The sequence below is a fragment of the Trematomus bernacchii genome, unplaced genomic scaffold (assembly GCF_902827165.1).
Source record: "Trematomus bernacchii unplaced genomic scaffold, fTreBer1.1, whole genome shotgun sequence".
NCBI classification, from domain to species: Eukaryota; Metazoa; Chordata; class Actinopteri; order Perciformes; family Nototheniidae; genus Trematomus; species Trematomus bernacchii.
Window position 1 is genome coordinate 13,505,969 of NW_022987564.1, and position 144,179 is coordinate 13,650,147.

Consider the following 144,179-nt stretch of genomic DNA (forward strand, 5'->3'; position numbering starts at 1 on the left):
AATACTATAACTACCTTGAACACATAAGACACCCCACCTTTATTGGATATTAGTCACCCTTCTGTCTTACTGTATTTGAATGTTTGTTTGAAAAATCTAGTTTTCTATTTAAATGTCTTGATTTTTGTAATGGCTTCCATGTCATGTGACCTATTGACCCCCAATCCTACTCGTATATTATTTCTACACTGGACACATAAGACATGACTCTTTTCATTCGATTTAATATGATAACTATTAAGTATTTGTATGAAGATTTTGCAGTTTTCAATGAAAAACGTTGCATTACCAATGCAGCATTGTATTACTACACTGGACAAATAGGACTAACATATTTTTATTACATTTTAGGGCTTCTTCAAAAATGTATGTCACAATAATCATGTGAACAATACTCAAATCAAATTGAAATATTAATCAAATCTAATAAAAAGAGGTGTAGTAAAGAGATGCTGCATTCATTTTGAGTCATGAGGTCACATGACAAGGCAGGTATTGAACAAAATCCTCATTTATAGATTGGAAATGTCAGACTGAGTAAGGGTAAGACGGAGAATTCCCAAAGGACATCATTCAATCCAAACATGCAACATGAGCTCAAATCTGAGTACACGTGCACACACGCACACACACACAGTCACACACACAGTCATATGTCACTGCCGTCACAGATATGCATGAGAATATGGATGTCTGATATGGAGGCGTTTAATAATTCAGAGCAAACCCGGGGTCCCATCTGAGATGTGTTCTGAGGGTACGGTCCTCAGGGAAAGCAGGACAGATGCAGCACTGGAGCTGAGAGGGGGCTTTCAGAGGAGTAAAGAAAAATCAATGGTCAAAGTAGTGACTAATAAACCCCCCCTCAGGGGTCTAATACAGGGCTGGTTATAATATCTGTGAGGGCCGTGCAGCATTATGACTGTAATAGTGGAGTGTGTTCTCACTGAGCAGGGTCAGAGGTCAGGGTCAGAGGTCAGAGGCTGAGGAATGTCATTTATTCAGAAATGTACGACATACCATGATGTCATTTTTAGTGATATTTTTTAAACATACTATACTTTAACCCTTTTTGTGATATTTTCGACATACTAATGCAATTTTTTGTCATATTTTGGACATAATATACAATGTCTATTTTTTTGCTACTTTTGACATTCCATACTATGCCGTCTTTTGGGATATTTTGACATACTACATTATGTCTATTTTTGGGATATTTTCAACATACGTTATGTTGTTTTTCTTATATTTCGACACTGTACTTTTTCTTTACTGTACTCGTTTTTATCAGATATTTTCCACATAATATACTATATCGTTTTTTTCTGATATGTTGACATACTATACCATGTGCTTCTTTCAGAAATGATTTACATACCATCATTTGTTGTTTTTTGCGTTTGTCATTTGTATCGGATAATTATCAACCTTTTCAAAACATACCTCTTTTGTAAAGTTTCAATGACATATAAGCTTTTTTCTATGAAATACTATGCTGTGACTTTATGTTTGACATATTCTTTTTTGTTTGTTAAACTGTAAAATTGTATCTCTTTGGAACACTATACAAGTCCTTTTTAATATTTTTTACTTATACTACATTATAACGTTTTTTGGCATGCTATGCTAGGATATTTTTCATGACTTTATGACACTGTACGCTGATATTTTCCTTATAATCTTTTACTATACGGTCTTTTTTTATTGCATAGTATACTATATAATTTGTATGGATATTGTTACTATAACTTTTGCATAGTGTACTACTCACTATTATAAAGAATATGTTTTATGAGATACTCTGACTCATGTTATGCCATTCTTTGCTGACTTTTAATGGCACAATATAGTATGAGTTTCAAAATACTAAAGTATGACTTTTCACCGGCCTTTATTGTGAAATTCAATAGTATAAAATATCAATTATTTTCACAGCAAACATTCAAAAACACTGTAAAAAAACGGAACAATGCAATGCAGTTATCATCAAATATGAGTTTATTTTTTTATAAATCATTCTTACAAAATTGGCATTTACCTATTTCATTTGTGACCTCTATAAAAGTCTTCTGTTAATTACATGGTAGGAGGGAGGAGAAGGCATCGGGACAGCTGGGCTCGACTGAGTCCTTACGGATCAACAGATCTTACTGCTGATTGGTAAAGTGATAACAGCCAAATCTCTGATAAATAATCCCAAACAGGAAGTGGTCATACGTTGTCGCCTTAGCAACAGTGTCCAAACACAAAGATGAAAACAGGGTTTTGGAATAAGGGAATGGAAGCTGTGACTCATCCAGTGTATGAATGCGGGGCTGTGGGCCCTGCTGCTGCTGCCCGCCTGCTGGAGGCGTCTCGGACAGACAGAGCTCGGCATCTCAAGAACTCACATGTTGATAAAAAGGCACAAATCAAGAACAGACTAGTTTCCAGCACACACGCTGTCGACACTATAAACACTAACTGCCTGGCACATTTTGGGTAAACCTTCCCTCTGTTTCCACGCACACAATGTTAACTTGCATAATGTTCCCCCTGATCAGATGACAGAGGCTTTGTAAGCGGATGCAGAGGTTTTCCAGGTGGCCTAAATCACATCCGTCACACTCTGATGGAGCAGCGGACTCGATATACTGTACAGCACGCCAACTGAGGGATGGAGCAGGTCTCTGTTGCCATGTTATCTGACCCGAAAGCAGGCTTTGAAAGAGGCAATTTAAACACAGTGTGTACAGCCTCAGACCCATTAATGTAATGCATGGGGGGGGAAGATGTTACAGCACAATCTGAAAATGTTTCCATCTGCTTCAGAGGACCCAGCTGGTTATTATTTTCCATGTGTCAGTTGGCGTAGTCTTTATTGGGGACTTTGCAATTTGATGCCCGCGCTGAGCCAACATTGTTTGCCCCAATCCAATTCTAGATCACTGGTGTGTGCAATCTTTTAGAGTTAAAACTCAACTCTGGGGAGGAGTTCGGTTTGAGAAAGAGTGTGAGTACGTTTCCCTGGAAAACCAATGCACAGTGAAACATAACACGAGCTGTGTATCGGCATCTTTGTGGATTAATGTGCAGCGCATAGAAAATAATCAGAATAAATACCACTACCCCCCCTCAGCGATGCAGGATCAGTCTTATGTTTGCGCCACGTCATCTCAAATCGTACACTGTTTTTTTTTTTTTCTTCAAAAAATAAATATATGCCTATATACAGTGCTGAGAGGCGCATGGATTTGAAATGGGCTTTGCGTTTGAAATGTCTGCAAAGCTGGGGGACGCTTGAGATGATCCACATACAGTGATTCAAACGATCGGACATGAAAGGCTTGATTTGGATTCAAACAATATGGTTTTCTAAAGAAGGAGAAATAGGAACCAGATGCACACAGAGTAAGGAGTGTGTTGTTCCCAGAATCACGTTCTGTACCATAGATGAGAGAACGTTGTGACTCCACATTAAACAGATCGTAAATCTCTCCTGGCAAAACAACTAACACTCCAAACTTGAAGTCACAGAATGTAACTACACGCATGATATTTAATGCAATGATGAGGAGAAAAAACACATGATAGTCCTGCTGTTTGATGAATGCTGAAAACCGAGCAATGGCAGCATTTGGATATGACACTTCATAGCATGAACGACACCTTTGTTGACACTGAAAAGGCTTGACAATACATTTCATATAATCTATTCGTAAACAGATAAAAACCAAAGTAAAACATGTGTGACACTGATAATGACAATGTTGATGAAAGCTAATGATTAACACACTGAACAGACATTACGCTGAATGCCTGCCTGACAGAAAGGCCACTAAAAGCATGCTGCTTTCATTTATGTGTCTGCAAACTAAATGTGAGAGTCGCCTGCGCTCACAGCCGCTGAAGCTAGTAATTTAAGCATTTAGATCTGGTTGTCCAATACCAATAAAGGTAATTTAAGGTGCAAAATGTTAGGCGGTTTGCCGGGGATACTATGAGCAGATGTTATAAGGGGAAAAAAAGCCCCCCTCCCAAGGCTAGCATCAGCCAGCAGGTCATGTTTGTGGGTCACTGCCTCCACATCACAGCGGTCTCTAATGTTAGAGTGTTTCATCAACAGCTTGTCTCCCGGGAATAAAACTGCACTCCAAATGAAATAGCTTTACCTAATTGAAGCCCAAACATATCTCTGCCTGACAAATGGAGGAGAAAACCTTTTGTCAATTTAATGGCTCCGAGGTCCTCTGATATGTCACGGGGGGGGAAATAAATGGTGATGGCAGGAGAGCCACATTGGACTGATGACTCGAATATTTCAACACAAGAGCGTCTAGGCATCTCAAAATGATGTAGGCAACGTGATGTGCAATAAACAATTCTTAAAGGCAGACCCTGATGACAGAATGGCACTGATGCGCTCAGCGTTTACAAAACTGAATCTCTCTACAAGCACTCCTGTGAAATGACGCCGGTCACTAAAGACCTGCGATGGTCTGAAATGTTTCTGTTCCCCCCCCCCCCTGTAAGGGTAGTGCTGCGAGGCCATGCAGGAAGAATACATGGGCGAAAGGAGTTTGGGTTAGAAAGCAACGTTATGCTCCATTTCATCTAGAAATGTCGCTCATTCCAACAGAAGGAAAATGTACTCCGCTTGAGCTTATGGTTGGATGAGCCAACTTTTCAAGGCTCTGTGCACACAACATGCACGCACACATAAACACACTCACACACGCGCGCGCGCATAAGAGCGAAGAGTTTGGAGGGGGAAATAAAAGATGATGAAAGTAAGTGAAAAGAAAAAAAAGATGAGAAAAGTACAAATGCCGTGGTGAGTGTGAGAGGAGAATGGGATATGAAAGTAGATGTTTTTCTAACTTAACTCAGTGATAACGGGGCAGCGGCGGAGAGACCATTATAAAAGCCATATCAGCACATCAAGGAATGAGCCGAGGAAGGGGGGGGGGTGGGGGATGTTTTCAGGCTCAAGGATGTGTTTTGAATTTCAAGAAATAATGGCTGCTTTGCTATAAAAGAAACCTCGTCGGGCCACTTGAATAACAGGTTGGACACTGCTGTTTACGTTTCTGCTTTGAGAATGGAAATAGGACACTGAAGACGCTCAGATTTGAAACCTCTTAGAGAGAAGAGAGTCAACAGTGACACCAGAGAGCTGATTTGTACAGAAATCAAATCAACTAAAGAACAGGGTTTCCTGGGATATGAAGCAGGGGTTTGGGTAGTCCAGTATTACATCCTGATGCAGGCAAGGGGGAGGGTTGCTAGGGGCGATCAGTAGGTGGGCGGGGTTGCCAGGTTTGTGACCGTGTACACCTTCCCTCTTCTACCGTCCTGCACATGTGCCGAGAGAGCAGGAGAGTCAATGTCGTGCTTGTTCGTGTTGTACAAAAAAATATTCTATCCAAGAGTTCTCGTCGTCAGTAGTGTGTGCTGCGTGTTTGCACGTTTGCAGAACATACAGAACTGTTTGGCATGTCCATCAGTTTGTGTACTCTTCTCTGTCTGTCTGTTTGCGATTTCTGTTTGTGTTTTTTGTATCCAAACGCCATCTGCTTGTTTCCTATTCATCCCTCCACACGTCAAGTCCTGGCGCTGTGGTCGTTGGCGATGTGCTGAGTGGAAGGCAGAGCGGCCCCCCCCGTCCACCCCGCTGGAGTCTTACTACTCCTTCTGCTCTCCACTGAGTCTCTCTCCCGCGCCTCCCCCTGCGTGGGGTCTCCCGCGAGGGGGCGCCAGTCCTGTCAGAGCCTCTCGATGTCCCTGTATTTCTTGCGCAGGATGGAGACCTGGTCCTTGAACAGGACGGGGTCCAGCCTCATCTGGGAGTGGACCAGCGGCATGGCGCCAAACCAGCTGGCGAACTTGTTCATGCAGGTCTGCCGCTGGGCGAAGTGGTCCGGGTCGGCCCAGCGGGAAGCCCTCGAAGACTGGGGGAAGAGGAAGAAGAAAGTTAGCTTCATATTATTACAGCAAATAATGACATTACATTGCATTGAGCTGAGGCTTTTATCAAAGTGACTTACAAGAAGTGCAATACACCGTAAAGATTAAACTAAGAACAACAAGAACATATTTGATGACATAATTATTACTTTACAGGGGTTTATCTAGAAAAATATAGTATGAGGGCGCTGATCTTGTTTCTAAGATGTATAAATTCTTACAAGAACATGGCGCCCCTATACAAGATGGCCCCGCAGACGTAAACAACAATGTGACGTCGCAGCTCCGTAAAAACAAAGCTGTATATGCGTCTGACGGTCTATTTGACCTGATTTCATATTTCTTGAGTAATTGTACAGTCTTTGACAAACAGATTTTTTTTTAAAAATGTTACGGGTAATATCGGCTTTTTGGTATGAGGGCGCAGTGCCCCTGTTACCCAGATAGGACAAAACCCTGCTTTAGATAAGTGATTCATAACCACGGGGTACTTGTACTCAAGGATGTACTTCTGCTTTTGCTAAGGGCTGTCTCTCAATTACATGGACAAATATACAAGGTATGAATTTATATAGCCTGATTTGTGCTGCTGACCTCTAGAAAAACAGTGTTGTCATAATAACCAGTTAGCTAGATAGTTGAGGTAAACCAGTTGACATAACAAGCTTAAAATAATGGTGAACCAGTTCAAATAATAAGAGCTAGTTTGAATGGATAAACAGCTGTAAAGAAGACCTTAAGTAACATTTTACATAATTAACTAAATGGTATGGTTATCAGTTTTAAATGGTTAGATATAAGGAAATGGCTAAATGGTAAACAACAAAAAAAGCTAAACTGTGCTAAAATAAAATGATGTAACTGTAGGAATAGTGAGCTTAAACACAAACAATTAAACTGCATGAAAAAGCATTGGAACAATATCCTAGTGTATGCTGTATAGCTTGAGATCCACTTCAAAAGCAATTGTTATGAACTTTTTTTTGAACGTGGTGAAGTGGTGTCGATGGGATGGATGTGGGGCTCTGCCAGACAGAAACCACAGCCTCAGATCATTGGCAGGAAAGAGACGTTCTCATTAAATGAGAAACTTCGACAATAACAGTCATCTGCATCCTTTCATTCAATCATAGTCACATTTCAGACACTGTGACAAGAGAACACCATTAATAAATGATGAAGGACATTAATGTTTCTCAATAAATCATCAGCTGGATCATATTCTATATTTGGGAGACTGGAGTCAGACTAGAAAACTCTAAAAAGCCATAAAACTGACACGGCTCCTCTGTGCTTTTGTCTCTGGGCTGTACAGTGAGTGACTTGTCCTGTTTACCCACGGGCAAAGCTTTTTAACAGAATAATTCATGCTGTTCACGGAGCAGCAAGTCACACTGAGAGGCCATGACACACACTGATGCTGGGAAGACAACAACGCTGGCTCCAGCATGAATCACCATTTATAAAAATCATAGAATCAAAGAGGATTATATTATAACTCTAAATGTAAAATTCTGAAGAGTTCAATCATATCCTCTTTAATGCAGATCAATTTCTTTGTACTCACAAGTGTCCTGTTTCTCTTGGCAGTGTTGAATAGCATTGATTCATTTAAAGGCCCCCTATTACACTGTTTTTCATCAATATATTATAGGTCTCAGATATAAACAAAACATGTCTCTAAAGTGTTTGGCTCCAAATACCAAACAGATCATTGTAGCATCCCATAATCCCCTCTGTTTCAGCCCTGTTTCAAAAGTGCTGATTCTCTGTCTTTTACTTTAGATGAAAATAAGGAGCCCCTTCCCACACCCCTCTGAGAGATATTTGGTTAAAAAAAACTCAATGGTGCTCTAGGAGGAGATTCAGGTGATAAGGTGGGGGGGGGGGGTTACCTTGGTCGGTTATTGGCTAATGGTTACACACAGGGCCGCCCCTCCCTACACGCAGATCACGCAGACTGCGTGGGCCTCACCTCGCGGAGGGGGCCTCGCCTCGTGGAGGGAGCCTCACCTCGCGGAGGGTGCCTCATCTGAAGCGCAAATGCGGCGCACCTTTGTGCGCTTATGCGGCACAATTAGTGCAAGCTCCACTAGCAGTGGATTTTGCACAATAGGTGACCTTTAAGTAATCCATAATACATTTTAAAATGACATGGGTGCAGTCTTGAGAGGGGCTTCATCCACTCTTACCTGTCCCATCATGGTCTCCTTGTACTGTTTCTTCTGTGTGACCTTGATGGGCGGCAGCTTGGTGACGGCAGAGACCAGGAAGTTCATCAGGATGTCCTCACAGTTGGCCAGCTGGTCCACCATGCCCTTCAGACTCGTGGGTAAAAAGTTGGTGTAGAGGTGATGGTAGTACCTGCAAGAGAGGACAGTGAGGAGTTAGAAATATATAGAAAAGAATGATTTGGGTAGCTTGGAAAAAGCCTGAGACCCTAAAATAATGATACATTTGATTTCATTTAGCGTCCACCTCAGTGTAAATTGGTCTTGGCCTTTTCTAGAACAGCAAAAGTACATTTTACAATATACATAACACGACCAAACATTAAAACACCAGTATATACAATATACTGTACAATAGTGCAAATGGGCATGTAGCAGCAATAGTTAGACATATTAATTAGAGCACATTATTAAAATAGCAAGCGTCCCCTGATTCAATCATTCTCAGTTAAATGCTTGTTTGGCACAGGCAATAAAAACAACTCGTATGTTGTAACTGGCCCTTAGGACCCTAAATCAATGGGAGCAGCCAAAACTCTGACCATAGAGGAACATCCCAAAATTCTAAACACATTGTGTGTGTGTGTGTGTGTACTGTATCCTGGTGTAACTCCAGTAAGAATCAAAGATGAAAGCATTTCATAGGAAAATAAAGCAGATTAAGGATTTGATTTGCCAACTTTGTTGATGTTCATTGTTTTTTTAATTGCCTCTGTTCGAGAAAACTGTATATCTGTGAGATGTGGTCTGATTACATTTTGTGTTTTTTTTTATAACTCATTTCCCTTTCCATATTGCACACGTAGAATTGTATATTGATTTGCTGTTACATTCTTCTCTAACAATGCTGAGTAAGTTCCCAAACTTTGGTTTTGGATTAATGCCTAAAAGCGTCCCTGTGTAGCGGGGGGGGGGGGGGGGGGTCACAAAGAACTGCTTCGACAACTCAATTAAGAAGAACCACAAATTTAGGTTCCAGGTTGAAGCCTTTGGGCAGAACTCTGAGTCCATCAGCAGACTGATTGCTGGTGTTCGAGAAAAATCGAGTGCCTGAGTTATTGAAAGCGATTAAGCGTTGGGCTCCTCTGATTGGCTGGCTTCAGCCTAATGGACTGCGGCCATCACAGCTGAGTGAAACCATATAAAAGCTGACAGCCCTGTAGTAAAACTAAACACAAGAACTATGAAACGCCTTGAAGCAGACAAATTGAAATGTTTTGGGATAAAACATACCAAGTGTCAAAATTCCCGAGGCTGTGCAACACTGAACATCACACCTACTTTTATAATCTACAGATCACCACATCAAAGTGTTGCATCAAAAGAAAGACGACTGAACACTGGAGAGCAGAGCGGAGCAGAGCTGTGATCCCCCGTACAACAGAAGGAGAACAGAGCAGAAGTGAAAGAGCATGAGAGGAAACAGCAGAGCGCAGTGAGACAGAGAGGAGGTAAACAGCTGTAGTGGAAGTGTTTAATGTGAGGTGTGTTCTGTACCGGTGGTAGATGGCGGCCCCCGTCAGCACCATGGAGTAGTCGTTGGTCCATTTGGACGTGTAGCCCCAGCGCTCCTTGTTGCTGTCCCAGAAGTGGCTGCGAGCCGGGTAACCAACGATCCGCTCTGGGAAACTCTGCCACACGGTGAAGGCAAAATCCACCTTGACAGAAAGAAAATACAGATTTGAACATATATGATGCAGAACATGATATTTACAACTAGTACCACATCCTGATAATTCATCTATTTCAAGTTGAGATTAATTATTTCATGATAAAAAATGTATTTTCTTATGATTCATCATTTTACAAGCAGTTGGTTAGAGTTTTTGGGTTGCCAGGTTGGGCAAATACATTTTAAATGGCGTTTATCCTCCTTGAGCAGGACACTTTTATAAATTATTATTGTTCATTCTCTAGTTGATCACGGCAGCGGTTACCAATATATTTGATATGACATACAGTCTTCACAATCGCGTCAAATAAACTACCCCAAGGTACCCCTGTTGTTTATTTCAACCATTACTTTTAAACAATTAAAACTATTTATTAACTAACTCTTTCATTGATTTGATTCCTTCTTGAAAGCATGAAACTGTTTAATAATAAATGTCAACAATTATAACCGCATTACTACTAGTCAGACAGGATAAACACCAGCCTCCACATCTTGGCAACCCACAAGTTGCTTTAGTTAATGGGTTAACTTATTTATAAAGCAAGAAAAATGTAAAAAATCTCAAGTATTCCCAGATGTATTCTGTCAGTTTAACATTTAAAGATGGACTGCAGGACTTTTTGTATTTTGGAGCATATTGGCGATGTGAGTAACTTTCCCATGCTAGTTTTGTAATTACTCAGACAAATGGTCTGCACTGAAGGTTTAAAGCATGACATTTAAAATGTGGGAAATAACATTTGGTTGCAATTAATGTTCTATTTACAGTATTAATTGATCAAAACAAGAAACAAAGGCTGTGCACACTGTAACACACCATAGGGAAAATACAACAGCGGCAAAACCTCATTGAGCACAACGCAGTCTCCTCTCAGCAGCTGCCTGAACTTCTGAGGACACGATCAAAGCATTCAATCAAATAATCAGATGAGAAGATCTAAAAGTGCTCAGCTGCTCCTCAAACAGCCTGTTCTGCATTACACCACACATTACCACACTGTACTTCACTGAGACTGCTTACATTATGTCAAACCCCACTCTAAAACACAACACACATTTATCTCTTCCTGCCACAATTTGTGCTCACCAACAAATCCCAGAGGAGGAGAAGAAGAGAGATCTGCTTCTCTTTCGCTCTTACTTTCAATGCAAAGCAAAAGCGTATATGGAATAACAGTAACAAGGAAAACTCGTTGAACCAGAATCAAACGGAAGTATAGCTGGCATATTTTACAATACATTATTATAAATTAAAAAAACAGAAAGGAGAACTGGATGCTAGTTTTTATTTGATTATGAATATCTGCTCTGCTTCTCACCATCTTCAGCTAAGAGGAAAACAAGGAGACTGTCCAGAAAGTGATGCTATTTCTCACTAAATTGTATAAACATTACTGGCATTTATGTTTCCCAAACCCTAATGTTTGTGAACATGATCCAACTGTCTCCATGTGAGCAACACGAGTCAATTCATTTTTTCGGTGCTGGATTTTCCCTAAACTGCCAGCTCTGAGTTGCCATTTTGATCCTCGGCACAAACAGCCTTTATGAGATCTAATTCTACCCTGTTCAAAGCAGCATCTGGCTTCCCATGGTGCCGCGCCAAAACCTGTCCCCGGGAAACACGTGAACAGTCCCGACAGCATGTGGAACAAAAATGCCCATAATGCCGTTCTCCAATAGGGGATTCTGGAGGTACGGTGTGATTACAGGCGGAAAGAAAAGGGAAGAGAAGGGCGGATGTGGATAGGGAAAAAAATCACTGGGAGTCAAAGTTAGAGTAGTTTAAGCGATTTAAGAATTGAGTTTCAGAGCGATAACTTGAAAACACCGGGGACAAACCAAAAGAGTGATAACAATATAGAGAGAAAATGCAATCAGAGTTGCTTTGGGGACATGGAGAGGGTTTGGATCTGTGTTTTGTCTCAAGAGGACCAGACTATTGATACACACAAGAGGCAGCAAGAAAGAGAGCAAAGGTTTTCTACTTTATTATATTACAACAAACCTCTGTGGTGGACAACACGGTGTCTTCATCCAGGCTGAGGACAGCGTCGGTCACTATGGTCTCGTAGGGCAGGAAGCGACTGCTCATGACCTGCAGGAGAAACACAGAGCACAGAGGATTAAAACCAGAGGAGTTGGGAGTTCATTCCCCTCATACAGCTTTCATTTGTGATCATTTAGTAGCCTGGAACACAAAAAAGGCAGGAGCAAATATATTTCTGAAAGTTGTGGAAACTGTTTGCCCCTTTCTTCATTCAGGTGCCTTTTGAACTAACAGTTGAGAGATGATCATGAATAGAAACGAGAGCCAAATGGAAACAGCTTCATGTCATTCTTACTTCTTGGAGGTTGAATTGAGAGATTTGCTCAAAATATGGGCTTTTGTATCCAACATCTTTCTTTTGAGCTCTGATTTTGGTCTCTACCAACTCCAGAGGGAAAACACTTTAGCTGCCAAATGCTCCACTATGTTTTCCAGCTAACTTTATCTGTCGTTTGGTGCTTGTATAAAGTGTACAGTTTTGGGGGGCTGCCAATTGTGGGCGTAATTAAAGCCAAAGTCCAGCTTTAGAGTTGTGCGAGTGAAACAAAACAGTCAATCTGTGTGCCAAAAAAAACAAACAATGAGCTGAAAGACAATAAAATGTAATGAACTGGTGATCCTTGTGAGTTCACATGACACTTTTCACGTTAAAGTAGTCAAACGATCCAGAGGTAGTGTAAAAACATGGCTTATATAATTGTTAAGGATGATCTTAGCTACCCTGACGTTTTGTTCTTTCAGTTTCTACCTAAGAGAGTGTCGAAAAGCTGAACGTAGGTGGCGAAAAACAAATCTCCAGGTTCATTTTGAAATCTATAAAGAGAGACTTGGCCTTTATAATTTGGAATTGAAAATTGCACGACAGTCTTTCTTCTCTGACATCATTGCCAAAAACAAAAACAACGCACGTGCCTTATTTGCTACTGTCGACAGACTAACAAACCCCCCAGTGTCAGTAGCCTCTGAATTTCTATCCACCAGGGCCTGCAATGACTTTGCCTCCTTCTTCACTGACACAATTCAGAAAATCAGACAAGCAGTCAGTGCCTCTGCATCAGGTACAGCAAATGTGTTGTCCCTGTGTCCACTTAAAATCAATTCAAACACCATGACACAATTCCATCAGATTAATGATAAAAACCTAGAGGACATTATTCAACTTCTGAAATCCTCCTCCTGCTGCCTTGATATTATTCCAACAGGATTTTTCAAAAATGTTTTTCATTGCATGGCCTCAGATCTACTTCATATAGTAGACAAGTCTCTTTACTCAGGTGTTTTTCCACAGGCCCTAAAAACTGCAGTCATTAAACCGTTCTTAAAAAACAATAATCTAGATGCTTCAGTAATGAACAACTACAGGCCAATATCAAACCTGCCATTTCTAGGTAAAATCATTGAAAAAGTAATTTCTTGCATTTAAATAACTGTTTCGATGTGTTCCAGTCAGGCTTTCGTCCAAACCACAGCACTGAGACTGCTCTTGTAAAGGTCTTCAATGACATCCACTTAAACACAGACAGTGGCAGAACTTCAGTGTTAGTATTATTAGATCTCAGTGCTGCGTTTGACACTGTTGACCACAACATATTACTAGACCGACTAGAAAACTGGGTGGGACTTTCGGCAACAGTTCTAAATTGGTTTGAATCCTACTTAAAGGACAGAAAAAACTTTGTTTCTATAGGAAAATACACATCTAAGTTGACAAATATGACATGTGGGGTTCCTCAAGGCTCCATCTTGGGGCCTCTTCTCTTTAACATCTGCATGCTACCACTGGCTCAGATAATGAAAAACTACAAAATAAGTTACCATAGCTATGCAGATGACACCCACATTTACATAACCATTTCACCAGGAGACTATGCTCCAATTCAAACACTGAGTAAGTGCATTGAATAAATCAATGACTGGATGTGTCAGAACTTTCTCCAATTAAACAAAGATAAAACTGAGGTAATGGTTTTTGGAGCCAAGGCAGAACGTATAAAAGTTAGCACTGAGCTTCAGTCTGCAATGTTCAAAACAACAGATGAAGCCAGACATCTAGGTGTAGTCATGAACTCTGACCTGAGCTTCAACAGTCACATTAAAACAGTTACTAAATCAGCCAACTATCACCTAAAGAATATATCTAGGATTAAAAGATTAATGTCACAGCAGGATTTGGAAAAACTTGTCCATGCTTTTATCTTCAGTAGACTCGACTACTGTAATGGTGTCTTCACAGGTTTCACTAAAAAATCCATTAGAAAGCTGCAGCTGATTCAGAATGCTGCTGCTCGAGTCCTCACTAACACTAAAAAAGTGGATCACATCACTCCAGTTCTGAAGTCTTTACACTGGCTTCCTGTGTGTCAAAGAATTTATTTCAAAAATACTGCTGCTGGTTTATAAAGCTTTGAATGGTTTAGGACCAAAATACATTTCTGACCTCCTGCTAAATTATGAACCATCCAGAACTCTCAGGTCCTCTGGGACTGGTCAGCTTTCTGTCCCCAGAGTCAGAACTAAACATGGAGAAGCAGCGTTTAGTTATTATGCTCCAAATATCTGGAACAAACTACCAGAAACCTGCAGGTCCGCTGCAACTCTTACTTTTAAATCCAGGCTGAAGACTTTTCTTTTTGCCGCTGCTTTTAATTGAACTATTCACATCTTAAACTGCACTGTCACTTTTATCCATGTATTTTTTTTTTAATGTTTATTTTATTATCTTTGCTTTTTAATGACTGTTTTTAAATGCCATTTTCTTAATGTCTTTCATTTTTGTAAAGCACTTTGAATTGCCTTGTGTTGAAAGGTGCTATATAAATAAACTTGCCTTGCCTTGCCTTACCCAAAGCTCAGGAGTTTTTAAATCATATCCACGGGCAGATCTTCACCGGGAGATACATTTTATAAAAACTTTTCTGCTTCAACTATCAACTCTATGTATTTTTGATGACGCCTTAAAGATTCACGGGAGACAACAAGCCATCACATCAACAAACAACAGCGCACAGAGAACAAGAGAAAAGCCAATATCCTACGCTTTACTGCACACTGCCCTCCCATTGCCAACAGTGATAAAGTGCTGATACAAGTTTCCATTACTGCCGCGGGCTCGTCTTTCTCTTTTAAATCAATAAAAACACATAAATGCAGCCAGACACATACAGCATGATTCATGTATCCTGCATATGGGATACGTTCACCGCTCCGATCCACCACTGTTTATAAACCGAGTGCATTTATCTAACGGCAAATTAAACCAAACATTACATGACAGTCCTTGAATATTTACTGGAAGCACAGAGAGTGATGGTGTCCGGGGCCTGGTGGGCGGATGTAGAGAGCAACATCTTGAGGACATTTAGACGGGGAAGTCTCTCGGTGTGTTTCTGTGATGAAAAGCGCTCGGATGAGAAAACAGCAGCTTCTTGTTGACAAAGTGTGTGTGGTGGTTGCTGGATGTGTGCTCGGGCTTAAACAACCTCCCACACAAACAAGATACAGCTCACGAAACATAACTTTAATGGACGTAGACACAGAATCACTTCCAGATACACAGTTTAAACATATACACACTAACAGCCTGTTATTCAGTTATGGAGCACAGCACTGAAGGTCAGGAAAATAAGAAAAATGTTCTTTTGAATCGCCGCCTGCACTGAAAAGCCCTTTTATTTACATTGGAGGATAGTCAGTGTTGAACTTCTTTCTATATCAACTCCTGGCATTGTCTGCGCGATGCGTTCAAGCGCGGTGACCTCACCCTCAACAGGTCTTCATCACTCCTACAGCCGACGGCAGCAACAAACACCCAGAAAAAATACTTTACTGTGGAGCTGTGAGGAGCCTGTTATCCATTCTGGTGCTGCAAATAATGATTTATTTTTATTATCGACCAACCTGTTAGTGTTTAAAATGTTGTAAAGTATTGAAAAAGGCCCGAGGTGATGTCTTCAAGATGCTCATTTAAGCCAAAACTTTAAAGATTTTAGTTTTAGAATTACATCAAGTCGGTCAAGAGAAGTTAAATCACCTACACCAGAGACAAGTACATCAATACCTAATTAAAAAAAACATCCTCAAATGTATAACGGTCATGATTTGCTACAGTGTTTGGGTTTTGACTCATTTGATTAGCTGTTGCAGGATGTGGCTAAATAATAAATAAGCTTTTTTTATTTTATGAATCATCAGGGCCATCAGCTTGCAGTATTCAAAGCTGTCTGTGTCATGATTTCATTTTCCAGACGTCTAGCCGGTGTTCTTAAGGCAGCACTTAGTTTGAGGTAAACAATGCTGATGAAAGATAGAGAGAGCAGCAAATCTTTACAATTTGAAAAGCTACAGCTCGGTATGACATAAAATAATAATTTGTTATTGCTGCAAAACCAGTCTATTCTGATTCATGGAGGAAGAAACTGGTTCTGATACCGATTTTGTATTATAGTCCAGGCGATATTACCTAAAAATGTTGGTAAAAAAAAGAGAAATAGATTGCATTCACATATCAGTTGACTCTGGGCAACATAATACAGAAGAACTGTATTTAATACTGTTAAATACTAAAAATAAAGTGTTTAAAGGTCCCCTATTATTAGTTTTCCATCAATTATTATAGGTCTCAGATATATACAAAGCATGTCTCTGAAGTGTTTGGCTGAAACACCAAACAGATCGTGAATTGTAGCATCCCATAATCCCCTCTGTTTCTGCCCTGTTTCAAAAGTGCTGATTCTCTGTCTGTGACTTTAGATGAAAATAAGGAGCCACTCCCCACGCCCCTCTGAGAGATATTTGGTTAAAAAGAACACAATGGTGCTCTAGGAGGAGATTCAGGTGATAAGGTGGGGGGGGGGGTTACCTTGGTTGGTGATTGGCTAATGGTTACACAAGCCAAAACATCGTTATGACATCATAAAGTGGCCAAAATCTGATCAGCTCATTTTCAGACAGGTTTTTATATAAATGGATCAGGACAAAAAGAAGTGTCCGCTGCCATGAAAGCTGGTTCGAAACCCTAGCCCACCGAACATGTCTCCCCTCTATCTCCTCTCATAACCCTGCATCTCCAATAAAGGCACTCTCTGGCCCAAAAACATCTTTAATAAAGAAAAAGGTGAGATCCATTTGGTGATGAAAAAGGCAGATTGAACATAATGTTGCTTAAAGGTGGGGTAGGTAAGTTTGAGAAACCGGCTCGAGATCGCTAGAATTTGAAAATACACAACCGGAGAAAATCTGCCACTTCCTTATAGAGCCCCTCCTCCAACACACACGAACGCGCACATGACCAATGAGGGCACGAGATAAGTTTGTGCCCCGATGGAAGGCTGACAGGCAGGTAGGCCATCCAGTTATTTTAGCTGGCCGGCTAAAATGATTGGTCGTGCTTTTTACAGTATTACGGCTTCCATAGATGATTTTTTTTAATGGATTTTTTGTCAAAGCACTTAAGATATTCATTGCTATCGGGATGTTAAGAGCATTCCATGGAATATAACAAAAAGTGTATCTCGAGCCGGTTTCTCAAACTTACCTACCCTACCTTTAAATGTCATAAATAGGCAACACAATAAGGTTTTACTGTTTTTTTTCATCTAAAGCCATACAATTAAGTATGAATCATGGATTTCCATCCACCATCTCCTACAGCGGAGCCTTGATTTCTTTGTTTGGGCTCGTACAAGTGTCATTTGTATTCCTCTTCTCCCCAAAAACCCACCAGAAGCAGCACCAGCTTCTCAAAGTGTATACTGTCTCTCTCAGTTAACAAGGGCGGAGGAGCCAAGTCTAGAGAGGGACATTAGTATTAACAAAGAGACAAGGAGGGAGAAAATGAGAGTGGAAAGGAGAGATTCCACTGTCACTGCTCTAATATCCTGCAGGCATGTAGAGAGAAACTATCCCATGTTTTTCACTGGAACGAGTCAGCGGGAATACCAGCGAAGAAGAGTTAGAGACAAGAGGGGAGAAAGTGACGGCGAGACAAAAGCAAAAAGGGACGAACAAAAAGAAAAGAGAGGAGAGGATGAGAGGCTGGTGTTTCCAACTCCCCGATGGTTTGTAACGTTAGAAGTGTGACACATTAGCCCGGGGCTTCTTGGTGCTCTCCAGGAATGTGAGCTCTTACTGCAGGAATCAGCCTCTAGCGCTTCACCTCCTCTCTAAAGGACAGCAGCAGAGCAGGGAGAGACGAGGACCACCCTTTTGTGGAAACCATATTAAGCGCTGCAGGGATTCTCACACGGCTTAAATCAACAGTCCTAAAGCAGCCTTTTGGCCAACTTGCCAGAGAGACAGAAGGAGGGACAGAGGGAGGAAGAGAGGGAACACTGTTGATGATAAGGTGGTGTTATTCCATGTTGTTCTAACTTTCAACAAATTCCATGACAAGAGACACACTAACAATGTTTGTCACTCTTAAAAAGGCTTAGTGATTTCCAACACAGATGGCCAATTTTTGCAATATTCACTCAAACTGGAGTGAATGCTCAGGACTATTTTAAGCTGCGGATTTGGTGCGTTGGTGAGAATTCATGGCTGTGTGTGACTGAAACTACTCTACAACAAAAATGTTAGAATTTCTCTGCCTCAGTTTTCCAAATATGTGAATTTATTTAATTATAATATTTAAATGACTGGCAACGTGGAGACATTGGATCAGAAAAGAGAGGACATGTAAATGAGAGAGGGGATGAAAGAGACAGGGGATCAGTAAGAAAGAGTCAAGCAGAAGAGATGATAAACTCTCTCTCTTTCTCCCTCTTTTCCTGTGGAGGAACACAGCTTGCCTCGCCACAAAAACAACAAACCACAGGCTTCCTGACACACACACACACACACACACACACACACACACACACACACACACACACACACACACACACACACACACACACACACACACACACACACACACACACACACACACACACACACACACACACACACACACACACACACACACACACACACACACACACACACACACACACACACACACACACACACACACACACACACACACACACACACACACACACACACACACACACACACACACACACACACACAACACACACACACACACACACACACACACACACACACACACACACACACACACACACACACACACACACACACACACACACAGTGATTGACAGCTTGGGAGAAAGCACTCAGAGCCACGAGGAGAGGTAAACCATAAACCCAGCCTACCGCCGGGTGACTGACACTGATGTGGAAACCACTTCCTCTGATTGGCAGGTGACGTTAAGTCCTCACTAAAGAAGGTGGAGAGAACTGTATCTGATGAGTCTGACATCCCCGAATACAGATGAGCGACCAGATCCTGTTTCCTTTTCCAAAAAAACAAACTCAGATCAGCGTTTAGAGGCCAATATTCACCCTGTGTCAACGTCTGACCTTTGACTCTGACAAGCAGGGGTCACAGGGAGGTCAAGAGAAACACAGAGAGCCCTTCACCAGGGAAGAGTCTTCAGCCTAATATGGTTGTCATAGTAAATGCACTGAGGCTGGGAGCTTCACTTCACTCTCCTGGGACAGTGTCAGTCATAGGAACACAGGAAAACAACTCATCTCCAGACTGACATGAGAACATCTACTGAGAAAATTCCCTCACTCATGGTAAACAATCTTTTTTAAGTCATATTTTTTCTTTTTTTCCCCTGTGTACTTGAGATATTGAGAAAACAGATCAAGTTAAGGTAGTGATGTTGGTGAAAGACAACAGAGAAAGCATAATAACTATTGTATAACTACTCTCTAGTTGCAGCTTATTAACTGAATATATTGAGACTCTTCATAGTATGTTTGAATAAAACAAGTTGTTTTAAGATATCACATTACTGATGGGGCATTTGTCAGCTTGATTCCTGACCTTAACAAAAGTAATCGTTGAATCTCTAAAAAGCATATATATTTAAATAAAGATTTTGCACTTATGCTTTTAGACGGCTACATAGATTTGAGGGTCAAGAGTTATTGAACAAATGTAATAAAATACAAGCTGAAAAATAATTAAATCAATGCTGTGTCTCGTCTTCTAGACTTGTATTTATTGTGTTTATCCAAAGTGCATTTTGATAAATCAACTGTGACTTATTCCTCCGGAGAGATTGTGTGACTCTTCATTTAATTATGATTAAAGAGCAAAATGCAATAAAAACATTAAGGATAAATAAAAGCTACTTAGCGGTTATTGCCTCCTTATCTTTCCTAACAATATGCATTAGCTTCTCAGCCACGCTTTGCCCCATCCGATGTATATTATTCCTATTACTAAGCTTTAATTGAAACCACAAAAAATGTCCTTTAATGGAATCAGTGCAGCACAAATCGAAACTCATTAACTCCCAGAAACTCTCCGACTGAATGAAATGGGCCGAGATACAGTAGCTTTACACTTAGAGAAAATGCATAAGAGGAGCTGTGTAATTAGAAATTATAGTGATCACATCTTAAGGGTCAAAAAAAGGGTTTAGTCTCACCTTATTCTCCCCCTCGATGACGATGACGGGCACAGATGTGGCCGGCCAGCGGTGCTTGGCAGGGAGAGGCTTGTCACAATTCCACAGGACGATGATCTAAAAGATGGAAAAAAAGGTTTTATTATTACCTGCAAATAACTGAATTATACCTAATTTGATTCTCTAACCTAAACAACTCGCAGCACTTCCAAGCTAGTTGAACATGTGACATTTATGCGACCTAAGGCCAGCAAATGTCACCGTATTACAGGCTGATTAAACGTTAAAGAGCCAGAAGGGCAACTCCAGTGATAAAATATTTCCAATTATGGCTCCAGGGTGGTTCGTAAAAATTCAGCCCTTAACCAATCATGTCCCATTGTCACATTTCATTTCTAACTACCACGTTTCGCTGAACACTTTTCCGGCCCATCTGATCTCACTCCACATGACGTTTAACATGAAAGACTAATGTTTTATCATGCTCGGACTGCTGTTCAGCGACATTCACATTTCACATGGAGTTAACCTGCTCCCATCCACTGCAGTTCAATGCCAGACATGTTAATGTTTGATGAGAAACACACACATACACACACAAAACATGACCCCATCTGACCTTACACACAGTCTTCCATTCTTATATCTCAGCAAGTTTTCATGCGGCTTATATTTTTGTGAAAAAGTTTGATAAACCCCTCCCCCAAATGGCTATTCTCCAATCACAGCCTAGCAAACTTAGCTTTGCATCACAGGACATGGCAGGCCCATCAAGCTTGAGTTTTGTCTAGTATGAAAATATCTAGATATCAGACTCAAAGATGCTGCCTATTCAGTGAGATTTTTCTCACCTGGCTAATACGACAACAACAAAAATCCTTGCTTCTGGTCACTTCAAGGTTATGCGTACCATGAAATTAGTGTCAACTGCTCATTAGCAACATCCTGCTCTTTATTGGACAACAATATGGTTACCTTTCCTAAACCAACTGGTAAGTTATAGCTTCTCTTGTGTATAAAGTAAAAACGAATTATTTTCAGAACGTAAGCTAAGCAATGACACAGGTTTGTGCGAGTAAGAAATAGCAGTGTGATCATGTGTTTCCTCATAATAGGATTCCTATTATACTAAGTCTAACATGCTTTTCCCTTCAGCTTTAGACTATGACATCATATATGTGAACAATAGGTGAAAATGAAGGCCCTTTTTTACAATATGTTATGATAACAGCATTTTTTAACCAACTCATGGCGCTAACGCTAACAAGCTACATTAGCTAGTAAGCTAGGTAAGTGTGTTGGGGGGTTGCCAATGGGACATCAGTATGTACAAACTACATGCTATTGGCTATAATATATATAATAATATAGTGTACATTAATGAAGGAAGTCTAATATTAGTGCAGTTACCACGCAGCTCAAATCATCTGAAAACTATGAGGAGAATGTGAAGATGGATTGCATATCAAGTTGAATCTTCACACCCCCCCCCCACCCTTCTTTTTGACATTTCAAAACTTTACAAATAGCAGGTGAAAAATGTATTCTCTAAGATTTATTAGTTTCTGCCGTGTGAGCTTTGCCTGGAGCTCCAGCACCACCATCTGCCATGCCTTCACTTCCAGTTCCTCCATTTCAGTCATGCTGTTGAAAACCACATTCAAAATGTGATACATTTTAGTATGCATGCCGGCATTTCGTCAGGAAAAAACATCTCCAAAAAGAGTGGAGTATGTTTTTGGAGTTTGATCTAATCATTATTTGTACAGTAAATGAACCCATGAAATCGAGGTTGATAAATGATTACATACATTGAGATATGAAGCCAAACTGTTAAAACTAATAATACAACATATTTTAACTCTAGGAATTATTTTTGCCTGAGCATTTGGGAAATGAATACCCAGTTATTAATGATAAGGAAAGCGATAGGAACACATCTTCATCATAATCTCTTCCTGTGTGTCAGCTCACATCTGCCCTGCTGAAATGTCCTTGAAAATGTCGGTAAATTAATCCATCGCAGATCCTGGCGTTCCTGATACAGGCAAACCACAAGAATCTCCCTGCGGGGATCAATAACGATTCACATGATTCTGACATTAACTACGTCAGCCGCAGCCCTCGGGGACGCTGCGCTCTGACTGGGCCTGCCAAATGATGAGCTTGAAGCCATTTGTATCTGGTATTTGCCCTGTGCCTGCAGTATACAGCAGCTGTGTGGAAATATGTCACTTGTCTATAAAAAAAGGATGACACACAGCTGTTTGATGAATGGGATGAATTGATGGATGCAAAATCACATTATTATAAGACGGTTTGAATAAAAAGCCAAACAAGCATCGCTCAAAAGGAGAGAAAGTGTTTGTCATTGTGAGACAACAGGTATACAGTGTGGATCTCTGCACACACACAGCTGAGAAACGTGTTGTTCTCTTCTTACACGGGCTCTAGTCCTTTATTAGAAAGACAGATGGTGTCTCTGTCAGCCCACCAGCGCTCTCAGGGTGCTGATGATGGCATTGTGTATGCATGCCTGCATGTTTGTGTGTATATGACTGGAGGAAAGGGGTGAAAAAGCGATTGGTGTATCTATAGCACAAGTGGAAGAATGCATGTGCACGCAGCAGGAGATCCACTATGTCAGAAGACGCCTCAAAAGCTTTCTTGCTTCCAATTTAGCCTCCTCCGTCCTCTGAGTTCTTTCATTCTCTCCTCTCCATTCATTTATTTATATCCCTTTCCTCAGCAGCCCCCCCCCCCCCACACCCACTCTTTCTCCTCTTTTCTGTGTGCTCAGAGTGGAAGAAAACACCCCGACTGTGTACCTGGCTCTCCACTCAGCATGCACAGCCTGTAGAAGGCAAACACAGAAGCACCTCCAGAAAAATTAAGCCAGAGTTAATTAAATCTACTATTATTTTACAGTAATGTTGGCTTAAAGTGGATCTACCACTTGGGTATAACCACACTGATGTAGCACCATCAAACCTCTATAGTAATGGAAATGTGGCTGAAACACAACATCTCTGGAATCAATTGCTTGCTTCGATCGGTACTTTTCCTATTAGTTGATCATACATTAAAATCAATAATCTGAATTAGGCTGGTTGACAAAACAATCTCTACTCACAGGCCACTTAATCACTTGTTCCACAGTTTTGAAAAGTATCACAACAGGGCATCATCAGCATTATAGCATTCCTCAATTTTCTTCTATGTTGGCTAAAAATGTTGGCAGATCGTTCTTGAACTTGAAACAGCAGTTAAAAAGGCCCACTTATACGCCTACTGGAGCTTTTGAACACATCACCATATAGAGTAAGGGAATCTTTAGGGGAAAGTGTCAAGATCAATAGCTTTGTTCATTTACACTTGACTTAATTAAGTCAACATTATTGTACTGGTTCTGTTTGGTCAAACACATTTAAAGGGCCAATTTTACATTTCACAGATAATTAGTTCAATGGTGACTCGATGAGTAATACTCATTACAAGAGATATATAAATGTTGGGGAGAGTTATCTTTCAGAAAATCATAGCAATGTCATCAAGGTTATCTAAACGAAAATGTTGATACTGTAAATCTAGGACCAAAAGTAACAAAAATAGTAGCATAAAAGCAGAGAGCACGGACATTTAGCACCCAAGAAAATATTCTACTAAATTTGATCATTGGAAGTTTGGAGTAAATGTCTTTGTTTTGGTAGATTTGGTTAATATTCCTAAAAATAAGGTATTGGACCAGGTTTTGTTTTTTGAATGAGTATAAAAACATATAAAATAAAAAATTACCAGTACACAAAGAGATAAGCAGAATCCAACCACTTACATGGACAGTACGTACACGATACAACCTCAGACACAAAATACACACAAGCTTGAAATATACACATGTGCAAAGATCCCACCTACGCAAACACACATTCATTTTTTATATAGAACTGCCCAAACCATCACACACACACACACACACATCCCTCCTACACAAAATACAAGGTCGCTTACTCATAAACTCTGCTGGCCAAACAAAAAAAGACACACACTTGCAAACACACACCACACACACCAGAAACCGGCCTTTGGAGAGCAAATTCCATTTCATTTCCCGTGCTGGTAAGGAGCAAGCAGGGGAATCAATACATGCCGCCTCCAGCTGTGCTGAAGGGGGTTTCGCTGCCATGGAGACAGATGTAGCACTGCTACAAATTGCTCTAATTCAATCCACCGGTGTTAACACACAGGGATGAGTTCTGTTGTTGCTTTGGTTGGAAAATGCGGCGCAATTTGGGGAGTCACCAAGGACACACACACACACACACACACACACACACACACACACACACACACACACACACACACACACACACACACACACACACACACACACACACACACACACACACACACACACACACACACACACACACACACACACACCACACACACACACACACCACACACACACACACACACACACACCACACACACACACACACACACACACACACACACACACACACACCACACACACACACACACACACACACACACACACACACACACACACACACACACACACACACACACACATTACCTGTGCACAGTACTGGGACTTGGCCACCGCGACCAGCAGCTTGAGTATGGGCTGGGACTGCGACACCAGAGGAGAGACGGCATGGATGACCGCTGTGAACTTGGGGTACGGTTTAATGCCTGGAAAACAACAGAAAGATGGTCACTTGTTAATGCAGTGTTAAGAAATCCAGGACAACAACGCTGGCTGGAACACAGAGAACCGTCTGTCAGCCATCAATGCAATATCAGGCTCTTTGAAGAGAAGAAAGCGCAACGAGAACTGAAGGCTCTCACTTACAAACACTTCATATCTATTTTCAGAGAGATTTTTAAAGATGTTACTTGAAACGAGTCTGTCAGCGGTGCAAAAAAATATAGATGATATAATTATAAGGGAAGTACGTTCTCAAGATCAGCTTAAAATATTCAACAGCGTTAATGTGTTTTGAAAATGCCAAATCTCTTGATCGCTGAATATTTCATTTTGGAAACTTGTCGGCTGAGTCTGGAACCCAGTGAACGGACGACTAAGTGCTGATGTGACTTTAAATTTAGTCCGACTTGATGCTGCAATAGATTAATCGAAGCTGAAAATAAGCAGGAAATAAGATATGCGAGAGAGAACATAGAGGACGTTCAACTTCTCCTAATTTAAATGTAATCTAACCCAAACCAACAAAGCATAACGCAGAGGAGATAGCATTAGCCGAGTCTCCATTCTGCCACTGAGCAACTTTTATGATGAGGTACTTAAAGCAGTCTTAAAACTTGTTAAACTATCCTTGTGATTTGTAATGAAAAAGTTTACAGAGTTTGTAAAGACCCAGGATGTATGGTAAACTGGTCACAAGCTCATAAACAGACCTCCATGAAACATTTGACAAATCCTGGAGATGAATAACAGCTTATTTTTTTCTTTTTAATGTGGATGCTGTTTTCTGTCCTGAGCTCATGATTCTCAGAGGCTTTTATCACGTCCTCTATCAGTTCATCACATCATCCAACAAGCTAAATGTTTATAGAAACACAAAAGGCTGCTTTGGATCGATCCAGCTGTTGGAGGCGATTTCATACCAACAATGACACTGGCCAAAATGATGTGTCATGCATGTTTACATACTTGTGTGTACTTTTAGTTGCTTCTCATGGTTTAGTTGCAAATAATGAAGGTCTTAAGGCCACAAAATGACTCTCTGTTTAGAGGAGTGATTTCCAACTTATTTGGCTTGTGAACCCTTAGAATTCTCCATCCCCATCTTCACAAGCTACTATCTTTATAAACTAAAAGCAGTAAGCACCAGATACCCCCTTTCACTCTCACATTATTTAAATTGTATGATTTTTAAAAGGACAAACTATCAGACATTTCACAAGAAATCTGATTAAGATACAACTCCTCTTTCATCAGTCATCAGCCAAACTAGATAACAGCGACTTCTGCTTTGTTGGCAACAGATTGGGAAAGTCCCTCATGTTTCAACATGACCTGTTCTCAAAGCCCAGTCTATCAACAAATTGTCTTTCAAGTTTTGGAAGAAATGTCCCAGGCTGAGCAGACCCCTTACCCACACACAGTCCAACACTTCAGGGATGATAGCGACGCCTCATCACCCAACATCAGTGGTCTACATCGCTTATGCTCTTATTAATGAATTGGAGCAAATCTTGTGAAAATGAATGGAAGAAACATCTCAATAGGGTTTTCTGTTTGAGCTCCTGCCATGTTCTTTTCAAAGTTAAAAGCTATGTCGTTCAACTGTCTAATATCTTTACTTTCCTTTATCAGGAAATGTAATTATTGTTACTAAGTGTCACATATTGTTATTGGATTTTCTCAAGTATACATTTTCATATCACCCTAAAACATCCGGTATCCTTTGGCTTCTAAATAAAGAGTCCATTTAACTAAAGCAACAAAAACAAACCGTGCTCCCGCTGAGTCGGAGTGGTAATATGCATAATGAGTGTGAGTGTGTCTTGTTATTTGCTCTTGGAGAACAAGAGGAAGTGTCAGTTGGAAACAAACTCTACTGCCTTGATTTTTCTCAATTACCCATCAGCGACAAGCCACCTTGTCTCCTAAAAACCCATCCGTGTTTAATTGCTTCCTCTTTGACAAACAAATAGCCGGCGTTGTAATCCCTGCCTGTCAATGTGCACATCCATTTTAATATGAGCCCTCCACTCCGGGTGCTCAATCAACTGCATTTCTGCATTTGTACTATCGTGGTCTGTTTATTTAAAAGTGTGTGTGTGTGTAGCTGGAGGATGAGGGAGTGAGGGAGTGAGGGATGGAGGGGCTCACGGGTCACAGACATGAGGCAGGGGAAAACTCGCCGCCGCTGAACCGTAGCACGAGGAATGGGGGTGTGTCAGCGCGACAAACATCTGTCAGTCCATTCCTTCACTCCACATGCAGCCACACACACACACACACCATTGGAGGAGGGCAGCAGATCAGGGCTGCAGGCCATATTTCAGACAAGCTCCAATTCAACAGTCTAAAGTCGTTTTACAAAAGGGACAAAATACTTGCTGATGATGAAGAAACTTTTCTGACCGACTTTTATGGATCAGTTCATTGCCTCCTAGGTGTGTTGAAGCGTTATGTAACAGCACTTTGTACAGTTTATGACATGTCTATGCTTCTGTGTGTGAGTGTGTGTGTGTGTGTGTGTTACTGACCCAGTGTAGCGTAGTAGAAGGGGAAGTCTCCCAGGTATCCAGAGTACTGCGGCAGGGCGAAAAGCCCCCCAGGGTGACTGTTCCACATCAGGCTGCTCCGGGAGCCGTGCGCCAACGCGCGGTCCTGGATGATCTGCACGGGGAAACAACACACATTAGACTTTGTATTGACCAACAACTTTTCAATTAAAGATGTTAGGATTTTTACCCTCTAGTTGAATTTGTTGACTGTCAATTTTTGTGTTTTCTACATTACAAATAGAATGATAGAGATAGATTGACCACTTTTTGGGGGAAATACACGAGTGAATTGAGTAAGACTCTTGTCTGTCCTCATAGAACAATCTCTATTGTTGCTCAAGTTATATAATTAGGAGAGTTTTCTCCATCTTTGATGCAAGGATTTTCCTTGCTGTTTGTTGTTTAATTTGCATAGGTGTGACAAATGTGTAAATTGTAGACTACATAAATTAACTTGACTAACTCAAGATTATCCTTCAATATCCTTTCTAAAAATTGTAGGAGACAGATAAAAACTAAGCGGGTAAACCAAAGCAGAGTAGGCCAGCATTTTCTGACTTTTATTCCAACAAAAACGTAACTTACACTTTGGATAATGGAACAAAGATTTGTGTGAGACCCTCCCTGAGTGGTAAACCACATTATACACTTGTCTTGTGAGGAAATCAGTTATGGAAACAGCATTAATTTAGTGGTCTTATTAAAAAATATATATATTTAAAGTATATCAAGTAACTGTAAATGCACATAACATGATATAGATTGAAAATGAATTTACAGATTACACTTCAACTACAATTAGAACATCCTAACAAATGTTGGGGAAATATTTTCCAAGGCCCATAACTTTGACCCAGTTTAAACTGTCCTGACTGAGCACACGCACCTGTAACCTTGGCTGCTTTGCGCTCAGTGTTTTGTCTCCCTGTCCTTGACTGTCTGTATCAAACTTTTGTCTTTTTTATTACAGCAGTGTCTCTGTTTTTCTCCACCCTGCTGTATGCGAGGCTTCCCTTTCTAAACTGCCTTTAAATGACATTTCACTCAGAGGCCTCATACAACTTTGTGTGTTGAACAAATCTGCCTTTCAGATTATAGTCGGTGAAATATTAAGGATTCCATCAATGAGCCTTGTAATCAAAACAGATAAAACATTTCACACGACTGCAAAATGAGTTTTTCACACAAAAGCACAAAGAAGCAGAAAGTCGTAAATGTGAATGAATATCAACACGGATAATGTTCCAACTTCTAAAAAATCCCATTTAAATTCAGAACGATATTCAGGGTGTTATTAATACCCGGGTTGGTGAATTAAAGCAGGTGGAAAGCGGTTATAAAAGTAAGTCTGCGGTCGTTGTATGAAAGTAAGAAAAGTGGCTGAGCTGCCCAAATGCTTGCTTTGTATCACCTGAAAAGCAACTATTGATCGTGTCAAGAGTGAATCGCCAGGGCACAATGCTGAGCTAAAATAAATCCATGTTATTGTGTAATATTTCATCCTCGGACAAACATACTGAGCTCTTTTTTTGGAGAAGCAGATCAGCAAGTCAAAGGAATATGTGCCGGTCAGTCACACAGACAGAGGCCATCGGAGAATAAAAGAGGCAAAACCCAGTCATCAGCTGTGTTTAAGCGCCAGTCAGTCAGCCTGCCCGATCCTTTCTGTGCACAAATAGAGCAGTCAGTCACACGGTCGGACGTGACAACGGCCACTATTTTCTCTCCGCCGCCAGCCTCTGCTGAGCAGGCAGGGGAAAGAGATATTGCTGCCGTGCCCTTGAGCCATGCTGAATTGCAGCAGTAAAACAGACACAGGTTTGCGGCCCTGTTTTATGGCCGTGATTGAATCGAGAGGTGACGGCTGCTGGCTTGGCAAACTCAAAAAGGGCGGACGTATAGAAAGAGGTGAAGAGAACATGATGGGCGGAGGCTAATAGCTTTTCCAATTGTAAAAAAAAAAGTTAATAATGTAGCTGGAGGGGGCTGACTGTAATAATATTGACAAAGCAACATAAAAATTCATCACAGTGAGGCAGGGATGTGAAAAAAACCTCAGCACTGGGTGAGTTTTTTTTACTTTCACTAGATTTGTCCCCGAGGGCAGTCGATAACCATTTGCCTCAGTCGAACAGATTAACTCACAATCCTTTAACTTCTCTATAAAAACACCGCCTGCCACCTTAAAAACCTTGAGCCCCTGCACCTTATGAGGGGCAATTCTGCTCGCTCGGCTGCAGCTCCCCCCTCGCCGGCAGCCCTCAGTCGGGACATGATGGACGACTCAATCTCACCTCAGAACAGCCACAATCAACCAATTAGAGCATGATAGATAAATCCTGCCTCTCTGGGAGCACTGTGTGAGCCCCGCTTTAATAGGTGAGTTTAATAGGTGCACCCGCAGAACAGACCCGGCTATATTGACCTTGTGATTGGTCGAAACGCGACTGCTCCCCGGCAGGAAACACTGCATGATAGGGTGAACTCATGTTTCCTGCTTGCCTTGCAATCTCAGCACACACACACACACAGTTTGGAGTGGAAGTGAAGTCAATACAAAAGGCAAGTGAGTTTGTGAATGTGTGCCAGCAGATTCAATCTGTCAGGATATCGGAGTGTGTGTGTATGTGTTTGTATCGTCAAGGATCTGCAGTGAGGAGGACGATGAGGAGGAGGAGGAGGTTGAGGGTGGGTTGCAGGCTCGACAGGATGAATAAACCATGTCGCTCGTTATCTCGGGGGCTGCCACGGCAACGCCATTTACATATGTCACCCTTTCTCCTTTTCACCCTTTCCACAACCACGCTCCCCTTTTTTACAGGACAGTCAGTCAGGATTAAGCGTTCAGCCCCTCGCTGTATTCCACACACACACACACACACACACACACACACACACACACACACACACACACACACACACACACACACACACACACACACACACACACACACACACACACACACACACACACACACACCACACACACACACACACACACACACACACACACACACACACACACACACACACACACACACACACACACACACACACACACACACTCAGAGGCTTCGGCCGTGTCACCTTGCTCTTTAGTGCCGAGTGACAACATGTCAGCAGGGTTATGCCTGGGTGGTGCCACGTGAATCTGGGCTGACACACTTTGACATATGGAGATGTGTTTCTGCCTCTAAGTGCTCGTGTGTGTGTGTCTTTGTGTATGATAGCGCACACTGAGACGAGGCTAAATAACAAACAAACAGAGATGTAGAGCTAGCAAAAAATCTGAAAAACACTGAAAAACTCTGAAAAATACTGAAGCCACACTTTACTTGCCGGTGCTTGTGTGTATGTGTGGTAAAGTCAATTTCAGATGTAAGATTTGGGAAGTTTTAATGAAAGTAAGATTGCAGTATTGGGGGGGGTTCCTTAGTTTTGGATACATGTTTAAAGAGGAGATTAAATGCGTGATAGAATACTTGGGTTGTAACCACAGATCAAAGCTAGCACTTAGCTCAGGTGTTATCTGTATCTATAAACAATTAATTCAAACTGAGTAATGAGTAAATTCCAGTCAATAATGTGTATAAATTAATAAGGAAGTGGATTTGTATGGAATAAAGGGATCAGAAGAACGTAAAAGCACATTCCAGAACTTATAATGATACCAAACCCAAAGTCTGTATTTTGTGTATGAAACCCTTTTTGTAGTTGTGTTGACATGGATTGGATGGAAACAAGTGATGACTAGTTTTTATAGTGGGAAAAACATCAATCCGTCTTTTAACACTCCGCAACATCATCGAGCTTTCGCTAAAAAACAGAAAGCAGCTTTGACCAATGCTGTTAAAGGGCCCATGTCATGCTTTTCCGGTTATTACCCGTCCCCTTGTGTGTTATGTAGCTTTTTCTGCATGTAAACGGTCTGCAGAGTCACAAACCCTCAAAGTACACCCTGTAGCGAGTAAAACTCTAACACAGAAAAGACCTGTCTATGCTGCCCCAGAACGCCTCATTTTTTTCTTCCTGGTCATAGTGACGTAACGCACACACACTCACTCAGCCTTATCTTTAATCAGCCGCGGCTCCGCGGATCTCCGCACACACACACACACACACACACACTCACAGCCCAGCACAGTGTGCTCAGGCTGAATTCCGCGGTGTCTCGCTGTCTCGCAGACCCCACGCAGCAACCAGGAAACGGCACCAGTAATCCAGCTCACACTGTCCGCTCCTCGAGCCTCAAAGGGCGGGGCAGCGAGCCCCGCAATGTCCCGCCAACACGGCACCCAGACCCCACGCAGCATTCTCATCTGTTTGTCATTACTGGTGTCATTTTCTGGTTGCTAACAAACGCCATTGTAACACATAAATACTGATGTTCCGCTGTAACGGTAGTGGACTCATCAGAACAGAGTGGGCGAGCTGACCAATCAGAGCACAGTGGGGGGCAGGAGCTCCAACAAGCCGTTTAGGACAGAGAGTGAATACACATGCTATACAGAGATGCTGTATGAGAAACCAATGTGAGTTTGGAACATTGAACAATGTAAATCTCTTCTAGTAGACCCCAACAATGGAATTATGATCAGTAGAAATGGCCATGACATGGGACCTTTAACATGTGCTGAAATGTCCTTTTTGCCCTCCGTAAATGGCACTGTCCAGCCTTCCATTTTGCTTTAAGCCCCTTGGTAAAAGACCAAAGAGATGCCTGAGAACAAAGTGATGCTGCAGAGAGTCTGCTGAGGGACCGCATCCCTCTGAGAGAAAGATTGATGATGTGAGAGCAGTAGAGAAGAAGCAGAGAGGCCAGAGTGCGGGTGGTTAGCACGTGTGTCTTCAATCCTCACCTCCAGTGTGGTCTGCACTATCTTCTCCACGGAGGAGAAGTAGGCCTCCCAGAGGAACTGAGTCTGCTGGCGGAGGGAGAGGATCTTATCCTGGTGGATGGAGCGCACCGTGGTTGGGATCTGCAACAAAAAGACAGCAGTCAGTCAGCATTGTTGTGGGACCTCAACTGTGGGGACAGGAAGATTAAAACGGGTCCCAAAGATGCACTCAGGAAGTCCCCGTCAACAGATAAAGCACATTAAGATTACAACTATTTTCAAGCAATTAAGTTCAGTTCCAAATCTCAGGTGTTCTCAAAGCACTTCTAAACACAAGTCTGAAGCCGTTAAGGGAACATCGAATATCAGTCAATAAACTGCAAGTCAGTTCTAAAGTGCTGACACAGCAACTCTGTGTATTGAGGATACCACAACGGGTGATGGAAAACGTTAGGCGTGTCTATTTTTTGTATTTCTACAAACTTCAGTTTACAAGGTTAAGAAATGAACTTTGAAGCAAAACCTGTTTCAAATCTCAAGTCATGTAAATCCAGATTTACAAAGTCCTAATATTTGTGACTTTTTGTGAAGAGAAGGTTTCTTATTTGGAGAAGTATAATTATTTGTTTTCTTGCAGTTAGAGGATCAATACACTGATACAGTACAAGTATCAGTGTATTGATCCTACTTGTAACTCTATGGTGAATTAGAATGTACTTCCATTAGTGCTTAGCATAGAAAATATACTGAAAACAAAAAGGAAAACATAAATTCTTAGAGGCAATATCGACTACCCATATATCTATTTTTGTTTTCACACAGTTTTTTCTAAATATTAAACATGTTACATTTCTGTTACCTTTCAACAGAGCCATGCCAGCTGGCTTAAGCCTTATATTCAGAGAGGATATTTGGATCTCTCTGCCAAATTCAATTTCTTTTAACCTTTTCGTGAATGTTTACAGCTCTGGCACTGTAGCAGTCTTGTCTGCCAGGCCTTTTTAAATTCTTTAGTATAGGATCCAACACATTCTACTTTTAAATGTAGAATCCCAGAATAAAAGCATTCACAGACACAAACTAAAGGGAATAAAGCACACAACACAGGGGCTTTACAAAAAACCAACAGCTACAGCAACTATCAGTCATCAAACAGTATTTGTGAAGAAAAGCTCAAATGCTGCAGCAGCCTTTGGTGAATGCTTTTGTATGTGTATTCAAAGAGCTGTGAAGTTAAGTCCTTCTGTGACTTCATTTGTCATACTGAAGGGAGGATAATGGCATATAAACACTTTGTATATGCACTTTAGTAAATACTGCTATATCCTGCTTACTGGGAACATTTTAATTGAATAAGTGAATACACTTTATGTGCAGTATTTAACCCTTAAATGGTTTCTGTATCCAGGAGGGTACATTGCCCAGATAGTTTATAAAACATGGATAATCACTTACATATATACTTGTGTTTGGAAGCCTATACTCTGTAGATAATCAGATAGAAAGGTGTACTAACAGTGAAATATGGGTTCAATAACAGTGCAATATGGGTGGAAGACGGTTGGAATATGTGTGTAATAGGGAGGTAGCATGGGTGTAATTTGGGTTATTTAACATTTTATTACCCCTAAATGGGCAATGTATCTTGCAAGATACAGAGTGTACGTTGGTAAAAAAAAAGGTCACATTTAAAAAATATAAATAAATCATGAAATTGTTACGATGTGCTTTTTAAAAAAGATCAGTTTTGAACAGACAATAAATACTACAGCAGATGTATCCAACATGAAAAGTGAAAAACATACATTTATATATGTACTGTATGTTGTTTGCATCTCAGCCCATCGTATTTTTGTAAAACCCATCCGTAAAATAGATAACTAGTACCAGGATGAGTCAGGCACATCACTGCACAACGTTATAAAGCTCAATGTCAAGCTATATTATTACACACTTCATTCAAATTAATATTTAATGAGCATATAATTACTTTTCTCCCCATGAAGTTCAAGCGGTTCTAGCTAAATCCATTCTCTCTTATTTATTTGCCCTCTCATAATAACAATGTGGGGTTTTGAGTGACATTTCTAATCAGTCAAAGACTTGGCATGCAGCTTGCATTTTGTTTTGTCGTCAATCACTCCACAAGAAAACAAAAATAAACTGGATCCTGGGGAATTTAAGTGAATAGCGTGTGCTCAGGATATCGACAGTAAGAAAAGTATTTTGTTTTCCGGTGTGGGGCTTGCTGCTGTTTCTCTGTCTGCTAAAGGTTTCAGGTTTGAGTTTTCCGGAGCATGTGGGAGTGTGTGCTCCGGGCCGTTACCTGCAGCAGCAGCCTCTCGTCCCCGATCACTGCGGCTGTGTTCCAGTCGATGATCTCGGAGAAAGGCAGCTCCCAACCGTTACTCAGCATCACCGGCACACACGCAGCCTGACACACACAGAGAAAGAGAGAGAAGCTTGGACATGATCCTTTACAAACACAATCAGAGCTACGGCTTAAATGATGACTGCTTTGCTACATATTGATCGGGATTATTAAAGCTGCAATATGTGGCTCTTTTCATATAAAGGCTGCACTGTGTTATAATTGATCCGCTTGTGTTTGTCTGTGACCCTTTGTGTTCATGCATTAATTCCCCATTTGGCAAAAATTGGATTTGATTTTCGAGTTTCTTTGGTGTCATGTGTATATATCACACATGAAATCACTATTGAGGCTCGGAGCAGGCGAGATGGGAAGTAGGAACAATGATACACGCAGCAGAAGGCCCATTACTGTCTTTATTGATGTCAATGTTATGAGCTGCAGACTAGAGGCTGTTTCAGAGTAGAAATCACATCAATGTGCTTAACTAAACAACTGAGAGGAAAGCAGCTGCCTCAAAATTGTCATACTAGAGATTCAATTATAAGTGTTAGCCCTAATTATATAAAACAAATATATATTACACATCATCACCCCTTAAAGTTGATATTGTGAATGAGTTGGTGACAAATGCAAGTCCCATATCTATTCTCCGTCCAGCCATTTTTTTTAATAATGGGCAATAATTATTTGGGACATACTGTATCTGGCTCTTTAACTCTTAAATGCCCAGCTCTGTTCACAAGCTAATCGCTAACTTTGCTGCTTCCCGCTGTAAACTAATGATAAGGTAGGTGGGAGTAGACACAAACAATAAAGCTGCAGGTTTAAGAACATCATATAACTAGCCTAAAGGGGCTAAAACACTCAGTAGAGCTGAAGGGAAATGCAGTGACTTTTGATAATGCTATGTGGGTTCATCACTTTTCAGGGAACCCTGTTTGCATTAGACAAAGTATTTTGACCCATTGATCATAAAAGAAGAATAAGTGCAGCTTTGATTAAAAAAGAAGCCTTAGGGCACAGATATGAGTTCACATGTAACTTAAACATGAATACATGGTTTCTGGGTTCTTATACATTTGAGATCAAATACAAGCTTATCACAATGCAGATAAGCAATCAGATAAACAGAAATAAGCTTGAACATACAATCTAGATAAGCAAGCAGGCAGCCGCCATATGGTCACAGATAGTGAGGAATTCAATATAGCAATGACTGATATGGATATGAAAAAAAACAGCAGCCATTTGTTGGAGAGCAGCTCACAAAGCCATTTGGATTCATACAAACCAGCCTACTGTAACAACAAGAACTCAAACAGGCACAACAAGCTTTTTTAAAACTGTGTTTTAGATTCTCTTTGATTTTGAATCACTTATGTGTCTGAAATTAAAAGAAACAAACCATATTCAGTCTTAGTCAGTGTATGGCCATTTTCTTTTTTTTTTAGATAGTTTCACCTGTTGATACATCTTACAGACACACATTAAAATGGTAACTTCCCTTTCTGGAAATGTGATAACTCAAAGGAGGAGAGCATGAGTAATGACTTGGAGAGGAGAAAGAGGAAATGAAGAAGATCAAAAGGCAGAAGAAAGTGGATAAATAGATGTTTTAAAGAACAGATGAAAAGAGAGGAGGCAGTGAAGCTGAATGTGACCTTTGGCAAAGGAGTGGCAGAAGGATGGAGGGATGAGAGGAGAGGTGGAGGGAACAGCTGGTGTGTGCGTTTGTGTGTGAGTGTGTGTATGTGTGTGTTGGTGGTGGGAGTTTGACGTAATGACGGCCCTGTCACTCCCAGGTCATAAAGGTGTCAGCTAAACCAAAGCTGGCCCGCCGGCTCCGCTGCTGTCACGTCCACACACTCACAAAACTCACACACAATCCCATGCATACAGATATATATATACAGACACACAAACAACATCCAGGCACACACACACACACACACACACACACACACACACACACACACACACACACACACACACACACACACACACACACACACACACACACACACACACCACACACACCACACACACACACACACACACACACACACACACACACACACACACACACACACACACACACACACACACACACACACACACACACACACACACACACACACACACACACACACACACACACACACACACACACACACACACACACACACACACACACACACACACAGTTGACCTCTATTAGCAGTTGCTTTCTCATGCAAAGACTAAAGCCTGTAAATACTCTCCTTCCATCTTCCTGGGAGTCGATGGATGGAGAGAGTCATACAAATGTAGAAAGGAGGGCATATTTCTCTCCTGAGTGAAGTGTGCTAGTGTGTGTGTGTGTGTGTGTGTGAGTATGTGTGTGTGGCAGCTGATAGTGAGATAAGCACACTTATGTGGCTGCACTCTGTGGACGGTAAGGAGAGGTAAAGGACAGTGCAGTGGTAATGCGGAAGAGTGCAGTGCAGTTATAAAAATGGAGAGAGAAAAAGAGAGGTTTGTGAAGTGTGTAGATTTCAAGGGGTTTGAGTGAAGTGGAGGTAAATGCATTAATGACAAAGGACTCTTGATGGGAAGAATTTACCTCCCTGGTTAGTATGACAGGTAAAGTCATACAGTCTGACAAGGTATAGCGATACATTATGTGTAGCAATTTCCACTTAATGTACAATTAACTTCAACAGGCACAACAACCTGATGGGTTTTTCTTTGTAAAGCATTTTAATATTATGAAATCACTGCACCATTTATTTTTGGTTCACTTGAACTATACCTAAAAAACAGAGCCAAAATAGTTGGCATGTACAGTATGTGGGAACATTTTAATCATTTTGGCTAGCTCTCACTGCTAACACGCTAGCCAGCTGCGAACATGGCTAATCAGTCAAAATAGCTCCCTGAGTTTCTTTCTATTCTTCCTCCACATGGCCATTTTCTTACCAGAGATGACATTATTTGTATTAAATAAAGTATTAGTTAAGAGTTCAGAAAAGCTTTACAAACTAGTGTACAAGCTTGTTAGCTTGGTGGCTAATGGGACAATGATGTACGGGATAATACAGGATAATTCACAAAGTTTTATTTAACAGATATTTGATATAGCCTGGTGTGACCCTTCATTCTAACTGTTAATACTCTGAAGAGCAGTTTTTCAGAGGACAACAGGTTCTTGATTGTATTCAAACTAATCAAGAGCACTAACCATTTTATATAAGGTCTAATTATTTGAGCATTTTATGTGGATGAATACATACAACATGTTTTTTCGGTAGACTCATGGTAACTAAATATGTTTTCAAAGTTTATATTTTTCCTACCCTATCATTTTCAGGCAACAGGTTGAAAGATTATCTGCAAATTCAATCCCGTTTAAAATGTACCTTTTAGTTAGAGGAAGGAAATTGCAGCAAATCTCCTCAGTGAAGCGTGTTTGTTTATATTTATTACACTATTAGTTTCACATAAAAGTTGGTAATGATTTAGAGATCCTTTATTACTGGAAGAAGCAGCAACATTAAAACAACAAATGCTAGTTGGTAAAGGATCCTATTTAGACCTGGTGATATTACTGGTAGGCATGCATTTACAGAGTACAGCAGTGCCTTCCCGTAATGGGATGTTGTGTGTAATGTTCATGTATGTGTGTGTGTGTGTGTGTTACTGCAAACTACCTGCAGCGCCTCGAGGAAGCGGAATGAGCCTAGGCGTCTGCCACGGGGCACCAAGCAGAAGGTGGAGTTGTGGAGCATCTCCTTGTAGTCGTACCTGCAGAGACACACACACACACACACACACACACGATGAGGTTACTGACATGAGCAAGAACATGTTATTTATGGCAACATGCTCAAAAAATGTGTGTAATTACAGGAATACATGCATCACTGCTACCTCTTGTAATGAGCTATACAATTAGATAGTTTCTCATAGTTCAAAAAACATTTTCAAGTTAAACACCGCTTGTGGGTTATGTCAGACATCAATCATGGAAACACACTTTTACAGCAACATTATCAGCTTTTTTATGACTTAAGTAGACAAATCAGGAAAACATTCAAATCCTGTTGAACATTTTCATTTGAAAACCAGCCATTCCTGTGGTATAAGCTTTGGTTGCTGTGAAACTCTACTGTTTCTGTTGTAATTGACTCAAAGGACAAGTCTGGTCTATTACAAGGAAACATGGGTTGTACGATAAGCAGTTACACGTCCTGTCAGACAATCTGTCAGGTTATCTAAACCCCTTTATTTAGAAGGTCAAAGCTGATAACAGTTTTACTAAACATGTGTCATAACCCCCTGACTGCAGCGTACTACAACTGGTGTTAGGTTATAAATGGGTTCTATAAACCTCATTGTCAAGCAATGTCTAACTTCTTCTTAATGATGTGGCCGTATGCCCAAGTCACACCAATTACATTTGTGAGCAATGTTATTGTTACAAATAGAAATGACGGCAAAAAAATATGATCCAGATGTTCGTGGATTTCACAAATCTCCCCCTTTTTGCTTGTTACATTTTCACTTAACAGCCTTTCCATACATAAACATCATACCCGCCCCCTTCAATCTCACCAACCATACGCTACTTTATACACCTCCTCTTCCTCACTCGCTGCCTTTCTCAATCCCTCTATCTCTTAAAGCAGGAGGTGGATGTTCCCTCCCTCCCTCTCCTCTTTCTCCCCCTCCATCCCTCTATCTCTCCAGTGAGGTGTGTCTTATTGCTCTCCAAACAGGGTGATCAACCCTGCCAGGGGTAATGAGCTGAGAGTGACACCTGCTACCACCACACAGCTGGCTCTGTGTGTGTGTGTGTGTGTGTGTGTGTGTGTGTGTGTGTGTGTGTGTGTGTGTGTGTGTGTGTGTGTGTGTGTGTGTGTGTGTTCAAAGAAATAGAAAGACTGTGAAATATGTGCCTCAGTCTGTATGTTTGCCTGTTTTCTATGGGTTTTGCCATTTCAAGCAATGGTGCCATGTACGTATGTCTTAATAAAGTACTTGAATGCCTCAATCTCATGGTTTTTCTCAATTTCTTTAGTTCTCCTTTCCCATCTTTATTTCTTCTCGCTTTCTCCCTCTCCGTCTTGCTTTCACCAAGTTTAGACACAGCAATGGCTCCCTGTGTGGATTATTTGTCTCTATCTCACTTATACAGACACACAGAGCAAATAAATGCCACCTAACAACTGAAGTGCCAGCTAAAGTGCCGAACCAGGAATTGGAAGGTTGTTGTGGTAAGTCTAATTGTTAAGGTTAACGATCTTTTTTCAACAAAAGGTTCAGAAAATGCATTTTACTATAAAGAGATGGTAGAAAAAAGTGGAGAAGAAGATGAATGACATGCTTTTGTTGCCTTAGGGTAAGAATGTCATGATTATTTTATATCCATTTTTAGTTTTTGACACCATGGATTTTTGTTTGAAAATGACACAAAGAATTTAAGTGATGAGCCCTATGGGTTGTTCAGGTTCGGGGTTTCTCATTTAGCCATAGTCTATACAAGATAAAGGTTACAAAACACACACACACCCCCATGCACACACACTCTGCTGTATTGATGATGCCATGGATGTGGTGTAGCTTGTTCAGAGTGATTGCTGATGCTGCCTTCTGCGTGTGCCTTCTGTGCGCCTGTGAATATGGGCCGAGCTGACAGGGCAAAGCTGGAAGCCAAGCACCAAGCTAAACACCTCACACAGACACACAACACACCACACACACTTGGTGGTGATGGTGATTGCTGATGTTGCTGGCGGGATTCTTTAGCAGAGCTCTAATGAAGTGCAGGGGACAAGACAGCCTGTTCTAAAATCCCACCCTCTTTACACCTACATGCATAACGTGCTGTGCAGCACATAACACAGTTATTGTGGCGAAAAACACACATTTAGACAAACATACACACACAGGCAGGCAGGCTGGCAGACACACGCGGCGCGTACAAGCGACAGCTGCACGCCCTCACATTGACGTTCCGTCACCTGTCGATGGAGACGGAGAAGCTATCTTAGCCCATATTTCCACACCAGCTGGGTGCTTGGACGGTGTGTGTGTGTGTGTGTGTGTGTGTGTTTCCACAAAACAGACAGGCATCTGATGGCAGTGAATATCAATGTGTGGATTTAACATGCAACAGCCCTTGGACAACGTTTGTGTGTGTCAGATCTTCTGTAGGTTTAAACAACGCTAAGTTATCTGCAAATACTAATTACCTAATGTAATCTGTCATTAGCAGAACTTTTAAACTTTAGTTTTTCTTTCAGGTTTTATTCCCAGAATTCTCCCAGAAGTCGCTCCAGTTAATCTCTGTTTTATAAGATGCAATGCACTTGCGGCTGTTCTCTTTAAAAGGTGCCAGTACAACCCTCCTACATGATTCACCTGCTGTGCATCTTCACCTTATCATGACACGGATTGTTACTTAAAGACATGATTTACTCTGAGCAGGGTAGAGATTTGAATTATGGCGAGGAGGTTACAGGGAGAGGCCAACATGATGTAGTTCCCTGCTGTGTAAACCCACATTGACCTCCCTTCTCCTCTCTCCTGCACCTTCCTGCTGGTTAACGCTGGGTCCAGAGGCCACAGCTTGCTTTTGCCATCTTTTCACCCTTTTTCTCTACCTTATCTGTTCTGTCTAACAACAGCCATGGTTCGTTTTGTCCCTGTGACCTTGAGCAGGCAGAGGCAAACCACAGCTAGCTCGCAGGGTTTGATTGTGTGTATTTCAATATTTACACTAAAACATGTGTACGATTCTCCATTGCATATGTGTGTTTATGAGAGACAGACGACACAATGAAAGTAGGGTGAGAAGGAAACAAAGCAAGTGTGACAAAGGTAATGCAACAGCCTACTGGGAATGTGTCTTGCCACGTTTGGAGGGAACAAGTGTGCACTCAGAAGATATGAAGCAGACAGAAAACAAGGCTTTGTGTAATAAAGCGCAGGAAGTGACCTCTGTGTATGCACCCTGTCGTTTGGTATGCATACGAGTGTGTTGAGTGCACGTGTCAGCATGTCCAACAACTGTGAAGCAGTTTAGAAACACTTCACCGCAAGCCCCAACGGCAACGTACTACATGGTTACCGTGGCAACCTGCCATTAAGGCCTTCACTTGCGGCAACTTAATTACATGGGATGGCGCTACATTCACACAGACAAGAAGGTCAGGGGGTGGAAGAGCAGGAGGATGGATACTGTATTATTGTATAAACACACTATCTAGTTAATGCTCTCTTTGTCAACCTGATCCTTCAGTCAGTAAGTATCAATAATAATAATGAATGTTGCTAAATATGTCAAGTTTTCCACTCTAGAGTAAAACAAATGAAGTTCACAAAGATAACAGAGGCAGACGAGCCATATTGAGGATTAAACAAGACATTGGTCTTTTGATGCAAGAAGAAATCAAAGCAAGCTTCTCCTTTGTGGACAAACGGTCTCTGAGTGTTGCCATCTTAACGCGTTTGTCAGCTGTGGCTAGCTAGCAAAATAAATGTTATTCCATGAGTTAGCTCCAAATTGATCTTGAATTCACTTTTTAATGTATCCTTCAGAGGCCCCATCATGCTTAATTTCAGGTTCATATTTGTATTTAGTACCTCTCCTGTGACATTACAAACCTATACACTACAGAAAACAAAAAAAAGCACAATAGGGCCCCTTTAATACTGAACGATGTACGAGGTGTCATACATATGCAATTGATGACTACACAAAAAATGACTCAAGCAGGCTAAAATGTTAATGATGCATGTGGAAGACATGAAAATAAGGAGCCCCATTGTTCTTGTATTGCAGGATAGTAGAGTCTTGGGCTGTATTGTGTTATCCCAACTTTCACTTACCGTGTCGGAGCTGTTTACTTTTAAATGAATTAGTCAAATCAAATCAAAACACACTGAAAAGATTCAAAAGTGCTATGATTTCCTGTGAAATGTAGTGTAGTACACATATAAAGCACATTCAATGAAGTAAGGTATCTGAAAACTGCCCTAACTTGAGTTAATGTAATTACTTTAGTTAACTTAAGTCAAGCCCAGATTCCCAAAGGTGTGCACTTGGTGGTCTGCCATCTGGACTTTCTGGTGCCGTGTGGGCATCCAGCAGTCGCCTGAACATGAAGCCTGAGGGTGATGGAAACACAAAACCACAACCAGCCTGAGAGTCTTCCAGGGAGCAGAGAATAAGAGATCCAATTTACTGCTTATTGCGGCTGTTGTTACATTAGCCTCCTGGACCTCTCTCCTGTCTCGCTTTCTTTAATTTCTTTGTCTTCCAAAGTGGGTTTTGGTACGTGTGTGTCTGCAAGAGTGTGTGAAAGAATGGGTGTCTGGAGGTCTGCTGATGGCTGGAACAAAATACAGGGAAGTATTTTTGTACTGCATTGTAGCCAGGTTTGTAGTGTGTGTGCTCATGAGATCTTGTTACTGAAAAACAGCCCTCTAGTAAATTATTAATTTATGATAAAGAATGCTCTAATTTCCTCTCACGGTGTCCTTCTGCACATGAAAGTGAACTGCACAATGTAGAGGATGAACATCAAAGATTATATACAAGTTATTTATCATTATGAATGTCATGGCGCAGATGTGCTAATTTGTTAATAACTCCTGAAAAAAGACTAAGGACAGATTCCAGCAGTAATTAAACAGGAGCCTCATCCTCCTCAAAAACACACAAGTGTCTAAGTCGAAGCATATTGTTGCGTGTGTTCCCATGAGAGGAGGACAGATGTGCAGGCTAACCGAGCTTTGGGTAAAAAAAAAAAGGCGGCATCTCTGGCTCCTGACTAACAGAGATAGAGTGTGTTTGGTGAGGGGGGGGGGGGGGGGGGAATGTGTGTGTTGTATCCACATATGCTCCAATGTGTGTGTTTGAGGATGATAAGATGTGTGCGCACATGCATATAGCGACAGATATGAGCTTGAAAGAGAAGTCAGTAGTGTGTGACAGGAATGTGTGTGTCCCCTAACTTTCCGCCCTCTCTTCTTATCCCCCCTGCAGCTATGTGGGGAAACTTGTCCGTATGTGTGCATCCAGATGCGTGCCTGTCCATTTTTGTCCCATCTTCCTCCTCCTACGCAGCCATAACGCCCGCTGTACACTCTGCATCTAATTCATTAGCCTAATTAGCGCTCATTAGCCAGCTTATGCTAGTTCCAATTAGCTTTCTAGCATGGAATGACCCAGAGGTCCGCCGCCAGTGGCGGTTCTAGACCAATTTGACTGGGGGGGGCGGCCAGGCTGGGGCCAGTTATTTTCTGAGGGGGGCACAATAAATGCAGGACGGAAAAGACAAAGACAGTATGAAGTAATTGCGCATAAGAAGCAGTGGCGGTGCCAGAGATTTTCTTTTGGGGGTGCTGTGGGGTAGCTTGACGTTTCATAGAGGGGGCTCAAACATGTAGGGTTTCCCATTAAGGTACCGGGCGCTACAGTGGAATTTTCTACTGCAACACTCCCCACACACACATACACAGTGTACCCGCGACTGTTACAATGAAGGTATTATTGGGTGTAGTAGAGGGTAGGGCTGCTCGATTATGGCAAAAATCATAATCACGATTATTTTTGGTCAATAATTGATATCACGATTATTAAATAAGATTATTCATTGACTTTGAAAACATCCATTTATTGAACTTTAAAACAAATAATAATTTGAACAGTATCTTTTTAACTGTTGATTACCCTGAACGTATAATTCAACTGAAAAACCAATACAAAAATAAATTAAATGATACATTTAAATAAATAATATCAAAATAATAAATACCAATAAACAAGATCAACAAATATTTTGGAGCGCACTTCAACAAGCTACTAAACATATATAAATATGATAAATAAATGAGACTAAAATAAATGAGATCAAATATGTTGCAGTGCACGGTCACAACCTAGCAAAGCAAAATAATCATTTTTTCCGATAATGTTGTTTTCGTAATTGTGGCAGGCCAAAATCGCAATTGCGATTAAAATACGATTAATTGCACAGCCCTAACACAGTGTACCCGCGACTGTTACAATGAAGGCTCGATAATCAGCTCACGGCATATAGGTGTAAGCAGAGGTAAAGTGGGTGGACCTAACCTCCCCTAGGGGGGTCCGGGGGCATGGAAGATTTTTTTTTAAATATTGAAGTTAAAAGCATCAATCTGGTGCACTTTGAGAGCAACATTAAGAGATCTATGGATACATCTCTCAACACCCATATGAAACAGAACTGTAAACAGATTTACTTTTTCTTTATGAATATTTTACAAATCACTCCCCTTTTAAACTGTATTCTTGTTTTACTTGTTGTACACATATTTATTTCAGATTACAGTTTTTACGCTCTAATGGGTCCGACTAGAATGACATTCAGGGGGGCCACAGGGGGGTCCAAAGTCAGTGTTAGGGGGGCACTGGCCCCCCCCTAGAACCGCCCCTGTCCGCCGCGGCAAACAAACAGGCTCTCTGTGGTCGAACCCATGACAACCCTGAGCTCTGTCCGCACGCGGGGCCAACCTGATTAAACTTACAGAACTATAAAGAGTTTACCCTGAGACTGTCACACCCCTGTGTAGCTCTGTGGTAGTTTGACATGTGAAACACAGCTGAGTGCATGTGAAGAAAACTATGTCATGGCGGCTGGTTTGACGGGTAGAGCTTGCCACATCTAAAGAGTTACACGTTAAAATGTGGCAGCTGAAAAGGCAGCACAGCAGTTACAAGCACATGAAGGACAAATATACTCCTGGAGCTTTAATGTGCATTGGATGAAAGCGTCCACATATGGCGGGGTATATTTTAACATGACTGTATAGCTTAACTACTATCGCAGACGACACTGCTTCAAGTGAATTTGTAGACTCGTCAGCCTTAAAATACATCCTCTGTAATTGAACCTTTATTTGACTGGTAAAAAAAAATAAAAATGTTTTTAAGAGTGTCCTAGGCTGTTTCAAAGAGTTCCCAACTTACAGAATGACGGAAATAATGAAAAATAAGACTCATAAGTTAGGTTAACAAATATAATAATATTAACATTTTTGAAAATCACTCCCTGAAATCAAGCCTAAAGACAAGCTGAGAGCAGTGCGAGCCATCAAACAATAAATTAATAAAGCACACACATCCAGATTGTAATACCCTATAACAATATTAGCCAGATGAAAGTGCATTACAGAGAGACAGCTGTTGTCACAGGTGTGGCAGCTCACTAAGCAAACGGAGGACGCATCGGGGACCGGACTGCGCAGGCCACACACCAACATCGGTCATCTGCATAAGTGGAAGAATGTGTTCCTGCACATGCTGGTTTCATCATTGAGAGTGCGAAATAATCAGCAAAAACAGATGACAACCTCTTTGAGTATCCAAAATAACAATATTGATCCCCGCGGATGGAGCATAATGAAGTGTTAATGACAGTGTGTGATGTTGTGACTTTGATCGTGAGCTTTCACAGACAGTTGTATGCATAATAAGTTGGAAAAGTAAAACAAGTGTTGGCTAGAGACTCTCCTGAGAGGTATTCTGATATCAGGTATGAACCCAAGACCATCTTGACTGGATTTCAGCGGAACACAGATTTATCTGTGTATAACATTTGAACAAGAGTTTAATATGACAGGTCTTTCCGCCCCGTCAAGAACAATTTCTTGAGGGGAATTACTGACTGATAGGTCCGTGGTAATATCTCTGTTATTCTTTTTTCTCCCCTTTCTAGCTCCCTTCACTCTTACCCCTACGTGAATACATTTCAATCACAAATAACAACCCTGGAAATGTTTTCAGGGACAAATACACCCCTTTGAGTTTCAAAACTAAGAATCAAAAGCTCTATTACATTATGAAAATCTGCACAGCTTGACACAGGCCCTGGTGACCTGCAGCCTTCACAGCTAACGTATATTAAATCTCCTCAAGCTGCCAATAAATGAACCATACTTGTCGGATATTGCCTGGAAAGTCCCAGCACCTCAGTGTTGCAGCTTGAATTCAAAAGTAACTGACTTTAAGGAATTTCTGAGATGTCACGCTAGTTTGCATAGCTGCGATAGATCCATATTACTATTCAAATGAGTGCTGGGAAGTTTAGCTGCAGGTGGTGGGAATGAACCACATAAGCCTAAACAACAAAAAAAAACATGTCCACACAGAAGGCTCATATACATGCAGACTCACACTCGGTACGCTCGCGCAAACTTGTCCTGTCCTCTCCCTGCAGCTACCCATTCCCCCCTCACACGTGTAAAGCCTGAATATTTTACAAATACCCCGATAACAAGAAGTCTCCCTGCCGCGATACTAATTCACTATGACGGCTTTATCCTTGCAATCTTTTCAATTTGTCCTCTCAGATTTTTTCCACTGCCAACAGATGGAGGCAATTTTTCAGTTACATTTAGTGTCTGCACAGTAGTCAGAGTTCCGTACTGCTCACACACACACATTTCTCCAGAGGATGGAAGTGAGGTCGATTTCAAACTAGGCGACACCTATTCCAAACACGTTTCCAAGAATATTTGGGGGATTTGTTTTCATGGGCATCTAGAATCACGATTCACACTTGCATGCACACACACACACACTAAGTCAGTGATTGGCGCCTTGCAGATGAGGGGTCCGGACTCCGTGGATGTTCACTGGATACCAGCTGTGCCTCTCTCTGCACTTCCAGATGGCCCTCGGGACGACTCACTGTGCTTGTTACTTGGCGTGTGTGTGTGTGTGTGTGTGTGTGTGTGTGTAGATCCATATGTGTGAGATGGTCTCAGATTTAGACATGTCCGCACATGCTCTGCGGCGGCCTCTTTTTTTAAACACGGACACATTTTGTCATCAGAGCCACTGAAACGAGCAGCGCAGAGTTACCGAGATCCACACACACACACACACACACACACACACACACACACCTTATTTTCAAAGCCCCACCGACCATTATCGGGGTCCCATCTGCCGGCAAAGACCATTTCCACTCTCATCCAATAGGTGAGTAGAGACTTAATCGCCTCTAATTTCTTGTCCGCAAACACACTCTAATGTATTCCCTCTGAACACTCCTCTAAATCTAAATCAAAACCCGGTCGTGTAGCCACCTGGGTCCCTCAGCACTGTGAAGAATGCTATGAACCTGCATCCAGCGCCATGACTACCGCAGTAAATGTAAGGAATGCGTGGAAGGGTAGGACCCAAATGCAGACTATCAGAAAAGGTAAACGGTCTCGAAACAAAAACGAGCTTTATTCTCAAAGCTTAACAATAGCATGGCATGAAACACATAGGTTCTACAGAAACTGACCGTGACCAACATGGTGGGAGACAGGAGAAACAAACATGACTGACATGGAGGAAGACAGGAAAAACCAACAATGAACCGACAGGGGAACACAGGAAGAGACAAGACTAAATACAGAGAGGGGTAATCACAAGACGAGACACAGCTGGGGTAAGGGAGGCAGAAACACAAGGGCAACAGGTGAACACAATCAAACAATCAGACACACCAGGGAAACTAAGACAGGAAGGCAAACACAGGAAGAAGGAACAGAGAAGACACGAGGAAAACATTTCAAAACAAAACAGGAAACCAGAAAAAGACAAGACAAAACACAACACAGACAGATCGTGACATAACCCCCTCCTCAAGGGACGGATCCCAGACGTCCCAAAAAACATAGTCCAACACTTCAAAAAGGGTGGGTGGAGGGGGTCCGGAGGACGGGCCCGAAAGGGGTCCCGGGCGGACGGCCCGGGGGCAAGGCAGAGTCCAAAAAGGGGCGACGGCCACAGCGGGCGGACTCAGGGGGCCGGGCATGAGAGCAAAGGCAGCGGCTCTCAGGGGACCGGGCTCGAGGGCGAAGGCAGCGGCTGGAAGAATCAGGAGGCCGAGCCCGAGGGCGAAGACCGCGGCTGGAGAAACTCAGGAGGCCGGGGCTCGAGGGCGAACAAGAAAGGCGGCGACGAGACAGCTCCGGAGGACGGGCAGGAAGGCGCCGACGGGACAGCTCCGGAGGACGGGCAGGAAGGCGCCGACGGGACAGCTCCGGAGGACGGGCAGGAAGGCGCCGACGGGACAGCTCCGGAGGCCGGGCAGGAAGGTCATGACGGGACAGCTCCGGAGGACGAGCAGAAAGGCGCCGACAGGACAGCTCCGGAGGACGGGCAGGACCCAGTATCGACCGGACAGGAACCGGAGCCGACCGGACAGGCGCAGACGGGACCCCAAACAAGACATGGGCTGGTGTCAATGGGACCCCGGATGTAGCAAGGGCTGGTGTCGACTGGACCCCCAACGGAACAGGACACAGAGTTGGCAGGACCCCCGGCGGGACAGGTGTCGGCGGGACCCCCAACAGAACAGGATCTGGTGTTGGCAGGAAACCTGGCGGAGCAGTTGTCGGCGGGACCCCCAACGGGACAGGACATGGGGTTGGCAGGACCCACAGCGGAACAGGTGTCGGCAGGACCTCCAACGATACTGGACGTGGAGTTGGCAGGACCCTCGGCAGGAGAGTAGTCGGCGGGACCTCCAACAGCACTGGACATAGGGTTGGCAGGACCCCCGGCAGAAGAGTAGTCGGCGGGACCTCCAACGGCACAGGACATAGGGTTGGCAAGAACCCCGGCAGGAGAGTAGTCGGCGGGACCCTCCAACAGCACTGGACATAGGGTTGGCAGGACCCCCGGCAGAAGAGTAGTCGGCGGGACCTCCAACAGCACTGGACATAGGGTTGGCAGGACCCCCGGCAGAAGAGTAGTCGGCGGGACCTCCAACGGCACAGGACATAGGGTTGGCAAGACCCCCGGCAGGAGAGTAGTCGGCGGTACCTCCAACAGCACTGGACATAGGGTTGGCAGGACCCCCGGCCGAAGAGTAGTCGGCGGGACCTCCAACGGCACAGGACATAGGGTTGGCAGGACCCCCGGCAGAAGAGTAGTCGGCGGGACCCCCAATGGGACAGGACATGGAGTTGGCAAGACCCCCGGCAGGAGAGTAGTCGGCGGGACCTCCAACGGCACAGGACATAGGGTAGGCGTCGGCCGTAGAGCCAACAGGAGACGAGCCAAGGACTGCTGGCTTTCAACTAAGGCTCGCATCGTCTGCTCATGTTGGCCCAGAAGATTTCCCTGATGGGAAATGGCGTGCTGGACCGGAACAGAGGCCGGAACCATGGCTGCTGGGGCCAGAACTGGGGCTGGAACCATGGCTGTATGGGCCGGTTCTGGAGCAGGCACCCTGGCTGCTGGGCACGGAACCGGAACACGGAACCATGGCTGTGTGGGATGGTACTGGAGCACGGTACCATGACTGTGTGGGGGCGGTACTGGTGCACGGAACCATGACTGTGTGGGCCGGTACTGGAGCAGGCACCCTGGCTGCTGGGCATGGAACCATGGCTGCAGGGGCCAGAACTAGGGCCGGAACCATGGCTGCTGGGGCCTGCACTGGAGCCCAAAGCATGGCTTCTGGGGCTCGGGCTGCTAGCCTGGACTTGCGACTCCTCTTATGAGCTTCTTGGAGGCTCCGTGGACCTCCAAAAGCCAGACGAGTGCCCCGAGAACGGCTCCTGGACAGGAGCAGGAAATGGGGACGGAACCATGGCTGCTGGGGCTGGAACCATGGCTGCTGGGGCCACGGCTTGAATCCTGGCCTTGCGTCTCTTTGAGGTCTTTTGGAGGCTCCGTGGACCTCCAAACGCCAGGCGGGATCCCAAAAAAGGATCAGAGAATGGAGACTGGCACTCAGGGCTACGCGAAAAAACTCTGAGAAATTCAGGCAACGAGCTCCTCAGCCATGGCACATTATCCACCTCCATTTGTGCTCTTTTCAGGACAGCCTCTTTCTCCCTGCTAGTCGAGGTTCCACTCCACACAGTATAAAGACATCGAAGGGAGTAATCCAGAGAAAGCAATTCAGCATCAAAATCAAAAACATAACCCGCTGGGTCCATAATTGGTCGGTTCATTCTGTAAGGAATGCGTGGAAGGGTAGGAACCAAATGCAGACTATCAGAAAAGGTAAACGGTCTCGAAACAAAAACGAGCTTTATTCTCAAAGCTTAACAATAGCATGGCATGAAACACATAGGTTCTACAGAAACTGACCGTGACCAACATGGTGGGAGACAGGAGAAACAAACATGACTGACATGGAGGAAGACAGGAAAAACCAACAATGAACCGACAGGGGAACACAGGAAGAGACAAGACTAAATACAGAGAGGGGTAATCACAAGACGAGACACAGCTGGGGTAAGGGAGGCAGAAACACAAGGGCAACAGGTGAACACAATCAAACAATCAGACACACCAGGGAAACTAAGACAGGAAGGCAAACACAGGAAGAAGGAACAGAGAAGACACGAGGAAAACATTTCAAAACAAAACAGGAAACCAGAAAAAGACAAGACAAAACACAACACAGACAGATCGTGACAGTAAATGGGTGGTGTGATGTGATGGTGAGGTGCACTGTCGTCAGTTAAGATGGCACCCTTTGAAATGTCAGCTTTGCAGAGAATTTGGAAAAACAGGCTTCTCTCCAAATAGTTATTTTTGAAAAAGGCTTTAGAGTTGCCAGGGTCAAGAGACTTGAGCTGCCGCAACAGGGTATGATACTTCAACTCACTCTTAAAAAAAATTGAAAAAAAGACATCACAGTGACTGGGAATGGGGAAGTTTCATGCGTTTCTGATTTATATGCGAATCTGTCTATCTATCAAGTTGGAAAGTCATATTTAAGTGGCTCTACGGTTCCAGAGAACAACTTTTTCACAGGACTCATGTGCCAGTGTGATTTTTATAAATGCACGGTGGAATAAAACTGTGTTATGACTCTATTTCCGTTATAATTCTTGTTCATTCTTCAAATTTCTATCCATCTCACACACAGACAGACAAGCTCATACGCTCTCATTTGAGAGTGCGTTTGACATTGGCGTCAGACTATGTCAGCACCGCAGCACGCTGGAGAGCAGCATGATGTCTGAGACAGTCACTGCTCCCAGGGTGTGTGTGAGAGAAAGAGAGGAAGTACAGCTGTCAATCACGAGCAGAGAGGCAAGCAAAGCGATACGCTACCCAGTGGGTTCATCAGTGCCATGTGTCAGTCACACCCTGAGATCACATTGATTGTCTGTCGGCACCCATTGGAGTGCGTGAGTCTGTAATACATGTGTGAGAAAATGATAGTGAAGGGGGCAAATTTGGCCTTGAGAGAAGTATCACGGGGAGTGGGATACAAAGGACAAGGAAAATAATGAGAGAGAGAAAAGGACGAAACGTCCGCCATGATGCAATTATGATTCAATTTAAAATCCTGCATCAATTATGCAAACACATTCAAGAGTCATGTCAAATATTGATAGGCTCTTCAACTTCTCCAACTGTATTCATTAAGGAGCCAAAATTTAACCTGGACTCTCTCATTAATCATAGATAGATGTCAGCTGGAGGTCTGCATTCAAATTCAGCCAGCACTCCCAAACCTCTGCAGCAAGGCAGGTATATGTAGGTGTGTCTGTTTTTCTGCATGAGAGTTGCCATGTAGCTGTTGTCAGCGTTAACCCTTCACGTTGGAGTGTGTGCACGGCTGTAGTTAGTATAGGTAGAGCTGCGGTGTTAAGTTAAATATGGTGCGCATGGATGCTATATTGGTAGGAAAATGATCATGTGTACAATGACTGATCAAGCAAGTCCCAATGTAAGGACTGTGAATGATTCGCAATTGTATCAGCCATGCTAGAGCCGGAGCTTTCTAAATTGAAGTCGGCCTATTACTTTTGCATGCTAACGCGCAACAAACCAGTAAGCAGGTAAACAAAGACACCTGCAAGGCAACAGGATGATAGCATTGTCATTGTGAAAAAGTGATCGTAGCAACGTTAGCATTTAGCTTGTGGCACTGCTCTGAAGTAAAGCCACACAAAGTTGCTAGCATGATGGTTTTGATTTAGAAAAGTTTTCCATACTACACTCTAAGTTTTACAGAGTTTAGATGTCTGATGGTGATCTATAAGTGTATTTTCTAGATGTATATATATCTTTTGTTGATTTGATGTTATAAAAAGGTAAAGGGAATAAAATATGAATGTGGAAATTGTCAAATAAAACATGTTCCAAAATAACTTTAGGTTTTTAGAAAAAATTGCAGCACAGAAACACTGATAAAATGATCACATCGACACTGCGTTATCCCTCTTTTGTGTGTGTGTGTGTGTGTGTGTGTGTGTGTGTGTGTGTGAGAGAGAGAGAGTGTGTGTGTGAGAGTGTGTATTCTGTTGTGTCTGTGCTGTCTGTCTGCATTCCTTTGTATCTCTGGGATGTCACCCTGGGGAACGGTTCCTTCAGCTACAAGCGCTCCATCTCAGTCATATGACACACACCTCTCAAGGGCTAACCTGCTCTCATATTTAGGCTCCAAAGCTGGGTGGGGTCACGGTGAACGGGTCAAAGGTTACTCCGGTCCCCACCCTGAGTAACAAAAGGAGGAATAAGCCTTTCAGCGAGGCTCGCGGTGGCTGAGATTCAGTCTGACTGGGGGAGCATGCAGAGTGTGGATGATCGTGTTGGGAGTTATATCAGTGCATTTGTGTGTGCATATACCTTTACTTTATTATATACAGCTTATGTCTCTGTCTGAGTGCAAAGTGGTGAGAGTTCATGCTCATGTCAGACCACATATGTCTGTGTATGTGTTTGTGTGTGTGTGTGTTGTAACTGTGATGATGAACCCAAAGTGCAAACCTACTGCAGGCTTCCCCCGGAGCACCGCACTTGGCTGGTTGGTGTGTGTGTGTGCGTGCGTGTGTGTGTGTACAGGGAACAGCTGTTCTCCAGTGCTACATCGAGAGGTCAGGAGGAGACACGGACGAGCTACAGCTGTGGCCCCGGGGCTTGTGGGAACTGTGGCTTGAACAGCATGGGAGAGGAGGAGGCGGCGAGAGGGAGGATGAGAGAGATGCAGAAGGGATGAGATTTAACAGGGAAAGACAGATTTACAAGATGAGACCAAATGAAGCTGCAACTAATTTAAAAAAAACGAGCACATGAGCCACGACAAGAGGAAGTAGTTAGGAGATGACACAAGAAAACCAGACGTCCCTTCAGTCCTCTGGGTCTCCAAAAGCCACAGAGGCCAGCGGGCGACGTGGATGGCGGCGTGTTTTTGGCCACAAGGTCTTCGCAGAGAGACACGGGATGAGGAGCACGTACAACTAAGGGCTCTGTTCCACAAAAGCTGATCCAGACTCATCAACCACAGCCACTTAGCATTCTGCGTAAAGCCCTGATGTTTAAGAAAATTAATCACGGTTTTTGCGCTCGTAAACAAGTTCACTTTCCTGGTAGAGAATTGTCACGCTGGCCTCAGATGGCAGAGCAACGCCAATAAATACCCACTGTTGGAGATGATGCTTATTTTGGGACAGTACATAATGTGATAAGTCTGAGAAACCACTTTATATTTTCGCGCAGACAATCATGAGCTGCGGTTGAGAGCAGAGGCCCTGCTCCAACAGAGAGAAGGGGGGAGGGGGGTGACAGTGAAAACTAATAAGCCCTGTGCATCGGGAGAGAAATTGGCTCATCTCTCTGAGGCACCAAGAAAAACTATCGGGGCTTTTGTACACCATTTCCAAGAACAAAACAAAAGGCCGCCTCATCTATGCTGAAACCCAACACTAAATCCCTGCTGCCTGACAGATTCGGCGAAAGAATAATATCTGCTGCAAGTATAGTATTTGCAGCCTACATTATAGAAGCATATGAAGGAATAGAATAAGAGATGGAACTAGGCCAAAAGCCAATTTATGGCTTTTGTGGAACAAAAAACGAGAGACAAAGATGTTCAAGGTGCTCCTCTCTGACATCCTCTCACTAGCAAGCCTCAATCAAACAATGCCGCTCTGTGAGGCAACGGAACCTAAAATCATTCAAAGTCTGCGAAGATTCAAAGCAGACGAATGCGAGGAAACCGAGGAAAGAAAGAGAAGAGGGGAAAGGAGGTGAGTTCTCAGATATGAATGTTTGAGGTGACCTTCATGGAAATACCTTTGAGCTTTTGATCTTAAGTGTAGTAGTCTCTAGTCTCTCTAGATGTGAAAGGTAACGCAATGAATGCAAAGAAGCTGCACCCTTCTATAAAGGTGTGTGTATGACCTGCTGTATGTATACGTGTGAGGTTCAGAGGCGGTGGTGATGAGCAAGTGTTGGTCGGGGTGTTAGATTCAATAAACGGTATCCTAGCAACATGCTGTGACATATCACAGGGTAGATTTCCTGACAAACTGATAGCCACATGTTCAGTATGTAATATCCTGTATGTGATGGGAGCTGTGGGTCAAACAGAAACAGGAACATTTTAGATCCAAGTGTCACATCCAACCCAGAGGGGCTTTACTCAGATCTTTATACAGCGGAGGATGATGCATATGAGGAGGATGTTGATCTCCCTGCTAGCTCATATCTGTATGCAATGTCAAATCCGTGGCCTGTCTGTTGTCAGCATGGCTCTGCACCAGCGCCAGATAGATTTTATCTTATTGGGCCAGGGAGTCAACAAGTTCTAGGAAGCCAACTTGTTTTTTTAGAATAAGAAAAAGCTACTTAAACAGGATTAACAAGGATTCCTTGTTGGGAGACATGCATTGGGATAGTGTTTTGATTGGCAAATGACAGTGCGTATTGTACAACTAAATGCTTTTTCTGTGAGGTAGTGTGAGTGCCGGATCAAATCAGAAAATGGCACAGCTAAATTAAATCACACAAGCTCATGAAAAAGGGAAGTTGAAATTTAAGAGACCTATTAAGTACTTGTGAAACGTTTATATTCTATCCCGGTGTCATTACTGACTACAGATCATGCTGCATCTCAGTTTAGGGTTGCAAATGATGTTTATTTTACTTGCCATTCAATTACCCAATTATTCGAATGATTATTGGTTAACATATTTCAGAAAATAGTGAAAAACTGCCATTGAAATGACTGAAAACCCCAAGGCGACAACTTCAAATTGCGTTTGACCAAAAATCTAGACCCAAAGAGTTTCAATGTAGTACCTCCAAAAGAAAATTCTCACAAGCTAGAAGCTTGAACTGGAGAATATGTTTCAGATTTGTTTGAAAATGTACAATAAACTACTATTTATCTGTTGGTTTTTCTCGAATATCTTGTCTTGCCAAGCCACAACCCAAAGATATTCATTTTTCTTTAAGAAAAATTGTTTTGATTGGATTTTGGTCAGAAACTATGCCGTCATAAATTATTGTGTGAACGAGCCCAACCACAGGTCATGCAGTGCAAACCTGTCATTAAATGGTGATAAAAACACATCCAATAACTTCAAGATATCTGATTACTATCGCAGTCCTCCTGCTGCTGTCCTTATCTTTCGCAAAACTCAACAGCTTTTCAACTGTAGAGAAAAGTTCATGTATTTTTGAACAAAAGCAGCATTCTAATCAAAAAGCCCTCTTTTCTAATATAATATGAATGAAGCAAGAACGAACATGAAGAGGCAGTTCTTGGAGAGAATCACTGGCTCAACACTTGGAGATTTAACGATACATGCTGCAGTACGTTGGAGCTTTGGGACATTCCTCCACATTCCTCCCTGATCTCTCGTTTTCCGACTCCTCTGAATGCTGTCTTATTATAGCTGCCTGTCTCTGGGTATCTTTCTCGATATCGGTCTTTCTCAGGATGACTATTTCTCCTCTGTGACTGCCTTTATAAAAATCTGTCTCGTCTGTCTCCTGGGCGATGAGATGAGGACAACAGAAACAAAAAAAGAGACTGGGAACTTTTTGTACAGCGATGTATAGGTGTATAGTCATGACCGAAAGAACGAGATGGCGGATACAAGCGGCCGAGATGGGTTTTCTCCGCAGGGTGGCTGGCGTCTCCCTTAGGGATACGGTGAGAAGTTCAGTCATCCGGGAGGGACTCAGAGTTGAAACCGCTCCTCCTTCGTGTCGAAAGCAGCCAGTTGAGGTGGTTTGGGCACCTAGTAAGGATGCCACCTGGGCGCCTCCCTAGGGAGGTGTTCCAGGCACGTCCAGCTGGGAAGAGACCGAGGGGTAGACCTAGGACCAGGTGGAGGGATTATATCTCTTGGCTGGCCTGGGAGCGCCTTGGGATCCCCCAGTCAGAGCTGGTTGATGTGGCCAGGGAAAGGAACGTTTGGGGCTCTCTGCTGGAACTGCTACCCCCGCGACCCGACCACGGATAAGCGGGAGAAGATGGATGGATGGATGGATGTATAGGTGCGCCAAGTGCAAAGAAAAAACTTCAAAATTCAGAAGAAGCTAACCTGTTATTTCTAATCTTACACATGGCATTCACAAGAGAAGAGCACCCTTATCAGTGTAGACACACTTTTAATTCCAGGCTTAAATGGAATTAAGGATTAATGGTTTCTTGCTACAATCTGGATACCGGACAAATGTTAATGTGAGGTGTAAAAGAGGGCCTCAGTCTCTTTTCTTTCCCACTGAAAAAAGGCGCTCTCACGCATTTCTGCAGTGCATTGGAGCAGAGAGCCAGCCCTCTCCTCTTGTACCTGTAACAGAGGGATATTGTTGCAGCAGAACCCTGACTTGGGTTACCCAGCATTCCTGCTTCTTCATTTCAAAGACAGAAAACTTAAAAAGGTAAGGTGAGGCGGGATAGGGAGAAGACAAATAGGTGCAAAATAAAAAGGTGCAGAAAGGAGAGGAGAGGAGGATATATTAGCACCAATTACTGGTGACCTTCTCAACTCGCATGTTTAGCAGATAGTAGCGCAGCATCAACACCTTACTTCTCAGGCACACACTTCTCTTAAATTCAACAATAGGTGTCTTTTCCTAGGTGAACTCTGATTTGACTCGATGAGAGATTGTCATCTTCAATCCCAGCATGTAATTCTCTTTATGTGCACACTTTCTATTCTTGAAAGTCATAACGCTCACAACACTGCGCTGCATTAACCATCCGCGACATGAAACCTCTGCCTGGGGAACAAGTCAGAAACACTCACACACACTTACACTAAAACACACCCAGCCAGGGTTACAGTTTAATACATTTTAGACTCACTTAGCTCAGGCTATAATTTCCATAATGTGCACATACGTGGGATTGCTTGTCTAAGTTTGAAACGGCAATCATTTCATGAACACAAATTGCTCTATTTTGTACATTCACACATTTGCCTCTGATATACAGAGAAACGTTTTTTCCACCATTTAGTCCCACAGTAATGGATTTACCTCCAACTGATAGTCCAATTACAAGAGCAATAAGTGGTAATGGTAAAGCTAATCATTACAACGGCATCATGGTTTAAAACCACTAGCTAGGACACGGTGCTTGATTTTCTCCGTCAACAGCGCTGTGCCATTACAACAAACACATAAACCGGGTATTACAACAACTCCTGCATCTATACTCATGACTCTTTGTGCCGAAAATGTTTGACAAAATATCTACCTCTCTCTTTTTGTGTCTTTAAAAAAAAATCTGTACTCATTTTCAAATCAACTCAAACCTTCATAATTGATTTTCTTGGCTACTTGTGGGCAACAAAACAAGCCCATAAACACAATACTGACATTTGAAAGCCCAATATGGCTGGCCTGTTAACACATCCAAGGTGAGAGTCTTCGCAGAGCATCACCTTTTATATTACACACATTAATTGTATCTATTGCTAATAGGGTTAGCTATTCATCAAACCTTGTTTTAGGCATGCTACAATGTTTTTATTCCAGCAATGGGCAATCACTGTCTGTCTCTCTATAAAATAGTTTCCTTTTAACTGGCGGGGCCCGCCTTTCCCGAGTAGTCTCAGGAAATGATGCATAAAGGCAGAACGGAAAAAATCAGAGCATGCAATATAACTTCATATTCATTTGCGTTGCGATTCAGATATGTTGGTACTAAATTAAATTATATATTGATATCATGTTAATAATACACATGTGATAATATCATGTAAATATTCCAGGGTCTCTGAAGTCATTTCTATTTCCTTTTTCCCTGTAGGCTTCGGGACAGCTGTGGTTACAGACTTTTTCTCTTTACGTGCAAACAAAAAAAATACATGTACAATGTTTTGTCCTGATGTAAAACACCTTAGGCAGAAGTATTTAGTAGAGTTAGAGAGATTAAGCCTTTGTAATACAGCAACACAAAATAGGTTTGGGCTATTACGAAGAAGAATTCAGATGAAAAATGTAACCAGCAGAGCAATCTGTGTAAGTGTGGTCATCAATGGGGCCTGGATTTCTCTGGCTCACCTCTCATCCTCAATGTTAACTGGGTCATCCGTGGGGGAAGATGCTGCTCTCCTGAGACATGCACACACACACTAACTTACACGCACGTGCCTCCAGTTGAAGTAGTTCAAAGAAGGCCAATAAAACATTTACAACGTGGTAAAGCCTTTTTTCTCTCCCCCCCCTTCACTCTCAATCTGCTTCTCTGGCTTGTTTTGCATCGTTCCTTCTCTCTCAGTATTCTGCCTCTGATTCTCTCTGCTCTTACGAGTCTTGACATCTCTCCGAGACTCGTCCGTTTCTTTCTCTCGGCTCGGCGAATGACCCTGGGTTAAACACATTTAATTAGCGCTCACAGGATCTACACGCCCCCTCCTACTGGCAGCTTAGAGACGAGCCCCTTGGACCAACCAGCTCGTGCAGTGTGTGTGTGTGTGTGTGTGTGTGTGTGTGTGTGTGTGTGTGTGTGTGTGTGTGTGTGTGTGTGTGTGTGTGTGTGTGTGTGTGTGTGTGTGCTTAACAAGCTGCACTACTACAGTAGTAGTCAGATATCGCATGGGCACATACACACTATCCTCAGGCTTGATAATTACGATGGTGCGAGCCAAGGTCTTGTGGTGCTGAAAAACAAACGCACAGTTTGGGTAAGACCATCAACGCAACTCTCAACCTTAAGGCTTTCTACTTCCTCACATTACACCGAGCCACAGTGGAGCCACTTGCTTTGAAACATGCTGCTTCTGCATTACACACAGCAAAATATCTTACCCAGCGTGGGTCAGGCGTGTCAGTATACACACACGCATATGGTGGTCTTTCATGTTTTTGACAGTGAGAGTGAGCAGTTATCTGAAGAGGCCCATTCAGTATTCTTACAGAGAATACTCAAAGACATGCAGGCCGTGGGTGCCTGGCTGCACGCAAATGAACTGAAAACTGTTCGGTGATACGGACTACAAAGGTCCGTGTAGGAGCAGGAGAGAACGGTAGAGCAGGTCAGAGCACAAGGGTTAAATTAAACATATAATCAGGCTGCATTGTGGGAAATAGAGGCTTTTAGTGCTTCTGAGGGATGGACCTGTAGAGTGGAGCATCTCAGTGAAAATCATGCTTTTCTCATTGGGAGTTTTGGGGAAACACGTGGGTATTGCTTTCTATTATGGGTCTATCATTTTTGTAATTATAAAAATTCCAATTCCTTGTAATTGGTAATAAATGACAGTTTTCCTGGGAAACACGCATAACAAGCTTACAGAGAAGACATTCAGTTCTTGCGGTGGCAAGAAATCCGCCAATAAACTGCGAATAACAGATAATGAGGGGACGTTTTTCGCAGAACAGAACAGCAGATTTACGCCTGAGGGAATTCAAGACGAAAACAGGACATTTGGTGTAACGAAAGCAGCTCTTCTTCAGAAAACCAGCAGGAGCATTTTTTGTGTTCAAATCAGAGCTTTAAAACACAAAACAGAAAATGCTTGTTTTGCCTTTGCAAGAAAAAACCAGAGCAACAAAATCCAAATGGCCTTCACTTGGTTTCGAAATGAGAAAAGAGCAATTTAGCAGACAAGAGGAGAGAAAATAAAGCTGTGGCGCTTTTGTTTGAAAGCTGATGCAATCTACCTTGCAGTGGAACATCTGGGGAAATAAAAAGGTCACACAGATTTATATTTAGATGCCGCAGGGAGAAATATGCCTCTCCACTCTGCTCTGCAGCCACAAGCTAACAATGGCCCGGCTTTATAGAGCCAAATTAATGTAGCATCAATGGCTGCTGGTTTTCTTTCTGTACGCCGTCTGACATAAGCTAATGGTAAACACGGTTGGCCTCAACATATGTTAGCTTAAAAGCTAGAAAGATAATAGCTCTGTTTTGTGATTTTTGATAATACAACCTTCATTATTTAGTTTGTAAGATCTCTGTCTTTACTTTTAGATTTCCCAATTTGTTCTAAAGTTACTTTATTATCCTTTATATAAACATAGGACAACTCTGGATCATCATAAAGTACATCAGTATGAACAAACATTTAAATGTTGAATTAATAGTTTTGGGGGAAAACACTTTTACAGGATTTCTTGCTGACAAAAGATATATGTAAACCCCTGTCTTATCAGTACGCTTATTATGAAGCTACCACCTGTAGCATAGCTTAGCTTAGCACAAAGATGATGGTCACGACACGATGACACTTAAGTTTCTATATGGGTTAAACAAGGAGATTTAACGTCTTGATTAGTGGTCTTTAGAGGTATTGGAAGAAAGGTTTTGATAGCTGTATCACCCGAGGCTTTGAGCTAAGCTAAACTAACTAGCTACTGGCAGTTGCATCATATTTAATGCACAGCAGGGCTGTGTAATGGCAAGAATCTGGTGCTACGAATCCTGATACAGGGGAAACTGTAAGCAGGAAATATTGCATTTTTTGTAATGCAATCACAGCATTGGGATTTCCACTTGTATTATTCACAGTCACTATTATATTAAAAGTCATATATGTACTTTGTTTTTCATTTAAACTACTGCTATGAATCTTTGCATGCAAACTATTATTTAAAAAGACAATCTTTTTGTTGCTATTTTCACTATACTGTAGTAACATGAATCACTGCTCTACCTGCATATACTGATATTTTCAAGAAGCTAAAAGGTGAATAAGAGCATTCCCAGAGTAAGATAATATCCTCTTGAAGTTTCTGGGATTCATGATTCAATTAAAAAGCTGTAAAATATGTTCCACTGCTGCAGTTCTCTCACATTAAACACATCTAAGGTTTATTCATTAAAGCAGAGTTAACACTCACTTTCTTAGATTTAGAGCTCAGACTTTATTTTTCCTTTCGGTTTTATTTTCACAATTTCCATTTACATCTTTTCATGTAAACCTTCCCTTTTCTTTCCTCTGAGCGAAGGGTGGTGCTAGCTTAGAAAATGAAAGCTGACATTAAAGCGCTGTTTGGCTGTAGGTACACAAACATTAGCTATTTGCTGATGGCACTGTCTGGCGTTAATGTCTTTCCTCCTGCTATGGAAGCTGAGATCTCATTTGTCTTCTTTATGACTATTTGTGTGGTAAATCTAACTCCCTTGGGGACACTCTGAAGCTTGAGAGAGAGAGAGAGAGAGAGAGAGAGAGAGAGAGGGAAATATATAGCAAATGTGCAGAATGAGACTAACCACAGGGACTAGGTCGAGGAGAAAGCCAGTGAACATTTCAGGCAAATACAGGATTAATTAGGGTGCATGGAAACACCCGAGGGCGCCCAAAAGGCCTTGCTTTACTCGTATGCTTCAAGAGGCTTAAAGGGTCTTCTCCGCTATCTCTCCAGTCAAGGCCGTGTAGACAGACTGTGATTAATGCATAATACTTGCAAGTGGGCCTCTTTTCTGCTTAAGAACCAAAGGGGCAAACCATTCATCTGTGATTGAGCCGCGCTGATTCACCTCTAATAAATCAAAAAAGGTATTCCACCTCCCGGGCTCCTTTGGCAAGGCAGCGCATTGGTTAATATCGGTCATGGGATGCTGTTGAGGCGCTAACCCTGTCTAAAGCACCATCTGTCTGCTGTCCTTTATAGCATGGAAGCTTCTCCGCTGACAGGCAGGAGGGCATCATATTACCGGCACCATGGGGTGGAGTGCGAGTATACAGGAACGGAGAGGAAATTAATCTGTGTTTCAATATTTGTACGCTGCTGTGTGCTGTTGTATATGGATACCTGAGGAGCTGTAGAGGATATTGGACGATGCTGATTCTGTGTAGCTCAGCCTCAAGTTTATTACAAAGCACCATGGCATAAAGAAATGTGAAATGAGATGCTTTTTTTATAGACGGCCTGGAGTCCTCGCAGAATACAATGAATAACAAATAGAGTTTAAAAATTGATCAAAATGTAGCCTTCAGTTAAATATTGTCCACCAAAGTGTTGTAAAGTTGAAGTATAAAGTAGCCTAAAATGGCAAAACTCCAATAAAATACGAGTAAGGACATTGAGCAACATCAGTGATATATTTAGGGTTAACTACTTCATGAGTTCTGTTGAAAACTCCCAAAAGATTCTTCTGTATAGTCACCATTTGCTTAATTGGGAACATGCCGTATAAGAATACGACCATGGAGCTAATTAATCATTGTATCCCTCTATGTACAAGTTTTATAGCTCTTAAATCCAACAACGCTTTTACAAGCTCTTACGGGCCATCTCCACGGCAGCGTTAAAAAATCTTGAAACGCTTCTGCCCATTCACTTTGAATGGGGTGACGTCACTTTTTTTCGCTTTCGCCGAAATGCATTGTGGGCAGGCGAGCGGAGATTCTCAGGATTTTCAAGATCCAAAGTTGAACAATGTTCAACTTTTGAAGCTGAGGAGGAAGCGTCAGCCAATCAAATCCCGTGTACGCAAATCTGACAGTTCAAGCTCTAGCCAATCAAACGGCGTGTATGCTGGGAGAGACAGACCGCAGGTCATTTCCTCATATTCCAAAACATGGAGGAGAAATTAGCGGTAGCGAATCAATCACCCGGTGCTTTATGACCAGACCTACCGGGATATAAACCGGAGGAGCCAGGCATGGAGGGAGGTGGCAGAGACAGTGGTATGTTTACGCCTGTTTTGGGGAGTTTATATCCAGTTTACTTCGGGCTTTTTGGCTTCATATGTCGCGGGCGGGAGATTCATGTGATTGGTTGATCGCAAAAAAATCCCCAAGCCTCAGATACGCCCACCTCCAAGATTTTTTTAACGCTGCCGTGGAGACGGCCCGTTACCGTTAGCCCATTTGTCCTAATATCTTTAATGTAGCAGACCAAGGTCGGCCTGAAATTATATAATAAAAAAAACCCAACTAGTGTGCAATTGGTTTGTACACACACACACACACACACACACACACACACACACACACACACACACACACACACACACACACACACACACACACACACACACACACACACACACACACACACACACACACACACACACACACACACACACACACACACACACACACACACACACACACACACACACACACACACACACACACACACACACACACACACACACACACACACACACACCACACACACACACACACACACACACACACACACACACACACACACACGTGTGCTGCTTTTAACAAAGCTCCCAGTCAGCTTTTCCAGACGTACTTTCAGCATGACACGGTGGGTGCCGCCGGATTCATGATTCACTGTGTTATGACAATAACACAGACTTTTGGTGATGAACAATGACTTTTTATGGACTTGGAGGATATCTGAGAACCCCAGGTTCTCCTAAAACTGTACACAGAATGAGCTCATCTTTCAAGGAGGGTTTTAAAGTGAGTAATGCCAGCTTCCTCAGCTATGCTCATTACAGCCGAATTAGGCCGTATCGCCGTGGTAAGCTCCAGTAATCAGACTACCTCGGCAGCTCGGCTTAATTGGCTCATCACTCAGCCGACACTCACTCGATGCACATTCAAATAGAAGGGACTCCTGTCATTTCTCCGACACTTGAAACGCCAAAAAACAAACTACAATAGGATGTTTTCTAAAAGCAGTTGTTCCTGATCTTAAAGAAGGCAACAGTGAATCTGGGTCAAAGAAAAAAACCGATGAGGATATTGTAATCATCAAGGATATTGTCGTATTGCTCATGTTTTTCCCACAGCTACAGCAGACACAAGCATCCCCTGTGGAAAGTACCCCTTTCTGTTTTCAACAAAGAACAACCCAAGACACATGAGTAAGAAAATAACCTTCAACTGCATGAATACATTTGATTCCAACAATTCAAACGGATACCTCATTATAAAAAAAAGTGCCTTGATGCCATCTCATCTATTTCATGAACCTCCAGTGCAGTCACAATGCGAAAGTTAAGGATTGTAGCCCTACTGTGCATTAAAACAAATATGCAGGTTAATTCATTGGACGTCATACCAGCAGGAAGACAAAACAGGAAACAGATGAGCGAGAGAGAGATGGAATAACATGGACCGGGAGAGGAAATGAATGAACAAGAGTGGAAGAATGCGACAGAGGCCGGCGGTTTTTGTTGGCCGGCTCGGGCCTCTCCGTGCCAGCCTCTCTGAGAAGATCAGATATCCATCAGGTCTGCCTCTCTGTGCTTGACAGCGGGTCTACAGAGGGTCCTTTTAAAATCAGGCCTCTCCTACCGCTGGCACAGCTCCAGATAAAGGCCCACTCTGAAGGGGATTCCTACGCCCACAGACCTCCGCTGGGAAACGGCTGAGACGGACCAATGAGCGCTTTTGTAGAAGGGGAGAGCAGGGCAGAGCGGTCAAGGAGACAGACAGACAGAGAGGAACTGAACACAGAATGAAGGGGGGAAAAGAGGGGAAAGATGCAAACACATGTACACAAAACACTTTCAGGCAGCAAGACACAAGCTCGATAGGGGGTCCTGTCGGGACCTATTGGACATGTGTTCAATGAGTCCTATATACGTTTGTGTCCCCTTTTCTCCAGGGACTCTCACTGGGACTCGGAATGTGATTAAGAGCTGCAGCTATGCATTTGGTGTGTGGTGAAAATACAAAACACCTCAGAACATGTGACCAGGTTTTTAAATAACTTTGATCACTTTCTCCTGATCGTAAGGTTACTTTCACAGCTGTATTTCAGATCTCTTGGTCAGAACAAAAAGAAACACAATTATAAAGTGCAGTTTTTTCTACTTTGTTTTGTGCTCACACTTACTCATTATAAATTATAAGTTGGAAGATGGAAATTCAAATCGACAAACACAATTTTGGAAGGCTTTTGAGATCGCCATCCTGCATAAGGTATACATAGTAATTTACAGCAAAGTCTCGCTGCACTTCACTGTGACCTTTGGGTTTAAACAGCTGGTTATTAGCAGTGGATGGACCAATTCAATCCACTGGATCGGCTCTAATTCTTATTTGGAAGGTTGGTTTGTATCTCTTGGGTATTGATTGGTCAATACCCAAGAGATACCATCCACCTGCCAAACACCCAACAACCAAACTTTTTGAATAAAGCTGTTTCACAACAGGTTAAAAACACACCAAGACATGCTTGGAATTGGGTAAAATGAACTTCTTGAAGATGTGTCAGAGTGGTTGAACACTACCAGTCGAAATAACCAAGGTTAAACCATTCTAAAGAAACCAAAACTAACAGGCAAGTGCACCGTTCAAACTGGAGAAGCCGATCTCTAAACATGACATCCGTGGATATTCAAGGTAAATGTTTTCTTATTTTGTGAAGTTTGGAGATATACCTGACATGCTATACTTGCATTTCAGATAAAGGCCCCTGATGCATGTCTATCTATCGCACAAATCACGACCCGATTAGAGCTGAAAACTAACCCTTGAATGACACCGGTAACACTGCTGTTAAAAGCCACTCTCTCTCTGCGCTGTACTTATCAAGCTTTTTGGAGCAGCAGTGGAGAGCCAATCTGGCATCGCTCACCACCCTTCTCCCACTATCTCCCTCCGTGTGACTTGTCAGGCAGCCCTGATTCTGAGATGAGCCCTCCCAAGGGCTGACAAACGGCACAGTGTTGACTGAAGCACAACAAGCCTTCAGATGTGCCACGCTTGCTAAACAGGACACACTAATATCCACTCGCAACACTCGGCTACTTAACAGTCAACGTGGCTCCGGGATTGGTTCGGTTATCCGTTTACTCCAACCAGCCGACAGCCGGTTATGCTGGAGTTAGCTCCGCAACACAATGGAGTGTATATACAGCAGCGTTTTCTCCGTAAGCCCCTCGAGAGTGTTTACTTATCAGTGGGCACACACCCCTATCAACTGCCTTGCTCCAACGCACCGCGCAGAGGAGTGTCAGAAAAAAAGACCAGGAGAGAAAGAGAACGAGGCAGGAAAAGAGGCTCTCTGGAAGGTTTTGATATGAACTCAAGAACATACATGGCTACTCCACCGGCTAATGCTGCACTCCTTGAACACATCTGTGTGTGGGGCGGGAGGGGGCCGGCTTATGAGCTCCGAGGAGTACATTTCTCACTCTCTCCTGTCCCTCGAGACCCATTCTGCCGCCTGTAGATAAGTGAGGAATCCAGGCTTGGTGGCAGGCGTGCCGAGGTGAAACGGATGCCGGGGCTTCGGCTCATGCATGATAACCGACCGTTGGCCAAGACGGAGGCCTGCCAACAGGCGCCGACTGTGGAAGCTTATAAAACAATTCTTATGACAAGGCGGGATGAAAACCAGCCACCTATTGTGAACTACACAGGCCAAAACGAAATATATGGGCACTAACAATGTCAGGATGATCCTTTGGGCTGTGCGGGCTTCATTACTTGTGTTTGGCTGGGCCGTGCTGGTGAGATTCCCTCCATCTGCTGAACACAATGCAGCGAGCACTGCTGACTGCTGTCTCCTCTCTATACATCCCTAACCAAAGCACAGTCACTTCTAATTACATTTATAGTAATGGGACAGGGTGGCTTGACAGGACAATGTAAGTGAGTGTGTGTGTGTGGTTCAGTGGGAAAGAAGAGAGATCAACCCTCGACTGAAAGGTCTTGACAGCCGTTGTCCCTCAGCGACAACTGAGGATATTCAAGCACCCTGAGGGGAAAAGTGGGACTCTACTATATGATGAGAACCCATAAAAAGAAGCGCTATAAACCATTTGTTCCCCTTCTTTAGCAGTAGCAGCGATGACTGTTTACATCACATCTCTGAGAATTTCTTTCCAGAGGCAGCGACAATTTGAGCTTCAGTTGCTTATTTACACAGAAAACACAGGGATGAAGGGTGACACTTTGAAAAAGAAAACACTTAGAGGGACAAATGCTGATAGAAAGATGAGGAAAATAAAGGATGCAAGGGCAGAAGCAAGATGTCATGGAGCTGTCAGATTCTCCAATTAGTTTATCTGACAGCGTTAACAGAAACGAATTTTGAAAGCCTAACAAATGTTCTTAATGTCTTATTTATTAGATATCTTATTATTGTGCAGATGTTTCTGTTACTTGTCCAAGCTGACAGACATATACAGTACGACTGCACTAAAAAACTCATGAACTTATTTGATTAGCTGCTCCTAACAAATGTAAATCTTTATTTTTGCACCAACTATTGATTAGTTATTGATTGTTCTGCTTGTTATTAGGTTGATTAATTCATCAATCTTTTCTTTGGTCTATTAAATGTCTGAAGAGATTTTAAATCCCAAAGACCAACAGAGAGATTCTGAATCAATATTAGAAAACAGAGAGCAGCACATGCCTAACAAGACAGGTGATTTTAAGTTTTCTTTTTACTTGAAAAATGACTAAAACGACTAACGATTTATCAAAATAGTTCCTGAATATTTACTTTAAACGACTAATTGGCAGAACGACTAAATATTTGGGCTCTAATGTGTAAATTCTACACAAATATTCTTTCTGAAGTTACCAAAGAAAGTAATAATTTGTATTCTTAAGAGCTCAGTAAAACAATGAGAAAGTGCAACATGCAGTACTATCTCACCAAAATAAATTGAGTACATTTGTAACACTGTACACTTGCTGCACAACTAAGTGACTCTGATTTGTGGAGCGAATGTGATTCTCTGCAGGGCAGACGGTTATTCACATCCAACCTCCAGTCAAATGGGAGAAAAAAACACGAAGGGGGGGCTGCTGCCTCATGCTGATGAAAAACAAGGCAGAGAGGGAGACCGGGCAGCCACTGGAGCAGGGTTAACATCGGAGAGAGCAGGGGAGGCATGTTGGGGGGGGAGTGTGTCGCGGCAAAGGCCTGCGAATGTCGCCGCTACCACCTCGACCACTTTGTCTGACTGATGAGTTCAAACAGGACATGGTAATAGCCTGTCTCCAACATTCCCCTAACCATTAATCTCGCTGCAAGAAAAATGGGAAAGCAATCAGGTGGGAAGAAGGTCCTGTGTATGTGTATGTGTGTGTATGAGAAAGAGGGAAAAGGAGAGGAATAGCGAGTGAAACCAGAGAGAGCATGTAGCCGTGCAACGCGTACATGCAAAAGAGGGAATGGTTTGTATTTGTGTTGAAATACAGACACGAGAAGGCCACGAATGAGCATCTACTGTATGAAGGCAAGCAAGATGATGAGTGGGCACTCAAGCACTTGAGATATGAAGCTTGTTTTAGTGCACATCAAAAAATGGAGCTGTCGTTCTTGCCTGGCACTTAATATGATTAAAGAGTGAGAGACAATAGGAAAGCCTTGCCCTTTTCTTTAGAGTAGTTAAACCATTAAACGGGGCAAGAAGAGTTATTCTGGGGAGACTTTTGGCAGGCGGAGCGGGTGGAGAGTGGCCAGAGATTTAAGGCTTTACTGTGAGAGATGGAGAGGGATACGCCTTGGCTAGTAGCGGATGTATATCGCAGTACTGCCAGAGTATCGATCAGACCCTGACCCGTCCTGTTTATCATTCAACACGTTATCACGACGGGCATTAATAAATATCTCCACACCGCTGTGTCAGCCGCTGGGAGGCTAATGTAACTGTGCAAAGGTGCTGGGGGGCACACAATTTGGCGTGTTGTTGCGTCTGTGTTTCTTTAAAGTCCACAGTCGCCATCAGCTCCGCACACACACAGTCGCACACGCAGGCCCTCGAGGGACGGAGATGTAGGGCCTCATCAAAAGCACAATGCAGCCAGTGTGCTGGGCGCGCTGCATTCAAGCATCAGCGCGGTGCGACAGGGCCGTCAGGTCTGCCAAACAGCCTGCTGCAACACTGTGGCAAATGAAGTCGGAGTTTATTGAACGGGGAAGGAGGGACCGGGGGAGAGAGGGGCTGAGGAGAGGTGCGGAGGGGGAGGGAGGAGAAGAGTGTGAGAGGGAGATAAAGAATGAGGGAAAGTTCATTATTCACTGCAGTGAAAGAGTGAGGAGGAAGGGAAGAAGTTGGAGAGCAGGTGAGGACAGGGAGAGGCTAGTCAGTTAGGGTTAGCTAAGCTAGCGCTAACATGTGTGCTAGCGTTTTTACTGCCAGGTGACCACCATTTGTCAAAGCAAACCAACTAGTCTTTGCTGTAGAGAGTTAACAACTATTTTCAAGGACAGCTGTGTCATGTGCTTCCTCACTGTTCACCCTCTTCTTCACAGAACAAACAAGCTAGCAAGCTAACTGATGCAGTTGGTAGGAAGTTGTAGGATTAATGACATTGAAAATTAGCCTTTGCTAACAGCGAAACAAACCAAACAAACTCTCTCACACTCTCACATCCTCCTCCTCGTTGGGGGTGAGGACGCGCTGCCCCAGTCAAAACAGCGGACGCCGTGACCGCAACGATTCAGGCAATCGGCGTGGGAGAGAGTGCGGTGGCCTTCAAAGCTTTGTTTGTCTGAAAACAGTCCGCAGAGAGCAGAGCAAACAGCCTCCCACCAGCTGCTATAAACAACCAACAGAGCCCAAGCAGGAGAGAGGAGAAGCAGGGGAACGCAGGTAGTGTTTATGGGGAAGGACATGATGGTGGGATGAAGGGAGGGATGGAGAGAGCCTCTGATCCTGTGGTCTGTTACGGCGACACCTCTCTAATATCAACTCCAGGCAGGGAAACCGTTGCCCTTTGCTTTCAGTTTATATGCAAATGTATGTCTGAGTTGCTGCGCTCAAACAAGTGGGAGGAAGTTAACCATGCATGAGTATAATGTGCAATAATACAGACTATTTTATTGTGTGGGCATGTAAGCAAATGTGTATGTTAATTGAGGACCCTGTGGTTTCCTCTGTGACCTATCAAGGTTGTTAATTTGTAAGCTGTAAACAGTACATGCATATGAATACACTGCTTTATTCCCATCTACAACAACCCCACACTGACATTGTGTAGATTGCTTCAACATATACTGCTGCTTTTTGCTGTTAGCCCCAACTGTGATATGAGCTCTTCAAGCCGAGGTTACTTGTTAATGTGAGGGCTTGTTGAAAAAAGGAAGAAACTGTCTTTTATAAATGTTTGTGGGCTATAAAGTAGGGCTGCACGGTATGTTTAAAAAATATATAATTTTTGTGTCAACATACCCAAAAAAACACATCACCTGTCTGCTAAAAAATCCACCATTGGACTGTTTGCTTTCGTAACATAATGACATCACTTTGTAACAGCGATCCACCACAATGTACGTGATAGACTAAGGGGCGGGACATTTCTACGCGGTTGACCAATCACAACAGAGCAGGCAAGCTAACCAATCAGAGCAGACTCTGGTTTCAGACAGAGGGTGAAAAGAGGTGCCACAGGCAGTATGAGAAAAATAAAGAGCTTTTTGAACATTAAAGCATGGAAACAAGTCACAGTAGAGGACATAAATACTAATAACAACTTGACATTTTGCATAATAAGTTGTTCTTTCATATGTTTAATTTAATAAGCAATTTGTTGTATTTGAGCATTGTAATGCAAGCAACAGAAAGGCATAACTAATATCTGTCATCATCGCAAGTAATATTGCGATATTCAACAATGTTTTAGCATAGTTTCCTCACATCGTGCCACTATGCTCACATTTTACTCCAATATCTGAGTATATAAACATATATTTCCATAAACATGCATTATAGCTTCAGACTCATTGTGATTTCCCTCCACAAAAAGTGTGTTGAGTTCAACTTTTTAAACAGACACAAATGTGTTCATCCATTCACTTTCCAATTGTGTGAAAGAGTTTCTTCTCCCTCTCTGTTCTTTCCTTCTTTACATTTGAGTAGATAATCTCTCTTTTTGGCATACAACGAATAAAGAAAGTGCCTCTTTATTCAGTCAGCTGAAAGAGGTCCATGAGAGGCACCACAGTGGCCCTTTGACAGGAACCCTGCCTCTTATTTCAACATGTTTGCTATATGTTAGGGAACTGTTTGTGCGTGCTCCAGGGCATCATTGATATGCCGAACATGTTTCTCTTTGCCACCCTCGCCAGTTCTCACGCCCCACCCTACCTCCCACACATTCTCCGCAGCACACAAACACAAACTCACAATAAGGAGAAGAGAAAAAAAAAAAGTGTTCTTACCTAGATGATTGGTGTGGATGAAGGGCGGCGCAGGGAGAGAGAGAGGGAGGAAACACAAGGAGAAAGCTTGATTAGTGTGAGTTCAGCACTTGTAACCTCTCCTACGGCAAGCTAAGCTGCTCGCTCTTGTTCGGCTCCAACAGGTTGATGCCTTAACAGATCCACCTCGCACTCCTCTGGGTAAAACACTCTTTTATTTTAGCCTTTTCTCAATCCTCACAGAAAAGGCCAGCTATTTTTGTTTGATTCCCTCTCTCTTTTTATGAAATGTTCCTTTTATTCCCCCTGCAGACATTTCATTCTCTCATTTCCGCCTCTAATCTCCTTCTGGCCCTCCACTTTTAACCCCTCTTCTCTTTCTCCACATGCTCTCCATCCCCCTATTTTTTTGCTCCCTTACCACTTGTAGCAAAGAGACAGAACACCTCCTGTGGGAAGCCAAGAAACGGGTGAACACCCCAATTAGAAAGAGTGAAACCAGCATGTGGGCCTCCTTGCAAGTGCTCCACATGACAGGGGTGACTCTTCACTACACCTCGCATCATATTATTCCCTCCCATTCCTGTCTGCAGCCGTCTAAAGGTGCACATTTATACTCCTCTCACTACTCCTCGGGGGGGATGTACATCAAAAACCTAGAGGCACGGGTCAAATACAAGGGTGGATTGGGAGTGGGCTGGCTGGAAGAAGAGTGTGCCGGACTGAAAAAGCTCAAGCTCCTGAGATGGTAACCACAGGAAATAAAATGTGCTTTTGTATTTTTTTTTTCTGGAAGAATTGACTCCACGTTTCCCAGGCTGTTCCTTCCTGTTGCAAAGAGGATGTTGCTACTTGCCCTGAGCATCACAGAGCGAGGTTATATGCACTACAGCAATCTCATTATTCCTCACTTTCAGCAGGAACCTTATTTAACAAACATGTACGCTGGGAGCCTGGCTTCCTTTTAACGGGCTAAGGGAATACGAAAAACCCTGTGAACACGACATTTCGCTTGGAAAAGCTTCATTACTTGGACTTGTACTGTACACCTTAATTGCCATGTATAAAAAAAAAGGTCAGGACCATCCTTTTTTTTTAACTACTTCTTGAAAGTGGAGAACAATAATAAGTAAATTACAAGTATTCGTTTTTTGTTCTACTGCATGAGCTGTTGCCCGAGTAAACAATACATGTGTTAATGAAAAATGGAGGAAAGCAGTGAGAAACTATAAATAAACGGAACAAATCTGCAATTTATTCTATGATTAGGCTATTTGAGTTTGAAATTGCTGTTTCAAAAATGAAATAGCAATGCTAACAGTGACAATGCTTACATGCTGATGTTTAGCAGGTAATATTTACTAATGGGTCAGTATGCTAACATTTTCTTATCAGCAGCTAACACAAAGTACAGCTGAGGATGATGGTAGTGAAATCATTCAGGGGGGGGAAATCATAGAGATGAATCCTCTTAGGGTTAGTTCAGAGCAATGTATTCAATATGTTTCACCCTGAACCACCACCAAAGGCATTATGATATATGTCTGCACCTAACCTCGTGGCAATATATCCAATAGTTTTGAGATACGTCCATGTCAACAAAAGCGATGGACAAACCGACCGACAGTTATCCATTATCCAAAATCCTACTGCAACCAAACCATTTGGTTTCTACTACACATTTCTGTGTTCTCGTTTCCAAGCCTGTCCTTGCCTGTGCCTGCAGTCCAGAAGTGCTGCCAAAAAATCTCTTTTACTCTGACAGGGCCATAAAACTGATCAGATATCCACTCAGAATATGATCTGAAATGGTTTTGCAACAAAGTGCTTGATGGGAAGAAACACTGATTACGAACCAGCTTAATGTGAACTGTGGTTATAGAGTGTTCAGACTTCAAAAAAGCCCACGCTGTTTGGAGATAAGTGAACGTGACAGCTTTTGATAACAATGAACATGTTTCCTCTACAAGGTAAACAGATGTGTGCAATAATATCTGACTGATATAATACTTTCGTACAACAAAGTAAAGCAGATTTCCTGTACTGGATTCAATTGGACTCACAGACAGCTTTCCTTTGTGTCTCTCTCAAACACTCCCAAAAAGTATTTCCAGGGACGAATCGCTCCTTACTGTAAATATTCCTTAATGTCTTTCTAAGAGTGGGAGATCCAAGCCTACCAATTACTGTAAGTTGAGGACACTAAGCAGCAGCCTAAGGTCTGAAAGTCCCTTTAAAGTCAGCCAGGCAGCCGTTCAGTCAGACATTCAGTCAGCCGTTCAGAGAGCCTTCGGCGATGGGAACATTTCCTGCGGTTAAAACTGGAAGAAAGAAAGAAAGTCAGCCTGCTGAGGAGGCTAACTCGGCCTCATGTGGCTTAAAGCAAGCCCGTCAGATGACAGGGAACAGGCGAGGCGAGAAGACGCAGCATTTCTGGTCTCTGACACATGGCGGAAGCGTGTGCGCATGTTTAACCTGTGTGTGTGTGTGTGTGTGTGTGTGTGTGTGTGTGTGTGGGCAATTGTTTGCAAGAGCTGTGGGAAGTGTGTTGTGGTGAGAAGGCAAACAGGAAAACCAAATTCTAGGTTTCAATTTCGGAAAGAAGACTGGAGATTTTCCTGGAAGCTTAACGAGAAACTGGAGGGGAACCACAGATGATAGAGTTTGGCTGATGATGAATCCATGAGAGTTTTAATAATCATTTTTGTTTGTCCCATACATTTAGAATGGCACAATCCCGCCTTCTCAAATGTCAGGATTTAATGATTTGCTTTGCTTTAATATTTATTTTAATTCAACTTTTGGGGATTTGGCAAAACAAGTAAATGCAAGGTAATACTTAAGGATGTTGCTATATTTCACGGGTATTTTTCACTATTTTCTAAGATTATATTACGAACCCTGTTGGCTGATATCCAATTATCTATGATTTTTTCTTTAAAGTTTTATATAATGGTAAAATATGTCAAGTGCAATTTGCCAGAGCTGCGAGTGAAAGGTTTAAATTGTTGGTTTAATCTGACGCTTTTATAAGATATTCTGTTAACAAATAAGTAGTGCACCCTAAAAATATTAGCCAGTAAAAGATAATGGAAGGAGAAGGAGAAAATCTTCACTTTTGAGAAGCCGAAATTAGAAAATGATAGTTATTCCAGCCTGAAAAAGGGACTAGAAATTATGAAAACTGTCCTTTAAATGATTGCCTATCACTGACAGATTAATCATTTTAACTCAGCTCTTCAATAAAAATAAACATTATTCCTTGCATTAATAATGGTCAAAAGTTTGAATTTTAACATGATGTTTCTCGTGAACTGGGTATCAGACTTTGTGGGTAAAGCGTGGCCACTGTCTGACAATTATACGTCTCCCAACAACAGAAGCAGCAAACCTTTAAACACATCACACACTGAGCCAAAAGACTGTACAACAGTATCACTCTCCTAGATCACGCATCCCATAAATCTTAGCGGCGCGGGGAACAGCTGCAGCGAGCGTTGAACGATGAGCAGCCCCTTCTGCTCTAAGGCTTTGTTAAATGCCACGCCAGCGAGTGCAGAGCGCATTGTCGGAAATTCATGGCCACTAAACATCAAGCTAGCTTCTGTCAATTAACATGCGGGGAATATATTAGACAGAACAAAGCCTAAAGGAGCCTTAATGGGAACCTTAATAGTTTTGCTCTTTTGAAATATGTGCTTCCAATGTTGATGAGGCTCTTTGGTGGGGAGTACAGTGCTGGATGGTGGTAAAGAGGTACACAATTCACCAGCACACCACCTAAAGGGTCCCGAAGGGGGGATATGCGTCGGTCTAAATTCATGTTGGTGTAAAGCAAAAGAGAGAAGAATGTGATTTGAAAACAAATAAAGGGCAAAGTGCTTTCTGAAAAGGTTACACAGTTATCACTGAGGTTTCCAACCAGTTTTTGTCAGACTGTGTGAGGCAGAGAAAGGTTGATAGTTGTCAGGTCCAGGCACAGCCCTCACCCCCCTCAGGTGTTTTGACATTTTAAGTGAATTTTAAGCGCGGCTGCAACCCTACACCACGAGCAGCCCCTCGCCGGCAGCAGCACCTGGGAGCACTTGTCTCCCAGCACCGGCCTGACATTTTGTCTTTTCCTCTGCGTGTGTGTTGCATCTTCATGTGTGCCTGTTCAAAAGCGGCTGCACTGCTTCCATCCACCCACCACTTTCTTTTGATAACAGATGAATCCTGCACGCTCAGGTGTCAAACTGCACAGGGAAGTCTGCGTGGGCTGCAGAATCTGAGCGAGGTAAGATGGAGAAATAAATCATCCTCCTCATCATCAGCTATAGACGATGCTGGACCTGCAGCTATCTACAGGACTGTGTTTTTAATTAATTACTAGAACACACAGCATTATCAGATCAGACAAGCAGTTTCATTTGTAACCGAGATGCTGCGTAATTAGATTAGTTTCAGATTAACTGGATTATTTTCCACTGTGGTTGCAAAGCAGCAGGAAGTGATCACAACCACAGAATGTAATGAGCTGATCCGGAAAGTAGTGGCTTAGTTCACCCACTCAGCTGGCCTTTGACCCACATTGTATCTCTTGATTCTCAGGCAGGAAAGCATCGCTGAGGCCCTTTCACCCAGCAAGCACCAAAATATCTTTAGCAGATGTTCCTGTTGTCAAAGGTACGCTGAAAAACAACACGTACCAGTTTTCTAAGTGTGTTTCCAAAGGAGCCCAATTATCTTTTTTACTTTTCAGAGCACAAACAGAGTAGGTCTGGGCATTTGTTACCACAATATACGTGCTGATATGACACCATGACTTTCAGTATGGATTAATGATAATAACAAAAATGTGTATTTTGTTTGTTTTGCTACAAGATTCTTACCATGTTAAACTATATATACATACATACATACATACATACATACATACATACATACATACATACATACATACATACATACATACATACATATATATATATACACTCACAAAACACACATATATATATAGTATATATAATTCAAAATGCAGGCTCTCCTAGATCCAGACTACTGGGTTTGTTGAGTCTTATTTATTATCTCAACTTTGATATTTTAGTTAACTGCTAAAATAAGGCAATTTAAGGGTTTACTAATAAGTATTTGCCTCTAAAAAAATGTTTTCAAATTGTAAGTTGTTTATTTGAAATACAAACTCTCAATCAGAAAACGAGTGGACCAAGTAGATTTCCTATCTGACCAGACATTCAATGCCAACTTGACAATCTTTGTTGATCTTTGCTATACGAAAACTTCATTATCATAATCAGCTCTACGACGGAGCACAAACAGCTGTTCTTTTTGTAGTTAATAAACACAACTTTAAATGTAAAATCTTCTTTTGAGTAGGTCATTTAAACAGCAGTAGAAAACTATGAATACAAGGACATATGTAAGGACATTACCTAGTTAGTGAACAAGCTGCTTGCTATAATTTATGCAGCTGTTACAACTGGAGCTAATCTAATGTCATTTCACAAACACCAAACAGTCAGTGTGTACATAATGGATATCGGTCGGAGTCCATGCTGCTGACGCCTCAACTTTCCCGCTTGAAGCACATCAAATAAATGTCATATTACGTACGTCCATTATTGCTTCCATTGCATTTCGGCCTCAAGGTTTCCATGAGCAACAGAGCGGCTTTCCGTCGCTGCTGTCGGACTCAGAGTGATAATGGAGTGCTGCGGGGTGCGTGTCAGCATTCAGGACTTCTGCATTTACTGTGGGAAGTTGAAGTTACACTCTGGTTCTTTTGACGCTTCACAACTTGAACGGTTTGTTAATGAAACACAGCCTCTCATTTTAAGCTTTGTTTATCGAGTTGTTTGCTTGTACAACGATTTAGAGAGCCTCTGTGATAACTACACAGATCTGCACCAGCGAGGATAACAAGGCTGCCAATTAACAAGTCTTCCACTTCAGCTCTCTGTTAGCGCTGGAGATTCACCTCCCATTAGAGTTAGGTAAGGCTGAAATTACAGCTTCAGAGGTTTTAGCTGCTCTCGTCTTGTACCCTTATCTTGTAAAGCGTGCCGGGACATGGGACACATAATTGGTTCCAGAAAATCTGCTTGTCGCTCTTGACCTGTGTTTTAATGTACGTGATCTTTAAAAACTGCAGCTTCCTCTGCTGTGAGATACATTCAGACTTGTGGGAAATCACGCCGCAAGACTGCTAGTTCCTGTTCTAGAGGTGTTAGCATAGACTAATTTAATGGTTGTTATGAACGAAAATGATTTGTCACGCAAAAACTCATATTCTTATGGTGAATCACTGTGGTTTCACTTCTTAAACCGTCTGTCATTTATTGCAATTACAAAGACAGTGTGGATCAATAGCTATAACAAGGGTTTGAAAGTGCTTTGCAGTTACACAACACACCATTAAGAACAAATCATTGCAAAGAAGCATCAAAACAATGCAATGGATACATGACTTCAAAACTTAACTTAATAAAAGCACAAATGGTTGAAAGTATGGTATGTGATGTATGTAAAGTATGTGATTTTTTTTGATGATCGTCTTCTCACAGCAGAATCCAAATCTTACCAACCAACTCAAACAATCTCAGTTGACTTTGCATTTATATCATAACTATTTGAATAATATCCAGTGAACCTCTGGTCTAGTAAACAGCAGTAAAAGTGTCACTGTGCCCTTTCACACCGGCGCTTTTCCTGTTCACACCGCAGCAGCGGCGCGTCATAGCTCCGGAATGCGGTTCACTTCCAGCTCCAAAAAATTGTCGGTCCAGAGGCAAGAGCTTCGGAGCTATGACCCGGCGTCTCTTACGTCGAGGCGTGCAGGAAACCTTACTTTGACCATCCGTTCGCTGTTATTGATCATTGTGGAGATACATGGGCTGTACAGGTTGTCATGTCCGACTATCACAAGTAGAATCATAATGAAAAATACGCCGGTAAAATGTGCCTGTAGAAAACGGCTTAGCAAGTAGTCAGTTTAGCTTCGGTTGCTATGCTAACATCACCCATGTTATACCAGAGAAACTTTCATAACAGCGTTGTGATGCCAAACAGCGTCAATTCAGACTGACACACATTCACTTAAGGGGAACTGGGGATATGTATCAGCTGCTTGTGTGACAGTCAGACAGTGAATACTTTAGAGCCGTGTGAGCTAACCCGGAGCTAACGGGAGAATAAACTCCCGTGGAAGAGCAGCAGCACTGCAGCGGTCGCTAAATGCCGCTGAAACACATTAATAAACAATGAACCACGGCACTCTGGAGAAATGTATAAGGTTGGAGAAGTCGTTATTTAATTTAATCTGGCTTCGTATGATTAAAAGCAACACGATCATCGACCCGACGCAGTCCCCGGCCCGTTGTTGTTGTGGGAGAAAATCTCTCGGCAGCTCTGGGCGGTGTGAACAGAGCGGGAGCTGAAAAGGGAAACCGGAGCTGAACCAGAAAAGCTCTCGCTAGGAGCTAGAAAGGGAAAAGCGCTGGTGTGAAAGCCGCATGTGTGTTGACATGTGTGTGTACTGCAATGGCTCCATTGACAACCGTGGGCCCTGAGAAACCTCTGACAAACTGAACAGAAACTCCTCCGCAATAAATTCTGTCCACGCAACAAAGAAGGCAAAGGTTGGCCGATTACCATTAAAAGAGAACAATGACGCCGAAACAGAGCCGGCATCTTAGTCTGCTTAAAATTGCAAATTGGGCCGAGGCCTTTTCAATGCAGTATCAAGTCTGACACTTAATTATTGTGTACTTTACATCTATTTATTTGTGTGTGTGTGTGTATGTATGTATGTATGTATGTATGTATGCGTGTCTCTACACATCCTCACAAGGCCCGTCTGGCTACTTTGGAATACAATGGTCTGAGCTAACAGGAAGTTAAGCTGGGTACTTCCTGCGCTTGATCCAATCAGACACTTCCTTTTCACTTCATTTTGTCGTGTGTGTGTGTGTGTGTGTGTGTGTGTGTGTGTGTGTGTGTGTGTGTGTGTGTGTGTGTGTGTGTGTGTGTGTGTAACTGTTGCTGGCATCATGTGAGGCATCATGTGAGGGTCAGTAGGGGGAGTTGCTATAAAAACATCAAAAAGCAGCTGCAGACAACATGGGAGAAAAGACACAAAATCAGAGGACATCAAAGCTTGACTAAGTTACCCTGCCTCAGCAGCAACATATCCAATAGCCATGAGCACCTGAGTGTGTGTATGTGTGTGTGCGTGTGTTTTTGGTCTCTGCTTAGCTGTCAGTCCTCAGACACCCAGAGAGGGAGGGTTGGCTGGTGTTTTCAAAGAAGAGCCATGTGTGCGATAAGCTGTTGGAGATGACCTGACCTGGATAGAGTCAGCGGATGAATAAATAAATAAGTCAACAGAGACATCTCACCTCGGTGTGTGTGTGTGTGTGTGTGTGTGTGTGTGTGTGTGTGTGTGTGTGTGTGAGAGAGAGATGATTATCGATGCAGCCGTTTTCTATGCATGAACGAGTGGGAGTATGCTTGCCAGGTCAAGATCAATGTGCATATGAGGTAAAGACGTGTGTGTGTGTGTGTGCGTGTGCGTGTGTGTAGTCCTGCTACCATGGGGCTTGGGGGTTGGTATTAATGAAGCATTTTTCTCTCTGTGGAGCTCAGTCAGTACAACAAGCCCCTGACGTGATTAATAACTGCCTTACTTGCCCTGCGTGTGTGTGTGTGTGTATGTGTATGTGTGTGTGTGTGTGTGTGTGTGTCCTTCTGCAAGTAGCCCACTGTATTTCTGAGTGTATGTGCAGCATATGTTTTGTGAGTACAACATTATACATTGGTCTTGCTGATCTTCAATTGTACCGTATTGGTACTTTGATGATTACATATATTAATTTACATTTCTGAAACATGTTTATTGTATGGGTTTTTCTACACGTCTTATTTTTGCACTTTTTTCTTGAGCTCGTGTTATTTGCTGTGCTCTAAAATCCCCATATTTCAGATTTGAGTAGTTGGAACTTATTGGAAGGATTTGTATGCAAGGTAACATGAGGACAGAGATTGCTTTGGCACTGAAACAGTGTCTCAATGGACAGATCTAATTGCTGGAAATGATTAATGAAAGAAAATGGGCCTATGCCAAATATGCATAAAGACCTTGGCAATCTGATTGGCATATCCCTAATTGTTATATCAGATTTGCCATCACGTTTATAAATCGTTACTGAAACTAAATTAAATCTCAGTGAGGTTTTAACAACTGTCATAATTAGGGGATCTATTTTCATTAAGTGCATGTTAGGCAAATTTAAACCAAATTAGCCTAAAAAAATACAGTTGTTTCCCTTATGTGCATGTGTTGCCTGTGTGCTCATGAGGGCCAAAGGAAAATACCAAGTCAACATTAATAAGGAGCACATTAGCTCTTCCTGTTTATGGCTCTGTGCTCTGCCAACCACTCTGCTGCTGCCCGTCTAACAAGCTTTCTATCTGCGCTCTCTTTCCCTACAGGACGCCACCACGGCTAAAGCTTCCGGCTGTAATGAGCCAAATTGTTTAATGCAACCACGAAACAATGATACAAAGCTAAACGCATCTATTTTACATGACAAGCAAGATACAGGCTATGAGGTTTGTAAAATGAGTTGGTGCCTCTCGCATAATGCGTGTAAACTAAGTAGGTGGCTGTTAACGTTGGCGGCGGCGTTATGTGTGCACCCACATTATCTCCTAAGCTTCTTGCAGCCCTGCTTAGCAAGGTGCTCATCATCCATCTTCATTTCCCAAGGTGCCAGCGCTCATGTGTGTTTGTGTGTGTGTGTGTGTTTCTGTGTGCGTTGAAAGGCAGATTGAGCGAGAGTAGGAGGACATGGGATTCGGAGACGGTGCAATTGTTTGTGACTGTTAAAGAGATCCATTACAGGCTGATAGGACGACCTCCACTCTTTCTTCCTACTTATGTCTCTGTCAGGTCCCTTCTTTCCTCCCGCACTGAAATTAGCCGTTCTACACGCCCCGGTTTGCAAGACGCTGTCTGATGCACTTAACTTGCCCCCCCATATGCCTGTACATTAACTCCTCCATTGTGAAAGGCCTCACTGAGCCAAAAGCTCTCAACCTGCAACAAATCAACCCCATCAACCACATGAGAGCGATCCGACTCTGTACTGCCAACAGATATGCGGCTCCTGCCAGCAGAATCAAACTCAAATGGACATGAACACATCACTAGCTATTCTTTCCACTCTGTAACACACGACTTTTGATGTCAGAATCTTTGTCTTTTCTCATCCGTTCCATCTTCTCCCATCAAAGAGCATCTGTCTCAACAATGTCCTAAGGCGGAGAAATTAATAGTTTCTAATCATGACTTGTATCCACAATGACTAATTGTAGAATATTAATGTATCAGTAAGAGTGAAATATCAAGTTTCATGCTGTAGGTCAGAATAATCATCCTCATATCTGATGCAAAAGTGTGGTCGTGCTTTTGAATAAGGATGAATTCTTCTGATTGTCATATTAATAATCAGCACAAATACAAAGTAGCAATACAGACGGCATCTGGAAACACATGAATCAACACAAGCTGTTGATGAATTTGTTTATTAATGAGACTTTTTGTTGTTGTTGAAAGTAGACAGAGAGGTTGGGCAAAAACTGTTAGTGACATTCTGTCTAATTTTACAAGGCAATTCATCCAAAAAAAGCAAAGTGCATGACGAGTGGAGCAGTAACATATGGCCCATCTTGGTTGGTTGAGTCTGACCTCTCCATCTGCATTTTTCAAAAATGTTTCACAGTCGATCTCAGTTTGATCTCAATTGATGTGTAGAGCTGGTTTAGAATACAATACTAGTATTTACACAATACTAAAGTTTCGTTACAGATGCTACTTATTTTCAAATGTATCCAAAAATGAGTCAATAATCACTTTAGAAAATAGTGAAACATGTCGGTTACAAGAAGGTAAAGCTCATAATAATGTTTCCAGGTCTTGTTTTTTTTCAATCAAAAGCCCGAAAGATATATCATTTCATTATTCAGATAAGAGATGGTTCACAGAGGTTCAAATTAAGACAAAACAATCTCCATGAAGGTCCACTGAGCTACTATTCTCGAGCCTTCAAACATATGACATTGAAAAAAGAATTAGGGGATTTGATACCCAGCCTTATGCATGAATACTGAAAGCAAGACTGGCAGGGATATCATCTTGTAAAAGCTTATCAATTAAAGCAACCTGATGCTTAGTATTAGTCAGCAAGATACAAATAAAGCCGATACAGAGACCCAGATTACTTTCATGTAACATCTCCACAAGGCCTGATAGCAAAAGGATATCATCCTCATGTATGCATTTCATGAAGATACACATTTGGTGCTGATCTTGCACAGGCAAGAATGAAAACTGTGAGATAAATCGTCAGGCTCTGCATGGTCTTCCAGGGCCAAGCGACATTCTCCAGCGCTGATGCACTGCTGCTCCACCCGGGCACAGCCAGCCATCAATCTTTATAAATCATTCAGCTCCCCTGCGCTGAACCTCCACACGAGGACACACTCTGAACACACACCAAGTACACACACCTTGGTCCCCGTCTTGTTCCTGCCTTTCTCCTGCAGTGCTCCAGGATCACTGGAGTTTACGTAACCATGTGCACGAGAACGAGAATCAGCTGAAATGACAGCTAAATCTTTAAAAAAAAAGGGCTTTTTTTTTTTTTTTTTCTTAGACGTGGGACCTTAAACCGCCTGCCCTGTGGAGTCGCTGCACAACCCGACATGACACAGACTCAATCACAAGATGATACGAGAGGAGTGATATTGATATTTCAAGCAGTGATCCATGAAATATTTATATTTGAGTAGGACATTTATTTTTCTCTGACGAATCCCAATAGTTACATCGTCCTAAATCCGCTTTCATTCTTGTTCTTCTGCATGCCCATTAAATCATTGCTGCATTCAAAAGATCGTTTTGGGCACATGTTTGAAATGGAGGCTGGAGAGTTACTATGAGCAGCTGTAGTCAGACAAATTACAGAGAATAAAAAAACCAAACGGAGGCAACTATACCGAAACACAAACTTCCTCAGATGAAAACTCAACCACGGGATATGTCATGCACACAACGCCACAACAATGACCACAGATAAGGAAGTTGAGAAGTATCACTAGGAGGTGCATGTGATACCTTGTAAGCAACACCTGATAGTGCTGAACCACAGTGTGAATTACAAGCGTATGGGCTACCCGAGATCGAGTTCCTTCCTGTCCTCCGTACTGTTTCTGGAAAATGGTGTAACGCATAACATTGACCTTAATGGTGTTGCGGTCTGTACTTGTATTTTTGCTCAAAAACTCCGTCATCCTCACTTTTTTTTCTAACAGTTATGGTCTCTAGCCACTGCACAATGCCTGCTTAATAACACAAGTCAAACAATGATGAAGGGTTCAAGTTGAATTCTTAAGTTAATCTTAAGATACAAGATGGAAGATACAAAGTAAGGGTTTAGCAGTCATTTGGCCTGATTGGGACTGTAAAGGGAGACAAGTGGATAACGGTGAATAATGCATCAACTCCTTTATAAACTCAGTTGGGAAAGAATTTAAAATATTCTGTTGGGGAATTTTTATCTTAAATCTCAGTATTTGGAGGGGATTTAAATCATTTAATAAGTTGTGAAGGACTTCATGATGAGGAATGTCATCTGGGACAGGATAAAAAGAAACTTTGTTTTGTTGTTGATGAGGGGCGCCTTCTGTCAGTAGTGCGGCTGTTGTGACCCCCCCCCCACCTCGTCCCTGTGGTCACCTTGTATTTAAATAACATCGCGGCCCATTGATCTCCAGGGAGAGGCCATGTTGGCTCCGATTTAGACTGCAGAGGAATGCTGGAATGTCTCTGGTCTGCAGCCAGCAGCCTTTTCCTGGCCTGACCTCTGACCCCTGCCACTGCGAAGGCTGTACGCAGGGAGGGGGGGGGGTACCAGGCTAAAGTAGGCGGCGACCACCTGCTCCCTCTCTGATCTAATGACCTCGGCTCCCAGCGCACCAGTACAGACACCCACTACTGACACAAGCTAACAAACTCAGGCCCCATCGTGCTCCTGCATCCGACAAACACGTGCGCCGCAGCCTATGGACGGAGTCATGCACTGCGGCCGTGGGTAAATACACAAGCGAGGGGCTGACTGCACATGTCAACACACACTGAGCTGCCTGTTCCAATGACAGCATAAACACACAAACACACACGCAAACACACAGATGAACAACACCTGACTGACTCTCAGTACATTCAGGGGTGAAAGCATCATAAAACTAGCATCATACTATATGTAACTCATGCAGGAGACAGTTACGGCCCCCATCTGGTAGCTATACATAACATCATTACCCCATCAGACCGCATTCATGTAAAACTTGGAAGCGTGTCGGTGGCCTTTGCCGAGTGTGTACATTTCCCGTGTCCATAGCCTGTTTCCATGTGACTGACTCGTGAGGGAAGAACGCTGGAAAAAACCGGCTTCATTACATCATCTGGCCTGTGCTAACCTCAGCCGCTTGGCATGGCCAAGAACGGCCTGGAGCGCCAGCGTTAAGGGAACTTGGAAGCATTTTTTTAAATAAAACGTGGAGCTGTAAAACCCTGAGTGACTAATCGGTGTGGAGGGTAAAGTCGGGCAGCGTGACCGATAGGGGGAAAAAATAACAAACCCTGGAGCATGGCCGAGGTAATCAGACTGAAAAGAGGCCATTATGCCTGGCGTGCCAAGTCCACGGAGATATATGCACAGGGGGACAAATAAAGAGAGAAATATGGAGGTGGAGAATATACAAGACTGTCAAGAAAGTTGCGACTGAGGGAAATATAATATGTATGTGTGTGAGAGACGGGGAACAGAGACGGCGATGAGGTACGGCAGAAATATGGCAGGAAATATGTGTATATGCAAGCAGGAGTGACAGCGACAGAGTGAGAGGCAAGATGAGATGAAATTAAGGAGGAATGTGGATGAAAAAAATTGAGTAAGGGTGCCGAGTATAGAGGGAGTAGAGGGGTAATTTGAGATGATGACAGTGGTTCCTCTCCTAACTCTCGTTCTGGCATTTCCAGTCCGAGACACACGGATAGTGAAATGTAATGCAATACTGGGTAAGTATAGGCAGCAGTCTGAGTGAATGTATGTAGGTGTGGTGAAAGGAGAAGACTTTCCTATAAGAAATATCTCCTGAAGTGAGAATACGCCTGTGGTCTGCCTGATTGGGGGACAGGAAAGGATATATTCAGCTCTCTGAGAAACATATACAAGTACACACACACACACACACACACACACACACACACAGATAAATACAGCAGCACCATCTTTGTGAAAGCAGGGGATAAACACAGGGTATTCCCTCACCGCCCCTGGCTCCCGTTTTTGTCGACGGAGTGGAAACGGAGAGGAAGTCTCAAAAAAGAGTGCGAGAGGGAGAAAATTATAGATCTCTCTTGTCAGTGTCTGCTTATGTCATGAAAACCGACCAACCACATAGCATTAGCCCGGACGGTTCAGCGCACTCAGACATTGAGACATGGTATTAGCAGTACGTCAAAGGTTTGGTGCGGCTACGTCACGCGGCCCAAAAAGAAAAAGGAAACAAGCAAAGTAAAAAGAAAAGTGGCGAGGAGAGCAGGTTTTCGCTAACTGGCGAATAAAGCATGGGAGCGTTGAAGACAAAACGGGGGGAGGAAGGGAGGCTTCCCGAAGATGACGGTGTGGTCTTTGAGTGTCTTAACCGTGGAGTCGCTCCCACCGCAGATCAAAGGCAGAGAAGTGGCTTGGCTCTCAGTGGCATTAAGTCACGTTAAGCCTAGACGGAGGCCATACACATGCTCCCACAAATAAAGCTGGCTGGGATTAGACTGACAATGGCCCACAGTGAGTCACAGACTTTCAAACAAGGTCAGACCACAATCACACGGGCAGAGGGCTCACAGGAAATAAGATGGGATGAACTGCTTAAGGTGCGCTTGATTTAATTCACCAGTGTAATGAAAACCTTTTCGGTGGTTTGCTTCATCGGTTCATTTGAGATGTTAAACATCCAGCGTAAAGTGCCGACGCGGGAAGCAGTGTGGAGTCTATGTGGCGAGGCAGAAGAGTTATAAGGTGTCAAGGTCAAGTTGGTGGATAGGAAAGGGCCAAATCTGCATTTAATATTCACATTCTTAAAGTCTTTTACCTCCATCCCAAATGTTGTAATCATAGAGATTTCACTGCTTGTTGATGTGTGACACTCGCGGTAACGATGGAAACAGCAATTACAGTGTAATATTACAGTCAACACTCCTGGAGCTACTTTTTTTCAGGAATTCGCCATAACAGAAACTGGTGCATTTGTTTCCACAGCAACCAAACAAACTGTTGTTTTAATAAAGAGGTCTGTCAGACATTTATGAGCTGATTTCACGCTGTTTTCCACAGAACAGCAGCACATAGTGAAAGGAGAAGGTTACCTTAGAGGAGTTGGAGGCATGCAGCCTGTCAGCCCTCTCTTCATCAAACAGTTCACTGTGGCTACTCATTCCTATTAAATTGGTAAATGCCAAAATGACTGGCAAAAAATGACCATGTTTAGTGTGGTGTGGTTTTTTATTGAACAATCGACGGCCAACCACAATGACAAATTCTAAATAAAAGACCAGGGTTTGCTAATTGGATGCTTTTTTATGTGAACAAGTAACAATGGAAAAGGTTGGTTGGCATTAGCAGTAACAGCTCATTTGGGTATAACAATAACACTGGATTACATGCTACATGTTTAACTGGGATTCTCAGGCACAATCTGAATCCAGTACAGAAATGGTGGACTTTGTTCCTCACACTGAAAACGACTAAATTGTATAAAAGATAATGAATGAATGTTAATACATCGGCTGGATATTGCTGTAAAAATATATGCTTAACATTAATACCAGAAAACTGATTTGATTTCATGTTTTATCTGTGTTTGATTTCATTAAATTAAACACAGATCCAATGCCAACTTCCTCAAATCCCTTTAAAACATGTCTTTCCCCTTAACATGGATTGTAAAAATTAAAAAAATCAACATTTGATCTCGCACACTATAGCCCCAACACTCACATCATGGATGAGACTGCATGGTCTGAATGCTGATACTGCACACTGAGTTCAGATTGGTGCTATAAAAAGGGCCTTCAGAGAGCTGGCGGGTGAAATAAAAAAGCAACAATTCCCTTTAAGACAGCTATATAAACCTGTGAAGGCCAACAGAGGGTCACCGAGGCACAAAACAGGAGAAAAAGCAAAAAGACATGAAAATAAATAAATAACACGTAAAAAAGGCGTCAAACTGTGTTTAAGTTAATGAACAAAACCTTCACACAAACACACACATGGACACAGGTGCTGGAGTGTCACTGAGCTGTCATTAGATAGCAGAGCAAGGCAACACATTTGGACTTGCCAACACTACCTGTCAGCACCAATATAGGCTTTTAGCTCACAGGCAGATACACACACATATGCACAGAAAATAATTGGTGCACAGGCTGTCCTGCACACACACACACACACACACACACACACACACACACACTTATAAACATAGAGAGCGACAGGCAGCGAAGGGGAGCGCGGGCTTTAAATATCGACGTGATGAAAGGGCGAGGCTCCACTAACTCGCAGGAAAGAAGGGATGGAGGGAGACAGTGAGGGAGAGAGTTCAGAGGGGGAACACGGGGAGATCAAAGGGGTCTTTCAGAGGCAATCCCTCGCTGGGCTGTTTGAGAGCTGGTGGCTGTCAGCAGGCATGAGAACAAACACACAAACGTGACACGGCGAACGGTTTACATGCAAAGCTTTTGCCGCTGTGCAGACACACACTCCTGAGTGTATACACAGAGAGGCAGACGCATCATTACCACAGATGAGTATACAGAAATAAACGTAATCAACGAGCAGGCTTCAGAGGAAATCTCTCCCCGTGTTTTCTCTCTCATTTACATCCATGCGTCCCCTGTGTTTGTTCCCGATTTACTCCACACACCTCTCACTGCTTCAATCCCAAATGTAGTGTCTGACTGCGCAGTGTTCTCTTTTAGCCTGGGTGGCCCCGGTGAGAATCACACCCCCGTCTGTGGCAGCAGCTTTCTCTTAGTTACACAGGGTTTTACATTTTATGTGACATGAACATGTAATAAAATGTGTAGTTTGGATCATAGTGTGAGAGCAGCCCAGCAGATTATAACTGCAACGTCAGCTCATTTTAGGTCGTGTTTCTAGTCAAGTCATATCCCTTTCAAATGTAGTGCATTACTTTAATACATACATTTTCTTTTTTTATTATTGGAGCTTTAGTTCAAATGACAGCCCTCGGCTAATGTTCAGGAACCATTGTGTCCTCTGTTCAATATTGAATCTGTCCATACTGACTTAAAGATGATTACATATCTGGCAAAGCAGATTAGAAGTCCATACACAAACTGTGTGGGAGTCAGGGTTGCAAACTGCGGAGTGCATGTTCAAAATTGTGTTTTGGGGGTTTTAAAAGAGGTCAATATCTCATCTATTCAAGTGAAGTCAAAACTTGAAAATCCCTGGCAAATGTGCTGGCAGGATAGCAGGAAATGCTTTCTCGTTATGTGCTGCATCCTCTGCTTAGCTTTCTTTAAACACCCACACAAACAATCAATCTGAAACCTGACATTGTCAACCTCTCCTAAAAGGAAAACAGTTGCAGATTGAACCAAAAGCAGTTTGCTGGGGCCACGAGAGCAGCTAGCACCTGTTCTCATTTCCCTTTTTCCACGCAGAGGGGTTTTCATCTTCCTCCTGGCAAAAACATCACCTATTGTTTCTCTGTGATTGTGCTTCTCACACCTTCCATTCATGGCTGCGAGACGCGGTCTATTCAGCTGTGTGGAAGGAGGCCGATTCTGTTCCTGTTCTGTGCCCGCTTCCTATTGACTGGACAAATAAATTATCATAGAGGTCATTTATCTTACATTCTCCTCACAAAAACATCACACAAAAGGGAGGTACAAAGGGTAAACCGTGGCATTTTCCTCCCGACGGATGACCTCCCTGGGAAGCTTGTATCTGTCTTCTTCCTGTTTCTAACACGCTAAGAAAGAGAGGGGATTCAGTGCAGAAGGAGAGAGGGAGGAAGTAGCCCTTCCAGGATACTGACCACATGTTTCCACCCACTGCGCCTCGCTGGCCTCTGGAGGATTAGTCCATCTATGTGTGTGGGCATTGCCATTGGTTGATGGGTTGCAAGGCAAAGAGCTTCTACCTGCTTTGTGTGTGGTTGCTTCCCTCCCTCACACACACACACATTTCTCAGACCCCCACACACATACATAACCACAAAGGCTCAGTCTGAAGCAGAGATACATGCTGGGATACACACAGCACACATAGTAGAAAGCTTCTGGCGTCATGCTGCTCAGGTCTGGGAGGAATGGCTAACAGCAGCGGCAGAACAGTGAGTCTCTCATCACATTCAAAGGAAAGGCTTCTCTGCAGATTCCTTTGGTTTTCTCTTATGCTCAAACACATAATCACACACAATCTCCTCTCCTTAGTCCTACAATAATGTCAAGTGCGGTGCCGCAATTCTGTTTTTACTGAAGACTCTCTGAGGTTTGCTGGAAAAATGATGGTAAGCTATTACCATTCAGGAGGCTTCACAACATAGACACGATGTGTGTGCCTGACATGCCTCCTTATTTACAGCCCAGTCCACTGTATGTGTTCAGGTGTCACATATTCATTTGATTTAGTGATCAGTGATCCAATATGTTGATGCAAATTGAAAAAATGGATAGATATCATCCTTGTTAGTATGCACCTTTATATAGACATTCTAAAATGATTTGAACAATTGCACTTAAAGTGGGAATAGAAAACATCCTTGCTCAAACGGCTCATTATCAAGCAAATTTCGATTTAATAATGCAATCGCTCTAGATTAATGACTAGAACAGCATTAAGATGGGTTCCCTTATAAGCCTTGCTTCAAAATGCAATTCTGTTTGCCAGCATGTCACATTTAGACTTTTCCAGAATAAAAGCCCAGGACATTAACCGTGCATCACTGTGTCTACCAGAGAGCATTTCTCTTAGAGAAAACTCAACTAAATAGCTAAGAGTTCCTATCTACTGGCAGCGGTAAAAACAGAGTCATGTTAAATGTTAAAACTCTAACCCACTAAAGTTATCCAAAGAATGTAGTAAACCACTAGTATTTTCTGTCCTCCATTTTATTTGTCTTCCAAATTAACTCATGCAAAACTATCATGGTCAATATTATGAGTTGCCTTACATTTTAATGTACTGTTCAACTAATAAGGGAACATGGTAGTAATTGTAGACATAGCCTTGATGATTACTTTTCACAATTAGACTCAGCTCTTTGAACTTTGCCTGTCAGACAAGCTTTAAAATACATATCAGTGCGTCATATTGCCATGACAGCAGACATCGGTTAATACATCCAAAGAGGAAGTCATTGGCTCATTACAGATCCCCGCAGAGGATGCTTCCCTGTTTGGTTTGCTGTGTAACTAGGCGATTGATTAAATCCCAATTACAATGCGCAGATTGCAGAGCTATTTTCTTGATTTGGTTCATTTCCCCCTCATCGAGCACTTGTAACTCAGATTTAGAATATGACATGTTTCCCAGTTTTTTTTTACAAAAGGATATGTGGGCCTTTAAGCACCAGACATGTATATATTGACAGTCAGTTACAAGCAGTAGGTCAAAAAGGATGAACATAGGGCCAAGTGTATTTCCTGGAAAAGTACACTAACCTTTCTTGACTTTTGCAAGCTTTAATAGCCTGAGGTCTGGTTATGCCAAATTAGCAGGAATTGAACCGCAAACCACAGCAGTGCCCTTCTCTCTCCAATTATAACACAGAAACCTCAAAGCATAATATCCACGTGTGCGCACAGAAACCGCACCGACCCCAGCAGGATTTCTGCGCTAATCAACACCCGACCCACGTGTGTCAGCGAACAGAAGGGCCCCACAAGTCGCCACCATCTTCCTAACTACCTATCATTACCATCTCACCTCTGTACATTTTCTCACCTCTCTTTATCTCTGCCTTTCCTCCCCTAGTAAAGCGTCCATGCACGGGGGGCTCAGTGTTTGATCTCCTCTCCCCCTTTGAAGAGTTCTGGCCTTGGCTTGTAAGGCGCTGGGAGATCTCGTGGTGCGCATGGGCATCTGGGAATACCCCACTATGCCGAAAAAAAAGGATCATGGCTCCGAAACAAAAAGAAGAGGGGAGGATTGAAGCAAGAATATGAGGAACGGTAAGTGTAAGGCATAGAAAATGGATAAAGCTGGTCGTTGCACAGTATGATTTAAAAAAGCGGGCAATAAATGGAGCAGGAACGGAGAAAACACACTAAAATGTAGGAAATGTGGAATGTGTGTTTTACCATCGTCCTACTTTTACCCTCCCCCCTTCAGTCAACAAAACGCTTTTCTGAAAGTAGCAGCAGATTCTCATCATTTGATTATCCCCGGAGATCCATTTTCTGTTCTATACTGTTCTCTCACGGACAGATACCTATACATCCTGTTCTAGCCCTCCTCTACCACCACCTGTCTTACCTGCCTCCTCCTCAATGCCAGAGTCCCTAATGAGGCTCCATGGGAATGCTCGGAGTCCATCCCTGAAGATAGACCAGTTCGCTTTCTGTTGTTTCTGAAGACCTGCTGGAACGGATTGTCTGCTGCGTACCATATGGCCCATCCGCCCCGGATGACACACACACACACACACACACACACACCACAAACACACACACACAACACACACACACACACACACCACACACACACCACCACACACACACACACACACACACACACACACACACACACACACACCACACACACACACACACACACACACACACACACACACACACCACACACACACACACACACACACACAACACACACACACACACACACACACACACACACACACACACACACACACACACACACACACACACACACACACACACACACACACACACACACACACACACACACACACAGCCAAGCAAAGGATCTCACACTTGCATTTGTGTCGCACGTTTTGTTCAAGCACACGTCTTCATATAGAAGAGATGAACATACTGTATGTGGGAACCCAAAGACATACGCACCATCATAGAAATCTAAAAGAGGGTACGGAGGAAATGCATCCATAGGATCCGTCACTGAAACATCCCTCGTCATCGATTCTTTGGCAAGAAAAGTTGCTTTCATCCTCGGCAATTTAAAACGAGCCGAAGTGAAAGCAATTTCAACAGAGAAACATGATGCTGAGATTATTTATTTGAACATTTCGAAGATTTCCTGGGGCTGTGCTCAAGGTGTGAAGGTTTGTCGTATTTGAGTGTGTAGTTCTCCAGCGTCATGTTGTGAAAGCACTGCCGCCATTATTGTTCATTATTTTCTTTCAAGATCAAAGTAAAAGGGACTGCTTTAAAGGAGAGGTGTCATGGCCATTTCCACTGATCATAATTCCATTGTTGAGGTCTACTAAAATAGATTTATACTGTGCATTTTTCCAAACTCACATTGGTTTCTCATACAGCATCTCTGTAAACTACGTGTATTCACTGAATTTCACTATCTGCCTTTAACGGCTCGTTGTAGCTCCAATAGCTCCAGCCCCCACCCTCCCTGTGAGCACAGTGTGCTCTGATTGGTCGGGACGTTGTGAATCGCGCTGAGCTCCGTGGAGGTGTTGCTTCCTTGTTTAGGATACATAGCGAAACACAGCCAAACTCATCCTGAGCACACACAAACTCACAGCCGAAGTAAAAACAATAAGTGTGGCTTGATATTGAGTAAGAAAAAGGTTGATAAACGCTGTGAGAATGAGTCTGCAGAGAGAATTTCGCCGCGATCCCAACTGTCTGTTATCAGCCTGCAGCCAGGGAGGAGAAATCAGCTGAGCTGCCTGCTCCCTGCACACAGATGTGTGTGTGAGGAAGTCCGTGGATCGGTCAATTTGGACCAATCAGCGGGGGCTTAACGTAACGGCTCCGCGGACGTAACGTAACGGCTCTTCGGGATTGGTCCATTTCGTTCCGGGTACCGCTTGACATCATGCCGTACCCGGAACGAAATGGAAGACTCAAATGGGCAGTGACGTATCTCCAACGAGGCGTTTTGGGGAGGTATTTTCTGTGTTAGAGTTTTACTCGCTACAGGGTGTACTTTGAGGGTTTTGACTCTGCACACCGTTTACATGCATAAAAACCTTCATAACACACAAGGGGACGGGTAATAACCGGGAAAGCATGACACCTCTCCTTTAAGTCATGCAAGGTTGCTGCTGGTTGAGTCACGAAAACAGTTTTAAACTTGTGTGTATGAGTAATCTGGAATCAAAGACAATTTGACTAGCCTATGTTAATGTTGCTTATTTTACAAGTTGCAGAGCGTACATGCAAAACATAATCTTCCTGTTGGCAATACAGTTAGAAGATAATGGGGTCCTTCCTGACAGGAAATCTGATTCTGACTGGTTAACTGTGTGCCATTGACCAATTGAAAACGTGTTGGCAATTTCTGATATTTAATGGACCGTAGAGAAGAAGATAGCCCAAAATGGACGAGGTTACTAAATGTTATCAAATGTACACCATCTAATGCTCTGCCACAAAGACAGAGATGTGCTATTCATATCAAGTTAGACACTAAATAATTAGCCACAAGCAATGGAAGCCGTAAAACAAGCTAATGTAAGCACCACGATTTGAGAGGAGATAAAAAATAATTTATAGTCACATTTTAGTTTGAGGTCACACTCAGATTGACACAGCCCTCTTATTAATTTGAATAAGGCTACTTTGTGCAGTGTTTTAGTGTCTGATAAGTCTTCAAACTCATGGATCTATTTCTTAAACGTCACCTAACTGAAGCCACACACCTCCCCCCACGCAGGGCCATTTTCTGTCGACTCCAGCACTATATCTCACTCCACAAAAATGTTATTGTTATCTCAAGAGGAAAAAAACATCGGAGATCAATCACATACATGGAATCATGCAGCTGACAGCTGTGTGTACAGTATCAGACCGAACGTGAATCGGTGTGTCTGGATTCATGACGGCATCTGGCAGAGGACCAGACACACCGACCACAGGATGAGTGGCCGCGGCTGGCGAAAAGCATCATGAGAAAATATTGGCTCTGCTGTTTCAGAATTGAATGGCAAAGATGTTTAGCTGCTGCCCCCCTCTCTTTCTCTCTCCAACAACATGCCAGTAATTGGATAATAAACTCTACCTTGATGGAGAGTTGAGAATATTGTGGTTTTTCTTTCTTTAGCGCACTAAAGGTCTGCGTCTGATGGGCTTAACGGGCGCTTGTTGAGGATATCGAGTGCATCGTGATGGGTCAGGTTCATTCTGTTTTGCTTGCCCTTCTCTTTCACTACCTTCATCCTGGCTCTCTCTATATCTCTTTTTAGTCTAGAGTTCTCTTCTCTGTCTCTGAGTCATGCAGTTAGCAAGCAGGCTGTTTTGTCCAGGTCTATTTCTGGATGTGATGCTGTGGAAGAGAAAAATAAGATTAAAAACAGAGAGGGAGAGAAAGAGGGACATCTCCCCGAGGCTTAAGGATCTTGGAAACTTAAACCGTTTTATTCAAAAAAATGATACTCAGCAAAAAGGACAGTCTGTCACCACGGCGATATAAAAACGCACAGCCTGCACAAACACACACACCAACATTAAAAAGAGCTAAAATACCATAACCATTCCTCATCTCCCACACCGAGCATCAGGAAGCCAGCATTAAAGTGAGCCCACAGCTGCCTGCAGTTGGATTGATAACTGAACCTGATAACCTATTAACAAATTGATTTTTGAAATGGAACTTTAAATGGATAAAAGGCAGCAGACCCTCAGATGTGGGTTTGAAAATGAAACCATGGAAGCTTTATATTTTTTCATACTCAATTTAAAGCTTAATGCAATTTAACCAAGCTATTTTTTTTCTTTTTCTAATAATACTCTTATGAGTTTTGTAACTCTCTTTCTGATCATTCAAACGTTTTTGGGTACCTAGAAAATAGTCATCACTTTTTGTGATGCGCGTTACATTTTTCACATTTTTTGTCAAATGTCAAAAATGACACTTGAAAGCAGAAATGTGGAGAACATTTATTTCTGATGGAGTTATGTTCTGTATTCAGAAAGACAATGTATTCTTTTCATTCAGGCTGATGGAAGCATGCCTGATTTTACTTCAGTTTTTGTGACATTTAAAAGTTTGCTTGAGTCACATTTGACAGTTTGATTGAAGGTTGGCGAGTCATCACAGAAAAAAAAAGTTCTCCAAAAAAGAATTGCTGAATTCAAATTTGACAATTTCTCAGTTAGAAAAGGTTAATTAGTCAGAGTTTTAAAAAACACAAACCCTTCGAGCCTCTAAAAAGTGCTTGAAGGCAGCTAAACCCTCATCAGAGTCAGTAATATTGCAACAGCAGATGTGAGAAAATCTGGATCTCGCACTTTCAACATGTATCCTACTTTCCCCTCTCCTTTGTTCCCATTTCTTTTTAACCTTGGAAACCTAACTCCAGCCGTCCTCCCTTTGATAAATGTAATTTGCTTTGGACTCGACAGAGACTGTGGAACAAGGAAAGAGGAGTCACCCCTCCCTCATGGATCATAACAAACGCTCTGTATTCATCATTCCTCCCATTAGATCACTTCTGACTGAGAGATTCCACTGTCTCTTTTTCTATTCCACTCTTTTCAAAAGGTCACCAAGTTCCCCTTTTTCTCTTGCCAAAGAGGTCAAGGTAAGTTCAGTTTGTTCCAAGCATCCATGTGAAAAGGAATGACACACACATGCACACAAACGGGTCTCACGTTTACTCGAAACCACCAAGGTGTGTCTGCGTGTGCATGACTCATGATTTACATGAAAACTTGAAGAGGGGGCGGGGGTGTGATTCGGGAGAAAGGCTTGGTGCGAGAGTTTTTTTTCTCCTGGACAAACGGCAGCACAGGCAGAAGGTTTTTCCTCGCTGCCGGGCGGCAAATGCGGGTCCTTGCGGATCAGCACAAAGCCCAAGAATGTGACTCCTCATACGACGGCTGAGCTTTGAGCTTTGATCCCTGACTGAAGAGAAAGTCGGATTTTCCGGCACAGTGAGTGACGGGCCAGCGAAAAGCATGGGGAAAGCCGGGCTGTTACTAAGGCAAAAAGGAGTGTGTGTGAAGAAGGGAGAAGGGGGGAGGCATGGTACCACACGTTTTCATTTTCCAACTCCTGTCTTTCATCCCCCCTTGCTAACTAATGAGGGACAGACGGAATGCGAAGGGCTAAGACTTGTCTGTCGTCTCGCTGGGGGCTTTTTGCAGGAAGCACCGTACCAGAGGCGGACGGAGATAGATTCCGGGACAAGCTGGGAACAATGGCGGTGACATGGCATAACTAATCGATATGAGAAAGCTCTAACTCGGGGGACGGGGGTCAGGCTCTCGATGTGGCAGGCCCTGACTCTCTACCAGCCTGTTCCACTCGTCGTCCTCTCCACTCCCGCCATCCCTCCACACCCTTCATTTCCTTTCTCAGCATACATGCTTTGAAATGCTAAACAATCAGGGCAAAGTCCACACCTCGGTTTTCCCCTGAAGACCTCATGGCACATTTTTCCGTGGCACTCGCTCGGTTCGCCCAGTCCATAAGCTCTTCCCTCCCAGGAAGCTGGTGTTGATGGAGGGTTAAAAGGCCGGAAACTAGCAGATTAGGGAAGATGAAACTAAATAAATTGTGTTTTTTTGTAATAGCAGGAGACTGGCAGCTTGGCATAAGTAAAACGTTTGCTTTAATTTATCAAGGGCACATTAAGCAGCAGCTTGTGCCTGAATATAAACTGGAGTTTTTTTACCAATAGATATTACAGAATGAAAATAAACCTTAATACTGAGGCTGTCTGGCTTAACTAAAGCCGGTCTAAATCTTTTTCTAGACTTTAAATGTGTTTCTATTTGCTGTTGCTGTGCGTCTCCCCTAAGTGAAAAGCAGTTCCCTCTACAGGGCAATTACTGTCAATTTCATTGTTTATTTTGAACTAAAATGTCATTGAAATTATCTCATCTAGTGATCATGATAACAAAGAAATCAAGAATGGTAGCTGTAGATGCAGTAAATATTTAAAGGTGGATGATCCTGTATCCATAATTCCATCAGTTTTCCCACCTTACCAACTGGCTTTGCTTTGAAATATTAAAGACCCACGAATCCTTTCATGTTTCCTTGGAGAACGTCTTTGCCCATCTCACATTTTATAAGTCTTGTATCTTTTCCAGGATCCCAGGAATCCTTGTACAGTAGTAGTTCTACCTGAGTTTTACTTCCTGGTTTGTTACTAAATCCCAAAAAGTCCCTGCTCTTGATGACGGATTTTCAAATGGTCCAGGAACTTTAAAAAAAAAAAAAAGGGGTGTGCATTGCAAATATTTCTAAAAGTGCAGATTTGTATTATTTATTATTATATTCAAATGTCAGTTATATAGCCAACGTTCGGACCGGTCTGAAAACAATTGACATGAAGAGAACGTGTGGGGGCCAGTGGGATAAACTCAATTAAAACGTAATGGTATTTGCAAATTGCCTCAATATGGTTACACATGAAAAAGGGAAAACCAACCACAGAAAACACTCTGAAGACCAATAACTGATTCAATTAAGCAGCTTGTCGTCTTCTGATTTTGGAAAGTCACTTGTCAAACTACGCTTTTCAAACTACAGTATCAATTAGATCAATCTCAAGATGCAATGGAGAAAAAAAAACTGTATTCTACTACACTTCCAGACACTATTTGCTCAAAACAGCCAAATCATTTCCTTACAAAGCTGGACTTCCGACCCGTCAGAAACGGAAACCCAGAAGATATATTACATTAAGTGGCAATAAGCGTGGGTGACATTTAACTGTTGATCTTGGCACTAGTGTTCCTTATATTGTGAAGCTCTACTGTTGCTCAGGCAGTAGTGCTGTTCTTCATTACCGCAGCACGCAGCTCATACATCACAGCCACACATCACATCAACAGTACTCTTCTGAGAAATCCTAAATGAATATGGGCAGAGTGGAGGTGTCTGGTTCAAGTCCCCAGTGACAGAAAATATGAAGTTAAATGAGGTCCGGGGCGACGCCGGGGTTAGCGCTGACCACATTGGCTAGAACAGCTGTTTGCTTGTGCTATGTTGTGGTTTAACACAAACACTGTCAAACACGCGTACATACACATACATATTTATACACACACACAAACACACAGAGCCTGCCTGTTTCTGTGTTTTGGTCAGGAGCAGAGCGAGCCTCTGTGGTCTGGTGGGGTTCACTAACACACATGCTCTCTGTTTATGTTCAGCTCTCCTGTGGTCTGCCTCGCTCCAGCCTGACACAATATACCATCCAACTTTTATCCTGCATCCCATCACTCCAAAATGTCCCTCTTTATTATTAAATGTCACCTCATTTTCTCGAACTTTCAATATATTGATTCTACGCTAAAACTATGTTCTGTTGATATTTGGGCAGCAGATATAGAGATAGCCATACTTTTGGTTTTGTGCGGGGTCACGCTTTAAGTTTCTTCCATTCTTCTTGCCTCAATTTATTTCTCTTTCTTGCCTCAATTTATTTCTCTTTCTTGCCTCAACCCACTTTCTCACCCTGTTAATCTCTCGTTTCCCCAATCTCCCCTTCTTTCTCTTTTTTTCCGTCTGCCCGCCCAACTCTGTCTGCTGCGTCTCATTTTGCAGTCCATTGTTGGAAGCCAGTGAGTTTACAGGGGGAGCCGGCCAGCCTGAAAACACAAGCGGGGGTCGGCGTGGTCGCAGCCGAGCGTGACGGATACAATAACCCCTGCAGCGGAAGCAACCATGTGCTAAATTACTGCCGCAAATGTTCTTCCATAAGGCCACGGCAGGACCATCAAAGCCACTCAGCTATCTCAAGCCTGGACGCACTTTTATTTTTCTGTATTACATAATTGGGCGCTGACCAAGTGCGTCCAACAAGTCAAACTCCACTTAAGGGTGGGATTAGGCTGATTGGAGGAGAATGGGTGAGACAAAAATTGGGACTGGCGATATACACCAAAAGAAAACTAATTTGGTGTGTTATCAGACAGCTTTTTACTTTGGCACAGTAAGCTAATACCATTTTAAACATGGTGTTTGGTGCAAGTGAACAACACGCAAAAAAAAACATATTTAAAGGATACAAACTAAAGTAAGGGAGTTCTAAAGGGAAATATGCGCTTCTGGGTTAAAAAAATAAATGTATACTCTTAAGATAAACTTTTATCAAGCGGATAATCTCCAACTATTTTGACTTTATTCATACAAAGTTTAATTTAAGGCTTTGGTTTTGAAGTGATTTGGATGGAACTACAGATTCACATTCTGGGTTTTGTGTAAAAGGCGATGACAAGGAACTACCCTGCGACTTGATTACTTTGTTGTTTAGTTCACTACAGGACATGCGTGAGAAATTGCCACAAACATTCAGAGTGTTTTTTCCGGAAAGACCATCAGCTGCTACTCCTCGGGCATTTCCCCTCGTCATTCTGTGATGTAAACCCACTCACCTTCCTGCCGCCAGCCACAAGTCCATAACACCTATTGTTTGCAAGGACCGGCCACTTCACACCTCCCATTCAGAACCTTGCAAAGCCATCTATTCAGCTGTGGGGAGGAACTTGAACCGCACCCATATCACAATCACAGTGGCCAGAAAAGACATAGGACTGTCAGCATCACATTTCTTGTGGACGTCTCGCAAAAATTCAAATGATATGGGTTTCTGAAGCTGGGGGCTATTTTTAGAAGGAGTATGTGTGGCTATTGTTATGTGAAACGGAGCATGAAGAATGAATATAAAGAAACAAAATGCAGACATCAATGCTACCCGGTAATCACTGTGCTGGTGCTACCTAACAGGGTCTTTAAAAAGGTGAAATGCCATTCCACAGAGTTTGATGGGAATATCAAAATATATATATTACTGAAAAACGATTTAAGTAACAGGTGGTTACTTACTGTATCAAATCAAACTTTGGAATAAAAAGGAAAGTTTTGCCACAACCAACAATTGTTTTCATATTGATTAATCCCAAAAATCGTATAATATCTGAAAATATGCAAAAAGTACATTAAAAATGTCTTGTTTTCTCCTTATTTAATTTATTACAAAATAAGACAGAAAAAGCAGAAAATCCTCACAATGGTAGGCTATTTGTCTTATATGCTTGATGTTGCAAAAAAAATATATAATAATAGTTTTTCCGTGGACTTACCACTGAATCAACTAATGGTTTCAGCTTTAACAAGTAGAAATAACTACATGCATTCTTTGTAGAATGTAATATCTCTGTGGTACACATCAACACACAGATAAAAGGCAAGGCATAACCCTTTTACGCTCTTAGTGACCACTGATATGTGCACTTGCTTATTGCCCAATTGATTAATAAATGATGGATGTGCTCCTGCCTTCGATTGGCTATTTACTGCACCATTAATATAATGTATTCAGATCCTATTAAGGCAGTAGCTTGTTTGCCATGTTGAAACTTTCTTGAGAAAGAAAGCATGCATCTCTGATGAGAGAAGAAGTGCTTTATGACAACAGGGGACTCAACCTGATTTGATCACATACAGAAGGTCTCAGTTAAAAGCATCTTTCACTTTAACACGGTTCAGTTAGCAAGCAGGCTCATAGATCCCTGCTGCATTTTGTCACCTAAGACCCGAGCATCACCATGGCAGCAAAACAGAGCATGCATTAGCATACTGTAATGAGAAAGTCACTATGACTGAGAAGAAAGGAAAGAAGAATCATCCAATGGGGAGCTATGAACACAGCACACCTCCAAACTGTGTACCTCAGTGTTCAGCCGGCTAAACAGACGGGCCTTTTCATTTGCAATGCAGACTTTCCATGTTCATTTTGTGTGTACATGTGCATCCGTCCGTGCAGTTACACACTGATAAGGAGTGACATCCTGATACATGTGGCCTTGATAAGGTTATGTTATCTGACAATCATTAACAAACGGTAACTACAAGAGCACGAAGAAGTTGATAAAGAAAGTAATACTTTATGTGGCTTCACATCCAGAATCTGAAAGTGCAGAGCATAAAATATGCATAGCAATAATGCATAGTTTCCCGAGTGCACCTTGTTTAGAGTATAATGCACCACTACTTTAGAGGACAGGTGAAGTAGACAGCTCTAAAGTGATTAAAGGATAACAAGGCTATTCAAAGGCTAAAGTCGCCTTTGCTCTGTGATTAGCCCGGAAAGTAGAGCTAATGCTAACTTGACTTGTCAGTGCTAATTAAATCTTCAAGAAAATAATAATACAGGATATCTCTGCATTGACAGTACAGGATGAGGGACCAGGGATAAGATATATATTATAACATATATCATTCATATTATATTTACTAATTTAGAGATAACACATTTGGTGAAGTGTTAAAGTAATGTAGATGCCAACTCAACACTTCCTGAATGAAAAGTCACATTGGTGGGTGTTGTTAATAATGGCGTTTGCTTTTAAAAAGAAGCAAGAACAAATGTTAGGAATGGGAGCCATTTTAAAAGTCATTGAATTTGTATAACTTTATTGTGATTTTAATGACGGATTGTTCTTTCAAATACAATTTAGAGTAAACACGGTAAAAAAGGAGCCTTTGTTTTACTTTGTGTGTCTAAAGCAGCAAAAGATAGAGTCTCACACCGCTGAAGTGGTTAAATGAAAAGGTGCAAAAGCTTTTTACAGTGTGGGCCAGGCCTCTCAAACTCCCAACATGTAATGAAAGATGATTGCGGCCTTTTCTCTCCTGTGGCCGCTCTGTGGACTTTCAGAGGGCAGCGTGCCCGGAGCATGGACTCTGATCACAGCTGCTGTGTGTAAGGTATCTGTACACCAGTACTCCAACACAAGGGACTGAGTTTGCAATGTGAAAACAGACGATTCAGACATGGTAAACGTATACATGAAGCTTCATGTGTTTATAACATAGAGCAAATTAGCTTCTTTTCGTCAAATGTACACTAGAGAAGATGTGAGTGTCAGCTCCATAGTTGTAGATTAATTAGTCATATTAAAATGGCCTGAAACTAAGAGAATGCTGCAAAGAGAGACATCTTTTTCACTGACATCACCATGGGGAAAAAAGGCTCTGATCAATGGTGAAACTTAAGATATGCAAGTTTTACAGATCAGCTTCACACAATACAAGTAATGAGAAGAGGAGATTCTTAAGATGTTTCTGTGGCTGGAGATATCCTGATTTGTTTTTGGGAGATTTCAAATGGAAAATGCCCAGTAGATCTGGCAGCGATGATGAAGCTACAGCAAACTCAGTAATGACAAGAGCTCTTGATCTACTTTCCTCAGCCGTCCCAAAAGATACGGCAGCTGGGAAATGCAAAGCAACGCATCTATTTTTTGGAGATGTAGTCCGTCTGTTCCCGCTCCCAAAAAACCTCCCCTGTGTCGTCCTCTAAAAAGCTTATCGGCATCCAGAGATGCCTCTGGCTTTGAGGCTCATTTGGCCTCGCTTCATACTCCACATTAAATGCAATTTATTGAATAATGAATCTCCTCTGCTCCTCAGACCGTGTGAACTCAGTAAATTCACTCAGCATTCAACCCAAAAAACAGGCCTTCAAGGTCACTCTCTGATCCGGGATGAAATTCAAATGAAATGTTCTCCACGTCAAAGCGACACCCAGGAAGTCAGATGAAAATATTGGTGAAACCCTGGGGCTGCCTGTTACAAGGACGATGTGAAGGCCGTGCTGCACTGTACCACTGCATGGGTATGTGTGAACATGCTACTTAATATGAAGAGCAAAAAAAAAAGAAAAGACGTGAATAAAAACGACTCTTGCTGATACATTATTCATGGTTTGTAGCTTCTAGGGGTTCCACATGAGTGGCCACAGTTAGAGTTAGCGCCGGGTTTCGGCCAAACAAGATGCTGCTGAGTATGTGAGAGGGAGGGGTGTGTGTGTGTGTGTGTGTGTGTGTGTGTGTGTGTGTGGACAGGGAGGAAGACGCTTGGCAGCAGGATTTCTTGATGGCTTATAAAGAAGAACATTTACTGAGAAAAGCAAAAGTGGGAATGTGAGGACACACTTCTGAAACAGCACTGCCTCGCTAAAGGGAACACACGTAGGCCCAGAAGCATGCAGGCGCACAATTTAACACACACACGTGTACACACACACACACACAGCTCAGACTGCGGTGTAAACTTAACACATACTTGTCTCAAATTCTGTCTGTGCCCTCCACGGCTACAGTGCAAACACTTTGCAGATACTTGGGGAGAAAAGCATCCCTCCACTGTTTAAAAAATCCAACCGATAAAACAGAAAAGGTGGAGAAAACACACAATTCATATGAGGTCATTCATTTCTTATTTCATCGTTTTTAGTTTTATCTTTGATTTGATCTTTAATTGTATTAACCTGTGCTCTCCTGTTTTTCCCTCTTACCCGGTTGCTGTTTGAACCACTGAATTTCCCAACGGGGATTAATAAAGCTCCATCTTATCTGATCTTGTCTTTTATCCCATGCTTTCCTAAAGCTCCTGAAAGAGTTAGCAATCCCGCTAGCATATAAGTGTGTGTTTATAGATAGTAAGCTATGCAAATACTCTCCAGTCACCAGATACCCCACAAACTCCAGACTGGGCCCACTAGCAAATAGAGGAGCTTCCCTTTTTATATATACACACACACACACACACACACACACACACACACACAAATACACACTTACACATCTGTGTCTGGGGAACCTGAGGAGAATTTGACCCGTCACCTCAATATAGAAGCAAGTATACTGAAAACACTTGGGCACAGCTGCTGATTAAATGTGCCCCCAGAAGTCTTGTGACATGTCTCGTATGTAAGAGTCTGAACCGTTTTTGAAATTCACTCAAACAAACACGCAAAAATATGAGAAAAACCGAGCGTTCGGATTTCAAATTAATTAAGACATATTGCCTGGTTTAGTTTAGCATTTTGAGAGTGCCAGGAAGTGGATTGTGATGAAAGGCAATATAAAGTCCGTACCCTGACAATCTGCCAACACGCCATAAATCCAGGTTTATCCTGAGCACAGGAAACTCTCAGATTGAGTTTCTTTTTAAGACGTTCAGGCCAGATATACAAATCCTCATATATATATATTGGATTCTGGGCTGAAATAAGGAAGCTTGGGCATCCAGGTAGGGCAGGGCGATATGGAGAAAATCGAATATCACAATATTATTGAATCAATGCCTCGATATTGTAGTGTATAAGTGGGTAAGACAAAATACAACAGGTAGATCTGTCTGGAAAGTTGAGCAAATTGCATAACTTAATTCAATTAAACCTTTTGAAAGCAGGAAAATACTAAACTTATGCAATTTACTAATATGACATTATTCAAATTCTCACATGATATATTGCCTCATATGACAATATCAATAGAATATGGATATATTGCCCAGCCTTACATTCAGTTCAAAGTCAGAGCATTTGCCCACCTCGGGATATTCGGTTCAAGTCCAACAAACAGAATGGTGTTTTTGTAAGCGGGAAGCTGTGGAACTTTTCCCTCTTGAAGTAGGAACATGCCTCATCTGCTTTGTATATTCATGCTTGCTTGACATGTGTCATCGCTGAATGACAACACACATCCACACAAAGATATTCTTCTTGCTTCCTACAGGATCCAAATATTGCGTAAGCCGGAGCATCTCAAACTTTTCCCCCGCCGCGCTCACTTGTCTCACCGCAGACAGCCGGGGCACGTCAGGTCTAGCGAGCGAGCGGCAAAGGCAAACAAGACGGAGACGCTGGAAACACAGTGCTGTCGTGTCACAACTTTCTGTGGAAATAAACACTTCAAATCACCCCCGAGAAAAAAAACATACAACCCGCTGAGCTGCTAAACAAAGCAGGCTGCTCATTCTGCGACACATCTTCCATCTTTTATCCCGTCCTGTCTTTCTACTTTCCTATTCTCCTTTTACCTCAATGCCTCTGATTCAAGAGAGGATCACTGGTTGTTCCCACTCAATCTCTTCCTCCCCTGCATTTTTTTTATTTGGGGGTCTGCTTTGATGGCAGAGATGTGGCTGGATAGACACAACCAGTTAGGATGCAGCAGGGTAAAAAGGAAGCCACTGAAATGGGAAAAGCGTCCTACAGCTAGGGGATAAAGCCAGGGAAATATATGGTGGTAGAAAAGGTAGCAGAATATCAGCTTATAATAATATATATCTGATGCCAACTGGATATGCTGTGGAAAAATGCCATGAAACCACTGAAACTCTGTGGAAATGACTCGTACAAATGTACTTATTCCTTAAATGTTTCCATCAATGATGTAATGACATCATACAGAAGGCCAGGCTTACGAGAAGTAATGCTGGCAAGCTGTCTCAGGACACTTTCCACATGTATGCAGAATAAAATAATTGTGTAAAGTGCAATTTTTAGGCTGTGGGAGTGTGAGAAAGAAGGAATGATTGCATAAAGAAGCAAATAAATGGTTGGATACAGCACAGAGAAGAAAAGGCAGGAAGAAATTGAAGAGTGGGCGTTAATTCAAAATATCCAGCATTACCACCAGCAGCTGCACTTTGTCCTACATTGCCTTTGCCAAAAACAAGCATTCACTCCTTCTACATTATTTGAAAAGGAGGCCCCTTCAAGCTCATGAATAAACACCACCAAACAAACTGTCAAGGAAACCGGTGAAAAAAAACAGCAATAAACCAAAATTATTCTTTCCTTCCTCTCTCTGGTCAATCATACACCCACGCTTTGGGCACACTGAGACTCTCCTTGGTGAGACCAGATGCCTTCTTCCCTTGAAACCGTCTCCACCTCCTCCTCCTCCTCCCTAGTTAGATTTGGCTTAGCCCCTGATCCGTGAAGTGCCGTGGAATCTGCCAAACCAGGGCATGGTTGTCGGTGGCTGAAGCTGTGAGAGCAGCCATTGTTTCCTGTTGTCGCCCTGGCATCAAAAGGAAAGAGGTGCGCAAGGAAGAGAGGCCATGGAAGTAGGAGAGTCATGGTTGATGGAGAGGGGTGAAACACACGAGGGAGTAAAAAGGGGACCATATGGGGAGGCTGCGATGTCAACAAGGCACAAGCGTTCCCTCTGGAAAGAGAGCAAACTTTAGCACAAAAGGACCCCTTTGGAGCGCCTGGGGGCAGCCCCAACTTTTTACACCCCATGAGTGGAAGTCAAACTGAGCCATAAAGCATGATGAACCAGACGGGGAAAAGAGCCCTTCCATCAGCCTGCCAGGCAGCCAGATCTGCTGCAACAAAACCCTCTTTCTCTGCGCGAAGCCTTGGCCCCTTAAACGTTGAGCCATGCACACATTCTTCAGTGACATAATGCTTTTTTAAGCTATTGCCCTCTTCAACTCCCCCACCCCTCCACCACCGCCTCCTCTTTACCCTTACTCAGATTTCCCCCTTTTACCAATTACTATTTGAATATGAATACCAGCAGAGAGGTTGAGTGTTTGTTTTCGCTCCTGCGGTGGTGAGAAGTGAAGGAAGGAGGTCCGCGTGCTAGCTGACGTCAACGATCTGACGTCCCATTGATGTGCCGGCAGTAGGTGTTTGCTGAACGGCCTCTTGGGGCCATAAAAGCTGCCATAAAAACGAGCTACTACTCCCACCTCCCCCTCTTTCACCCCAGTGGAGCTGCTGCAACGCCCCAAGGGAGTTGCAGAGCTGGCAGGAGTCGAGGTCGGCAACAACTGCTGACTCTGAAGAGTCCGTGGAGTTCTCCTATTTGGAAAGAAATACCCTGATAGTGTCAGTGTCCACAGCAGATATAGGTTGGAGTTTCTGCCCACTGCCCCTCGTTGATGAGATAACTCTGGTCAGGTGCTCCGCAGCCTGGGGGAGTCATTCAGGAAGAGGGACAAATCCCCAGGGGCACTCGGACCAGCGGCAACCCTGCACTTCCCCTCCTTCCACACATGCACATGCACACACACTCTGACCTTTCATGCACCAACACACGCTAATCGCAACAATTCAGTAGCGAAAAGATAACAGGCATATAACCACAGCCTATTATACTCGCAGAGAAACCCATATTCACTTGACCGATCACATAGACAGGAAGGATGAACTTGGGCACATTGTTTGTACATACAATTGTTTGTAAATCAGAGCCTTGTATAGCAAAGAGCTAACTTAATTTCGTGGACTAACTTGGAAAAATACCTGTGACAGGACCGCACCAATTAAGCCAAGTGCCTTTGATACATTGTAGACAGTCAATAAGTCATCTTTAGCATGCAATGATATATTCTTTGGCCACCACAACAAGCTCAAAAAACAGTTAGTTACTAGCTTTGCCTGTTCGCTCTTTGGTGAAGGCCGTACAGCAGATTTAACAGCTTTTTTGCTGCACTTATCGGCCATGAGAACTGTGAGAATTAATCAGTAATGTTGCCGACATACTTTCAAATAATTTAAAGATAATTTATCCATGGTTAATATAAACATTTTGACGAGAGCAGCTTTAAGGATACAATTGAAATCCAAATTTAGCAGGAACGCTCACAATTACACATTTCCCTGACTTTCTTCCAGCAATAAACACCATCCAGACATTCATTACCTCAGCGAATTTGCTTTTAGAATGTGTGGGTTTTATATAAAGTGAGAGACAACAGACAAACAAACTGTGGTTCTCAGACTCAATCAGTTAATGCTGGATGAAAGGTAAAAAAAGAAAAACTGAAAAAGAAAAGAAGGGGGCTGATAACCATAACCCTGCAGCATCTCGACTAGGGAATGTTGGAATGATGGAGTTGGGAATGTTTGCTAGAAGCAGCGTTGCCCCCTGTCTCAGCATGCCACTTGCCACTGAGATAGAGCAGAGATGTGCAAATGTTTTTTTATACTCTGTCTATTTGCTTTAAAAAAAAAGGGACAGGTGCCAAAACTCAGTACTCTGTGCTCGCCAAACCTGCAGACAGCAGCCATATCTTCCCTCATCTCTCCTCGGCAGAGAATTTAATGAGAAGCCAATCACGTGTCTGTCCTGATCAACTCTTCTCGCCTCAGCCAGTCACAAACCTGTCTACTTTAATGGAGTTCACAAGGACCCAATCAGCTTCTTTCTCTCGGCTCTCGTTCTGCACTGTCAGAGTCGTCCAAAAACACGGCGGAGCTACTCACTTATCCCGTCTGCCTGCAAACTTTCTACATCACTGTATCAGCACTAGTTAAGGATGAGAGGGAGAGAGTGACAGAGAGAACGGGGTTTTACAATTTGTGCCCCTGTCTCTTATTCATTCTTTCCTCTAAAACATTTCCTGACAGTTCTGGGAAGGGAAGGGAGATTTGAAGCCTTGTTATTCTTCACTCTTTCAATTACTGTTACCGCTAGCACAACAAGCTTCCGGACCAGTGTTTTTTCACAGGGTGGGAGTGGGCAGGTTTTAATGGAGGAAATGATTCCGGGGGCTAGCCCACTGCTGTGCTAATACTCTGATCGATTTTCATTTTGGGGGAACCCTCCCAGCTGATCAATTTCTTTACAGAGGCTAGCCGGCAGCTGGCCTGGGTTTCACCGTCTGACACAACGTTTGAGTGGAGTTCTTGTCCATCCCCCAGTTTGTCCTTCTTCTTCTTCCCCCCCCCACCCCCCAACCCCACCCCCACCCCACCCACTGCCCCAGCCACCACCTCTGAGGCCAGGGGCGGCTTGGCTGTGCTGGTAATCCCTCAATGAATGTGGGTCAGTGAGTCGGGCTTTGCCTTCGTCACTCAGCGAGGGGACAGACAGCGAGGTTGTGACCCCAGTCATCCTGCGTGCACTCGCGCACACGCACACACACACTGGTGTTCACGCACCCACGTACGAAGACAAAGACTGGAACACTGGGATGCGCACACACATAAACAAACAAAAAAAGACACGGATGGATGAGCAGCCACACACCGACAAAACTCACACAGACGAAAACAAGCAGCAACACAAACTGAGAATAGGTTTGAGCAGATCTGAGATTAGCAGAGCAGAAATGATTGAAAGATGAATGGAGTAGTTGACTGATGGAAAATAAATGAACAGTTCTGATCATCATGCTGTTTTAAAGCAAAAAGGGACAAAATAGCTGGTTTTAATACAAGTCATTTAAAGATGTCCCTGTTGGGCTATAGGATTTTTTCAAAAATGTTGTGGACCAAACATTTAATCGAGAACATCATCAATTCAGGCATTAGTCAAAGATTACAAATTGTCAGTAGATGCAGCCCTCGAGATTAGTGCAGTCAAAAATATTGTCCACTGATAAACAGCTGAGGCAAGAATTTAAAACAGGACGTTTCTTAAACTAGTATAAAAGATCAAAAGTTGCACTAACACCTAAAACTATATAAAAAAATGTATAGTTTAGCAAGCAGAAATACCAAATATGTTGCTTTAACTTCTTATGGAGGTCTTACAGGGTTTATATAACACTGTATTATGAACAGGATTTTGAACTGCCATTTGAAATATATCGCCTTGACCTTTAGGAACTTGTGATAGACGTTTTTTCATTGTTTTGACCTATTTTAGATTATCAGGCTTAAAACAAAAGTTTATTTCTGTATTTCTGCAAGGCTGAAGCAAAAATAAATACACACACGAGACAAGAGAAAGACAAAGGGGATGTATAGGTTGCACAATAAGGTAAAGAAACAACAGGTTTCCTCGAGGTAAAGGCATAAGTCTGTCACTTACACACATGCACACACCAAAATATCAAAGAGCCCTAATTAAGCTGCTCTGCATTCAAACGTATTATCCTCCATATCATTAACATTCCCCATCACAAGCTCTGGTACTTTATCTAAGAGAGAGCAGGCAATCATGAAATATTCATGATTTATTAATCTGACTACAGAAAAACAAACAATGGCAACCCGGGGAGTGTGACAGCCTCCTCTGCCAAACAACGAGGCAGCAACATGAATGTTTGCTCCTCGCTCGGCACTCTACAAATCTCCAACAGGAGTCCACTATCAGGCGCCGCCTCCGCCGCACTGACATTCAGGTGCATGCTGGTATTCCCACTCATAAAAGTGTTTTACTGCGATATGGTGGAGAGGAAGGGGTTGGTGGTTCTCTTCACTTGGCGCGGATCAGCTACTGCCTCTCATTCTGTGGCATTGTGTCAACAAAATGTCAACCGCAGCGTCGTCATAAAAAGAAAAGAAAAGGGAAAAGGAAACGTGGCGGGGAGCCATCTCAAGACAAATCACATCAGTGTTTCGATGGCGTTCTTACAGAGAGGGGAAAGGAGGGAGAGAAATCGAAAAGAAACCAATGCAGAGGGTAGGAAGGAAAGGGGGGGGGGGGGAATTGAGGATGGGAGGCAGGCCTTCTTCCTCTTTCCTCCCTCTCAGCCACTCACGCTTTTGAGGATTTTCTCAAGTGGGAACATTTCTGCTGATGACACGGTTGTGAAATGAAAATGCCACAGCGCTTGGTTGATGTTACTGTCATTGACTCCTAATGGGAAAAATCCCACTCCACACGCAATTTTCTGGACTCTCCATTTCCTTCATCCCAACTCACGCAGACATATACCGCACACCATTATCACTCAATATCACACCCACTTGCTCTCCCGCTTTGTTTCCCCCCCCTTCCACACACTCCCAGGCAACACAGACACATCTTATGCATCTACTCTTGACTTTCTCATTCTCTAAATCTCTTTCTACTTCTCTTCATTGCCCTTCCACTCTCTCTCTCTCTCTCTCTATTTTCAAGTCCCTCGGGTGACCTTGAGCAGCAGCTGCCAGTGAAGTAGCTAAAGTACAAAGTCAATACGAGCCAACAAAGCTGGTTAAGTATTAAATGGGGGATGATGACGTTGCTGTTATCCAGCAAAAGGCTTAACAAAGAGCAAATAAAAGGAATGTGCCGTCAGACTTTAATGGAACGCTCAATAGTAATAATGATGCGATTCAAGCTATTGATGCACTTTGGATTTGTTCAGGATAAGCTGCTTGCTGGTGTAAAAGAAAGCGCTGTCGTGCTGGGATAAATGCTGGGCTACACATGTGATGTATGTATGCCTTCACATGTGGAATGGCAGATGAATAAAACAAGTTGAACAATCCATGCCTGAAGTGATTCATTCTTATTACAGGAAGTCGAACAAATGTAACTTCCAATTTAAAATGAAAAGAGAACTTTATTTCCCCCAACTGAAATCATAAAGTTGGAAATAAAAATGTACCTAGTAAGACGTCTGGCAGGAAGGGAGGTTTAGTCACCACAAGGCATGGCATTACAGCAACATCTTGCAAACGTGACATTTTTCAATTGTCGGGCCTGTAATAGCCTTTCACTGTCCTCTCCCAGGATCATTGTCGGCAGTGCTGAAAACTCAGTGGATAATGTAGCACTGAATGGGCTCTTTCATCAGCGCTTGGCCATGGAAGTGGACCAGAGTGACTCCAATTGAAAGCTATTGCAGCTAAGAAAATCAATTGAATAAATGTGGGGAGCGTGGTGCATTGTGTGTGTGGCATTGTGTGTGTGTGTCTGTGTGTGCTAATATGGTGTGTGCATGGGTGGGAGCCGGTTTTGAGTACCTATCGGCTCCCAGTCTGCCCTCCTGCTGCTGCATTCCTCTGAAGAGTAGCATTCCTCTGTAAGGCAACGAGGTCAAAGGTCAGGCGGCCAGGAGGCAAAGGTGAGCCTGGATGTAGCATAGCTCTGCAACAACAGCCTTGGCATGGTGTAGGAGTGTGTTTATGAGTGTGTTTTGGGTTGGTGGGTTGGTTCATATTGATTATAAACAACCGAGTAGATAAGACCAGGGGTTACCACATCACTTCTTCTGCGTTTTAAAAGTTATGCATCAGGCTACATTTAAAAAGCATCCAGGTATGTACATTAACTGTACAGCTAGCCGGCCTGCCTTGGCAGTGCTCCCTCCTCAGTCGATAACAGCTGCTCTGACATGTGTGTGCATTCCTGAGTCTGCAGCACAGCGTCCCCGCAAGGCACCGCCTGTCCGCCCCCGGAAATTGAGCGCTAAGCCCGGCCGGCTACATGTAGATCCATTTACCTGAGAGAGCTACGTCAGGGTTTTTAGCCGAGCACGGGCTGGCACCCAAAGGAGTTTAAATCAGATTAAAATGAAAGGCATCAGTTTGATTAAATCTAAACAGGCTTGTAAACCATAACAGGAAAAAAATGCTTTAAATGTATTGGTTCGTAGCCCGATGCCAGAGTAGTGAGCAATCTAAAGAGTTTAAACTAAATATATTATTTTTAAAGCACAAAAAGGGTGACGGTGGTTCACAAATAAGTGCGGAAAGATACACAAGTAAAGCCAATGCATGCTAAATACTGTAAAAGTGTTGTGTACAAACGAAATTGGATTCATCAACTTTCAGCGGCGACACAAATCAAATGCAATATCGATGCTGGAAATGAAATGACTAACAGGCAGCGGTATTGATCAAATAAATCAACCGTGAAACACACTGCAGTGGAAAGAGTGAGCAGGGAAAGCTCTCGGTTCCCAGAACTCAATGAGATCAGCTGTGTCAATCAGCTGATTATGGCCCCCAGATGTGCCCGAGACAGAGGGACCTCTGGGAAAACAAGGCCCCGATCCGCAGGGAAGCAGAGCTCTGAGCGGAGCGGGGCAGAGGTGGGCTGTCCAAGGACGACTGGAATGTCAGATAATGGATGACACATCTCTCCAGGTGACATCGAGCCCAAGGCATCCAAGGAGAAAGCGATGGAGAGAATGAGTATGTGAGAGGGGGAAAAGGATGACAAATGGATAGACAAGTGCATGCTTGTAAAGTTTTGTCAGAGCTCCCTCTTTGGCATTATGAGTTTGTCTGTGAAGGGGTTTTAGAGTTCATTTCAAGTTCAAGGAGAGTCACATCCTTCCTTAGCCCAACAAAAATGTGGTTCAAAATCTTTCTTATCTTCCCTCGCAGCTCCTTTTTCTAACTGATTGAATGGAAATATGTGTAGGTTCACTTTCCATATGCTCCCCATCCGTGCTTTCTCTTGACCTTGACATGCCGTGTGTATAGGTACACACACACACCCACAAGGAACAATGTCGACAAGTGCTGTTATCACATGCCTGAGTTGATCCAGGCTTAACAAAAGCCATGGGATCCACAGGTTGATAAATGCAGATCAAACCACTGTCACTCACAGAGAAGTGAACCTGACAGTGAAGCTCACTAGTAATCCAGCTATGTAAACATCAGAAGACACCGCTTTCTATATTAAAAACATACCACGCATTCAAGTGCAGCTGTTGATCCTAGGGGGGAATAATTTATTACCACCTTGACAAAACAGAGACCTCCGAAATTAGAGGTAATCAACTGTCCCTGGGGGCTAAGTGGAAAGGATGGCACTAACTCCTGGAAATGAAAGTGATAATTAACCCATTACGACTGATTTATTCGCAATAAATTGCTTCATATTTCAACCAAACTTGTTACACGCCACGGCGAACATAAACACGCGCCCTGAAATGGGAAGCAGCGTTTTTTCATGACAAGGTCCCCAGAACGGATACTCATTTCTGAGCAAAAAAAGCTCTCACCGTTGACTTTCACTTAATTTGCACTAAGTACAGGGTGCAAATCAAACATGTCCCTGCATATCCTGGTGAAGGCTGCACTGTTCCCATGGAGGGGAGCTGGAAGGTGGTGGAGGAGGAGGAGGGTGAATTCCTTCATAGGAAAGGAGGGAGGGATGGGAGGGTGGGGGGTGTCCGGGGAGCTAATAGACTGGCTGGAGAGCTTTTACTTCATGCTTGAAAGGGAGCACAGGAGGGTAAAAACCAGTCATGTAGTGGTACATAAAAAGGTTGGTTAACTATGACCTGCAGTTGGAGATCTTTATAAGGCTCGCCATCATTGATAGTTAACCTGTTGTTGGTGGGAAATAAAAGTCTACATTTCAATAAGGGGTTGTGGTTACATATTTTCAGTTAGAAAGGAGAGAATTTAAGGAGAATTGCTTCATACAAATTCATCTAAATGCACACACTGTGAACCAAAGAGCGAGAACCCAGGGGGATGTGAGTGACAGCTCAAAGCAGCCATTATACATAAAAGTTTAAAAACATGAAAAATAAACTTTTTTTCCCCATAAAACCATCTCACTTTGTGTAACTTACTTGTCATACTCTGCGTTGTCCATGTCACACCGCGCGTCCTTGTGTTTCTGCCAGTCTTTGCCATGTTTGCAGGTGGTGAGCAGCACCACATCCTCTGCGTTGTGGACGTGATGTAAGGCATTCCTGGTGTCCGAACCGATACCTGTCAGGTAACGCTTCCCTTTGAACACCAGCATGTATTTTCTAAAAGGCGGGATTGTGTTGTACTTGAGGAAGCCCCTCTCTCCGCCGGTCCTCAGGTGCTCCTTGGAGAAGAGGGGGATGGACACGTCGAAGTGGGGCCTGAAGTTCTCGGTGCTGATGCTGGCCTTGGCCAACATGGCCTGGCCGATGTCAAAGCCCAAGTCTTCCGTATAGTCCGGCCACGTCCCCGAGTACAAGTTAAATATGAGGTGGTTCCTGCCGTCGTTCCACAGAGGCAGGTTCTGGACCTTGGTCTTCAGGTTGTGGACGTATTGCGGGGACAGCTGGTCCCGGTCCAGAGTGTCCAGACTCAGGATGAACAGACACGCCTGTCCAGGGTCTGAGGTGTAAAACCTGGACCCTTCAATGGTTGATAAAATATTCTGATAACTCTCTGAGATCTTCTCCCCCTTCTGCTGCGGGTAAACATAAACTTTGAATCCGCTCTTCTGACACTGCGAGAAATCAAAGCATGAATCCATGCGGCACCGTTTGCCTTTGTAAACACTCGTGTTGACGTCCCTCTTCTGCCTCGGAGATATGTGCAGGTTATACTCCTCGGTGTCCGTCTGATCCAGCGGCAGGAAAAGGTGTAAAGGGTCCGAGAAGTGGGGCCAGGGCTGATCGGGCCGGTACCCATGTCGGCTGCGGTCATGCCGGCTCCTGCTCGCCGCTGGAAGTGTAACCCCTCCGAGGTAGAAGAGAAGCACCAGACATGCACCAGCGGAGAGCAGGATCAGGTAGCGTTTTTTGGCCTGCATGTGTCCTGGGAACAGGGGCGAGTTGTGAAGGAATAAGAAATGTAAAGTGGCCCGAAGTTAGGCTCTCACCAACCCCGGCTACACCGCTCCATCCTCCGGCAGCCTCCAAGGATCCCCAACCCCCCTTCTGCGTATTCGGTTCCCAAATCCAGCAATTGATCCAGTGCATGTGGGCGATTTTAAAAGTATTGTCCCGTTCTCCCTCTTCTGTAGAGTTTCACCATATCGCACAGCGCCTACAGCGGGGCTGAGCTGCCTGAAACAGCTCCGTGCTGCCTGGACCCTCGGACACAATCACATGCAGCCACTCTCTTCCGCGGCGCTTCCTCTCACCCTCATTCAGGCTGGCTGTGTGGGGCTTTTCAAAGGGAAAAGCAGTCCGGCAGCCGCCTGGGAACTCTCTTTCCCCGGGTGTAAAGCGGCAGGGGTCCCCGAGGCTCTCCCAGACGGAAAGGTATACCCCGGTTTAGATCGAGTGTAAAAACGAGTCGGTGTGGCCGCTGTGCTTGAATCCAAATGCCTCCGGGTGAATTCGTCCTATTCCCCCTGTTTTACCACTCCATAGTCCCGTGTGAAGAGAGGGAAAAAAAACCGGGGGAAGCTTCGTAGCGCAGGAGCAGCTCAGCGGTACAACTGTAACCTGACGAATCCCTGCATTTCCCTTCTTATTTATTACAACCTCCACACACAGCCTCGCTCTCGCTGAATAAAAACCTCACCGGCGGGCAGCGGGCAGCAGGCGAAGTTATCCGGTTGACACGAGGGGACAAAACGCTCACCTCAGACCGGGTAAATAGCTGAGAAAATGTTCAAAAAGACGGGATTCCTTGATCCTAGTGTCCAATTACCGAGTGCTCAGTTGTCCCGATTGTTAGTCGGTAACATTCCAATCCCGACACGACGGCAGCTGACGTGACGTCCCATCGATGCACTCCGGCGCCGCTGATTGGTCCGTCTGTGGGAACGGAAGAGGCGGGATTTAGGGAAATACACCCATTCATAACCGGAGTCCTCCGCATGTGCAAATTATCTAATTGTAAAGCCTATGGAAGTTGTTTGGAAATGTGCCGTGAGAGCAAAAGGCATCCTCAGTTAGTAAAGAGTCCCACTGAGAAGTTATATTATGGTAGTATTCAGTCTCATGTTTACACTCAATCAAGTCAAGAAACGTTTTTGATTTATTATGTCTGCCTATTATTCATGCATGCTTTGTTGCTTTAATTTGTGTATTATATTTGTGTTTTACTTTATAATTGTATTTTAATGGTAATATATATATTTTTTTAAAAGAACTATGCTCTATAAATTGTCTTGACTTTAAGTATAAAAAGACACCGTTTTTCCACTATCCTTTTAACCTTAATGTGTCCAATGTTGATATAATAGCAATAAATATTAAAGCATTAAAGCAAACACATTACATAAATGTATTTAAGGCAAAGCATATGCTGGCTGATTTAATATTCAGCCCCAACTGCGGGTTGCATATGTACCCCAGGTTTTTAGATTTACATTTTTGTATTTATTAATAACCGCAAAAGGCATAGTAAGGCATATTTTGAATTGAACATTATTATATAAAACTCACATGTGGAAATCATGTTCCGTTCCATTTTCTTTCTTGCTTTCAATCAACTCACTAAGGGCACAGTTTGAGTCAATTTCCTTTCATATTAAGCTCCCCGGTAGAATATCATCAGTACTTATTGATCTGTTTTTCTTAAAGCTTATTATCTCATACAGTGAAACATCTTGCCAACAATGCCAACAGACAGTTTTTTGACAGAAATCCAAAACAACTAATCCACAATCCTGACAGTGAAAAGAAAACCAAACGCCACGTAAGAAATATAAGCCCTGTGCAATTTTAACAAGTTGTAACACTGGTATCGCCTAGAGGACTCAGCATCTGTTCAAAAGAATGATCTCATAGTTAATTTGTACCATAAACGTACACAGTAAAATAGTTAAGACATGAAGGCATTTCATGAAAACAACTTGTTGGAAGTCCTCCCCATACTAAAGTGTTCTTGTATGCACAAACAAAAAGTGACACAGCATAGACGACCCCCTTGACAAGGAAATTAATAGCAGTGGAGCGGCTCTCACTAAGTGTCATCATGCCTCATAAGCCCGCATAATCCTCCCTGCTGCCATTTGGTGGCAAAACACTCCGGCTGGGTGAAGAGGCCATCCTCATTTTTTATCGGCCAATTAGCTCAGAAGAGGGGGACTAATTAGCGGGGCTGGCTTGGAGACAGGCCAGGATCCTGTGGTTGGCCGGCGCTCATCGTCGGAATATGCTGGTGATGAAGAGGCCTGGGTGCTGTTCCAGAGGGCTGCTCCTGTCTCCGTGGTTGTCCAATGTCAAGAAATCCATATAAAAAAGTTGTTGTTCAAAAAGTGAACATATTTCTTGTTTTTCAGCCCATAATAAGCTCTATACCCTTATATTTTCTCCTTTTCACACAAGACTCTTAGCTCTGCACTCTAGCAATGCCACACATTTTACCACCACAGTCTCTCTTTGGAGAATCAAGTTGTTGTTTATGCCTGGGGGATTTGCTTCTTAATTGCTTACAACTCTAATGGGAATACTGCGGTTGCTAAATGACACTTGAAACCAGGATTGTGTTAACAGGAGAAGATGTTGTAATCTAAATAGAGTTGTTCTTTCCTAAAATTGCGTGTCTCTTGTTAATGTAGTGCGGGTTGTTCACATCATTAAGTCTTTGTGTGAGTGCAGGTGAAACACTGTGGAGCCGGAGGAGAGACTGCAGTGTTAAGTGCTGCACCATCAAAGGCCCCCCTGTTCATCCCCTGTGTATCCCCACTGCTTTGGAACATTTTGGAGCTGTGTGGTCTCTGCATGACAGCGGTAAGGATTGGGAGTCGTTCCAGGGAGCTTCGCCTCACTCCCTGCCTTCATCCTTCCTTGTGTACACTTCTAATATTTCCACCCCCTGAAAAATCCCCTCTTCAATCACAGTTTGGATGCCCTCCTTCTCAGGACTGTAGCCGGTCTGAGATATGAGAAGATGAGAAAGCCTTGCTAGCTGTGAAATAAATAAAAAGCTGGATTTGGAAGAATCTGATTTTTTTTATCGGATGACACACAGGGTTCGAATTCGACAAAGTGACAAAATACTACACAAAGGGAAAAAAGTTAATGCTCTGCGATCAAAGGGATCATTAGTTTTCTTTGATATGAAGTTCAAAGTAGTTAAACAAATATTTACCAGTGCCAATGTGGAAGGTAAACGTTCAAATAAATCTAGTAAGATGACTTAAACTCATATCTTACTTTTGTATTGCCCCAGTTTTTACCTCTCATGTATTGCCATTACATTTGAGCCGCAAAGCTATCCATTACCTTTGCAGAAAAACACATTCTTAGTGACCTTTGAAAAGCCCAGAAGGTCGTCCCATAACACTCACTACTGTTTGAAGGTATGTCCATTTTCATGAAGAGTTTTAAAACCATCTGGATAAAAGAGCATAATGTCTGTTGTGCAATAACAACAAATTCAGCTTTTTCCCTAAGTTGCTCCTTTTTTTCCTCTCCCAAACTTTTCACAGGATGACCCCAAGCTAAACTTTCACAAAATGAATAAAAATAAGAAGTTATTTCTCTCCTTGTTTCATACAAAATAGTGTGCTTATATATTGCTTGTGTCTTTTCCAGATGGTTAGAGGATTCTTTGAGGTTTCTGGATATTACTTTATTAAAGTTTATTTTATGATTTGGAGAATTGGATGCTTTGCTTTGCTCTGCAACTCAAATGTAATGGTGATGAATGAGTGGCTCAGACTCTGTGGCTAATACAGTTAAGCTTTTGTGTTACTTGTTTTTGCTTAACTTGGTTTTTATGAAATTATTTTTTATCACATCTCGATTATTATTATTTTAGTTTATAAAGTAAAAGTAAAAAAAATTCAAATGTAGATATCAAAGGAACACAATTCTTTATATTTGGTTAATGGATACATGGACTTACAGTAGGTGACTTCTTCACTCTATGCTGACCTGCACTCTCATTTTGCATTCAAATCAAAAATAATAAAATGATAACTATAGAGCCAAAAAATTCAGTAATCTAAATAGTTTTATATGTCCTTAAATACCTGGATTACCTGTTGACTTCCTATTTTCCTCCTGTTGACGCATGTGAAGCATTTCCCCTTAGCAACGGCCGGCAGCCATGATAAAGACTTGCAAATTCAGGCCACGGTAAACAAATACCCATGGCTGGAAAGTAATCTGTGGGTTCAGGGAGTTTCAGGCAAGAGGAAGACAAAACAGCCTTTGAGAGTCTTCAGGCTGCTGCTGATCAGTCGCTGATAAACTCCCCTCTGGATGATGTAACAAGCTGGGCTCCTGCGAACACAAAGGGCATGTGTGTGCGAGTGTATCAAGGTGTGCACAGGCACTCATGCCCAAATTCTGCTTCTCATGGGTGCTGTGTACGTCTGGCTCCATGCACCTGGCTTGGTTATGCACTTGAGACTGTGGAAGTCGTGTGAATAACCAGTCGCAAATCCGCCAGGGTTTTTTATACTTTTATTGTGATGTTCCTCCTAAAACCTGAGAATAGTACACCATTAGAGTTTAATCTTGGCTTCACGGTCTCACAGGGAGTGTGCTACTCCTTTCTGACAACACGTCGTTTATTTCGGAAGACTCGTAAAGCAACACAAACAAGTAAATTATTCATTTAATTCTTGTCACCTGTTCTTTTATACATACATATGTGTCCCCTCTGTGTAAAGAGATTCTGAATGTTTCAGGAAAAAATATTCTCTCTCTTTTTGTCTATATAAAATATAAAAACCTGTCTGAAAATGAGCTGAACAGATTTTGGCCACTTTATGATGTCCTAACGATTTTTGGCTTGTGTAACCATTAGCCAATCACCAACCAAGGTAACCCCCTTCCACCTTATCACCTGAATCTCCTCCTAGAGCACCATTGTGTTTTTTTAGAGTATAATAGGGAACCTTTAAGAGAATAAAGGTTGATAAAGAATGGAAATATGAACATATTGTAATGAAATGGTGGTCAACACAACGACCAGGCCTCTAGGCAATGAATTAATTCCATACAGTTCTCAAAGCTGACAACAACAGTGACAAACAGGGCATAAGTTTAGCTTAAAGAGCAAAGTGATTGATGCAGACGTGGTAAGTGAGTGGGAGACAATCTGGACTTGGATTTTGCGTCCTCCGACTGGCAGCCCTACGGATGGCTTCGGGCTACTGAATGCTAAATGGTGTAGCCTTGGCTATCCTTTGAAAGTGCGGCTCACTCCGTGTGTGGGATGCTTAGTGAACTGCCCATTCTTTATTTATTTAAAGTGACCTTTCGACTCCCGAGCCGAGATTGCTTTGGGCAAACTGCGCTGGGTTTAAATGTTCGGGGTTGTGGGAGGGAGGCCATGGTTTGTTGCCAGGGCCCTGAGCGAACTGAGCTGAAACTCTACAATTTTAACCCCGGAATTGGGAAGTCCCGGCTGGCAGGCAGCAGCAAATGAAGCGTTTCAGGTTAGATGTGGTGATAGGTTTTTGTCCTCATTAAAGCAGAAATCCCTGCCACTGCCTGCTCATTTGTATTCCATCGCAATTCATTCGAGGTGGATTTTGATTTGGGGGGATTTAGATGGTGTAAGGCCACTGAAGCCAGGAGGAAAAAAGAATGCGTTGTAATTTCTTCTTACGCAAAGCCCTGAAAGAGTAACTTTACATGTCCTCACTCACTTTCCAACTTTGTGATTAAAATCCCTGCTGGTATAAAAGGTTGTAGAGCACATCCCATAAAACACCTATTCTTAAACACACTTGTAGCTGAATGTGCCAATCACTTGGGCCACTCTTTAGGGATCTGAAACATAATGAGTGTCATTAAATCTACCGTGCTGATATTAAATCAGTATCAATCAAAAGGACTCATGCCGGTATCATTGCTTCAGAAAGTGCTGATGCTGCTGTGCCAGTACGATAGGATTTTGCATCCATTCAGAGATTCTCTAATTCCCTTAGGGACTATACTGCACAGTAATCCACTTAATTTACAATTACACATGCAATCCACACTCATATGGAATGATAAATGGACTGAAGTAATCCCACTGCTGGAGCCGGCGAGCCTGGAAATCATACCATATACCCTCTATATGATCTGTTTCCCATTCTTCGTTTGTCTCCACATGTACAGCATGTTGCCATATATATGAAGCCCTCTCAGTTTTAGAAGCTCAAGCATGCACACACATATTTGAAGATATATATCCTGCACATATGCCTCGCCGCGCCTGCATACTGTATGAACCTCCTCCCTGACTTTGAGGAGATGCAGGGGTAAAGCCTGGCTGTGCAGGGTGAATGTTAATGTTTTAACTCCCCTGCCAAAGATCAGAGCTCTCCTCAGCCCTTTGAACCCTAACCCACTTTTCACTGTACCAACCTCTGGCCTCGCCACGTTCGTGCTGCGGGCTGCTGGGTATTTGGTATGGAGTAAGGATTTATTGGCACAAGTATTGAGAGATTGGTCCAACACCAGTGGTTGTGATGCTTTGAGTGTCAGGGTTCTGCTCTGGGGAAAGAAAACCTACATTTGTAACGCTTATAACAAAAAATCCATCTTTGGCTGAGAGCCCTTCTCACCAGAATGTCATGTGACTTTCTTGACATTTCTACATAGTATTGTTTTCGATTAATATTTCTGATATGAACAGCCTTTAGAAAACATAATTTTTCATAAGCCCAAGCCGTTCATGGGTTAATCGCCCGACAAAAGAGGCGAATCCATGTGCGAATCAAGCGTCTGTGGTGAGTTCAGACATGTCTGTTATAACAACACGACAGAGTGCTGTTCTGCTCGTAAATGTTCGCAAGACCTACTCATCAAGTAATCACTTAACATTATTTAGATCATAAAGGTTTCCGTTTCTAATGGCAGCACCTGGAGCATAATGAAAAAATTGAGTCATAGATGGCATTACGTTCCAGAAGCCTGCCGGTACATGGAGTGGTGAAATTGACTCTGTAACAGGCTGATGTTTACCAGGTATACGCCTTTGTTTATCTTGTTCACAATCTTAGTTTAGGGAGTTAGCATGCTTTGCTAATGAGCACTAAATACAAAGTGAGCAGAGGCTAATGGGAATAGCTTTGAATGTATTTGGTTTTTTGACCTGATGATGAGACAAAATGTTAACATCATTGTAAAAACTCAGGTATCTCCAGAAACTGCAGTTTATTAGGTAAACATGATTGTTGATTCCATAATTCTGTATAATATATTGACCTAAAACCACTCATTTTAACCTCATGGTGGCGCTAGAGAAAAAAGTCTGGGGATCAGTAATATCAGACGGCTTTGTCCTCGGTTGACCGTAAACATTTCCTGGCAATTAAGCATTTTTTTATCTCATCCTTGGGGTTAATTTTCCCCAATATTTTCTAGTATTTTTCTCCATATTATCAATCTAAGGCAAATCTATCTTATTCTCTATCATTCTCTCCCTGTGCCCAGCTTGCGGAGGGTGCTTCATTTTGCAGAGGGTGCTTCATTTTCCTAGGGAGCCTCATCTGAAGCAAATGCGGCGCACCTACAGTTTGACCCCTAGATTCCACCGGGTCCGTCTGCGTCGCGTTAGGTGTTACGGCCGCGTTACGGCCGCGTTACGGCCGCATTACGGCCTGTCCACACGGCGGCATGCGTTGAAGCTTCAACACTTCTGCCCATTCACTTTGAATGGGGTGACGTCACGCTTTGCCGAACTGCATTGTGGTTCCGTCGCTTCGCTTTGCTCGCATTGCTCACTTCAAAAGTTGAGCAATGTTCAACATTTGAAGCTTCGACGGAAGCGTCAGCCAATCAAATCATATGCCAGTACAAGCTCTAGCCAATCAAACCGCGTGCTTGTGTGTCCGGGGCGGGAGATTCATGTGATTGGTTGTTGGTCGAGTTTCAGATACGCCCGCCGGCAAGCTTCAACGCACGCCGGCGTGTGGACGCTGCGGAAGCGTCCCAGAAGCGTCCCAGAAGTGTCCCAGAAGCGTCCCAGAAGCGTCTCGGCGCTGGGCTCCGCTAAAAATAGGATGCAAGTCTATTTTCGACGCGACGCGAGGCGTTGCATAGCGCCGGGCAGGAAGTGGACCGGTCAGAGCATCCAGTCAATCCCCCAAATAAACTAATTTTGCAGACCCTATCCCTCCGTAGTCTTTCAAGTAGGAGGAGAAATGCCAGCATTTACAGGCACTGTGTAAATTATATAGAATAATTATGATGATGAATGCATTTTTTTACCACTAAAATACAGCAACACAGCTTTGATTAATGTCGTTTATAACTGGAATATTACAATTATTATTAACTTTGTCTGTACAAAGTAGCCTGTCCAGGAAATATGCCCAAATCAACAAAAACTGCGAACCGGCACGTAAGGCGCTCCGCTTCTGAAACGCGCCCGGTGGGTTATGACGCTGGAGGAGGTCGGACCAAAACCGCGGCGCAGACGGACCCGGTGGAATCCCGGGGTAAGCGTGCCACAGTTTCGCCGCTGCGAGGCTCCACTAGCAGCCCCCCCCCGTTGACGCTCGCGACACAGAGGGCCTCATCATATAACTTTGCGTGGGGCCACAAATTGGCCAGGGGCGGCCCTGCTCCTGTCTCTGATTTGCCTTTGTCTTTCAATTCTCTCACTTTACACCTCCCTCACACATTTGATTGGCCCTTATTTTTAGTTTCTAGTCAAAGATACGCAAATCAATCTCCTTCTTTCTCTTTTTAATCACTGGCTCTTTTTCTTGTTCCTTCTTTCTCTCTGACTTAGCCTCTCTGACCCTTTGACTCAGTCAATTGCACTCCCCATAACTCTCCGCTTCCTCTGCTTTGATTCACACATTTTAATTGCCCATTTCCCCATCTCCGGAATTAATGAAATCTTTATTCATACAAAGATTTATTAAGATTTAGAGTGATAAGAGGGGAATACTGAGAAGGAAACAGGAAACGAAAACGATATACTTTTGCTGAACAACAGATGTTGATAGCAATGATTACCCTATGGCCAAAAAGCTCAATCACTTTTACTAACAGGGAATAAATCTGCGAAATCACTCTCAACAAAAGCAAATGAGAAACACATTTTTCTCCCTCTGTTCCGAGTATCATTTGCAGCCCAAAGCCTTTGAGAGAGAGGCTGTGAAGGAAACTCAGCAGATCAAAGCCTTCTCCCTCACCCTCTCTCGCAGCAGTCCTTATGCAGGGAATGACAGATCTGGGTGACGAGTTGACGGCGGAGAAAATGATGCAGGGAAAAAGGTTAGAATGACATGTGAGGACATGTTATGACTGCTGCCTTGACTTGACAGTGCAGGGTTAATTATGGATGGCCTCCTCTGTTGGCAAGGGCTGAACACTAAGTCGCAGAGACGACTGAGGCCCGGCTGCCTTCTGGCTGTGTGCATTAGGCTCCTCTTATGTTTTATTACTGCTGGAGGTTGCATTGGGCTGGTGGAGTTTCACTTAGGATTTGAAACGAGCTTTCTGACAAGAACAGTTTCAGCTGATGTTTTATGGCTGACCCATTTTACTTGTGGGTTATTAGCAAAACACATCCTCTGAGGAGAGCAGATGTTTGAGCGAGCATGTTCTTGATATGGAAGGAATGTTTCTTGTCTTCAAAGATCTCTGAGCATGTGTATGCACTTGAACATAACGTTGTTAGCTTGAAGCTAATGCTATTAGCATGCCTGTGAGTTGGAATCTTAAGAATGTAAAAGGGAATGTGAATATGACTGCTATAATGTCTGTAATGTTTAAGTTATTTCTATGGTATTTATGTATTGGCTGTATGTGATTTCATAAATGATGCAGAAACCTAGGGGCATGAGGGGGATGGACAGGAACTAGGCTTAACTTTTTTATCAGTATCAGATTTAGAATTTATTTTTACACTCAAACGTGATTTGCTTTACTGAATAATGATGCATACATAAACAAAGCAAACGTAATTATAATATGAGCAAAAATTGAAGAAAAAAATAAATATAAACATTATATCGAGTTAAAAGTGGAAAAGCTTTGCAGTTTTAAAGTGGTAGTATTGTGCAGTAATTGGAAAAATGGTGCGAGGAATTTTACAAATGTTCACAATGTAAAGAATGAGGAAGCGCCGAGGGTACAGAGATATAGTCACAAAGATGATGCGTTAATAAAACGCATAGTGTCCATGGGAGGAGATAAGAGTATGTATCTGTCTGAGGGGGTCTCGGGCCTTGTTAATGAGGGCAGTAGCTGTCGGGTAGAAATGTTAAAGTTGAGATATATTAGAATGAATGACCTTGGTGATAGAAAGTAACTGAAGGTGCTGAAAAAAGGCATAAATAGCGGATATGGACAGAAATCACGCTTTACAATAGATGCTGAATGGAACGATACAATTTATCAAAGTAAAAAAAAAAGATCCATTTCATAAACTTGTTCAAAGAAAAAGCAATTTCCCTTCTGTTCTTCATCTGATCCATTTCTGCTGTGCATGTTCAATCAATCAAAGATGACAGGCTGACATTACTGGCCCATCAGCTGAGCTGCATTGATCTGTTAAAAGATGTCAGGCTTCTGTGGTTTGTAAATGTGTGTCTGAAGGATCTGTTGTGTTTTCACATCATTGTTGAGGCGCTGCAGATTCATACCCACTTGATTGCCCGCATGCCACAATTAGCTTGGTCAGGCCAACACGCTGCTCTGAAGTGCTTCTGCCTGAGTGTATCTATTTAAGAGACCTTGTTTTTTCAGAGAGGTATAGATTGGAATAAAGTGATGTCAGCAGGAAACAAAGGGCTGAAACATTTAGTCGATAGACTGTCCTGACCTGGCGAGGGGAAAGTTGCTCAAGCCAGAAAAGTACTGGATTTGTCTCCATTGTCGACAGTCTGAGGAGTAATTTCACTGCTGCGTCTATGTTTGGGGAAATGGGGGGTAGTTTTTGCTTTGTCATGGGGAATGCGATGATTCATGCTAAAAGAAGCCTAACATCTGGCCTCATTAATCATTTCTTTCAGGTTTGGATTTTGAGGGAATACTTTTCTCGTTTCTTTCTCCCTCTTTTTTTGTATCTCCCCCCCCATCTGCACTGCTTGTTATCTGTTGACGTTGTGGCATGCCTCATCACCCATATCGCTCCTCCCTCCTCATTTGCTCCCTAATTTGTTTAGATGGCAAGAGAAAAGAGTGGGATGAAAGTGACTAAGGTGTGGAGGAAGGGAAAAAAAGGGAGGAGAGAGTGTGGGAAGGAAACAAAAAAAGAAGAGCACGGTTGTAAATCAAGTTTAAAGAAATCTGTGTAACAGTTAGGGAGTTCCTCATTACTCCCTGAGCTCTGAGTGAATGCAGTGACACATCCTCAGTAATGGCACATGCTACAGTGCCTGGGGCTAACCAACACAGTGATAAGAACAACATTTTCCATTCACTGTGATGTCAAAGCCCCCACACGCCAGCCGTCAAACATTTACAGGGAACGGAAATTGCTGCTTTCTGAATAACTTCCCATGACCGCTGTCGTGTAAACTGACATGTTTGTTAGTCTTTATTACATTTTACTGCTCAACGGGAAATCCTAAGGGATGTGCTGTTCATAAAGTTGACAGAGAGAGATTTATAATATTAGTAGCATCAAAAGATGAAACTGGGGATCACATTGAAGAAATAAAGCAGGAACAGATCAAAAGGTCTTGTGTTAAACTCAAACTGTATGAACCTTGTCTGAGTGTCAGCACAACACATCAAAAAAACATCTCCTTCCTGACCTCAGAAGCAGTAGTTATACTCAAATGTATATATGTAAAGCTAACTCAATGCTCACATATTGGCTTTTTTCTGGGGTTAATCACAACATGTGGTGTCTCTCAGGGGATGGAGTTTGCTTTGTTGTCATGGAGATGCAGTAGGATACAGAAGAGCTATGTCCATGACAACTGAGCAAAGCCATCAGCTAAATAAGAGCATAAAGATGTGGTTGAAAGATCGGGGAAAAAATGTGTAAGCGGACCTTGAGTTACGATTATTTACAAATCAGATTAAATGAAGTTAACAAAGTTTCTTGATGCCTTTGTTATGTGACTTGTAAAACAACATGAAGCAAATAAACCATGGCAAAGAAGTCAGAGCCAAACTGACAAAGCAGCAAGCCCAGCACGTTTTTAAATGTGGCACTTTTTTAAAATAAAAGCACTTGCAAGTAAAAGATAACTTATTCAGCTTAAGAATATGCATATTCCAATTAAAGTATAACTAAAGGCTCGCAGTATCATCAGAAGATAATTAACATCTCCTAGATACACTCAGAGAACAGAAAAATGTACTAACAGGTATGTCTTTCAAAAGACCAATTCATTAGACGGAAGTACGGGGGCCACAGAGCAGGCTATGTAAACAGCTGATAATGTAATAAGGTCTGATAAGGTGGTTTACACACTTCCTGCATCAGGTTTATGGCTCGAAAAACCCAAATGGTGTTACAACCGCAGTTTTCTTCCAGATGTTTGCCAGATGGTAGCATGGTAGCTATCTGAACGCATCAGTATCCATGTACAGAGTCAGAGATCTTTTGATTACGTTGAGTGCTTGCACAACAGTCAGAGAATAGAGAATAGCATGTAGGTATTCTACAGAGAAGCTCCTCAGGATGCAAATAATACAATGTTAATAATGTGCTCTCTAATTCTTTATGTTGTTAAAGTCAAATTATAGTCCACAATGATGCATTCATTTAATGGTTTCTTTGAAACGGCTTCTTCTTCTTCTTAGTTTTTAATTGTACCACATGATCTTAATTAAATGTAAAGGCTGCTTGTCTACCTTGCTCTAAAGGTAGATGTTTAAAGTTTATTCTTGATCTTACTTTTCTACGTGGACATTGCTGTGTTGTTTCCTTAACTGCTGTTTCCCAGGTCACGAATGAACTTTGAACTTGTTTTCCTTGAACACTGCCTGCCACTGCTGTTATAATCACCAGGTCTTCATCCGCCCATTTCATATGCCCAGTGTGCAAGGTCCTCAAAACTTATATAAATAAATCAAGCTTGATGGAACGCTCCAGAGCAAAACTTGAAATGTAACTCCTCAAAGAGCTGGACAATTTCCTTCTTGAAGAGAAGTCCATTATCCACTAGACACAGCTCAACAATTTAATAACAGTGATTCATAGCAGTCTGCAAATGTTCCCGTGGAGAAGCATAGCTGATTGTCTATTCACGTACTGTCGTCATTTGTTTCCACATATGACTATACCATAGGTTTAATAAAACCTGTCTGGAAAATATAAAGGAGACAAGTGCTCAGTTTATTTTCAGACACAACAACAGATGCATGTGAAGATGATACACTCTGTCTGCTGTGTGATGTTGGGGGAACTATTTCAGTTTTTCATTGTAGTACAAATTCAGAAATCTGCATTAAAATGCTATATGTTGTATATTTAGATAGTATTTTAAGATAGACAGTAATGAATAATGCCTGAGAAAATAGGCATAATTTGTATAAAACTTCAGCAAGAATATCTTTGATTTAAATTAGATATTTACATCAAAGCACATACACTGAAATGAAAGTAGAGCAGTGCACAAACATACAAACACACATTCGCACAAACAGGCTTGCATAAAGAGTCATACAATTAAATGATTGTGCTGAACAAAGGCCAACATCACAGTCTAAATGCACACACTGAAGCCATTAGCCATTACATAACTGCGTTGTCAGCCAAGTTAGCAGTTTAAACAAACCTCAGTTTGATATTGCGGTGCAGCGCATCAACCTCTATTCAAAGGAATGCATGCCACATGTACATGGCAGTAAGAGATATCTTCAAACACTCACACACACACATGGTCTCTGCACTGCAGTATATAAATAATGGGTTTTGTGCACTTAGATCTGTAGATTGTCAAAACAGCAATTCACAATCCTTTTACAGTCATCTTAAAATCATGTTAGGCGGTGAGTAAAAACAAGCTTTTAAATCAAAGCAGGTTATGTCTTGACAAGTACCACCTATGTTGAAAATATAGTAAATCAAATGGCTCATAACCTGTGTAAAATATGAACCAAGCTCTGAACCCTCACCCTTCTAATGCTGCGTTCACACCGAACGCGATGCGACTATTCGCTTCGCTCTAATCGCTCCTATCGCTTCGCTCTAAACGCTGGAGGTTCACCGCGGCTGCCAGCTGTGTTTACTCGCATCATTCAAACAAGACGCGCTGGCTCGGGAGCTACAACTACAACAAATGAACATATTTTACCGTGATTAAATTGTAATACACGTTTCTAAATGATGCCGAAGTAACAACATACTGATACCGGTTAGTAACAACCATGAATTAAGGCTTTGACAAGTCTGCAGACAAGACGGCAGGCAAAACACCTTTTAAAATGCTTGTTTTCTGAATGAAGATCGGATCGACCAGGCTAAGCTAACGTTGTCTATGCTCATTCCACACTCATAACAACGGCCTACAGACATAAATAAAGCAGCGACTGTATTCACCATGACACAGACAGTCTGGTTTGTACTTGTTTAACTTTTGTCCAGTTTCTGAACAGATATGAGGAGCTGTGAGCTCTGTGTGCTAACTGCTAACAGCTAACGGCTGATGTTGTGTGGTTGAACGTCAGTGACGGCGGCTGAGATTCTCACCGCTGATTGGCTTCCGCGAGAACGCGTCACGTGAATTTGACGCTCGAGTTGAAAAAATTGAACTCTCGCGTTTAACGCGGCACCGTTCAATCGCCTCAATTGCGTGATTCGCGCCGCGTCCACCGCTTCATGCGCGCCGTCGGAGCGAATTCGCGTCTGTCCACGTCTCTGCATTGACTTTACATGTAATCGCGCCGCCCCCAAACGTCGCATCGCGTCCGGTGTGAACACAGCATAAGTGATTGACAAATCCTAGCATACTAGCATAGCAACCGTAACTAAGCAAAGCAGGTATGTCAGGCTTTGGATTTCTCGATGCTCAAACGTTGAATGTATTCTTTTTAGGGCTGTCAGTCGATTAAAATATTTAATCCCGATTAATCGCATGATTGTCCATAGTTAATCGCGATTAATCGCAAATTAATCGCACATTTTTTATCTGTTCTAAATGTACCTTAGAGGGATATTTTTCAAGTTTTGAATACTCTTATCAACATATGAGTGGACAAATATGCTTTATATGTTTGTTTATTATCATTTGAACAATGACAAATATTCTCATGAATATTAAACACAACAACCTCTGAACATTACAAATATTCGCCTCAATTCAACCTGGAACCTCTCTCATACAATAATACAATACAGTGTGTGTGTGTGTGTGTGTGTGTGTGTCTGTGTGTGTGTGTGTGTGTGTGTGTGTGTGTGTGTGTGTGTGTGTGTGTGTGTGTGTGTGTGTGTGTGTGTGTGTGTGTGTGTGTGTGTGTGTGTGTGTGTGTGTGTGTGTGAGTGAGAATGTGGAGACACTGTGATGGATCGTTGGAGCTATGTGCAGCTCAAGGCATTATGCTCGAACGGGAGCTGCCTGGACGCTGCAATCATGTTGCGCGCACTATCCGTGCTGAGTGTGCTGACTTTTCGTACACTGTCCCACTGTCTGGCTACCTGCATAAAGTCAAGTGCTCGGCGCAGTTGTCGGCGAAATGTCGCTCCTCTGTTTACATTGAAACAGCTCCTTATATCTGTTAGCGCAGCTAGCTAGCACCAGATGCTAACAACAACAACAACATGTAAGGTGTGCCTCGCTCGCCCCACACATACACACACCCTCCCGGTCCTCCCGATGGCCAGTCTGGGCCTGCCGGTGAGCGTGGAAGTGTGGTCTGCCACAAGCGGGCGGCAGGAGCGGGGCTGTCAGCATCAGCTTGTAGATGGTATTTTAAACTCGATGCGCTCTGAAACTACGGGGCGGAGCGGCCGAGGACAAAAAATACATTTTTTTTTGCGTTAACTTGACAGCCCTAATTCTTTTACATTTCTTTAAACCCATCTACAATCAAGAACACAAGAGCATTATTGTAAGGAATGGATGTGTGTTTATCTTAGCTTAACTACACTCATTAGCATTTCTGGCTAACTAGCTTAGCATACTCCCCAATGTAGTAGCTAATAGCATTCTTTCCACAACTAGAACATCTACTAAAAAGTCAACACAGTCTCACGGCATTTCGTGTTATAGTCACAAAATTAATCTATTGATTTGTGTTCACCAACACGATTTTCGCATTTTTTTCGTGTCACACACAAATGGCGCATTTCCACTACAGCGCGGTTTAAGCGCTGGCAAGGGGGCTACAACTACAACAAAATGAACATATGAACCGTGATTTAATTGTAATACACGTTTCAAAATGATGCCGAAGTAACAACATACTGATACCGGTTAGTAAAAACCATGAATTAATGCTTTGACAAGTCTGCAGACAGACGGCAGGCGAAAAACCTTTTAAAATGCGTGTTTTCTAAATGGAGATCGGCTAAGCTAACGCAGTATATGCTCTGACCGTCCACACTCACAACAACGGCCTATACAGACATAAATAAACCAGCGACTGTATTCGCCATGACACAGACAGTCTGTGGTTTGCACTTGTTTAACTTTTGTCTAGTTTCTGAACAGATATGAGGAGCTGTGAGCTTGAGTGCTAACAGCTAACGGCTGATGTTGTTTTTCTGTGGTTCCGCCTACACTGCGTTACTATGGAAACGCAGCATAAAGTGAGCCAGTCCTAACAAGGCCTAACTATACCGTACTAAGCCGAGCGAGGCCCTGCAATGGAAATGCGCCAATAGACTGTATATATAAATGGACGTAGTGTCCGTGACGTCACCCATAGGATTCTGCAGAGTTGCAGAGAAGCCTAAAGTAGGCGGTGTCGGCCACTAAGGGCTCGATAGTGACGTCAGAGTCTAACGGCCCGTCCACACAGCAGCGTTAAAAAAATCTTCCAACGCTTCTGCCCATTCACTTTGAATGGGGTGACGTCACTTTGCCTCACTTTTCGCCGAACTGCATTGTGGGAAGCAGAGCGGAGATTTCCAGGCATCTCAGGATTCAAAAGTTGACCAATGTTCAACTTTTGAAGCTGAGGTGGAAGCGTCAGCCAATCAAATCCCGTTTATGCAAATCTGACAGTTCAAGCGCTAGCCAATCAAACCGCGTGTAAGCTGGGAGTGACATACCGCAGTTCATTTCCTCATATTCCAAAAAATGGAGGAGAAATTAATTATAGCGGTAGGGAATCACCCGGTGCTTTATGACCAGTCCCTATTTACCTACCGGGATACAAACCGGAGGAGCCAGGCATGGAGGGAGGTGGCAGAGACAGTGGTAGGTTTTCGCCTGTTTGGGGAGTTTATATCCAGTTTACTTCGGGCTTTTTTGCTTTGTATGTCGGGGGCGGGAGATTCATGTGATTGGTTGTTGGTCGCGTTGCTCGCAAAAAATCCCCAAGCTTCAGATACGCCCACCTCCAAGATTTTTTTAACGCTGCTGTGTGGACGCTCCGTAACTCCCGCCTGCTCCAGCCTGATTCAAATAAGGGCAAAGAGGCAGAGCCGAGGCGGGACCTGCTGCTGAAACACAAGGCGGGGCTCCAAGCTCCTGATTTAGCTGAGGCTACCAAGCTAGGCTAACATGCTCACAATCTGCAATCTTAGCTATTTGTTGTTATTCTTAATGCTTGTCATTCACACGTTAATAAAATAAAAATAAGTACCGATACATAGCAGAACAATTGTGGCGATTAAGCTTAATCAGCTTTGTTCAACATAATTTCTTTAGCTAATACTACAGCGGGCTGCAGGCGAACCAAGTCCGCGTTTTGCTGCATTCCTTGATCTCCAGTTATAACGCCGGAGTCCGCCGCCGGGGTGCGCCGGCCGGAGCTAGCCCCCTGCGGCTCCGTTAGCTCCGGCGGCGGACTCCGGCAGCCACCACTGGGATAATTGGGTCCCCTTTTAACATTTGCTCCCGTTCAGCATTATGGGCGTCATAGCCATAGACTATAAAAGTCTTACCCAAGGCTGAATCATAAACTAAACTGTATATATATATATATATATATACATTTATAAAGGGTTACATCCTTAGCTGGCTAATAAGCTATATAACAAGCTAAGCTAACAAGCAAACAAACACCTGCTAACGGGGTTAACATGTATAATATTATCATTTTACTCACCGAAAAAAGCTGGGAGTAGACTTCTTGGAAGTTCTGTTAGTACATTCAACCGCACAGCACGACATTTTAATTGTCTTTAACAACATTCCCTAAAAGGCACAATCACCACGAACACGGCTAAAGGGTCAAGTACAGTAACTACAACTAGCTAACGTTGTAGCCTAGCAGAGTGGACAAGTTGCTGTTAGCTGACAGTGAGGCACGTACCTGTAATATAAATAAAAGCGTTGCTTTATAAAACCATTCACTCACCAATCCATAATCATGAAGGTGGAATCGAACTATACCCCGGATAATTTATTGCATCCAGGGGTAGAAACATGTTTATTTCTGCTGTAAAGTTGGGCATTTTAACATGGGGGTCTATGGAAATTGCTCCTTTCTGCAGTCATCGCCTATCGGCCAATAGATGACCTGCAGTTTGTGGAACTTCCTTATTGGCCTCCCGGCTCTGCCCCAGAGTTTGCCGCTTGGTCACACAGAATGATTATTTTAAAAGCTATGTAAATAATAACAAATTGGAAGGAAAAAGAGATACAAAAAAATACAGATTTCAGTATTCTGACACAGAACGATTTTAGAAGCAATGTATTTCTATTAGTAGTATGTTTCGTGCCTGAACCAAATAATAACAAATTAGATACAAAAAAATACAGATTTCAGTATTCTGAGGCTCTGAGCCCCATTTATTTTCCTCGCGGACGGCTGAAAAACTCCGACATTATACAATTTAAAATAAAAGGGTTAGGCTTAGGGTAAGATATTAAGAAAATGTTTTTATGAACCACACAGCTTCTGGTCTTCCAAGACCCGACCGGACAAAAAGACGTGTTGCAGGCACGAAACATACTACCAATAGAAATACATTACTTTTAAAATCGTTCTGTGTGACACGAAATGAATGCAAAAATCGTGTTGGTGAACACGAATCAATAGATTAAATTAATTGTGTGACTATAACACGAAATGCCGTGAGACTGGGTTGAAAGAGTATATCCCAACCGTGAGGGAGCCAGTCCTGGATGATATCAGAGTTTATTGCAAGTCTGTCCTTTACCTTATCCATGTGGGGAAATTAATATTTCTGCCATGCCAGCCAGTATCACCGGAGAATGGGATATTATTACAGTTGCCATACACAATGGCTAATCCATATCCTATTAGGCTTCACTAACATAAATGTTCGAAAATAACAAAAAATTGCAGTCAGATAATTTTCATTAACATAACTACGACTTTTTCCATCTACAATGCGATGCAAGAACTTGACTAACTTATGGCGTGGAAAATGTAGTCAGCCTGAAGCTCAATTTTTAACCGACTGAAATCTGCAAGAAACAGCTGCCATTTCAGCCTGTAACAATGATACTCCCTGGCTTTAATTTAGAATAATCTTTAAGTTTACCTCTCTTTGAGAATAATCACAAAGGTTTTGAAGTTGTTCCGCATCATGACGTTGCTTGCCAGGACCAATATTAAATCCCTGATATCCCTGAAGAGCCAGTCATAGTGTTCTTTCTTTTCTAATTGCATGATGAAGGATGAGTTTGGCCAACGGTGCTGGACACTGCTCAAAAACTACCAAAAGAAGTTCAAGGACGGCCCATTGGCTCGCAACCTCTGACTGACAGCTTGCTCATCAGGGCCCAGTGAAGCAGAAGCACATTGATCTACCCAACATTAATTTCACATGAAAATTGTCCGGTACACTATCTGCTGAAGACAGAAGGTTACTGATATCCTACCTGCAGCTGTTTCCTCCGTTCTACTGCAGACTAAAGGAGGGGGTCTTCCCACTGTAAATCACCTGGCAGTGGCCCCTCGTAAACCTTTGAGAAACTGGGACTCTTCCAAACCTGAACTTTTAGAGTTGCCTTTAATCAAAATGCCAGCTGAAAATAGGGGAGAGGAAGAGGGGAAACCAACAGATAATAAAGAAAGATGAAAGAAGTGAGAGTAGACAAAGTAAAGAAGAGGCGGCAGTAAAGTTTGAAATATCTCCCACCAGTCAGGCCTCAATGTAACACAGACGAAGTGAGAAATGTTATTGCAGTATAGAGAGTAAATTACTTTACCAGGTTTTCTACTCTTTTTTCTTTTTATAACTACAAGCACTTTACTACCTAAACCCATATTAACATATAGTCAGTGAATTGAGTAGTGGTGTATCAAGTAAGCGTAGTAATGCCATGCTTTAAATTACTATACTAAACTAAAACCCATATTTAATTAAAAGGAGTGAAATAGTATTAATGTGTCATGTGTAAAATACTAACTTTGCAGAAAATCTCTTACCTGGTTGTGATTGTGTCCTAAAAACCTTGCTAAAAGATCTGCAACTAACTAAGGATTTTTCATTTAATTTGTTTCAACTTGTAACAAAACAAATTCCTTGAAAGTGTGTTTGTAGCTACAAACATAAGTGAAAGGGCAAGTTGCTACAACAGAATATATTTTTGTTTTTAATTACTTCACTTAAAAAAAAGAGAAAATCAAAGAGTCAATTCATTACCAAAATGATTCAATAAGCAGATTTTGTGCAATTAACAAGGAATCATAATTTTCAAACGGATTACTTTAAATGCCAAATCTGATTCATGCATAACTCAATTCTGAAATGTAGGGCGGTACAATAGTGTTGCAGAAAGAAAATAAAGTAAAGTAGAAACAACTACATTTTGTAAATCCTATATGTATATAAATATATATGAATCATGCCACTCCAGAGTATCCAAACTGTGGACACTAATGACTCTAAATCATTCTGATGATTACTGCAATAGAAAAAAAGGGGGTGAGCCTTAAACTGAAGTACGGTTTGACCTCTCCTCCTGGTTCTCTCTTTCGAAAAATGCTCAATGATTAAGAGTTCTAGGGAAGCTATAAAACGCCCAGCCTTTCTAATAAACCTGTTCATCCTGTTCCCATCATTGGCAGTAAAACTGTTACCGTTACAATACAACAGAAAGAAACAGTCACAACGGAACTCTTACTTAAAAAAGAAACTATGAAAATTGTGGTTATTTTATGGGGACCATGACGTCTCTGTCGAAATAAGATCCAAGTCAGGGGTTTGAACACGCATGAGATCTGAGTTTAGTTTTAAAAGATGTTTATAGAGTGTGGAGCAATACTTTTCAGAGATAGAGGACAGAGATAGGAAAGCAAGATGTTCAACAGTGAAATAAACACAAGAACCAGAGAGCATTTTTGGGACAGCTGGTTTGTAAGTGTCAAGACCTTCTCTTAGAAAGATGTTTAATGATCTATGTGTGTCTGCATGTATCCATATCTACCTTGAATATCAGACATGCCCCTTTATCTCCATTACATGTCCTCAGAAATATCTGCAACTCTTGTGTTTGTCTGTCTTCTCACCCCCCCCTTGCCTTAGTCTGCTCTGAGTTCGAGCTTGCCTGAGAAGCTTGGCAAGTATCGTTGTAATACATACCATCTACCAACGGCCCTGCAAACTCACATTTCAAGGATTTCCAAGCTGATTAACTCCTGACAAATTGTCTAAATTCAAGTAATGTGAGGCAGACATGGCTTTCAGTCAAATCATGTTCGGACATGCGGGAGATTGAAAACCAGATAATTAAATATCTCATAGCGTGAGATTTCCAGTGTAAGGAAATCGTTAGGTGTGTGAAATGTGGAACAAATTATTTTACCTCCACTGGGAGTACATTTGAAAAAAAACAAAAAAAACAGGAGCGACACCCCAGATGTACCCCATTCAAAAAAATAACGTCAACAATTAAAATGTCACCATTGAACTACCACAGGGGAGTTTATATTTCTGAAATTGTATTTTTATATATGCAAATGATGAATGAATATTATAACTTTTTGTGAATTTAGAAGAAAATTTAAAGGTGAAGATAATGTAGGCAACATGGAAGAAGATTAGGGCCATATGAAAAATGTCAGATTTCTTTTTAAAAGTCAGAATTCTGACTATTCAGAACAAAAAAAAAAACTTTTGGGGGGGAGTTTCACGTCACCACATTTTTTTTCATGTGGCCCTTATCCTCTTCCGTACAATATAGACAACTAAGTGTGAACTTTTTAATTAGATTCACACAAAAAAAAAATGAAGTAAACTGTGAAAATTAAACATTCACTGAGACTCAACGATTCAGTAATGAGGTCAGAGTCTGGTATTGATAAACTGATCGATATCGGCCGATACTCAAGCTGTGTCCCAATTCAGCGGTCGCATCCTCCTGAGGATGCATTCGTAGACCGCATACGTCACTTCCGCCGAACGAAGGCTGTCCCAATAAAAAAAAAAAGACAAGACTCCTCCGAATGCGGCCCACGGCCTTCTTTTCCCAGATTTGGAGCATACATCTGATGTATCCTCCGAGGTGTACCATATCCCAGGATGCAATGGGCGACGGTGACGAATTAGTTTTTTTTTAAAGAAAATGGCTTCCAACGCACCGGCAACGGCTGAAGCTTCGGCAGGAGCTGGATTTGTTTTTAAATGTAAGTATAGGGTTTCAACTCACCCAAATAGTAAACAACATAAAACAGTAAACCGATTTAACTTTTTTATTTAAAGATACGGGCGACTGGAGATGTCTTCTTTATATTACATACATAAAATAATATGAAGTGAAAATATTTCGACAGGTTGTAAACCCTGTTTGGTTTTCATATTGTTGGGATTCATTATAAAGATAATTTATTTATTTAACTGCTTTTGTTATACAAATCTTACTGCAACAATTTGTTTTGATAGGGAGCAAGGAGCAGACTGCTCAATGTATACAAATGCGTGGGGAGAATGAATCCCTCTTCACCGGGGCCAAATTCTCCGCAAACATTGCTTGGAGGTAATATGAATATATATATATGTTTACCTCCTAAAAAAACGTATGTGTCGATGAAGCGGCCCTGATGGTTACAAGCAGCCTGCAGCAAAATGGAGCTGAACAGTTTCCTGTTTTTAAAGCAGTGACCATCAGGGTCGCTTGGTGGCACGATGCGGACATGGCAGCCGTCGATTGCTCCAGCAGCTTTTCTGAAGGCTCTGTGTCTGGCCAGCCCTGCAAACCCACGCGACACAGCCTCCAGGTCTTCTGCTGTCCTGGGGAGGTGGATGACCTGGTGGCGAATGGCCACCATCTCCTCAGTCACTCTGTGGACAATCCGAAGTACAGTGGATGTAGGCATCCCAAAAACTCTGGAGACCACCCTGCATGATGCCCCACTTGCCAGCCAGAACAGGAACACCAGGGTCTCGATTGTGGCCCCCCAGCCGTGTCTCCTATCCTGACCCAGGAGGTCCAGCAGCACGTTTAGGGACTCCCTGCTCAGCCTGAAATCAGGGCGTGTGTCCTGGTCATTAAAAATCCTGTCCAGGACAGGGACGCTTAAATTGATCCTGCAATACAGGGGCCTTGGGTGGTAAGGCAAGGCAAGGCAAGGCAAGTTTATTTATATAGCACCTTTCAACACAAGGCAATTCAAAGTGCTTTACAAAAATGAAAGACATTAAGAGCATTAAGAAACACTCATTTAAAAGCAAAGATAAAAAGCAAAGATAATAAAAGTTACAGTGCAGTTTAAGATATGAATATATCAATTAAAAGCAGCGGCAAAAATAAAAGTCTTCAGCCTGGATTTAAAAGTAGTAAGAGTTGCAGCGGACCTGCAGGTTTCTGGTAGTTTGTTCCAGATATTTGGAGCATAATAACTGAACGCTGCTTCTCCATGTTTAGTTCTGACTCTGGGGACAGAAAGCTGACCAGTCCCTGAAGACCTGAGAGTTCTGGATGGTTCATAATTTAGCAGTAGGTCAGAAATGTATTTTGGGCCTAAACCATTCAATGCTTTATAAACCAGCAGCAGTATTTTGAAATCAATTCTTTGACACACAGGAAGCCAGTGTAAAGACTTCAGAACAGGAGTGATGTGATCCACGTTCTTAGTGTTGGTAAGGACTCGAGCAGCGGCGTTCTGAATCAGCTGCAGCTTTCTAATGGATTTTTTAGTGAAACCTGTGAAGACACCATTACAGTAGTCGAGTCTACTGAAGATAAAAGCATGGACAAGTTTTTCTAAATCCTGCTGTGACATTAGTCTTTTAATCCTAGATATGTTCTTTAGGTGATAGTAGGCTGATTTAGTAACTGTTTTAATGTGACTGTTGAAACTCAGGTCCGAGTCCATCACTACACCTAGATTTCTGGCTTTATCTGTTGTTTTGAACATTGCAGACTGAAGCTCAGCGCTAACTTTTATACGTTCTGCCTTGGCTCCAAAAACCATTACCTCAGTTTTATCTTTGTTTAATTGGAGAAAGTTCTGACACATCCAGTCATTGATTTGTTCAATGCACTTACTCAGTGTTTGAATTGGAGCATAGTCTCCTGGTGAAATGGTTATGTAAATTTGGGTGTCATCCGCATAGCTATGGTAACTTATTTTGTAGTTTTTCATTATCTGAGACAGTGGTAGCATGTAGATGTTAAAGAGAAGAGGCCCCAAGATGGAGCCTTGAGGAACCCCACATGTCATATTTGTCAACTCAGATGTGTATTTACCTATAGAAACAAAGTTGTTTCTGTCCTTTAAGTAGGATTCAAACCAATTTAGAACTGTTGCCGAAAGTCCCACCCAGTGTTCCAGTCGGTCTAGTATTATGTTGTGGTCAACAGTGTCAAACGCAGCACTGAGATCTAATAATACTAACACTGAAGTTCTGCCACTGTCTGTGTTTAACTGGATGTCATTGAAGACCTTTACAAGAGCAGTCTCAGTGCTGTGGTTTGGACGAAAGCCTGATTGGAACACATCGAAACAGTTATTTAAATGCAAGAAATTACTCAACTGTTGAAAAACTACTTTTTCAATGATTTTACCTAGAAATGGGAGGTTTGATATGGGCCTGTAGTTGTTCATTACTGAAGCATCTCGATTATTATTTTTTAAGAACGGTTTAATGACTGCCGTTTTTAGGGCCTGTGGAAAAACACCTGAGTAAAGAGACTTGTCTACTATGTGAAGTAGATCTGAGGCCATGCAATGAAAAACATTTTTGAAAAATCCTGTTGGAATAATATCAAGGCAGCAGGAGGAGGATTTCAGAAGTTGAATAATGTCCTCTAGGTTTTTATCATTAATCTGATGGAATTGTGTCATGGTGTTTGAATTGATTTTAAGTGGACACATGGACAAAACATTTGCCGTACCTGATGCAGAGGCACTGACTACTTGTCTAATTTTCTGAATTTTGTCAGTGAAGAAGGAGGCAAAGTCATTGCAGGCCCTGGTGGATAGAAATTCAGAGGCTACTGACACTGGGGGGTTTGTTAGTCTGTCGACGGTAGCGAACAAGGCACGTGCGTTGTTTTTGTTTTTGCAATGATGTCAGAGAAGAAAGACAGTCGTGCAATTTTCAATTCCAAATTATAAAGGCCAAGTCTCTCTTTATAGATTTCAAAATGAACCTGGAGATTTGTTTTTCGCCACCTGCGTTCAGCTTTTCGACACTCTTTTTTCTGTTTTCACGGTCATGGCCTTTCTCCATGGAGATATTTTCTTGCCAGTCACTTCCTTTACCTTAGTTGGAGCAATGGCATCTATAACATTTTTAATTTTTGAATTAAAATGATCTACTAGCTCATTTACTGAGATGTTAGCAGGGGGAAAGGTTGAAAAAAAAGGTTAAATAAGTGAAGAGCATCTTTCTTTCTGTGTTTATGTGTATAAATATATATCTTGTTACGTGCTCCCCTCCTTGTTGTCTTCCCTGCTGCAGGTGCAACTGGTCTGCCCCTGGCTCCACCTCTGCCCAGGTGTTCCTAATTCCATTCAGCCGTGTTATAAGGAGAAACTGGAGGAGAAGGAGGTCTCGTCTATCCTAACGCCAGGAGACACTCTCTCCCTACATTATCTCTTTGCCATTTTGAGCTTTAGGCTGTGTTTTTGCAGATGTATTTATGTTTAGCCTGGAGGACCTGGTAGTCCAGTTTTCGCGGCTTTATTTTGTTTCCCATAGGGTTTATGTTTGATTTCTGGATTTTAACAAAAAAAAAAAAACTTTCATGTGTCCAGTGTTACAAATGTATTGAACATGTATAAACTATTTACATAAAACATTTACAAACATAACTTGACAGGGATTAACTCTAAAAAATTAGAGGTTGCTTCCATAAACCAGTGGCGGCGCCAGATATTTTGTTTTGGGGGTACTGTGGGGTAGCTTGACATTTCATAGAGGGTGCTCAAACATTTAGGGTTTCCCATTAATGTACCGGGCGCTACAGTGGAATACGCACATACACAGTGTACCCGCGACTCTTACAATGACTCATGACATTATTTCTGCCAAAAGCCAAATTCCACTTCACCAGCTGGGACATTTAAGAGTCCAAAAGAGAGTCGATAAGGAGATTCCACAAAGCCAGTAACTTTTATAGAGAAGATAATGGCCTTTTTAACAGTCACTTTTTTATAGAGGTTTTTTATATCTGACATTGTTGTTTCTTAACGTCAGTAACACTAAAAAACACACAATCTACAATATAAAGTCATAAGAGCAATATTCAAAGACATACATTCCAGAGACTTTAAAAGGCTTGTAACATTCAGAGCTTTACATCTTTATGTGCATCCCAGTTACACTGGTTGCAATTTCATGTGACATCTTATGGCAGGAAATCTTAGTTACGTACATTAGCATGCTTACAATTTTCAAAAGATTACAAAAAACAGCTGAGGCTGATGGGAATTTCACAAGCGCTGCAAGCAGCAGGAATTCAGAGTATTCAGGAATCACCATTGTTTTTTACAGTTAATGCTCAGGGGGATATGGATGTTTCAAAAATAGTGTAGTCACCCACAAATTACTTGAGAGCCATTTTAACTAATTGTGATTTACTCTTGCCAGCGTCATCTAGGCATTGCGAACTCCGGGCTGATAAAAAAATGGTCAAAAGTGGATTGTTGGTGAAGCTGAGTGATTTTTTTTTCTGTCTGTTTTCCTAACTGTCTGCCCACCAAACAAAACTTGGTGACTCCTGAATGAAGGCTCTCTTGTGGCGATAGCAAGCCAAGGTAAAACCCAAACATGTGAAAAGACTCTCCACTGAAAACAAATTGACTGGGCAGCAGACCCTAGTTTTCTACATCTGTCCACTTTAAGAATAAAAACCCGTCTTCATATCTAGAGCAAGTAAATATTTTTGGACCTGGAGCCAGGTGCAACATTACCCCACTGTGTCTCTCAGTAAGTTAACTAAAAGTAAACTTATATATATTGCAGGCACATCAAGGTTTTGCCACCTAATGGTTAAGCAGGTACAACCTGACCTACATGCAGTAAATAGAGCGGTTCTGTGCATCAGTAATTAATCAAAGTGAGTCCTAACAAAGTGCTGCTGTCCCGGGTACTTAGATAAGGGAAGGCACAAGCAATTATGAAAGGAGCTATTTGCATCATGCCAGCCTTTTAGTCCCACTGAGGATTTTTTAGTTTGTGTGAAGTGGGAGGGCGCTCACCTTTCTCAGTGCATTAC

The 144,179-nt window shown here is 42.6% G+C and overlaps 1 protein-coding gene across 1 annotated transcript; it reads right to left on the bottom strand.

Annotated features, from left to right (window-relative positions):
* Positions 1-1,978: 1,978 nt before the first annotated feature.
* On the bottom strand, positions 1,979-117,319 carry ext1b (exostosin glycosyltransferase 1b). The gene is made up of 11 exons (XM_034124367.1): positions 115,474-117,319; positions 38,580-38,673; positions 34,843-34,950; positions 32,538-32,657; positions 27,658-27,790; positions 24,992-25,110; positions 20,416-20,511; positions 11,864-11,953; positions 9,678-9,838; positions 8,142-8,313; positions 1,979-5,933 (listed from the first exon to the last, which is right to left on the bottom strand). The coding sequence occupies exons 1-11, from the start codon at positions 116,415-116,417 to the stop codon at positions 5,748-5,750; spliced, it is 2,223 nt and encodes a 740-aa protein (XP_033980258.1). The 5' UTR covers positions 116,418-117,319; the 3' UTR covers positions 1,979-5,747.
* Positions 117,320-144,179: the final 26,860 nt, after the last annotated feature.

Bases quoted from the DNA above. Each gene is read 5' to 3' on its own strand.
- ext1b (XM_034124367.1), bottom strand. From the start codon at position 116,417: ATGCAGGCCAAAAAACGCTACCTGATCCTGCTCTCCGCTGGTGCATGT. The intron at 25,111-27,657 runs GTCAGTAACACA...GTTGTTTTCCAG, and splicing joins CTTCTACTACGCTACACTGG to GCATTAAACCGTACCCCAAG. The intron at 8,314-9,677 runs GTACAGAACACA...CCTCTCTTGCAG, and splicing joins GGGGCCGCCATCTACCACCG to GTACTACCATCACCTCTACA.